Consider the following 106972-nt stretch of genomic DNA (forward strand, 5'->3'; position numbering starts at 1 on the left):
CTCACTAGTACAAACATAAATTCAGGATGCACGACAGTATTAAAGCAAGAGAGAGAAAGAGAGTGAGAGTGAGAGTGAGAGAGAGAGAGAGAGAGCAATGGAATCGATGGTTTTGGTTGCGAAATAACCGTCATAATATCGCGACTGGAAACCACAGAATCGCTATTAGATTCGCTTCGATTGTCAGCGTCAGTGATACATGTTGAGAGAGAGAGAGAGAGAGAGAGAGAGAGAGAGAGAGAGAGAGAGAGAGAGAGAGAGAGAGAGAGAGAGAGAGAGAGAGAGAGAGAGAGAACGCGCTTTATTTTATTTTGACAGAACGCCAATGTGCAGTTGTAGTATCGTCCGCCCGAAAATTATTTGTTCCGTCTGTCGAGCGAGCAGAGCTATCTCCCGACGTATTGTGTTTGCGAGCCCTGTACTTCGCTTATTGTAACAAATCAAATGGATGCTTATGCCTATCGTTTGATCTGGAATTCCAGAACTTTTGGTTTTTTATTTTTTTGCTGAACTCGTTAAGTTTTTTGGAAATATTTGATAACGTTTCGTTTTCATCGTGGATTTCAGTGACGAATATCGACGAATATTTCAAAAACTTTTTATAGAATTCGGTACGCGTCTGCCCATAAGCATACGAGGAGAGATACACGTTGATTTAGCTCACAAAGATCAAGAGTCGCGCTCGCGAGCCCGAAGGCAAGTAGGCATACAGGACCAATAAGCTTTCTGATTGCCGCGACATTTATAAAAATTACATTTAATTAAATTTAAAAAAATCTAATTTGACTGATTAACTGAGTTTGTCGCAATTGAAAATTTGGCATTTACATAACATTCTCTGGTTTACTGCAGGCTTAAACTGACGATAATTTTTTGTGGTATTTTGATAATGCGTTATTCCATACAATAAATAAATAATGGCAGTCGTAGTAATTTGAAAGTAAGTTGATAACAGATCTAAAGTGAACTAAGTCAACTTAGTGAATAGTTCATCACTATAATTATTTGATATCAGACATGTGAAAATGTTAAATATAACTTTCAGAAGTTTAGAATGTTATTTGATAAAAAAGATAATATATCCTCTATAAAACTTGTTCATTATTTAGTAGAAATGAACATGTATTTAAAATTTTATATTAATGAATGGAAAAAATAGTTAGAATTATACATGTTGATTCCATTACTGATGACTAATAAAATCTTATCAGTTTATGCGAATACGATTCTTCAGTAGTTTCAAGTGCAAATACATAATAACGTATGAAATCTCTGTCAAGGCTACAGCCGTATCAAGAGCAGAATAAAAAAAATGTAATTGATCGACGACGATGAATTTTCATCAGACACCGGCAAAACGAATGAATTTTTCGCGGTTTTTTATCGAAGAAAATTACGTTGACGTACGTCGTAATTGAAGCGAAGAATGTACGCGCCATAAAAATTTAAATGATACAAACCATTTTTTCATATCGCTTTTATAAGGAAGCCATCCAATGAATTTTAACGGAGCTTCAACGTTACAGCACCAGCGTGAATTTTTAAAAAACTGGCTATGAAAACATACCCACGACAATGCTTCTCTTTTCATGATTTTTTCGAGAAGAGAACAATTTTTCCTCGAAAGATCATTGAGTTTGAGTGAATCGACAATATGAATCAAGACTTTCGCGGAATTCGTCGGCGTTTATGCAAATTCCTTTTCATCTTCGCAAAAGAGAGATAGAGAACCGCGAGCACAAAGGAGTCAGCTATTCCAAGGCGAGAATGAAGTGGATAAGGTATTTTTTACGATGCGAGCCGATATATCGTTCATTATTACCCACTAGAATTCAACCTTTTCAATAATACACGATTGTGTTCTGAAATAGTTGGTTACAACAAATCTCTCAACTAACAAAGTAAACATGCGATTATTTAACGGCAAATCGCAAGACTCATAATTGTCGACAATTAATTCACAATTATACATTTATATCTCTGATGGTCGATCCACATCCGATCCCGAGCCTGCAGAAATGAATAGAAAAGAGTGCGAAGGAATTCGTGGTTGGCGACAAAAAAGGCTCTTGATAAAGCGCGGAGAGTGGCGCAGCTCGTTGGAATGCTGCTGCGCGAAAAATCAACGGGGCCCTACTTACGGTTTCGCGACAGATGGCACATTGGCGCGCTGCGCACACTGCCGAGGCGCACAAGAGAATAGAAAGAGAGAGAGAGAGAGAGAGAGAACGAGAGCTCTCCGGGATCAGTAACCCCTATACACAGGCAAGCAGCTACATAGGCGCAAGGACCTCGAGGCAAAAAAGAAAGGGAGCGCCCCGCCTGCAACGCAACTCGCTCTCCCTCTTTCGCCGAAAAATTCCAGCGTGCGATTTTTCGGCGCGAGCCCTTAAGCCACGTTTTTTTCCCGGCGTTCATAGGCGTGCGAGCTGCTTTTTTTAAGGAAAACGAAAACCAATCAAAAGAATTTTTGCAGGTTAGTACGAATATAAGAATACTAATTCTTGGTTGTTTCGAAAACTGCGACTTCGAGTTGTGGAATAATGAGTCAAGGCGACATTCTAGACAAAGCGGTAATGTGTCATACTTCGTTCCGGTAACACCGATCGTTCGTAGAGAAAAATGGGGGCAAACCTCCCTATCGACATTAGCGATACTATCGTGTCTCATTAGTCGAGTAACATGGATAGCATGTATTTTTTTCTTTTTTGAAAAAATGCACGTCCAAGCCTACTGGCGGCGCCACTAACCAGCACAAATGAGAGAGAGAGAGAGAGATAGAGAGAGAGAGAGAGAGAGAGATAGAGAGAGAGAGAGAGAGAGAGAGCGAGAGAGAGAGGAAGGCGTACAAACTGCGCCATTCATCGGCGGCGGCGTCGGCTCTCTACACACGCTAGACATGCACCCGCCGCAGCGAGTACAAACTGCGTCGCAGTTTTTCGACCCCGAGACTGCCGTCGCCGACGTTCTCCCCCTTCCTTCACCTCCTCCTCCTCCTCCTTCTTGTCTCTCTCTCTCTCTCTCTCTCTCTCTCTCTCTCTCTCTCTCTCTCTCTCTCTCTCTCTCTCTCTCTCTTTCTCTCCCCCTTTTTTTCTTCGTTGCTCGTCACGATCCTTCGTTTCAACACTATATCATAACTAACGTCGTTTATCGCGACTCTGCGTCAATTTTTTTTAGAATATGCATGCACGAAATATTTTTCGTATATATGTGAGAGAGAGAGAGAGAAAGAGAGTGAGAATAATGACAAGACCTTGATTACGTAAAGGTGGTCTGTCAGAAAAAAAGAGGTTTATGCATATACGTGATAATTTTGGTAACTATTTTTAGAGAACGAGGAAATACACACATACATACTAACACACACATCGAGCTGGTCTCTGCGTTTGACTTTTTCGTTACAGTGATAGCAATTGGTTTCATACTGTAACGAAGTTCTCGTAAAAGTAACCAAACGCACTCTGGCTCGCTTTAAATGTTTTTACTATCGTGACATCTTTTTGATATACATATATACATGTACGCGGTGGTAGTGTCGACACAACGTGCGAGAAGAGCATCGATTAATTGAACTTACGAGTTTCGACCATCGTTTGTCGTTGTTATAAAAACACACAGTAGCAACATTGTTTTGGCGAAAGCGAGAGAAATATTTATAGTTCGCTGCGAGCTCCTGCTAGTACTACTACGTAAAATCACTCTCTCACCGAGTCGCGCGAAAATAATTCTCGTCTCCGCGCGCGCCGCCAAAGCTACTTAGCATACAAAAATACACATCAAAAGCTTTTTGCGCGCGCGCTCCAGCCCGTAAAAAAGAAGGTAATTGTTTTAAGTTGATTATTTTTACATAAAAAAGCTGTGGAAGATGCGCAGCAGCGTGGCACAGCAGAGCAGCGAGCGAAAAAAAAGGGGCGGCGGTGTGTGCTCCGCGAGGCCGCTGAACTTCAGCTCGCCGAAGTAAACATTGAGAATCGGCGCGAAAGGTGAGCAAGTGGCGCCATCTGACCTGGCGTGCGCGCACGTGTGCGCCATACACTAGCGATTATGTTACACGCGTAGACGATGACGATTCCTCGACCTCCTCCTCGCGGAACGTAACGTAGCAGCGCTGCGCTACCTTGCGCGTTGTCTTAGGGATAATGCGTACGAATCGAACATAACCTCTCTAGCGACAGTTTTCAACGACAAGCCCAATCGTCGATGACTTGACCGGACTTGCGAGTGAACATGCAAGCTAAAGCATTTTGCCAATTGCTATATCGCAAAGGATGCAAAGAGATGAGAGCGTGAGAGAGTAAGGGGAGAGAGAGAGAGTGAGATAGGCGTAAAACGATTGCGAGATAGAGAGTAATAGTGGAGTAATGGACTCACCGTCGTTGCTGTGTTCCAGCTCGGCATTCTGGAAGTAGGATATATCTGAAAGCCAAGAGAATAGATAGGCAGCGTTAATGACATTGAGTTGTCGTTTGAGCCCTTGCGAGCTTTGATTTGTTATTCTATAGGCGGCCCTTTTTGCGTTGATAGAGCATAAGAGCCGTCCGGAGGCACACACTCACCCGCCATCTTGCAACAAACTCTGGCGCACTCTCGTGGGCACTGAACTACACATACGACATCACGCCAATTTTCGTCATCCGGCGAAGTTGCGAGAGACACGAAGAGACCTTTCGATATATGCGAGATTGCGTCGATTATCACGCGCCGCGTTTGAGTGCTTTTTTAAATTTTCTTTCATTGTGATAATGAAAATTCTTAGAATTTACGTTCGTCGTGTTACTATTTTTTTTCAAGAAAACTTTTACGAGAATCATGTTACAGTACTGTGGCACTCTTTTGATTCATTGGTCCATTAACTGATTCAAACATTAAATTTTTATTAATTACTATCTTGATTTAGATCGGAGTTAAATTTAATAAATAAATATCGAATAATATTAATTTCAATTTCAAGGAAAAGCTTAAAATAATAAGCTTTAAGGCATTTCTTCAAAACATTCAACTACTTTTCTCTTTATTAAAAATTTCATACTTACCAAAGTTTAAAAGGATTTGTTCTTTTTATTTTTTCATATTGTTTAATAGTTTAGCAGTTGACGATCAAATGTTTGTAATCCAGTAATAAGCATGAAGGTAGGATAAATAAACTATTTTCAACATTTTTAATTGAAACTGCCATTTGATCAGTTAAATAGCTAATTAAATTTATATCCGTTAAAACAATAACAATGCGCTCGTGATAGTTATAGTAATTCTGAAATGGTGACGCAAAGAAACGTTTATTTTCATTAATCAACCATTACGTGTAAATTGTACCTTATGCTAACTTTTACACAATAATTTTTAAAGAAAATAAAAGAAAACACTGTCTTGTTTATAGAATACTTTATCTACAAAATATTTAGTAGTTTATTCTAACAAAAATATTATTATTCGCCCTTGTAAATTGATTAGTTACACGCGAGCATCTAGGAAACATTCGTTTACAAATCACGCATAACAAATTCAAGCAAACTGAATATTAATTTCTTTACAAATCCATCAGTAAAATTTATGTACAAAATACCAAACACCATTGTACGCATACAACTTCGACGTATATGTCAAACGCGTCATCGAGAAAAAAAAACAACTAATTTCCAGGTACTATTTAGCTCTAAATAGCTAACTATTGAGTATGCGACGATATTATTAAACATTTTTCCATTGCTCTGGAGAAAGCAAAATTAATTGAGAATGTTTCCACAATAATAAAAAGAAGAAAATTTATCTACGCGATTGCCTCCATCTCCGAGTGAGATTGAGTAAATCTCGACGCAAATTAAAAATAAGTTGATTATTTCGAGAAAGAAGTTGATGAGGAGCCGCAAAATTTTCTCGACATTGGCGTTAGATTGATTCTCACTAACTGGGCGACTCTCTGTCTTCTTGTGTATTTTCGTCCTGCTTGCTGGTTTCGCTTTTCGATCTGAAAGAAATCAATTGCAAAGTTGAACACTCACTTGTTGTTTTATCTTAAATCTCAGCCACTGCGAAAAAAACTTCCACAGCGTGACTCATTAAAAAATAAGATACTCGCGATGTCGGTGGGGCTCTGCTTCGCGAAATTAAAAGAAAAATTCAAGAAATATTTGCGGCTGAATATATTTTATAAGACTACAAAAACTGATAGTAAACTCTCGCAAAATAAATTAATAAAATACTTGTTAGAGAACTTAAAACATAAGATGGCTGAGAGCAAAATAACTTATAAAAACGGTACGAATTATGAAATTATAAAAAGCAGTTATTAGAAATCTTCAAATATGTCGTCATTAGTTATCAATATTTCTGTATTATTCATCACTAAACATCACTGTTTGTTAATAAAAATCAGATAATATGAGTCGCAAAACTTTGATCATGTCACATGTGTATGCAGTATTTGGAATAATTTATTTGCTACCATTGAATAATGAACTATCATAAAAAACGAGTAAAGATAAAATCAATGGTATTTTCGAAATGACGACGAAGTATATTAGATAGGTCTTGACGATTTTGCAGGACTTCTTACACATATATAAATTCTAATTTACGTCTCGTACTCGAAATAGACATACATACGTATCTCCTATTGCTTAATTAACTTGCCACATTAGGACGAGATACGCCCGACAAATTATTCAGTACAGCAACATGTTTTTTGTTTGTTCGATTGCATGTAATATCAAGAAAATAATGTTTGATTTCATCGCCAGCCAATCATTCCTGAACAATTTCTATCGCATCTCTTCCTAAACGTTCCTTTAATCTTTAAAGTTCATTTTTATAATCCTATAAACATATACATTCTATCAGCGTTACGCTGTTTTACATTGAAAATAGCAATCGTATAGTCTCTTACAACGTTACACCGCTTATATATAAATACAGTAACTACGAAAGATTGAGTAGCGAGAAATAGATATCTCTATATTTGTGTTTTGTCCTTCCTTTACGAAGGTTCATTCTGCTACATGTATATACTTTTGTAAAGAACCTTGCAAAATAATGTCTTGAAATATTTAGAAATTTTATTGAGATTTATATTTTTTTTGTCCGACGTAATGTTTTGCCATTTCCTGAATTCTATTCGTGTACTGCTGAGTTATTACACGAAAAAAATGGTTTTTTTTTTCGTTTGCCACAGATTGAAATTATCACCATGATACTGAACACTCAAGAGTAATCATCCTCATCACACTAATCGATAAATTTGCATTGTATAAAAAATAATTCAAAAAATATCTGCCGAAACGTTAAGAATTTGGAATTATAACTGAACTTTTATACCAGTAAAGTCATGCGCTAAGTCACTGAGTCACATAGTTTATCTTTATTTATTTTTTTGTTTCTTCTGTTGTACGAGTAGGCACTTGGCTATGTTTCGGTATCATTATTTTTTCACTCCTTATCAAAGTGGTTCAGGTATATATTTGAAAGTTGTGTGCATTGAAAACCGTAGATTATCTGTGAATGACCTTTAAATATAATTCTTCAGGCACTCGGTCACACTGTTTTGCTTTTATTACACAACACGTAAACCATACGCTCTTGTACATTTTTCATTTTTGCTGTAATTACGTTTTTTTTTAATGTTTTTCTTGGAACTTTGAAGTAGCACCGTGTCTTCACGTATTATTTGTTATTATCTATTATCGTCTACCACTGAATTATTGAAAAAAAAAAAATAACGAGGCGCAATTAAACTGCTTTTTTAAAAGAAATAAATATTGCTGTTTATTTATCGAATATTTTCAACAATAGTTCATACAATTGTTCGAATAGTTTGTACAAATTGTTGAACTTTTCAATAATTCAGACTTAAATAAATTGTCCGTTTTAAATTGTCGAATTGATTAATATTTGGATTTCAATGTATCTCAATAGTAGCCGGCACTAATTTTCTCGCCACTCGATTCAACATAACATACTTCTCTTTCTACGGTTACACATGCGAAAGTTGTTTACTTAGGAATTATGAGGTTACTCTGCTACGTAGATATATATACACACACATACACATACATACATACATACGTGTGTGTGTGTGTGTGTGTTTGTGTGTGTGAATGATTCACTACACGTTTTATTCATTTATTTCATTTATTTATATAGAATAGAAATTGTTATATCCGTACTCAGTCTTTCAGTCATCTCAATCGATCGTATATTCCGAAATATTCTTTTGTTTCAAACGATTTTAATTTGAACAAATACAGATTACCTCTCGATTACAAAAAAATCATTAATTCATTCCAATATTTTTCGTTTGACCGATTATAGCATTTAAAATATCACGTTTTGCTTTGAACGACGAATTACTAGAGTTGGCCATTGAAACAATTTATTTATTCGAAAATTTGCCATTACTTTCGATCATTGTAATTTCATCAAATAATGTCATTATACCTATCAATACAGCTTAACATTTAAATACTTAAACCACTAAGTATATTTGGAACCTTAATATTAACATTCAATAACTTTCTGGTGAAAATGTCAGAAAAATCAAGTATATAAAATTCAAATTGATTTAACTCAGATAAAATTACGTTAAGATACGCCAATAAAACTGAGTGTTAACTAGTGCACTTTCTATATCTGTAACGTTACTTTATTATTATTAAAAAAGCAAAAAATCATAATAAGAACAACGTAATCTAGCACAAAATATTCAAAGCAAAATATCAAGTAACGATTATAAATAAAATATGTTTATGTCATAGTGAAATATGAAGTATGTAATGAAACAACTCAGTTTGTGTATAATATGCATCACAGTTGACAAAAACGCTATTTAGTATGCAAGTCGATCAAATTACAATTATCGATAACTAAATAATGGCAATTCATTTATAATACAAAGACCGACCAATCTCATGACTAAAAATTTCTCGTTATTTTTTGAGAAAAAAAAATGCGAGTCCTATCTTACGAAACACCACACGGATAAAAAAAGCCTTACGCTCGCGATGTCGGTCAACGATTCGCGTTTCTTGCACATTATTTATGCAATAAATTTGTTTTGTTCCGATTACGCATGCTCTATTATTTCAAGATGATGATCAATTTCAAAAAAAACGTACGAGCTAGATACTTTAATCAATGTACTGCTTTTTTGGTATTTTTTCTTTTTTTTTCATTTTCGCACATGCACAAACATTTTATACATACTTTCGGACGACGGTATTACTTTGAAAGACAGACCGAAAACAGTATCATTAACTTTGGTAATTCGAAAATATGAAAGAAACGACATAATTTTATCCGGATCATCTCGTGTTTCCTTTTTTCTCACGTTCGCCTTTAGGTAAAAAAATATTTTGCTTTTTTTTGCCCACTCTGAGATATTGATTTAAATTCTCTTTGTAGAACCTATAAAGCGAGATCAAATTTTAATTATGCACCACCGTGATCTCGAGGTTCCTGCGTATAATAATTAATAAACTCTTTGTTTAGCGCGTCGCCTATTATTTTGTTTTTTTTTCTGATTCGCATACAATTTGCGAGTATGTTTCGACGGTAGATTGTTTTTTTGAAAACTGGTTGTATATTGTTTATTGCGAATTAAATTATTTAGTTTAGATCATCGATTGATAAGAGCCTAATCGCGGAAATAAAGATAGCCGCAGATCCCACCGACAATGGCGGCAACTAGACCTAGTGACAGAGGCGAAAATATTGACCTCTTGAACTTCTGCCAGTCTTCCGATTCCTTCTGCCGGCGTTTCATATCACGCACTTGCGCTTCCATTCGTTCCTTCTTCTCCAGCCGTCTTCGGCGCAATTCGTTCTTCCTAAAGTTCGAAATTTGAATCATGAAATCCAACGATCCACTTCATTTTTTGAACTTTACAATAATTAAATCTGAATGAGCTTGTTTGTTGTAAAAGTAATACTTACGACTCCGGACTGGACGGTGGACTATTGGGTTGAAATGAATTTTCGTCGCCATCGCTTGAGGCATTTGAGCCAGAAATGTCATTGACGTGGTTCCCAATGTTATTTGAATTTACACCACCTGGTGGTTCACACGGCAATGGTTTGTTAGGTAGATTGCTTACAGTATTTGCTATAATTAACGGATATGTTCGTAACTATCGAGTGAAACGTTCGCATTTATTATTAATTACGCTCCGATTGTTTCGAACGTTTGCCTAATTGACGCGAAAGATAAGAAGATAACACATAATTAAAATAAACTGAAACAATTACCATTGTTTTCAATCTTAAGTGCCGTCTCTGTTATCATACAACTACGAGTTAAAGATTCGCCCCTCGGAGGTGGCAGAGGGGGTGGTTCGTCATCTTCATCGATTGACGAATTGCTAATATTATTTGCATTCTCGCAATGGTTGTTAGTAATAACATCATTGTTACCAAGAGTCTGCAAAACAAACACGCATATTAGTTTTTTTGAGTCAGTCTGGTTATAAACCAAAATTAGTGTATAATTTTACAATTAATAATGTTATGCTATAACTTAAACAGTAAGCCATTTATTATGGTAAAAAGCATCGTGACGTTACTCACCAAAGTACTCAACGGTAAATGTTTAGCCCCTTCTATTATAGCTGCATAAGAGAACCGCAACTGATCGGGCATTTGAATCAAACCCATTCGTGACTTCCGCATTTCTAGTAAAATATCTCTTACATTAACAGAATTCAAACCATTTTCTTCGATCTAAAATAATCAAATTACATATTTAAAATCATTAAAAGAAGACGACGAATAATATTAAAATAATTTTTCAAAACTTACCAATACCAGACAAGTATCCACCAAACAAAAAGTTCCAGAGCGTCCAATTCCAGCAGAACAGTGTACAATAGATGGACCAACGTTTTTATCCAGAACTCCTGATTCTCGAACATCTGCCAAAAATCTGAGAAATGCGGTGGGACTTTTGGGCACACCAAAGTCCGGCCACGTGGTGTAGTTGAAGTGTAGTATGTCCCTGCTCTCGTTGGTCTCAGTGTTCTTCAGTCTAATTAAAGAGAAGCCGACTATTATAAATATGATTTTAAACGGTTGAACGATTGATTTTAATGAGCTCTAAATAGTTGTGATGAAAGAAGTGAGAGCTTTTTGGCCGTCGACCAGATGGGATCGCCGAGGGTTGCGCATTTATTACGTTAAATGATTTTTTAACGAATTTATGAAATTGCTGTTACCTGAGTGTTGTAGTTGTGTAATCTGATTTGTTGATTTTAGTAATATATTCCACTTCGAGATCTAGATCAGGGAATTTCATCACGTGATCCGATGACTCTGCAAGGGGCCAGTATTGATGACATTTTGTCAGATGCTTTTCAATTACTTTGTTTAGCATTATAATTGCTTTGCTATTTTGTTCCCACACCATCAGCCAAAAGTGACCAGCTGTATTTGGCAGTGGTCCTTGTGTTAGAATATATTGTCTGTTTGCTTTGTCCATCTTTGGAAAGAATTTTCAACGATAATTCAAAAAATTTTTCAACTGATTTGTATTATATTTAAACTTTAACAGAGAATTGCATATGATCTATTATTATTACAATAAGTTTGTAAGTAGGCGATAAAATAAAAAAACTTGTTTTTCACAAAATATGAAGTAAATAAGTCACAACACAATACTTCACTTATTTTGTTTTAATAAAAAATAAATTACCTGTAAAAGATTGGCATTGATGTAGTCGGTCTGACCCTTTTTAAGAACAATCCGTGTGTGGTCATATGGCATAACATCTCTATATCTATTAAGACTTCTATTCTCTGGCTTCTTGCTTTCATTACATGTAAAGTCATAATTACTGCACTCGTTACGGATGAACTTTAAAATAATAAATATATAATTAGATCAAAGATAAGACGAATGGATGGGCTATCTTTTGTAAGCAATTTAAAATTTGAAATTTTTAAAATTCTTTCCAATTGTTCTATGAACTCTACCATCATAAAGTACTAATGGTAATTGATGACAAAAAATAGCACTTTCATAAAAGCTATTGCATAAACAAATTTGTTGTGAGTCAATATCCTTGGTTTGTTTCCCTTGAATTCCTCAAAGTGATACAGATTCTCTAAATACAGGATGATTATATTTATATTCTAAGAGAAACTATTTTTAATCAATCACACATTATAAATTAGTTCTGAGAAATGCTTATAAATACAATTACTCATGGGTTTGATCACTTATCAGAAAATTCATTTTTATTACATCCCAAGAAGGCAGCCATAGTTAAAGGTAAAGTAAAGAAGAAACAAAGAGATTATATGTGTCATGAAAAATGAGATCCTTATATAATGATTACTGATTATCACAATATGCAAAAGAAAGAGAGAGAGAGAGAGAGAGAGAGAGAGAGGGAGAGGGAGAGAGAGAGAGAGAGAGAGAAAGAGAGAGAGAGAGAGAGTGAGCTGTATTTACTAAGAAATACAACTGAAAGCCTTGCACTCCAAAACACAAATACCTCCTGAATATGACTCACAAGTAAGTCTTGTAGCAAGGACACAAAAAAGTAAAGAACTGAGCTATAAAAAGGGAAGAATAGCATAATGAAATTTGCAAGACCGGAACAGTGGTCTTTTTTACTGCAAATTACAGGATGACTAACATGCTACAAGTTTAAGAAATATGTGATATTTTTATAAATAAGTCATTTATCATAGGTCATTGACTCTTGACTCTACCCAGAAGGGCTTAGCAACCTGTTAAGGTATTTTAGTAACCAGAGAAGACACAAAGTTGATTTGCTTTGAGCAAATTGCATTATATCTCAGGCTTATTGGATTGAAACTTAGATCTTTTTTTACTCAATGTAAAGAAACAAGTAAGATACAGAAAACTTTAAAGCAACATAACTAAACAAGTGTTAATTAGGTATTCATATTCTGCAAAAAACTTCAAGTTCATACACAAAAAACACATTTCCTCATGTCACTCTAATTAAATTAATCATTACCAGACACGCACAGTCAGAGCTTGCTTCAAAACAATCCACCCACGCCTAATCGGTGAAAAGCCATTTCCGCCTCATCGGGCACCCACACACAGATACACACACAAACGAAAATTCTTTTTTGCTCTCCCCTCTGCCGTGTAAGCGTCAAAGCCATACCTGAAACAGCACCATCCAAGCGTTCTTGGAGTTGATCTCAAGGTACTCGGTCTCCACGTTACTACTCGGCGTCGTCTCGTTCATTTTCTTCCTGTTTTTTGTTTCTTTGGTTAGTCCCTCTTGTGACTTCTCCCGTGCGTCTCCTTTGATATACAGTTGTCGTATACGTACGCGATATATATACACACGTTGTTGTAGTATCTTCCAGTGAGAGATTGTTATATTTAAAGACGCGTCATCGCGTAACGTGCTGCGACGGACGACAGATAGAATGAGGCCACTGAGGCTATACGCCGGCCTTCGTTTTCTTAACCGCCGTTGAGCCCAACACAACTCGCAAGAAACCTCCTCGACGTACTCGTCGACGCTCTTCCGGATTCGGAATTTCGTTCGACGCGGCGGCGGCGCTCGTGATCGCACTCGTACAGTTGGAGGGGAGTTAATGTCAAACGGAGGGGAGGACAGCCGAGTATAGCGACATCTTTACCTTTTTCAGCGCTTTTTTTGAATTCCGACTTTAAGTTGCAACAGTAACAGTAATTTTCAATTTTATAACACCAACACTTACAGATGTTCAATTCATATGAATTTATAACTAATAATTTGATTTGGATAACTAATAATTATTAGCGACTGTACTTATAAATTTGATTATTCACGTAAAAATATCTCAAGTTCACCAATATTTTTCACCATTCGCTGTAAGTGTTCCATTTTGCCTGCCAATGACTCCAATTTTCTATGCTACATTTTAATGTAGAAAAGAAAGAAATCTATAGACTACGAGACTTGTCACGGCGTCATCGGCCAAAATGTAAACAAATACAAGAATTTAACCAGCGTTCGAGTGTTAATAAAGACATAACCTGAATTAGTGTATTAATTTCGTCAACAACTGTCACTTGGTGCCGGATCTTTTTGAAGTCTATAGATACAATGAGTAAAAAGCAATATTGAAATTGTTGTAAATTACTTTACACCTAGTATTTGTTTTTTGTTTTTCTGTAACGTTTTCTTTTGAAGATGATCTCCAAAATATTCAGGATTGCTGTTTGTACCAGTAGCTTTTTATACACCTTTTATGTTTTATGCAAATTAACTTATTTTTTGTCAAAACCTGTTGAATATAAAGAAAGTGATGAATTAGAACTTGGTTTGTATTTATCAGAAAATTAATTTTTTATGTAATGGTAATATTCAAACATATATATTATTCATTGCAGAAGAGAATCTAGTACTAAAAACATTATGGATTTTGATTATAAATATAACTCTACTCAGTGTGTTTATTATTCAACATTCTGTGATGGCTATGGATGTTGTTAAAGATATTTACTTTAATTTGAATATGGAAGACATTGAACGTAGCATATACAATGCCAGTAGTGCAGCAGTCCTACATTTATTGGTGAAACAATGGCAGTCAATACCATGGATATCTGTTTGGAATTTTAGTACTTCGCAAAGTAATTACTTATGGTTTACAATCAGTGCCTGTCAGGTTATTGGCTGGTGTATAGTTTATGCTGGTTGTGTTATGATGGATATTTCTGAATTGGCTGGCCTAAAGCAAGTATATTATAAGCTGTCTGGTAGACCACGTCCCATGACAATAAAATCTCGAGAACTTCAGAGATTCTTCTTACACATGAGGCACCCAAGCTTGACTGGCTTTCTTATTATTTTGTGGATTTATCCCCTTATGAGGTATACATTAAATTCAACAGCATTTTTCTTTTTTATTCGACAGTTATTAATTTTTTATTTTTTAGTATTGACAGATTATTACTAGCTTCTATATTATCATCATACATGATTTTGATGTGGTCAATCGACTATGAAGATTATTCATATCAATCAATAATGATTTCAAAAAAACAAAGAGAATTTAATACAGAGACTTACTGAGAAAAAAAGTTAAAATAGTATTTCCTTTATGTCATTTTGCACTGTATGTACTGCATTTTTTTAAGTCACATAAGAGCCTTCAAATTAATATGATGCCTTACAGTTAATTTTCGTGTGATACTAATTAACAAATTGTTATGTTGTTAGAGTAGTAAATGTTAATATAATAAAAGTTAGTTTAAGTTTTCTACAAAATGAAAAAACGAGTAACAAAGTTACTTAATATATAATTTATTAATATTTTTGAAAATAATGTGTTCATTTTTTCTGTATACAAATAAACTATCACTTTCAAGTTGGTCACTTTCATTAAAAACAGCCACTTCGAGAATTCAATATTTTTGTCACTACTACTAAACTCAATTTTATAATAAAAAGCAAGAATTGAGTCCATCAGTTTCTTCCCTTAGATATTAATTTATTACAAAATCTTTATAAATAAAAAAGGCTTCATTTTCCTTTTAATATCAGATTCATAGATTAATTCAGTTTTTTTAATGACAGTTCATCAAAAAAGTAATGTGACAAATTTTATATTATTCATTGCGTGATTATTGCTTTTTATAAAATTTATTTACTTACTTACATATCCAATGCTTAAGGTGTTGAACATGAATTATCCAATATTATCCTCTTTCACAACATGACACTTTATTATCCTTTGATTATGTAATTTTTTATAGCTATCACCCTGTTTCACAAAATAATAACTTAATTTTGTATTAATCTTCGTTGACTGTTCTGGCTCCAGTGCTTCACAAAAATATCTGTTATTATTATTATACTATCTGGAATTATCAAATCTTGTTATCTTGTCTTATCGACCGGTGTACATAAAATTCACGCGGCTTTATTGACCTGGAATATCTGCAAAGATTGCTTAGCAGGAATTCAACAGGGGTACAAATATTCAAATAAAATTTCGTAATCTTATATAATAATAATATTGGACTTTAATATCATTCAATATTTTTTTCCCAAAATTCCTGCTTTAAAAATTATTTTTAACATTTTTGTGAATTGAAGAATATAATGCGTTATAAAATTTGTACCATTCTTATAGAAATTGAAAAAGTAAAAGCACTCTACGGTTTTTCGCTGACGGTTGATTATTTTATTATACAAAACATTACTATACAAAAACACTCATCAATAAACCATTCGTGATATTATTTCTTACATTTAATTTTCATGTGATAATAATTAATATCATTATGTCACTATCTAGATTAGTAAATGTAGTCATAGTATTCGTTTTGTATGAAATAAAAAATGCGTAACGAAGTTACTTAATATATCATTTATTAACGTTTCGGAAAGCAATGTATTTATATTATTTGTATACGAATAAGCTATTATATCTTAGTTAGTCACTTGTATTAAAAGAGCTGTTCCTTTAAGAATCCAGTAAGACTGGGGTTTAGCTGAAGGCACCAGCACAGGCATGACAAAATTTGTACTATGTCCAGTTGTAGATAAAACGCCAGCTCGAATGCTTGTTTTGTAAAGCGGACTGACGTATCTAGTATCGTTTTCCGGTAAACTAAGTACAGGAAAAACGTGTGTAACTGGCAAAGGTGGATTCATTTCTCCTTTACTTGCATCAATTAGGATTTTGAATTTGGGATCCCACTTGCCAGCATCAATATAAAGCCCATGAATCAACAATCCATCCTCAGGTACCTGGAGGTTTTTATAAATACTAGGCACCTACAAAAATTACGGGATTAGTAAGTTGAAAAAAAAAATGAAAATAATCAAAGCATAATACTTCTTTGCCAGCTTGCTTATGCGCTATTTCAATATCGTCTTGGTCGAGAATGACATTGGTGGTGTTGAAATCTAATTTCAATTGATCAATCGGAATATTATATTTCCTCGCGTGAGTTTGCAGCATGCCAGTTATGAAACCTTGTGGGAAAGATAATCCAGACAACCAGAATGAAATTGGTTTCCGATCAGTTAACCATGTCTATCAGAAAGAAATCAATCATTAGTTCTGTGTAAAAGATTAAGAAAACGTTCGATTACTTTAATAAAATCAATCCTAAGTTCCAGGTCTCTGATCCAGCTTCCAAGAGATTTTAACGATGGATAAACGTTCACTGCATGCCATATTTGAGGTACCTCGCATTAAAAACAAAACGAAATTAAGCATTCTCATTGAATACAAGAATAGAGTTAGATGGCAATTCACTTGGTTATTGACGAGCGATCTAAAAACGTTTTCAAGCTCTTCAGACATAACGACGAAGCCTTTGATAGCTCGTTGCAGATTTTCCATGGTCAGATGAATTTTTTTCAATAATAAGTTGTACCTCTCTACTTCGTGTAGTAAAACAATTGTGAGCGAAGGTAGTCGATCAGCACTGTCTTTCTGCGAGAAAATTTTTGGGAATTCATTGAAAAACATTGTTTATTCGGAAGCGATACAAATACTTTACTTTGAGATGTTTCTTATTGCAAGAATCAATATCAATTTTCAGCGCTATCTTTTCCATAATCATATCAGCCAATTCGTAAGCGATTTCCGACTCTGACTTCCCTTCCTTACTAGCACCCACTTTCGGTTGAACTTCCATTATCGTTCCCATGATAGTTTTAGATTCTTTAAGCTTACAACACGAATTTATTAATTGAAAATCACAACCGGTTTTATCTTCATTTTCAAAATGTTTATACCTGATAAGCAATATTTGCGTTCTCATGCATGCCAAATATTTCTGGATCTTCGATTATGGGAAAGCCATCGATAAACTCACGGTACTCGGCGAGAGATAGATAAGACGGACAATAGTAGGTTCCAGACGGTGAGTAAACGTACGCTGATTATAAAATACTTGAATAGCAAATTGACTTGAAATATTTGCGCGAAATAAGCAGTACTTACTTAGATCTAATGTTTTTGGCGAGAAAAAGCCTTCTAGTATCGTTTTCAAGCAGCGCAAATCCCAGTTGTCAGTGATTCTTCCACCGTATGTTATTTCACCTGTTAAACGAATAAAAGCTTCGAATTTCATGAGACATTACTAGCAGCATAAAGTAATCCCTTAACCTGTCGTGTAAATAAGAGCATCCCAGGGTATCTTCTCGTTAACGCAGAACATTTGTAAATTCAGCAAACAACATTCTCGATCATTGTCGCTAAACTCGTAAATGATGTTCCAACCGAGGGGACCAAACTTTTTTCGTTCTTGAATGATTGCGTGGAAGAAGCACACGCCAAAAATCATACGTCGCCATTTTTCTCCCAATTCTTTATCACACGCAAATTACAATTAACCAATCGAGTTTTGAAATCCCGTTGAATTCGAAAAAAGCTAACCATGATTCTCAAAGAAATTCTCTTCAAGTTCAAAGAAAGCTCTCTTGACATTAGCTTTCAATCCTTTAGGCGGTTCATTCGTAACCTTCACCGAATTCTGCAGCACCGACACGGGAAACGCAGCACTAGGCATTGAACTCAAGAACAGTCGATAATCATCGTGTACCAGATCAGCGTCCTCAGAAATTTCGATAACAAGATTCTCGAGTGACAGCATCCACGATGTAGCTAAATGACAATTTTGTAAGAACACCCAGTCACCGCGTTCGATGCCTTGTCGGATGAGGCTTTCGGCGATAGGTCCTTGGCCTTGACCGAGAGATATGGATTCATATCTGAAGCGTGAGAGATGGATGTGTGAGGGACAGGTGATTACAAGGGATGATTAGAATAGAAAACCTTTTGGTGAAGCCCATTTCGTGAGCGAATTTCAAAAAGGCGCTGAAGGGATCGGAACCAGTGCTTAGAACGAATACTAATGGAATTACTTTTGACGTGTCTGGATAACTGAAAATGTGAAAATATATATAGAATACTTTTATATTTTAATGATTTAGAAGTGTAGATGGTAGTTTGATACTAACAGAACTTGCAAGGTGATGATTGGGGATTCTACGAATTGTTGGCCAAGATTTTTCTTGACGAACGATGTCACGCCAAAGATTAATTTTTCTTCTTTTAAAGCTTTCAACAGCATAAGTTTTTCAATATCCGTCAAAAAGAGATCCCAATTACGTTGAGCTTTCGCGTTGTTATTGGGTAAAATGTTGATCTCCTACAAAAATTAATGGTGCTAAAAATAACGACGAAGAAGATCGAATAGGTATATAAGTTTGAGTGCGTTCACTGACTTCTTCGTAGTACTCGATTTTCACTTTGATGATTTTGAACATATCATCCATGATATTTTCAAAGCTTTGGAAATTTTCTGCTAAGTAATTGGTAGCATTCCACATTGGATCAGTTAACGTAGGATAATCTGGTTTTTTTGACTAGTACAACAAAAACAAGGTTAAAGTAAGCAGGTGGCACAATGATTCACATCTTGATCATTGTGGAATGTGAACGTACGGTTTTTAACTGTTCAGGCCCTCGGAGCAAGAAATTCCATTGCGCATAGTTGATAACCCCGCCATTCAGCATTATAGCAATATTCATCATAAAGCTGAATACAATTTTATGTCTCTCAAACAACCCTCGGGAAACGATGGTGTACACGGCCAAAGTTATTTCGTCGTAGAGAATTTGCAAGCGCGTTTGAAGGTCGTTTGATTTCTCACTTGTTTCGATGACGTTATTTACAATCTACGAGAAACGTTCGGTGCTGATTTGTAATCGAAAGATTTGTAATTGAATCTATCTACTTACCTGATTGAAATATTTCAACGAGAATTGATACATAGGATCGATAATTGCGAGATTCGCCACGACAAAGTATAAAACTGACCCGCGAGTCGCAGCACTTCTGTACTTTTCGCGAGCCACTGAAATTTCCTGCTCTGTCGCTTCCGAATCGACCAGCCGAGTTGCGATTACGGCTGATGTTTCTTTACTTTCATTTAGAGTCTCAATAAGTTCCTCGTTGTCAAGAATATTACCTTCGGAGGAGAAGAGCAGCATTAAAATTTTGTCTTCGATATTTTTCAACTGTGTTTTGTCGGCATTGATCTGTGCGATCAACTGATTTCGCATCTTTTCGAGCTCTGGTTTTTCTAATCGTACGACGTCGCTGCAATAAAAAAATTATTTTAGCAAATTATTTAAATGTCAAAAATTGGATGAATCGAAGATAATTCTTACGCTAGTAGCTGATCTTCTAATCCACTCGGCGTGACAGTAAAATTAATGATCGTTACTTTAATGCATATCTCAGGCAGATAATGTGGATTAGCCATTTTCGTAGTGATGTACAGCCGGAAGTTCGAGTCATACTCAACATCGTTATCTCCAAGTCGAATAAGAGTTCTTCCAGCCTGTCGTATTCATCAATTATTTCAAGTAGATCTGTCAAAATGAACTGCTTGTACTCACTTGAAAAAAAGTTTGTTTCAACAAAATCGGTTCGAGACTAGGATCCAAAGTTTCGCCGACTTCCTGCAGTAAAATCGGCGCCCCAGTCCTTATACAAGCTTCCATCATCCTCATAAAATTCGAATCGGTCATCTTGCAAATCTTTAACTGATGCGACTGTTCCATATTTCTTATCCATCGATTAGCTTGCTCTTGAGGATCGATCATGAGTGGCCAACGACCAGCTTGTGTCACGAGAATAGCGTTCTCTGTGCTAACTTGATCTCTTGGCAATCCGTACGCGTTCCACATACGAATTTCGTAAGGATCCGCAAGTACAGTTTCCAAACTAAAGTTCGACGTCGTGTCTATTCCTTGTTCTTGACATCTCGATAGCCAAGCTGATAACAATTGCTCGCGATAGATGCTCGTGAAAGCACCGAGATAAGCTAAGCCACCAGCAGCTACGAGTGTGTCGCCGGCAATGTTGCCGATTTCCTTTTCGAATTCCTTCATTTCTTCGATCCATCGTATCTCCTCGTCTGCTAAAGCCGAAGTTAATCTACCCGATCTACCCAGCCGAGCTTCGCTTAGTGCCATGTTGTACTCCAAATCGGCGAGACGCCGTACAGCCGTGTCGTAGGCGTTTTGAAGGTCTCTACTTTGTTTCTCGACCGCGGCGAGTTGCTGTTGCTTCTGCTCTAAAATTTCCTCGACACCACGTAATTCGATCTGTGCTTCCGCCAACCTTTTTTTTTAATAACCAACCATTAATAATTATACTTTAAGACGAATGATTGTGTGAGTAACCTCTGTCGTTTGGGCTCGACAATTCGAAAAATCTTGGCATAACCGTCGACAGCTCTCACCCAAATGCAAATTGACTTGCACACTTTGCTTTGTTTAGCTACAATGTCAGGTTGGAAGTCTTTGTCCATCACATAGTCTTGTAGTTTTTTCAACAACTTGTCGCTTATATTGTCTTTGTCGTATGCCATCAGACGATCGAGAAAGCGCACGTCGCTGAGCACTAGCTTTGCCGTTGGCCAGTCAGTCCTGCAAATAACGCGAGATATATGTTTAAAAAGTATTTATGTTTTGAGAAATTTGTGGTTCTCGTTTTTACTTGCTTTTGACCGAGCAGCAAGCAAACAGCTTCCATGACGAAACGAACGAGTGCCGGTGGCTTGTTGAAGACTTTTATCTCGTTGATGTCGTTCTTGTTCAGCGCAGCCAACGCGTTCTGAGCTTCTTCCAACGCTGGTAAAGCTGCTTCGAGATCCTTACGAGCTTCTGCTTCTAGAGCTGCAATTTTATCTGCTTTTGCCTATATTGAGATGAAAGACATGAAGCAACTGTTCCATGGTGGAAATGATTAGAAACTATTGTCAGAATTACTTTCGCCGTTGCTTCGTCAGCCGCGACGACAGTTCGGACTTTGTCGCATTCTATCTGTTGCACTGCGACCACTTTCATCAGTTTTGCCACTTCCTCGGAGTTGATTTTCAACTGAGGTCCCAGAGCAATTAGTTCTATTTTCATCATCGCCACCATTTCATTTGTTTCTTTCAATTTCTAAATATAATTGTACGGGTATTGTGATATTATGAAACTATCAGTAAGGTTAGTATAAATTTATATTTTTTACATTCAATCCGTTTCCAATTCGACCTTTCATCGTATTTATTTTAGTGCTTTTTTTGTCCAAAGTATTCAGATAAATCTTCAGTAAATCTAAATAGCTACTTGGAGTCGTGTAATATCTTCTTTGCATCTCTTCGAAGAACTTCACCGTCATTTCTTCCACACTCTAGCAGATGCACAAGAACAGAGATTAATTGAGCTTCCCCGCATCGATGTGGATATTTTACCTCGTGCATGAGCACACAAATCGAAGCGAGAGCTTGAACCTTATCCTCGTTGTCAACGATTACAAAGCCAATCGACTTGACAGCCACCGAAAGTAGAGCTTCGTTGGGCCACTTTGAAAACCAATCGATCGTGCAACAGTTGACCAGCGATGGAAACATTCGACAGCGTCGCCTAGGCAAAACAGCGTTCATACACTAGATCGATCGAAGAGAACATCTTTGTTCTCCTCGGCATCTACCTGAATGCATCTCCGACGGGACTCATACAAAGCATCAAGTGTAAGTGATTTCTCACGCGACCGATGAAGAATTGATAAATAGCATCTCGATTTGATTCGCTGATTCCGGCTTCTTTGGCCGCTGGCCGAGTTGCAATTATAGCTCTTTCTAATTCTTCCGCTTCGAATAAATTCGGCACTTCACCTGTTGCTCCGAATAAAAAGAACGACCTATCGTACAAAGCAGATCAATGGAGAATCAGAAAATTACCGGAATTCAGCGTGTTATTAATATCTTCAAGGAACTCTTCAAGCACAATCTGCGTATCGGTAAATAAGAACGTCGCTGGTTCTGCAAGAGCGCCAGGTTTCACGTAAAATCTACGCAAGTCATCGTACCACGAGCTTCTATCGTAACCTCGGCTCACTTCTATCTGATTGCACCTAGCTCACGCAAATCGCATGTCATGTCTGACTGAAACCGACCGTTACTACTTGCAACTATGCTTTTACCGATAACCATTCATGTGCGAAGCGAGTTTCGTTAGGCTCTGTTTGCCCATTCCACCAACGCCAACCAGCAGTCCGTTGCCCCTTTCCGACCTCAATATTCTGGCTAATCTACACAAATGTTCGATCGCATCCATGAAGAATATCAAATTCATCTCTTTGGATGTCGCTAGCGAATAGTCATCCAAATAATCTTGCAGTACGAGCCTCGTCTTGTCTAAATCGACAATCTCTTCGTACAGTCTCTCGCCTCTTTTAACGCCAAATACCATGAAATCACCGAACAGTAGTAAAGGTGTATCAGCCGGCGTATCGTCTTCGCTTTTGAATGGTATCACTTCGTCGCCGAACTGTTGCGAACATATACCACTAAGTAAATGGTAGAAGTATGTTTTGTCCTCGTCATTTATCAAACGATCGTGGAAGACTCGCAGACACTCATGGTAGAACAATCTGAATGGAGAAAATCAGCTAAAGTATATTTATCAAGGAAGAACAGGAATTTATTACAAACCGTAGCATTTGTTTAGCCTCTCTCACAATGGATGAGTCAGCTTGCAAGATACCTTGAATACATTTTGACAGATCGCGAAGATTGAATATGTAGTGACTCTTCTCAGGCGTTGGCAGCAAGTCCTCGGCTATTTTGTTGTATACTTCTACGGAAGCGGTGACTATTCGGTCGCCGATGTCAATTATTGGCTGTGTAAAGTCTTTGAGGAATCCTCGCATGATGGTTCTGGATATGTAGACAAAAACAGCAATTTCTGACCATTTGTTGCTTGGCTCAACAGCTGATTCGTATACCTGAATATCGCCTTTAATGAGTCTTCAGTAGGAGATGGAATAACGAGCATCCCGAAGTGTCTGACGAATCTGGTTGTCAAGGGGTTTCTCCCACCTCCTGGTGGTGCGCAAGCTGTCGTCATAACAACGTCGACTATCCTTTTCCAAAAAAGTTTATCCTTGTCGAACACTCCACCACAATCCAATATTTGTCTACATAAACGTTGTAGAACATTTATAGGTGCTATACATTTTAACGATTGGGTGGCGAAATCACAATTGTAATCGCAAGTCAATAACACCACTACGAGCCAAAAGTTAAAAAGCAAAGCTCGTCACTTTATTCATATTGGTGATTCACGACCCAATGACCTGATAATAAATCACCTGAGCAATTCGATCGGCGGCTGCGAGCCGTAAGTATCTAATTTCGGCATGTTTACGTCGTCGACGAAGACGCAGACGCGTTTACCGACAGGTGCACCGAGTATAGTCTTCTTTTTCTTCTCGAGCTTCAACTCGAGAATTTCCTGTGTGCGACCGCTACTCGTTTGGGCCGAGAAGTTTAACACTATGGGTAGCCAGGTGTTTAGCGACTCTAAGGTGTTCAGCACCATTTTTGCTATCACTGATTTTCCAACACCTAAAGAAAGGACATATCTTTATCTTTATAATAGTTTTCTCACCAGTGAAAGAATTTTTCCCTGATATACGAGTCGATTTTATAAAATAATTCTTTTAACAAATAAAAAACCTTGAAATTTTAATATTCACGTTCGGAATAATCACAAAAATAAAATTCTAAATATAATTAAAGCATATTTATTTTTATATAACTTTCTTTTATACTAAAAATCAATTTACAATCTATAATAGTTGATGACGAATGCAACTCTAGATAGTTTTCAATAGTCTCATTTATTTCTAGCTAATTAATGCGCATCTCTTATTTAAGATATATAGGATAGGATAATAGAAGCAATGTACAAAATCGTATTTTTAGTGTACAATGTAAATAGAAAAAAGATAATTTTCTTCCGAAATCCCATACAGGAGATTTTCGAGTGTGCTGTTTAATTATCTGACCTTAGTCTTACATGAAAATGTCAATAACCTTATTAATTTTACGTTTAAGCGAAAAATTTCAATTTTCTAAATTTTCTTTTAAGTCGATTTTTTCTTATTGTTGTGTTCAAACAAGTACATTATCGACAAAAAGCGTGGTCAAGATGTCGGTCTTTCTGAAATCATTCGAGAATTTTTTTATTTTTTTCTTGCATTTTTACAAAATGTCGTCAAACGTCCATTATTATCTCTGTAACTTTAACTGTATTTGAGAGAATTTAGTAAATTTTCTGTATCATTTTTGTCAATCAAGGGTTTTAATAACTTAGAACGTATTTCGTAAAGTTTTTTGATAATTGAATAATATCCGCGAGTTCACTCGTAATTACCATTCGCTTCGCTTATCGCTAGGTAAAGATCATGTTTCGAATAAGATTGGGTAGAAAATGAAAATTATAAAATTCTTGCTTTTGCAAGAATTATTTGTTAAGTCAATAATGAGTGCGGAGTAAATATTAATTGGTTTGCTAAAAATTGACGACGACGCGTAAGAGACAGCATTGGGTGAATTCGTTGTTAGCACTTAGATGAGCTAGTAAGCACTTTAAAATAAAAATCATTTGACATCCCCGAAAATAGCTTGACGGGGATTTATCCAATCTGCGTAAATGTTCGATGTGTATGGTCGATTTGGTCATTGCATTTTTGCATAATTACCAGTGCCACCAGTGAGCAAAACCGGCTTGTTCACTTGGATAAGCTTCTGCATAACGTATCCAAAGCGAACAGTGTCGACAGTCGGCACGAGTATTTCGAAGAAAGGCTGCTCGGGATCGTAAGCGAAAGCAGGCATGAGTTTCGTCCACACATCCATTCGTCTTTCTGGTGTATTAATGAAGAGTCCCCACAACTCTCCGGACGGCGGTAGGCTAAGGAGAAAACAAGCAAGACGGAGGCGATTCTCGAAAGTCCTATTTTATGCGCTTACTCGGAACGAAAATAAATCGCGCTTACCGAGCGTCTGGATTGTTGTCCATTTGATCTCGTACGAAAAGCTCGAAAGTCTCGCGCGAGCTGTCTACGGCATTGCCGCCAATCGCCCATAGGTATGCAAACACGAAAGCTTGCGTGACGAATGTCCTCGCTTTTGACGATTCGATTGACCTCTCCATCGCGCCCGGCTCGAGCAGGATACTTTCCAACAGCGCGCACAACATATCCGCTTTGCTGATGTCAACCTGCATTCACGTTTTCAAACAAACAAACGAACAAATAATAATTATAATAATCGTACATTCAACAAGGGAAAAGCGAAGCAAAGCGCATACTTGGGCTATAGCGTAGTCGCAATTCTTTCGAAAGAACACCAAGCCATCGTCGACGTAACTCTCGAACAGCTCTGACAGCAGAGCCGGTATTTCTTTGCGTGGCAACTTTTCGGAGATGCTGGCTATCCAAGTTTTGACGCGCGGTAACCATCTGAGCTCGCTCGGGTCTAAATAAACCATACCTACAAACTCGACGGAGAACGATATTATTATTCACAATCCTTTCGAGAAATTTTTTTATTGTTCATTTTATAAAAATAAGTGCTGCTTTTTTTCAATTGCAAATGAAACTTATTTTCCTGTAAATAAAAACGAAAAGTACCGCATCGCGAGACAGTGGCAGGCGATGCTTGGGCAAGGTCAGCGACCTCAAAGACCATGTGTACATAAGGTGTGAACTTGATACGCTCGGAGTTAGCCAAGCACAGCATCTTATTGTCGTCTAGCACGGTATTCATGTTCTCGATCCACACGGCGTCGACTGGACCGTCGCACACTACCCAGTAGTGATCCTCCGTCGTTGACTATGCGTACCGAGAAATTCACGATTTATTCAGGTCCGATTTCGCAAAAAGTCGCGCGCGAAAATCGTATTACAGCGCAAGCGCGTCGTATAATGACGCCGAGCAATCCATCGTGCCACTCGTTCGAAGCCGGATTGACTTCGCCGTAGAGTTCGCCAATCGTCACGGCTTTCGGGTTCAGCACGTCCATGTGAACTTTTTGGTAATAGGGACTGGGAATTCCCAACTCGTGCAGGCGAGTATAAGTGTCACGCAGTGTCTGTCGTTACGGCTTGATTAATTGGCTTATCTCGAGAGGCGAGGTAGAAAAACTTTTTGTCTTTTGGTAAATTACGCGTAAGACGGTGGATTTTCCAGATCCAGTTGGTCCGACCGTCATCACGCCGTGCCTAACGCGCATCGTCTCGTGCAGCTGAATGACTTTTTTTATCGAGCAATCTTCCGGTTGCAATCCGGCTTCTTGCATTATCTGTCAAACGCAAAGCCAAAAAAAAAAAAAAAATTCGTTACTTTTTCTTTTGCTCGAAAAGTGGAGAGAGGAGGAGAGAGAAAGAGCAGCTAATGAAAAGTGGATAATAACCGTGACAGCAGTCTGCTGAAGCACGCCGTAATCTTCCTCGGAAATGTCGACGCCGGGAAAGAGATCGCCGAGTATACCTTGAAACAGCTCGGCGTCATCGGCCAAGAATTTCGGTAGATTGCTGTCTCGCAGCGCCCTTATGAGCACCACGTCCTCCTTTTTGTCGGGATTGTCGCGTTTCAAGCTGCCCGCCATTACCAGCACGCTCTTCACCGCCCTGACAATGACGATTAAGGCCTTTTTCTTTCTTGTTGCCCCCCCCACCCTGCCTCTCCCTCCTGATTTCGTTGCTGGCCCTAAATTGCATACCTCATGCCGAAATCGTAATGATCCTGTTGCGACAATTGTTCGCTGCACAGCGTGTACAGTAGCGTCATTTTTTTCGACAGCGGCTTGGACGATTCGAAGCCTTCCGAGTACAGCGTCACCTCGGCTATAAGTTCTAAAACGAAACGGCATTTCCGTGAAATTCGCTATTTATATTTGCCTCGGAGTGCGTTCCCACTGCAAAGCCAAATTACTGTAATCGGGGACCATCATAGAAACCGGTCTGAATAGCGATTTCAAATTGTCCGGCAATTCGGTGCGGCCCGCGTAGCCGGGATTCATCGTGATAAAAGCAGCACAAGTCATCACCAGCTTGATCTTCCGCCCCTCAAACATAAACCTGCCCGCGATAGCGCACAAGCAGCAAGATTACTAAATGGCGCGAGAGATGGGCGGAGATGTTCGCCGAAAACTGCCGTGAGCTCACTCTTTGGCTCGCGCGACCTTGGCGTTCCTTATAGTGATCAGCTGCTGAGCGATCACCGACAGCACTTCGATGTCGATGCGATTGAATTCGTCGAAGCAACACCACGCGCCTGACGTTGCCAGTCCCGAGAAAAACCGACCCATCATCTACGCGTTTTTCATACGTTTTCGTAAATTTTCTCCAAGGTGCTTCATTACATGGGAGAAAAAACTAGACGAACGTACTTTATAGTCGAGCCCTTCGGAACAATTGAACACCACGCACTGAATAGCCAAGGCTTTGGCCAGATCTTTGGTCGTCTCCGTTTTGCCGGTACCAGCCGGTCCGGCTGGAGCTCCGCCTATTTACGCATCGCACCAGCGTCATTCAAGTATCAATACTCGGACGAATAAGCGAAAGCACAAACCTAAATCCAACTGTAGAGCACCCATCAAGCAAAGATAACACTTATCGGTGAGCGGAGTGATGACGAGTCGTCGTTGAGCACCGAGATACTCGTACCCGTACGTGTACTCGGCGTTACTCATCCGAGCGAGGCAATTGTCGACCTCGGTGTCCCAATAATAACGCAAGGCTTTCGTCCAGTCAAAGCTTGCACTACATTGCGTCAATCGATGCGCCTCCTTGAGCTTTTCTTTTCCAAGTATGTATCAGTTTCTTTACCTGGACGACACTTTATTTTCGACGAGGATCGATATTGTGTCTCGCGCGTGTACGTCGACTGTTATTAAATTTATAATGACGTCACGCACAAGTTTCGGTAGCTCTCCACGTACCATCGCTGCCAATTCATTCAAATTCTATGCAACAATACAATCGTGGACATAAGTTCATTGGCAAACGGAATAATATTTTTTTTATTATTTGTAGCGATCACCTCGAAACATTGTCTCTCGAAAGCTTGCATATTCGCAATCGCATTGTCAGATTCCAAATTCACGTGCACATCCGTTGCCCAGAATATTTGGGACACCGTCAAAACTATCTGCGTCCAAGATTTTCATTCGCACCGCGCGCCACGACGCGTTTACTCGATAAAGTTAAAAAAAACCTGCGAAGGAAAGTTCCAGAGCACAGGTTGTCTCCCGTTCTTCTCGAAATCGCCGATTGCCTCCCTCATACGCTTTTTCAAGCTCGAAAACATCGCTGATTCAACTTTGCTCAGCCAGTCTTCGACATTGCCCCGCGCTTTCAGTCCTTTTCCCAATTCAACGCGTTCGCCTTCAGGCGAGATCATTGCCACGATGTCGTTGGATGGCTTTTGGCCTTCGCCCGATGCAGCGAATTCGAGTCGATGAATCGCGTCGAAACACTTTTGTAGATGACGCTGCACTGCGAGTGGATTTCTCGTCTATTGATTATGAAAAAAACTTGGAAAGTCTTGTGCTTTGGAATTGAGTTTAGGAGAGATTGCGTCGCTTTACTTGAGCGAGGATCTCAAGAAGCTCGTCGTTAGAGAGGAAGAAGAAGCGTGGAAAGGCGATTCGTTTGGTTTCGAGGTAGGCTTCGAGGCACTTGAGTATTTGATCGAGATTACGATTATTTTCTAACAACTGCTCGTATAGTCCTGGTTGCATGCAATTTTCTAAGGCCAATGGCATCTGAGAGAGAGAGAGTGTCAATAATCACATAGTACGAATAATAAATTTTACGCGATTGCTGCATACCTTAGCGGTCTTTCTCATGATTTCCTTCCATGACTTATCTACAATAATAAACAGCTTAGACTCGATGGGTAATTGCCTCTGAATATCCGGCGCGGAGAATATAGCCTCCAGATACATCCATTGTTGCTGACAATACTGCCACGATTCCTAAAACATCAAAGTAAGCTTTTAATAATACCGCTTAATAAAGGAATCTTAAAAAAAAAAGACTCATACCAAAGTTTTGGAGAATAAATCCAACCTCTTCACCCAATCGTCGACTCGCGGCTTAATCGGCGCCACATGCCTCGAAGCTGCAATCGTCTGTATATTAATATTACTGTCATCCAAAGTAGCTTGCACCTCTTCTAGAGATCCAAGCACGAACACATCCTTCGAATCCTTATGTTTCTGTACAATGAAATCTAATGCCTTCCAGGATCCCTCGACTTTATTCAACATCATTTCGAGTCCAGCTTCCGAACTCGCTGCACCCGAAATTTCCATTAATTCGTTGGCATAAGCAAATGAATGCAAATTCTCGAGAAGTTGGAGATTTATCGGCTCATCGGGACGGAATTTGTAATCTAACAGCAACTCGATTTTCGCCCAGTGGCGAGGACGAAGATTCGGATTGCGAAGGTAGCCGATTATAGGCATCTTGTCCTTCATCGTTTCGACCTTTTCTGTTTAATGAATTTGAATATTTCCTTATAGGTTGTTTAAAAATTCACAGAAAAAAAATCGCCTACCTTTGAGATCAGGAAGTATATTATTCTCAGGCAAGCCTTTCTCCAGCTGCATTATATTCTTCAAATTCTTCATGACAAAAGCATTCATGTCCTCGACGTTAAGTGTTTCAAAATCTGCCTCGTACCATTCGGCTATGGTCTCGTCCCAGGTAGCTAAACTCTGCCAGAGAAGTATACGTAGCTTCACTTCGTTCTGCACTTGCTCGAGAATTTCGAATCTTGTCATCTCGATTTTGAAAGCTTTCTGATGCGAACGGTAGTCGTTTGCCAGGTTCGCACATTCAGTCAATCGATCGTTCAGTTCGTTAAGGGTTTCGAGACACACGTATGCGTTACTTTCCGCATCGAGAAGCCATGATTGCTGTAATTGAAATGTTATTTCTTAGAAGTTGTAAAAACATCGAGATAAATCTAGTATTTACCGTGACTTCGTCGTTGAGCAGTTGGATTCTATCGATGAGAAGGTTAATGTCTTTGTGAATCTGAGTATTAAACTTGGTAATAAGTTTCGTTCTGTTTTCTAATTGCCTCTCAACTGCCAGTCTCATGGACGTAAAATACACACTGATTCCCTGAAACATATTTTTTCCAGTTCACTTCACGAAGTTTAGTTAATGTTTTCATAAATTTACCAGATAGTTGGCCATATCTTCGGCTGGTACAGGAAACTGATATTCTTCCATGATATCGTAAAGCTCTTTCACGTAATCTAACTTGACTTCCATTCTGTCGACTTTTTTCAAGGCTTGATCGACAAATTTGATGTAATCGGCGTAATCTTCGGTAGATACAGGTTCGGAGTTCAAAAATTCAATGGCTTCTGTCGCTTCTTGCAATAGTTCGTCAACTCTCAATTTCCCCAAACTGTAAAATAATTTTTCGTTGTTGATAATTGAAATTGAAATGTTGATTTTATTTTACCTTGGCATGATTTCTGCAAGAACTTTTTGTTTCTGGTTCGGAGCAGGTAACGCTGAGAGTTTGAATCTTTTGAGCTGAACGTTGAAGATCCCAAGTGGTTGAACGTCAACTGCGCTGTTAATTTCCTCTTCTTCGGTTCGATAACGCTCACACCATTTGCGAAATATATCGCACTTTTCATTCTCGAGTATCAGATTCTCATTGAACTCCATATCTTCTGTATAAAAGTTGCGAATGTCCGAAAACCGCCTGTTGTAGTTTTTAACAGCATGGAAATTTTTTTCGAAGGTTTCCTTAAACTTCGCTTTGTAGTTTACGAGTGTTGGATCTTCATTGATGACTGTTAAGATGTTCGGTGGATCGCCGCACGTTGGCTTTTCAATTTTATTGTTTATCAAAGGCCTACAGATTCGAATAGTTAATATTTTAATAATTAATAAATGTGCTGATAATAAGAAACACGAAAACCTCGTAAAAGGATGAAAGATTTCATCGGACAATAAAGGATTAATATTTTTCAGCGTATCTTCCCACATCGACTGTAACGTTGTCAACACATGCCAGAATATACTTTCCGACGGATCCAACACAATGCCAAGTTCCGGATTTATTAATAAATCGACTATGAAGTACGGATACTAACAATATCCAAAATCTATCAATAATTATTCTTTACAGGTTTATATTAAATCAAGAAATTGTACCTCGTTTTCGCTTTGCGACGGTCCGTTGCATTTTAGAAAATAATCAACAGCCAAATTTTCGAACTCTTCGGGAAATGGCAGAAAATCGGTGTGAGCTTTCAAAACTTGGAGCAATTCCATATAAGTATTTCGCATAAAGTTTTGCATCATAGTAAGTTGGTAATAATCCGCAACATGTATAAAACTATGAAAAGAGCAAAACCAACATGCATGATAACGTCAATTAAATATATATCGATAATCGTACCTGGCTAATTTGAAACATTTTTCCCTTTTTCTTGCCTGTTCGATGTAACTCATTTTAAGCACACCATCTCTTGGCATCCTAGCTTTGCCACCTATGAGCAATATTACGTATATTACGTAAAAATTATTACGTATTGCGCAAATGAAACAAAAATAAAGCTTAAGAAAATAAGAAAAGATTCAAATACCCGCTTTCCCCAGTGCCGTTTGTTCAAAAGTTATGTTCGAATCGTCCGGTGTGAAGCCGGCATCCAGCAAAGCTCTCAAGCAAGTGTTGTTCAATATATTCAAGGAAAGCCTTCTAAATTCATTCAATTTATCTTTTATTCTCTCCAGCTTAGCAAACTGTCAAACCAATAAATTCGTGAAATTTACGTGTTCAATAACATATAGCAAGTAATTCGTTTTTCGTACTTGCATTTCAACAAAATAAAACAGCGGAAGTTGCCGAACGACCGCTGTATCTACAAATGATGAATTTAAAAAAATACTACACATCCCTCTGATCTCCAATAAAGCTTTGCGTAAGATGTCATCGCAGAAAAAAAGATTCTTTTCCAAATAGTTCCTAGCTTGCATTATCTTGTTATACTTGATGGTTTTTCTCCATACGTTGAAAGCCTTCCACTTTCGAAAAATCTCGAAGGTTCTGATCTGTGGTCAATTAAAATCTCGTTTATATTCGACTTGCATACAATCTATAATCGAATGAAAACATCCATTACTTTGGTCAGCAATAAATAAGATCTGTATTCTCGCTCCCATAGTTGGATAGGCGTGAAGGTCATGTCGCTGGGCGTGTATTGCGTGACCCCATTAGCTCCGATCGTCATGTAGACTTTGTCGACTTCTTTGTAAGGTACGACTCTTGAGGGTAATTTTTCAAGTTTGATTGTGCTTTGAAAATCAATAAAAAAAAATTGGTCGTTTACTCACTTGAGCGCGTAAGGATTGAAATATTCCGAGGATCGATCGACAGCGTAAATCATGTAATAAAATCCGATTCCAGGGTTATTACGCAACTCTCTTATTAATTCCAGTTGATCGGCAAATACCGGCGGCTTCGATTTACTGACGACACTTTTTGCCGAATCCATTTCTAACACTTTGCCTTTCGGTTGTACCACAACTAAATCATATTACGCTTTAGACACTCGTAGTTTAACCGACTATTTTTCAGAAATTACTTTTTATTGGCCTCTGCTTTATGAACTGGCTTTTTATAGGGGGCTCGTAAGGTGGATCTTGCACTTCCGGTACTGGAATATAAGGTTTAAAAACCTTCCTCCTTATCTCTTCTTGTTTATCCAAAAATCCTGTCTATACAATTTTAGAGTTAACTGTAATAATGGTCAAGTCTTGAACCAATTAAAAAAGGAGAAATTTACTATGGGCTCTGGAATGTCTCTCTTTTCCTCGATTTCTCGTAATAGTTTCTTGTGAGGAACGTAGAAATCAATCTCGTCTTTTCTTTTGATACTTGACGAAAATAACCGGCAGCGAGTTAAAATATCCTCGTATCCCAAAGCCTGTGCGAAAGATAACGTACCTCGCGTATTTTTTGGGGGCCTCGCAGCGCAGCCCCCTCGCAAGCACGCGCGAGCTTTCATCCCGGTAGACTCGCGTGCCGCGCTTGCGCACACCGGGATCACCGGCGAACTCGGAGCCGTCGCTCAGCTCGAACTCTTCCATCGCCAAGTATCACTCGACTTGCTGCAAACACAAGTGGCGACAACGTCGTCGTCGTCGTCGGCCGCCGCCGCCGCCGCGCTCAAGTGAATTGCAACGCGAAGGCATCCGGCGTGAAGAGGAAACTGAAGTTGGCCGGCGCATGTAGTATATCGACTTAACAAATGAATTATGCTCATCAAGCGGCTGCTACGTCCGGAAAACTAGGACGGCTCGATAATACGATGTCTCGAGTCACGGAATACCGATGCTCGTCTTTTAGGCTTTTGCGCTCTGATCGGTCAGACATCAGATTCATATCGCGTGCCCGCGCATATGATATTATGCCGAACTTTTTGCTTTTTCGCTTGGTTGCGCACTCGAATGCCATTTCGTTCCGTCGTGGATGTTGTTCGAAAGAACCGTGCAACGTGTCATTATGTAGAAAGAATTTCATTCTAATGTTTCCCATTAATCATTTGATCAATTCTAGGCTTACGGGCTAATGGGATGAGCAAATTGCTAACTCGATATACAATAATAATATGGCATTTGTTTAAACCAGCACGATCTAAACGCAATGACGCATTTTGCTCCTTATACATTGCGTTTTCTTTCTCGAATAATTACGTACATACCTTCAAGAGATAGACTGCTTTAATCGCATTATCAAGTAAGTATGTAATAAAATACGTAATCTTAATTTTTTTTCTTCAAGTAAATAATTTGTTGATAAATTTCAGGTTGTTAATAAAATAAAGTTAAAATAGATTAACTTATTCCAAACCGTATAAATATTTGTAGATTTGAAAACGTGAGCGAGAAAACAAAATTTGAAGTTTTCCGTTCGACTTAACAGCATAAATATTAATTACCTATAGCTGCAGAAATGGCAAGACCTTTCTTTACAACCTTAATAATATATATATATATATATATATAATACAACAATAATTTTTGGATAACACATTCGAGTTAACGTAAATAGCAAGTACATTTACTATAAGTTAAGCTATAAGCTGAATTCAAGAATATGATCAGTCGGCGTGCAGCCGACGTGATCGTCGGGGAAGAATAAGTGATGATTAATGGTTCAAAGCAAATAAGATGAGATATTTCGTGATTGTAACTTCGTAAAACTTAATAATAGATCAACATTTATTCATAATAAATACTATTTAATAATTGATACACAAGATAAGACTGCTTAGAAAGCAAGATATGTCCCATTGAAAGTTGTACCGATCAATGTATAGAGGAAAAAAGAATCCATTAGAAATCAACAAAGTAGTTCACACTTGGAATTGAGCACCTCAGTATTCTACTATTCTCGTTTTGAAAATAGGTGGCCAACGCACGCGCCTCTAAAAATACTCACCTTCCTTCTCCCCTCCCCTCCCTCCTCACTCTTGTATCGAAACATCAGTAGCAGCCAACGGATGAGAGCGAACTTGCAAGAGTTTCAACTTCAGTCAATTCTCGCGGTTATCCGTGCACACGTGTTGGGCTCTAAATTCTGGTGAAATACATAAATTCGTGACTACCTGAAAAGTGTAATTAATTAATTTTCTGCGGTAATCTATTCGTACATTTATAAATAAGGAAATTTATTATGAATAGAATATTTTCAAGTTCCAACAATCGACGATAATAAACGTTTCGAGAATAAATATTTCACTAAAGGAGCAAAACATGCCCCAGCTGAGTGAGAAAATAACGACAGACACTCTGCGAAAAATCGCATCCAACGAGGAATACGATGAGAATGAGATTCTTTGCATAGCAGAGTACCTCGTCAAGCTTTACGAGTACGATTTCGACGCACAATTTGGTCTGATCACGACCAACGATCCAGCCGAAAGTGAAGTCCTGGAAAAAATCAAGCAATTGAACATCGAGAACACGTCTTTTTTTGCGATATACAGCAAAGGAATTAAACATTGGGTTTGCTTCGCCGTCACTTACTTGTACAATTCGGTGATTGTGTTGTACAAAGATTCGTTGGGAGTTCAAATACCGCATAATTTGAGAGAGTCGATTGGCGATAATTTAAAGGATTACAGAGTTAGATTTGAGAGTCATCGGGGTACTGAACAAGGTGACGAGACTAGTTCAGGACCCATTTGTTTAAGAAATTTGCAAGTATTGCTGAAGGGAATGCAATCGGAAAGTATCAAGGTGAGTTGATCGATTGTATTGACAATGATACGGAGTCATATTTAAGTTTAACGTCATTACGAAAAACGCTCATAAGTTTCATTAAATGTTATGTAGTTATGTGCCGAACGAAGGAAAAATGATTTGCAGAGGCAAAAAAGTAGAAAAAAATCTGAAAAACAATCAATAGTATTGAGCAAACGTTGCGAAGCTAACTCTTTAATCTTATTCTTACAGAGAACTATTTTCGTCGATATAATATTTGAAACTTTATAGGTACCACTGATTGAGAAATTTCAGAAAGTACGATTCTGCACCCAATACGGTGTGCAAAGTGTCAAGCGAGAATTTCGACTATGGCTACAAAAGTATCTACTCATTGGTCTGGAAGAAGTAGCTACAGAACTTTTAGAAGATCAAAATTACGAAGATTTTCGCCAAGAATTGTGTCACTTCATTGATAGTTGCTTGAAAATACTTAAAGAGACGTATGTGTTGTCCAGTACGTACGTTTCAATTCTGAAGTCTGAGGCAAAGAAAAAGGATCAAGATCCTCGTTACGAAAGCGATCACAAAAGCCAAAGAGCAATGAAGGATACTAAGGAAAGCTTCTACAGAAACAATGCAATACAAAGGAGTTTGAAGTTCGACAAGCACGATTTTATTGATCTGGATGAGGGACATCGAGTTTACAATCTGGATATACAGGAGAAGTAAGTGTCGCCTTCTTTCGACATCTACATTACGTATTTTACAGTCCGTTGTTCTTTTTTAGGTATCCCGAGCAAATGCAAAAATTCACAAAAATCTTCGCAGTTTTGTCGCAAGCCGAGATGAATGATGAGCTAGAAAAAGCTCTGAAACAAGTCAGTCTAATGTTGAATCTCAAATTTGACAAATTAAAAATATTCTTCGAGCAAGCCAAACAATCAAGACGCCCGGAACTTACGAGGGCCAATTTCACACCATCTACTAGATTAGCTCATCTCGAGAAAGCCATCGAAGCTGTAAAAGCAAAATCTAAAGGAATTAAGGTGCATTCACTATTTTTATTCTTTTTTTCACGACTCTATTATTACTCGAATTTTCAGGAATCTCTGAAACAAGACTCAGCCGACAAAAAGATTAAAAACTGGGAGCGTTTAATCTCTGAATTAATACTCGATGTACAATCATCTCAAGACACGACAGCCGAAGAAATAGCAGCTCAAACAAAAACCATCCGCGAGAGTTTGCCGCAGATTGAGAAGTATTACGCCGAGTGGTCGAAGCGTGATATCGCCGATATTAATATGTACTCAAACGCCTGCAAAGCCGACGAGAAGGTATTTACACAAGATCAGATATACGAAGCTATCGCTGTTCTTGATCGAGCCAATGAATTGGCAACTGGAGGTTACAGATTGAGAGCACCTCAAATTCTTTCGGTACTGGTGTTTCTTAACTCCATGGGGTCATATCACGGCAAACTTTGCCAGATTGAGAGTGGTGAAGGTATATAATCTAACGATTCTTATTTATGAATGTTTAGTGTTTCATTCGCACTTTTTTTCTCAGGCAAAACTGTGATAGTATCACTGTTAGCTACTATGGTCATTTTGCAAGGAGAAAAGACCGTCGACGTAATAACCAGTAACGCCGTGCTAGCACAAGAAGGTGTGGACAGTCGTAAATTGTTTTACTCGCTCTTTAACATCAGTGTTGCTACCAATGCAGCCGACAAAACTTACGCTCAGGGACCGAGAAAGTGTTATCTTGCTGACGTTGTCTACGGCAGTATCAGTGACTTTCAGTTCGATTTCTTAAGGTAACTGTTTCATTTGTAGCTATATCGTCGAGTATAATTTAAATCCATTGTAATTTAAGAGACACAGCCGAAGGTTTAGGGACGATGAGTGGCAGGCAATTCGGCCGTGTAATTCTCGACGAAGTTGACAACATGTTGGTCGACAACGGCAGACACATCGCCAAGATATCATCACCGTTTCCTGGCATGGAGAACCTCAAGTATATCTACATCCAAATTTGGAGCGAGCTGGTGAACGCCGAGTCAGAATTGATGGATGATTTTCAAGAGAAACTGAACAGCTTTTCCGACCTTAAGAATGCCAAAGACATGGCAGTCACGGAGTTTCTCAGGATCTTCGATGCGTCTATGATTGGAAGAATTGAGGAAAGGATCAAAATTAACTTGAAGGATTTAGATTTGAAATTCGTGCCAACGCACGTCCTTAAATATGCCGAAACCATGATACCAAAGTGGATCGGTAATGCGATTCGTGCGCGATACTTTATCCACGAGAATGAACAATATTCCATTAAAGAATCCAACGGCGAACTTGCTGTGATCCCTGTCGATTACAGCAATACTGGTGTCACTCTGAAAAACACCGTGTGGTCGTACGGTCTGCATCAGTTCGTGCAGCTCAAACACAATTTACGTATCAGCCCAGAGAGTCTGACCAGCAGTTGCGTGTCGAATTACGCTTATATCGGCAAGTACGGCGATAAGATCTTTGGACTGACAGGTACTTTAGGATCGAAGGCCGAGCAGGATTTGTTGTCGTCGATCTATAATGTAGATTACGCGAGAATTCCAACCTACAAGACAAAATTGTTCGTGGAGATGAAGGGAATCGTCGTACCGGACGATGAGTGGTGTTACGAGGTTACTCTGATGACGATTGGAATAATTCGATCGACGGGTAAAATATCTTGAGTAAATATTTGCGCAAGCAATTGAATAACCAAAAATTTGATTTACATAGGTAGAGCAGTCTTGATAATCTGTAAAACAATAGCCGACTTGATGATGCTGGAAGAGCAGTTCGAAGCGGTGAAAGAATTACCGTGGGACTGCAAGATCAAATTGAAGAAATTTCAAGACGAAGACACAGCTGACGTGACGCAGGAGATGGTATCCCCAGGTGACGTGATCGTCGCAACTAACATTGCTGGTCGCGGTGCTGATTTCAAGACCTCACGAGAGCTTGAGAAAAATGGTGGCTTACATGTATGCGTTGGATTCTGTCCTGACAATGAACGTGTGCGAGAACAGGCTTTCTTCCGTACTTCAAGGCAGGGAAATTTAGGGAGTGCCCAGTTAATTGTCAGGGAGAGCGAGATAAGAAAGCTGAATATTGATGTTTCTAATTTAGATGAGATTGATTTCGATGAGGTAAGAGCGCTTAAAAGCTTTGGTTACATTAGGATAAATAAACGTTAATAAAATTGAATTTCAAGATGAAAAGAAGAATCGACATTAATGAAAGAGAAAGACTGAGTGATATCAAACTATCAAAAGTGGACGTATTGCGCTACGAGGACGCACTGTTCAGTTTATTTTCCGATTTCTGTCAAGAATTAAAGAACAACAATGTGATAACTTGGGGCCATTCGTACTTGATGAAGGACTTGAAAGAGTATTGGGCATTTTGGCTCGAGGATCAAAATTTCGAAGGCAAGCAGTTCTCATTGAAAGATGCCAGTTTCATTTTTTTCAAATTCAAACATCACGAGAAGACAAAAAAGATCGTTGAAGGCTCGATATCGCAGAATCCTTATTACGGAGTGTTGCAAGCCGACTTCTTCTTGAAAAACGACGAGGTTGACAAGGCTAAGGCCTCGTTGATCAACGCGATTTGCTTGAGTAAAAACGCGGGTGTTATGTATCCAGGTAAGAAAAGTAATCCGATGGCATATAGATGGCGTGACTGAATTCTCTTTTACGGTTTAGCGTTTCTCACGTTATTTGACGCGACGCTCGAAGAGAAGGGTCCTCTCCTAGCCAAATTCAAAAGCGTCCTGTCCAAGACTTTCCCTACCAGTAACTCCAACGGCGAGAAGCCCGTGAGCTTTATTGCCGAGCTTCAAGACTACTTGAACATAACGCATGCGGGTTTGAGCGAAGAAATATCCTTCATGGAGAATCATTATTTCAACGACGACTGTAATTACGATTTTCAACGTGTACTTTTGAAACGTATTAACGGACGTGACAATCTATTGGTGAAGCATTTGGCCGCTAAATTGACTACATTGAAGCTTTATTGCAGTAACGTTGAGGTTTTGCTAGAAGCTACCGAAAGTAGCGACGCGCAAAATTTAACGATTAGTCGAAGATTTACGGATTATTTGAAAATATTCAAACCGGATACTAAAGAGGAAAAGCAAACGAAGGATCTTATGACGGAGGCCGAACTGACGGAACTCGGTGAGTTATTATTTTCACCGAGTGGTGTGAAAAACGACAATAGCTTGTAAATACAATTCTGTAAGTAGGCTCCAAAGGAATGAAAACTATTTACGGATTAAAGAAAGTAGCTACGGTGATGGAATCCGTACTAGACAAAGCGAGAAATCAGATTTTCGGAGCTATGACATTGATAGCTCGATCAACGGCATTCCCACCGCTGACTTTTACAATTGCGAATATTGCAAGTGTAATGGTTGCTGAGGGTGTCGCAGTTATTGTATTGTCACTGTTCAAAGAGGCAAATAACATCGACGATCTTGCTCAAAAAGCTGAATACCTCAAAGGTAAATTTATGCTTATCAAGGAATGATTTACAATTGAATTTTCTATTCGAAGATCCATTAGACATCACTCTAATGTTCTATTGTGGTCCAGGTAAATCTTTGAATTACATCGTAAGTCTGATGATCTCGGGCAATCTAAATCTTGATGTCTGCATAAAAATCTTCCACCGTATGGTCAGACTTTACAGAGAATCATATTATCTGCTTGAACACTCAACCGACAATGTTAGATTGCTTAAGAATGTCAATTCCACTCAAATAGCAAGAGATATTAAAACCGTGGAGGAGCATGGAGAATATGGAAATGCAAACTGGACGAGAAGGATTCGTATACCCGAGAGCTTGGCTACACATTTTTTTGATACGAACATTGCAAATACTATTGTCGCGCAGATTGTTGACTTTATTGTGGTAAAGACGGAAAGTGGTGAGCTTGAAAACGGTGAGAAATTTTATTTTACCATTAATTTCTGTAAGTTTCTAATCAAGTCATTGGTTTTTAAAGGTGTTACTGAAAAAACAAAGAAGAAAAAGACTACGAAAAAGTCTGTGTTCTTCCAAGCATCGAAGGACTCGCAAAATATGGCAAAAATTGAGTTCTATTTAGACTCAGTAGCACCAAAGAAATTTGGAGGTTCTTATGACGAAGTTCGCGATAACTTCCCCAAATGTAGTAATTACATTACAATAAACACCGTCCCCTGGGAAGCTTGTATCAGTGGCACGCCTCATTCGTCTATCGATAGATCTCACATGCCATCAATAGCAATGTTGGACCGAGACTACAGAGGATTACAAAAGTTACGATTCGAGAACGAATGTAAAAGCAAGAAAGAAAACAAAGAAGGATCGTACACTGCCACGCAAAGGGAGCTATTAATGAAGGGAGAATTTTGGCAAGTTCTTAAAAATGAAATTGCAGACATAATTGCAGTGTCAAAGTATTACGAGATGAACGGCAAAGATTTTGTAAATTATACACTGGCAGTCACTCAAATGTTGCATTACTGTAAAGATCATGATATTCCGAGTGCGCCAGAATTGGCGCAAAACGTGCAGAAAGGCCGTTTGATTAATCAAGATCAGTATAACGTTATAATGAATCATTTCAAATCGAAACTGGCAATTATTTGAAGCTTACGAAATAGTTCAATACTTTTTGTACATAAGTTTTCCGTATCTGTGATACTGAATTGTTTTCCGTTGTTGTATCTGTAAATTACAATACAGGGAATAGAGAAATGATTTTATTAATATTTTTCCAAGGTTTATTAAATGAATAAAAACACAAAACATCTCGCAAATTCGCTACAAAAGGCACCCAATAGTATATTTCATAAAGTAATAAAATACATCGGTGTTAGAAGACAGTTACAATACTGAAAAATAATGTGTTATAGTATATGTACAGTTTTTTTTTATCTGACATTTATTCAGGATGCAATTGATGCGCACGAGCGATGAACAAAAAGAAACCTCGTGTCTTAATAAATACCTATAAAAAGAAAAGTATCGAGTGACTATCGGCAAAATCTTAAACTTTAATTTTAACCGCCTGATTATGACTGCTATATGCTAACTATTATGCCAAAATCGCGCGACTTTCATTTACATGGCTTTTATTAGTTTTATTATATCTTGGTTCGATCCCAAAATTAATGGACAAGTGTAAAGCTTTTAAAGTTTTTTTTTATGAAAAAAACAGTGCATTTTCTTTATATAATCGTTCATGAATGATTAATGTTTTTGTATGCCAAATTAATTTTGAGATCAAAGTGTAGAATTCGCATAGAAAAATCCGTGTAAAACCCTCAAGAAATTAGATTATCTCTCTGACAAAGCTAATTAATTATGAAGTATTCACATAGGGCGTACGAGAGTCAGTTTAGAATACTTTGGATAGTTTTAATATGACAAGTGCCGAAAAAAGCTCTCTGCGTGTGTATCTTTTTTCTACATTCTACAGTTTTCTTTCGTTACTTGATAGATTTTATAAACAAACGAAACGGAGAGTTAACTTAAAAGAAAATTGGTTTAGATTAATAAAAAGTAAAAAACACTCAATAATAAATACAGTTCGGTCACTAACCACGAGATATAATCGTAGATATCCGGGCGGACCGCTTTTTTACTTTCCTTGTACGAGATTACGAAATAATCGATTCTCTCATCCCTTAAACAATAACAAAATATAAGGACTTTTTTCTTTCCCTTTTTCATATACGTTCATATGAGCGATCGCCGCGTTCAATCGGTTAAATTTTAGAAACAGCTTAATCAAAAAGTCTGCATATAAAAATATTTAAACCTGTGAGAGTTTAGTTTCGAGCAAAAAAGTGCACGAGGACAGAGTTATTAGGATGTATATCAGTTTACGTCGATCGCACGTATGAACAATAAATCGCGAGTTATTCGTTAATTGATCAATCCACAATTAGAGGAATATTAGCGACGACTAAGGGGAAAAAAGTATTTTTTCACTAAAGAAGAAACAAATTTTCACACGCTTTCCGTCATCCGCGCGGGCTGTCTTAGTGACGAGCTTACATTTTTTCTATCGTAAATCTACGAAGACTTTCACATCTTAAGCTCGACAAAAACGATCCACGCGCGCTACAATATTAATAATAAAACTCATATATACGATGAAAAAAATCGAATTTGGCTTTCACTTTTTTACGTTTATAGGGCGTGTTACTACATGTTATAAAAGAGATTTTACGTGCTACAGACGATAAAAATTGTTTTACAAATGACTTGAGGTTAATAATTACAATAATAATAATAATAATCATAATAATAATCGCAATAATAGTTTGTTTTTTCTCATTTATAATCGTTACTTTTGATAAAAATATAAAATATTAGTGAATAAAATTCTTATGAGTAGTTTTATACGAGAAAAATCTTTTTTTTTACCATTTTTTAAGATATATTATCAGGAAAACAAGGTATAATAGTCTATTGGATTACGCACGTTGTATAAAACCTTCGTTATATTACAATATCTTACAAAAAGTGGTACTCATGATCTCTAAGTGTGTGCGCGTGATCGCCACGTGAGGCATTCAACGAATAAAGAAATGCAAGAAATAAAACAAGAAAGATAGGGAGGGGAGGGGAATGCCACATTATCAAATCGTGCAAAAGAAATTAAGTCATTGCTCGCTCGTCTCACAGATTGACTGAGACGTCCTGATCGTAGGGCACGAGGTTAGCCTCCGAGGAGGAAGGCGAGGTAACTGAGGAAGTGACGCTCATCGGCGATTGTAGCTGTGGTGTCGAGTGACCGGTTATGGGTGGTGATGTTGGTGACTCGAGCGTTGAGTTCCAATGACTACGATCCGTACCATCGCCACCGTCGTCCGACACGATCGAGATATCTGCGATTATGCCGCTCTCTGCAAGAGATCATTCGATTTTAATCATCAAATAGAATGTTTTCCATACTGGAAATAAATGTCGAAGCTCACTTACCGACGCTACATTGACTATTAAGTGTGGTGCTTCGATGATGAAGCCGTGGACTGGTGTCCAAGCCCAAATTAAGGGTCGTCGGAGGTCCGCTGCTTCCTCCGCTACTCGAGGATGAACTGACGGATATGACACTGTTGGGTCGCCTGCTGCACCGACTCGAGTCGTCGGTGTTGCTCACTGCGATCGAGTTTCTAAACCTTGGAGCTGCGCAAAAAATGAAATGTGATTAGCAGTCTTGAAAAGGGCTGTTTGACCGTGAAAAAAAAAAAAAAAAAAAAAAACGCGCGTTAACATGCGTACTCTTTGATAATTGGGCCACGCTGATCGAACGATCGTTGATCTGATTAGCGCTGGGCCTGATATCCAGACAAGGCTTGTTACCGATACCCATACTCGACATTTCTGCCATGCGCACTTCTGCAATTGAGAAAAACCGCATTAGTCTCGCAATTGCGAAATTCGGTTGTTAAGACAATTGGATGGGCATTGACCTCGGTTTCTGAGCGCCTGCTTCCAAAGAAGATTGCTAAGCTCCTCGGTCCAAGCCTTTTTGATATCCTCGCTGGCGCACTGTAGCGTGTAAGTGTCGCCGGGTTTTCTCTTTCTAAACCAGATCTCGAACTTGGTGGGCGAGTCGGCGATCACGGCTGTCAGTCCTATATCCGTCGTCTTGATACTGTGCTTGTAGATGTAGATATCGAGATTCTGCAAAAATCGCGGACAAACTGAAGTATGCATCGCAACGAGAGCAGACTAGCTCTGGCTCTTCCTTCTTACCTTCCTGTCGGGGAATCGACGAGCTTTGCTGAACAGTATAAGATCCTCGAAGAGGAACACTTGTCGCAGGCATTTCTTGCCTTTACCCTGCCACACTAGGAATTCGTTTTGCCTGAGCAACCTGCCCTGCTCCTTAACGTTCACCTGCGCCGCAAACAATCGATATAAGCGATCGTTATGCCAGCTGAAAGTGGTTGCCGCGAGGCGCCAGAGATATACTCACATCGCAGTCTCTGAGGGAATCCATGGCAAGCAGATCATTACCATGCCTTAGCTGGAATCTGACCATCTGCTCGGCCGCCCTCAGGTCCGTCTCGCCCTCGACCAAGGGTCTCAAACTCTCAATACCATCTTTCTCGTCTTTACCCTCACCCGACGACAGTTGCTCCGTCAGATCTGTACCCGCCTTGACGAGCTGCTGCAACAGAAGAGCGTACTTGCCCATTCGCTGGACAGGCTTCAGTAGGTAACTGGCCAGATCCATCTTGTCGCCCAACTCCATCTGCTTGGCCTTGAAGAAAGCTGAGCCGTACTCCGCCATCAGAGAGTCCGAGTTGGGCTTGTTCTTGTTGTACAGCGCGTAGAGGTAAAACTTCTTTTCCTGGAACGGAGAATGTCATTTCTGCCATTGGAGGTGAACGTCCTTTTTGAATATATATGAGTCGCCAAGCACGAGCGAGGCAAGCTTACATGGCGTAGGAAGCACTGTCCGACCATCATTGGCGATTGCTCGCACTGCTCGAGCTCGTGGAGGAAGTAGTGGCTGTGAAACTCGTAAATCTTCTCGATGTTGCCGAAGATCACGTTACGCTGGCCTCTCAACGACTGCGGAATATCTTCTCTCACCAGCTCCGGTATATAGTTCTGGCAGCATAAAAAAATGTGAAACAAAATAAAATAAAGTCGAATGAAATCCGATGAAATAAATGAACAATCAAAAGTTGTCTCGTATTTTTCTTTGTTTTTTCGTTCCGCTCTTGCACCGAGATTGCGAGCTTACCTCTATTACGTACTCCAAGGATTTGACGTAGTCGCGTTCGGTCTGTATCATCTCCCTCATTATCAGTAATAAGGTTCTGCAAATGGAAATAGGAGCACGTGTTAAGAGTGCTTACTCGGAAGCTCATTACTTTCGCGGCGGCGGCGGCGGCGGCGTCGACGGCAGCAGCGAAGCTGCGCGAGAGCAATAACAGTTATGCTTCTCGGACTTATTTCGCCTGGCTCCGAATAATTTTCGCGATATCGAGACCCGAGATGGCCTTTTCCTTGGCGGCCAATCAAGCACCGTTGGAGCGCTTGGAAAGCGACGCGCAATTGGGGTCAAACGATAAAATGCGCCTCCTCGGGTTCGCGCGCCGCTCGCTCGTAGAGGGTCGGCGAGACTCACTTTTTGGCCTTCATGCAGTGGGCGATGCTCGGCGCGCGATGCAGGTGCGAGTTGACGGGCGGCTTGACGAGGCGTCGCGGCGCCTGCGGACTGCGCGGCGGCGTCGAGCAGTCGAGCAGCTGCTCGGCGCTCTCGCGCAGCTCGGCGATGTTGTCCAGGCGCCCGTTGCCGCTGCCGCCGCCGCTGCTGCTGTCCAGGGCGCCGGCGTACGAGGCGCCGCTGCTGTCGCTGTCGTCCCAGCTCGCGCCTGAGGGCAGAGCGGCATCGTGAAAGAGGAGGCGCTCCCTTCTCGGGGGCGCGGCGCCGCTGCCGTCTACTCACGCTTGGCCAGCGCGTCGTCCCACGAGTTCGCCGAGTCCGAGTTGGCCAGGCTCCTCCGCCTGGCGGGGCTGCCGGGCGCCGAGCTGGTCCGCGTCATCTCCAACGCCTCGGCGCACTTAGCTCTGGCCAGCCGGCACTGCTCCAGCAGGATCTCGTTGCCCAGCTTCTCGGCCAAGGCCATCATCTCGGCGAAGTGCTCGGGCGGCAAAGGCGGCCTCGCGGCCAGGAACTGCTGGGCCCGTCTCTCGCCGGCCAGGCGCGCCTCCTGCGCCCACTCGTACGCGCGGTCCTGCAGCAGGCAGCATCGGGACGTGTCCTCCAGGTACTCGCGGCGGTCCTCCAGGCGCGCGCCGAAGCCGCGCAGGTGGTGCTTGAGCGAGCGCGCGAGCTCGCGCAGACCCGAGGCCGAGGCTGCCTCGGCTAGGTCGCCTCCCTTGTCCAGGTGTCTCTGTGAACAACGGGGATACAGAGTGTCGCTTAGCTTTGCGCTTGTAGATCGCGATCGGTGAAGGAACGTGCAATTTTCGCAAAATCAGCCTCCGCGCCGTCGCTATCGCCGCGAGCAAACGAAGCGATATATCGGAGTAGGCGCGCGAGAAAATTCCCATCTTTGTCCCGATGCGTCGTAGCCAGCGACGTCACAACCGTAGACAGACGAAGCGTTATCCGACGAAAAAAAATTATTAAAAGCGCTGCGTACGTTAGAAAAGCGATTATCAAACGCTGGAGACGGAGGAGGAAGTTCATTGTACTTCCCCGCTTCGTTTTCGTCCGATTGACGGCATCTGCGGCGTTGCGATCAGACGTTGGATGCATGAAATTATCGACCTCTTTTTCGTATTCCCAGGACTTAATTAGAGGGATCGGGCTAGAATTAGAGACGCACACATGGCGCCGTTGCCGGAGATCGGCTTTTCGATGATAACGCAGTGATGCGTGCCTTGAATTTTCATCGAGGCGCAGAATCGTAAGTTTTCATCCGACTGCCATCATCCAAGGTCTCACTTGGCCGGTCGAACTTTCAACGTTCCGCGTCGTCGGCGTGCTCGCGGAGAGAGATGAAAGGGACATCCGAGGTGGACGAGCCGTCCTGCCGCGCGAGAGCGAATACGGGATCCCGAGCGCGTTCGAATTAATTAAACGAGGCGCTCTCCCACGCTGCTGCACACGCCGGCTGCTCGGTCCGCGTGACGTAACGAGGGGACCGCTGCGCGACACGTGTCGCCGCTTGATTTTCTCCTTCGGCGTTCTATAATGGCGCTTATGCGGGAGGTCGCCGCTCCCGCGGGAAACGCGCTTTGCTCTTTTCGGCGAGAGCTGCCTTGCGCCTTCGCAGTACGAGCGCCGCGCGTGCGTCGGTGGCAAAGAAAACGCGAGCAACGTACGTTCGACGGAAAGGAAGCTGGATGTGTGCTTTTGGCTCGTTTCTTCGCGCTCGAGTGATTTTTTTTTTTTTTTTTCGCCCGGATTAAGTTAATTTGTAAATTGCAGTCGGTATACTTGACACACTCGAACTATTACCTAGGGTGTAGTCAAAATTATCATAACTGTCTGTCCTTTCAAGTCGCTGGGTAATTTCACTCGACAATACTTTCAAAAAGGAATTTTTGCATTTTCCAAAACCGCAACGACAAAACAAAGTCCAACTAAAAGTGGAGTGTAAAGAACTGAAAACGCAACGGGCTAACTCATAAGTTGACATCGTAAGAGCCGCAAAGGGCTCTGACCCTGCAAGAAGGAAGTTGCCTGCCTCTGCAATCACCCGCAGATTTCAATGATGAAGAAGGTCGCGTACCCTCCTCGACGCGATTCTCCCGCGAGCCTCGGGAATTAAACGAAAATTTACGAGCGCGCGGTCGTCCTTTTTTGCTTTCCATCCTCATTCTCTCGGCGCGCGGAATTAGCGGCGTCAGTGTCGGGCGTGGAATCAATTAACGCAACGCCACCGCCACCTCTCGCGCTGCGCAGACGGCCGACAATTAGTCGCATACGCGAATGATTTATGCGGCACGTAGTCGTTCGCCGCGTCGACTGTGGCGCGCGGGCGCGCGACAGCCCAATTACAATTCAGTTGTTTACGCGGAAGTGAGATCGGACCAAAGCGACTGCGGCTGCTGCCGATCGAGTCCCGCTTTGCTAGCTCGATTGGGATTTACGGTGTCTCGTCGTCGATTCGTAGACGGGTACAAGGAAGTGCCGGGCGTCGAATGATCGGCGCGCAATCAAAGCATCAAAACTAAATGAAAATCGAGCGAGTCGTGCACCTCCGCACAATCAACTCTCTTTCTCCTGATAAGACACGTATAAAACCGGTTTCTCTCGAGTCTCCCAAGTCGCAGCTACGCACGCGCGCGCGCTCTACTTTGTCCTTTTAGTTCATTATTATTGCTTTTTAATCGTCACGTGCGGGGAGATACGCGACGTGCGAGACGTTTAGAAAGGCGAGCGCGACGTATAATCGATCGAGCCTGCGGAGCCTCCAACGGGGTGCTTTTCAGCTTTCCTTCCACTCTGCCTCGCGCGTATATTACGTTTAACTACCCGCAAATCCACTCTTTCGTTCTTTCGCTTGTTGCCAGTGATTAAATATTTTGAAAGGCACCGCGAGCAGGGGCGAGGGAGGCCGGATGTTTCGCGTCCTTACACTCCTCGATGCCCTGTTTTATAAAGGTTCGTATGCGTGGATTATTATCGGAGCGCTTTCTGCTTTTTGTTACGATTCCGATTTCCTTTAGCCATTGTTAAATAACATGGCTTGTTTGGAATTGTGAAAGCACTCAAATGATAATCTGGCTAGACAGTATACGCCGACCTATTAATTACAAAACAAATATCGCTTTTTTAATTGAAATATATCCACGCAATTTCCGCATGAAAGCAAGTGTCCCGATAATTTTTTTTTTTTTTCGTAAGTACATCTAAAGCAGATACATGTGACCAAAATCAACCGAATTCGCACACGCGTATATGCTTACAAACAAGACTTTTTAGCTTTCCCATATGATGATTTCCCAATCTCACGTATGGAATTGCGCAAGCAAAGTAAAAATCTCTGTCGCTACATAACCGCCTTCTTATTATTATTCGGACGAAGCAGAGCAATTCGCCTCTAACACGCATTTTATTTCAACGACAAACCAAACAAGCGTAAAAACACGTAACGCGAGCTTGTAACAAACGAAAAGAGAGAGAGAGAGAGAGAACGTGATTCGTCGGACTCGACAGGATGCGCGAGAGTTCTAGATAAGCGCTCGCGAACATATACATTTTTTTCCAATTAGCTGCATCACGCGATTTCGCATTACCTCTTCGACCTTGTAAGTGTCCGACGAGAAAGTGAATCGCCGCTCGGCATAAACGCCGAAACGCTTGGAATTGGTTTGGCCGAGTGACTAGACGCGGCAAAAAAGAAGCGCCGTTTCTAGGCCACAAGCTCCGGCGCAAATCTGATTACCCATTACAGTCGCTCTCGAAAAGCTAGCCCGCGCAAGCGTCGCTCACGAGAGGATTTATGATGTATACGTCGCGCCGTCAAATGTTTTATGTAACCGTTACGCATCGATGACACACAATAAGCCAAGGTCGGGGCTTAATTTTTCAACGGGTGCATAAATTAATGGTACGCTTTTAGCTCTTAGCCTGGAATTTTCGAGGCGGAATTCTTTTCCCTTTCGATTTTATAACTTTTGCAGTGCTCTTTCCAGGAACGTGTAACAACGAATGCCAAAGCGTGCCCCCGCTCCAATTAACCTAATTGCATTGGCGCGCAAAGGCGAAAACAAGAGACGACGGCAATTTCCTTAATGGTTATATTCTTTTGTGTAAACGATCCTCGTGGTGGTCCACGCGCATTTCATTCCATCGTTACGTTTTCCTATTGATTTTCGTACTGAGGCGTTGGACGCGAATTTTCGTTTTCGCATTTCTAGAAAAGTTGTTCCACATTAAACTAATAGATGAGCTTGGGTCACTTCGTCAGTAGCACGGAAGAAATATACTAGCTTCCTTACTGAGTTAATTTTCGAAATTGTCAGTAACTTTCGATTTATTTCTCAAGTTGCGGGTTACGTGATTAGCTATTAACTTATCAATCCGAAAACATATAATAACCTAAAATCAATTTGATTACAAAGCGCTAAAATCAACTGTTGAAATACATCAGCGGACCCCACAACGTTATGAGTTGTCATATTAAAGCTACAAATGCCAAAGTGACATTAAAAGCCTCGTCAACCCCTCCAAATGCTCCGTGAATAAGAACAACAAAAATGTTTGATCTGACACACGAGCTACTGCGGTTCTCCCAAAAAGTGCCCTCAACTCAATTAAACCAAAATCAACTCGCTCCCGTGCGAAGAAAAAAAAAGTCTCTCGTCAAAATCTGAAACCAGTCGACGATCGTTTTTTTGCGAAATAAACGTCTCTCTCTTTCTCTCCCTCTCTCTCTCTCTCTCTCTGCTATCCCTGCTCTCGCGGTTCTCTCTCTCTCTCTCTCTCTCTCTCTCTCTCTCTCTCTTCATACATATATACACGCGCACCGTGGAGCTGGCGCGCATACAGGTCTCTGACCAGGCTGGAATGCCGCGTGCAAGAAAGTTGCACCTACGTGCGTCTCTCTCTCTCTCTTGCTCGCTCTCGCGTGTGTATACAACAACGTACAAATGCGAGCGAGCGCTCGGCTGCGAGAGAGAAAAGATGAGGGACGAGAGCGAATTGACGGGCATGGAGCTTCTTTTTTTTCTTTCTTTCTTCATTTCTTTTTCTACTTTTTGCCATTATCCTCTTCTAGGCTGTTTGTCTGTCGGAGATTATGGTTGGTTGGTTTTGCGAACTTTATTTGTTCCTTTCTTTCCTTTTCTTTTCTTTTTTTGGAGGAGGGAAACTGCACGTAGCTTTTGGTTTATTAGGTATGTAGGTTACGATCTGCTTGCGGGAGGTTTTAGGCTGTTTAAATTGAAATACTATAGGCTTTGTATGTGACGATTAAAAAGTGTTGTTTGAAGTAGGTAATTCTAAAAGATTACTTTCTACTTCCAGTTGGACTTAGGATTGTGATCCAAAAAAATTTCAATCACTTTTATATCGTGTCAAGATTAGAAACGCCATTAAAAAAAATTAAGCGATTCATAAATATAATTGTCGAATAAATTTCCCGAAAACACGTTTGCTCAGAAAATAATTACAGCTGATCACATATCCCAATAAAAATTGCCACAACAACACAGCAGAAAGCGCTATAACGTAAATCAACATCTCACAGCAAATTTGCTAAAGCGCCTCGTGTATTAACGGCGACACGTCTGCGCGCGTATATCCACACTTGCGAAGACACAAAAGCCGAGAGCAATGAAGGGGAGGACATCATCCATCAGCTCAAAGCGAGTGAAAGTGTTTGAATTAGACACTTGGCGCTCAATTGTTTGCGGATGTAACGACACTTGTGCGCGCTCGTATCGTTGGTCCGATGCATAATGATGCACGCGCATTAATCATCACGTGAGAAAGTGACGAATTCATTCCTGCGAGAAAGTCATGAATAACAACTTTCGAAGCTTCTGTAGGGCGTTCGAAAAGCTCGCCAAAGACGCCAATTTTAGTCGCTGCGTCTTTCCGCCTTTTTAAATATCGGTTTCGTCGAATAATAGTCACGAAAGGAGGCGAAATCAAAGTGGCAGAACGCAGCGACAAAGTCATTCAAGTCGAATTTCTGCTTCATTGAATTCGAGCAGTCAACGGGTTTGAACGCGACGCGCGCGCGTTCGTTTCTTTTTTCTCTCCTCGACGGGACGCTCGTGAAGTAATTAGTACAGCGAAGCTCGCGACTGAAAGAAAAAAAAAAAAATAAGAAATATTTTCTTTTCGCAGAAGCGTTTAATTGCAAAAAGTACGAGCCGCTCAAGAAATACCGCAGGTCTCGATTTACGCTTTTATTAATCAATCATCTCGCGTATTTTCTCATTTTCCCACACATCGATTACCCGAGACGCGATTGCGAATATCTCGCGAAACCACGCCGATGACCTTTGCTGCTAAAACTCGATATGGCAAACGGTTTTTTTATGTATTACCCTTATGTAATCTCTTGATTTCTTGTTTTTTTTTTTTCTTCGTCTTCTTTATAAGGATGCGTGATTCGATTAACGGTACGAGCTGTTTTTACGCCGCGAAATGAACGACCGGTAAATAAAATTGAATGGGTATAGCCGAAAATTTCCACCGGGTACATTCGTATTCTAACGAAGAAATGCCGAAGATGCAGATCGCGAGGCGAATTCCCCTTTGTGTTGCCAGCTGGTAGGGCATGGTTCGCGCGTCAGATCCAAGCAAGCGGATACTTTCTCTGTCGTTCGCGCGAGAATGAGATCGGCACCGGGAGAGCGACGGCTGGCCGTGATTTTCGCGCTGCCTCCTTGAATGACACATCGAACGAGCCCCGTGGCTGCGATCCGCCAAACGAACATTATCCAGGCCTCCGCGCCAAACGTGATTTTCCTCGTTCTGAGCTTTTGCACACAAAACGCGCGCGCGAACGCTTTCTAAATGTAATTACATAGAATTAACGTGCATCCACAGCCAGGTGCGCACTGCGACGGCGCGTATACTCTGCATGACAATGTCTTACGTCCGAATATTTCATAATTAAACGTTCGCGAAGCAGACACTGGCAATTACGCGCGCATACGTTCGAGGGAGAAAATTGCCGATAAGCGCGCGAAAGCGAAAGTTGTCACTGCGCGCGAGGGAAGGAGTTGATATTTCACCAAGTGGCGTATGCGCGCGTATGTCTGAACGGCAACAGACACCAATGGGTTCACGCGTACGCCTTTTCGCTTCGGCAGAAAGTCAGGGCTTCGCGCGCATCGAGAACGAAACGAAAGCCTATGCGCAGCGGCTAAATGGATCCGCCGATTCGAGCGCTCGTCACGCAACAATCGCGCCGGGCAGTCGAACGAAGGAATAAGCGGCGAATCCAAGGATAAGCCCCTCTCGAATTTCACCGAGAAATCGCGGCGAGGCGCATCTTTCTGCTCGATAGAGCACGATCGAGAAATGCAAATGTGCGCCGGTCTATCCGTCTCGCGGTCTATCCGTCTATACCTCTCCCCACCCCAGCGCGCCTCTTTAATTTGCACTCTCGCGAGCGCGCGAGAAAGTTTTTCCCTTACCGCTGGCCGGGACAAAGAGCCAATCTGATTTACGCGCCGCCACAACCGCACACGACGATTTTGTGGAAAATCTCGTGCGATATACGTCTACTTCGTTAGCGTTCTTTCTTTCTTTTTTTCTTCTTCTTATTGCGGTCAGTTGGAATCGCCAGTGAGAGATTGCTCTCGCGAGGTGCCGTGAAAATGCGCGCTTTTATTATCTCGGCCGAGATTGCACTTTCCTCTGGTTATTAGCTCGATGAAAATTGTGCGTTTTTATTTCGACGCCCCTCTCAATGTTCGCATTCAACGTCAAGCAAAAACAGACGGTTGTTCTCCTGGAGTCAGATTTGCTCATTTATTGAGCTTAGCATTCGCTCATAGTGGCATTTACTTTCGGGAAACTAATAAAATTGGCAGGCAAACGAAACGTCACGCGGCCATCTGTCGATAAAAAAGAGAATCGCATTCCGCTTTCGACTATTAATTGTCGATTGAATTCTTCAAACTCGCTTGGATTGTCTCGTTTGTCGCGTTCGTCGTCTTCACATTGAACTTGTCGTGTTACAAAACGAAACGGATGAAAAGTCAACAACCCAACCCATTGCACAAGTGAAAAACACGTTGGACTTTGCCGAGCCCGGGAGCAAGTGAAAAAGCTGGGCCTCGCGCGTCTAGAGTGAGAAGTTTTCAAACGACTATCTCTCTTTCTCTCACTCGCGGAAAACGGATTCCGAATGTCGTTCTCGCGCGCGCAACTATGGCTTTCTCCGTCGGGGATCGTCGACTCGAAACGCAGGTCGGTCGAAACGGCATCGGGACGAGCGTGGTCCGAGCACGCGGGAACGATGGGCGAGAGGGGGGGGGGGGGGCGAGCTTGGCATTTTCCCTCGCGCGGTGATTTATCAGCCGAGCGGTGGGATTGTCGCAACGCCTCTGCGGCTTAAACGTTGATTACGGCATCGCACTCGGCGTCGACGTGCAAATTGCCGGTTTCTGTCATTTTTTTTTTCTTTTTTCTTTTTGTTTCTCAGCCCTGCCGCGGCCTGTGAGATTTGCATACTGCTTAATTTACGGGAGTTTTGACGCGATCGGCCGTAAACAATACCAACACGTCGTTTCGTTTTCTCGCTCGCGCATTCGCACGTCAGCAGAGATAATCCATTGACTAAAAAGCTCTGGTGCGCGCGGCGCGGGTATATACGGCAATTGCCTGAAAAGTTAACGAGGCGCACGCTTGCGCATGTGTGTGTGTGTGTGTGTGTGTGTACGCGGGGGGTGGCGATATTGCATTCCGCGCACAGAGCGCGCTTGGGCTTTAAAGGTCGAGGTAAAAGATCGTTCTCCTCCTCTCTCGCTTTAACTCCGCGCGAGAGAGTCATGCTAGACTCGCCTTGTATATATGTACATATATATATATATATATATACACATCATCTACTCTCTCTTTCGTACGGGAGAAAGAGAGACTTGATACTTCCCGGGATCTGAGATGCTCGACAGCCAGAGAGAAAATTCTCCTTATAAAAGATTTTTGCCTTCGCCTGCGTCTATTCGGAGAAATAAGGCTTTTATCGCCGCGCGCGCCTCGCGTACATCTCGTGCCACTTTGATTGTAAAATACGAGGAAAAATTCTGCGCCCAGTCCCTCGGAATAACGCCCGTACGATGAACCACCTGATTTGGCTTGGCTGGTACGTGCACAACGGCCAGACTTTTCTGGAAAATCGTAAATAATCGCACGACAAATGGAACGATTGAGCTTTCTGTTATGGGCGCGTCCATAAATATCAAACGATCTCGATAACAGCGCGCTCGCCGTAAATCGAGCGACCGAAGCGTAAGAAAAAAAAACGAGACTCAAAAATCTTTGGACGCTCGTAATTTACTCGCGCGCGGCGAGGCGGTGCGAGGAGGGGGGGGGGGCGAGTTTGCAAGTGCATACGAGCAAAAGGTCGAGGCCGGTTAATAACGAAAATGCTTTACGAGAGCCTCGTAAAGTCGTCGGCGGGAAGATAGTGCGTGCCAGGAGATCGATATTGCGCAACGGCCGATTTCGCTTTTCAGGTTAAGGCGCGTCTTGCGATCGCTGATGGATCGGCACCAAAACTCACCTGAAACGAAAAGCGAAAGGAGCCGCGCGAGTTCAGTATACTCCTCTTGCACGCCGAGTGTCGATTAATGAAGAGAGTTCACCGAACCGTCGTCGTTCCTCTTGGACACGGAAATCGTTTCGGACGCGCGCAGGTAAAACAGTCGCGAAACGACGTTGTTATGGCGTAATAAGGGAGAGAAAAGCGGCTTACGCGTAATTGCGGTAAGCGGCGCCGCCCGTAACGTTACAATAAAGAGAGAGAGAGAGAGAGAGAGAGAGAGAGAGAGAGAGAGAGAGAAAGAGAGAAAGAGAGAAAGAAAAAGCGAGTGGTTGCACTCTTCGCGGAGACTTGTGTGCAGCTCGCGGGAAGCTTTAATATTGCGTTATTAGCGTGCGAGCGAACTTGAGCTCTTCATCGCTCGTTATTCAACGGTGTCGTTGCGCCTACTTTTTTCTTCAATGGCGTGTCTATGTTATCTATTCAGCTTATTCGCGCGAGCTTACTTTTACGTCATTTATAGGCTGAAGGCATTGTTCAAGCTTTTGAACAATCATATTCGATAAAGAATTTATATCATTTGAAAAGTAATCTATTTCTACTTGTCACGAATCTGACAAATAATTTAAAAACTGAAATGTCCTCGTATCGAAATGATGCTAATAATTTTTCCAAAACTATCTTGATCTGTGCGTGATTTATAAGTGAGGTTAAATATGCTTAATCACTTCCAGAATTTGTGCATTGAAAACCATGCCATCTCAATTTTCCAACTATCTTTTCTTTAAATCAAAATTTGATTTAATAACGGAAAAATTCCGACTACGTATTAATTAGGTCAAAGTTTATAGGAATAGAAATAATGATTTTTGCACTTAGATTTTTTTTATGTATGTGTAATTTCGTTAATCTGTCTGTTGAAAACATGTAATAAAATGATTTGTTCATTACAGTACATATGACCGCTGAAGAATAACAAAGATTTTTATAATCTTCATCATAAATTGTTTTATCGGAAGAGATCCTTTCTTTGTTTATATATTTATTCTCGTCAAAATAAAATTCTTTTTAGACGTTGAAAAACTATAAATGAACAAAAAAAAAGATTCGCATTTTCCACTGGACTGTTATTTAGTCTTGGAAAAGGACTTGAACGACGGCATCTCGACAGTCCGAATAAGTGAACGACCCCAAGTGGCACAAGCAAATCATAGAAAGCCACTATAGCGGTGCCGCAATAGTCGATACGGTTCACCGATCGGAGACCACTGTGTTGCTACTTATATACATACAGCAACCACTCCCCAGCGTACTTCAAAATGCAAGCTACTTCAGCAAGTATACAAAAGGTGTGGCTCAAAAATATATCTACAAGACTTCCTCCTTACGAGCGCGAAACATTGCGACTGCGACTGCTTTGCCAATTAATTTCAGTGCAACCCTCGCCCAATGTAAAGTCGAATGAAGTGGTCGAGTACGCGTTTTCTTTGTGTTTAGATTAGCCGTAACTACGCCAGCGACGATAAATCAATTGAAAATTTCAGACGCATCAAGACACCACTGAAAATTAAAGAGAGACGGGCAATTATCAGCCTCGTAAAAGGGCCTCGCGCTCGGCACGAGCAACAACGCGAGTTACATATTTGCGTACGAATTGCCCGCGCGCTTTTCCCAGCTGTGTCATTGAGCACTGATGGGCTCGGCTTTACGACGCTCATATCAATTTTCGTTAAACGCACGCGCGCAAACCACCACCTTCTAAGGGAGCAAATGCATAATGGATGCTTGCTTATGTTAATTGCACGTTTCTCCGTTTACAACTACTTTTCTTTTTCTCTCTCTCTCTCTCTCTCTCTCTCTCTCTCTCTCTCTCTCTCTCTCTTTCTACTCCCTGAACAATTCTCGAGTGTAGGTGCGTACGCAAAAAATAAATAAATAAATAAATAAATGTATAAATAAAGAAAAAAACGATCGTCGCAGAGCCCGTTACTTACGATCGCCATGGTGGCGCAGCCTCCTCTTCAAGGCTCCGCGAAAAGTTCGAGTCGGATTATCATATGCATGAAGTGCGCGCTGAATCGATTGCGTGGGCTCGCGCGGAAGGCACCGAGATGCCTTCTCCTCGCCCTTCGAGAAGTCTTCATTACTGAATTCCACGCGTTCGCCCGCGTCACAGTTGCGAGAGCGACATTTTTATTCGAACCGGTTCGGCGGATATCAATCGCGCGCACCGACCCCGGCAAATTCATAATCGTCGAACGAAAGTCAGGCGGGTTCGTTCCACGCGCCATTGTTTCAGCTCGCAGTGCATACATACGTGACCCGCGCATCTGTGCGACCCCGAGTTTAATCCAATTAATCCCCAGTCGCCCTTTCTTTATGCTTTATGCGCGGTGCAGCGATGACGACAAAAAGGAAAAAAGAAAAATAAAGGGGCCAGCTCTTTTACATGTTGGGGAGCAATGCGGGTTTAGAAGCCGAGCTAAACTATGAATATCCGAAGAGTTTTGTGGCGAATAATAAAAAAACAGTGCGGGGGGGCGAGTTGGAAAGTGATCTAAATTAATAGAGTGCCGGAAGCTTATCTTATTGACTGTAATCGTTTTTTTTTTTTAATGATTTGCTTTTTCTAAGCCTCTTGTTAGTTATAATTTGAAAAACGCCTTGTTTGATTCATATCGTTTGGTACAAAAGGACATCAAAGGTAGGATCGCATTCATCACGTTTACGAGATGAAAGGCTCGATCGACGATGAATCGACGTTACTTTTTTGTTGCTCCGTCACTGATTAATGGAATTAGGATTTAGCCAAAGAATCTTAATTTAGGGGCAAACAAGGTCCAAATCATTTCAGCAAATTTAGCAGAAAAAAAGAGAAGGGATCTGTCAATCTGCGAAATATCCCCCCAATCTACGTGTAACAACAAGTATCCCATTTTTCCGCGGAGGGGTGGATGCGCTGTAATGGCAGCTGCGTAGTACAGTGAGACTAAGCAGTTTCCAGCCCTCCATGTGTACTACGGCGTTTTTTCCAAAAATGCGGGAAATACGGTCTAATTGGTCGACTCTCAATACGAGGGTAAACACATTCGACTATGAAAAGGAGTCCTACTGTGCTGGTCAGCTGTGCTTACATATATCGAGTTTTCAATGGTAACGGTGTATTATTATGGTCAGCTATAGGCGATTTTCGTGATGGTGAGAAACTTTTAGACTCGTATGCCACAATTTATAATCATTTGTTCTCTTGCATATGGGCAACAATCATTTGTAAGTTTGTAATTTATTTATTAATTTTGCTCAAAGTACTGAACTTGTCATAGCTGCAACATCTTACTTACATCTAGAATTATCTATTCTTCGAGCTATCCTTATTCATACAATCAAATGAATTCCAAAGTAATCAACTAATTCGATACATTTCTCATATTATCATATTAATTTTTAACACAAATGTAAGTCTCACACTTGAAAATTCTCTGTTGGCATTCGACCAACGAAACCAAACACTTCTAGCTTCACTGCAGTGAGACCATCAAATATATATATATATATATATATATATATATATATTCTACGTATCGCAATCGATAAAAATTTTCCGCTCAATTTCCCTTTTACGTCTGTCAAAACACTGACACGCGCAAGAGAGCCTTCGTAGGCAACAAAACGCGTGTCGTATAATTTATGAGATCTCGAGTTTCTTTCGACCCCATGTCTTTCATTCGAGTTTCAAACAAAAATTGACCCCTCCTCGATTCAGTTCCAGCACCTGGCTTGGACTCTATCGTTTTTGATCGGGAATTGGGGCGCCGTTGCCGGAAGCTGCGACTTGTTGCCAATGACAAAAACACTCTTTGGCTAATAGCTTTTTCGAGAGAGTTTGTACTCGAGGAACGTTTACTCGACGCGGAGCTTTCAGGCTGCTCAAAAATTAACCTCCGAGTGCACTCGAAATCATACGGATAGGGACATTTCGCGTTTGTGGTTGAGTATGCAAAATTCCGCGCAGAAATTAGTTGTGCGGCTTGATTTTCTCGCCGAATGTAATTGGCGAGAAATCTACCGGCTACTTTGCTTTCTCGCGTATCATCGCGAAAATCGTGGAACTGGCAGGCACATCCGCGTTTTCGTCCGCGAAGATTGCCGGTTTTCCAAAGCGATGCACGATCGCATCGGGGATGCTCGGCGCGCTTTCGCTCGCGCAAACGTGCGTAATCGAAGTCGCAGCAGCATAGTTCGGGCGCACACTTACACGCGACTTACGTAAAGCCAGAACCCGCGCTCTGGCGCTGCTGTGTCCGATTGACCATGCCTCCGCTACATCGCGGGGCAATTTTCTTTTATCCGCCCAAATAGAGCGCTCTCTCGTGCACAAAACAAAGGCACGCCTTTTGAAGCCGCGCGCGCGCCCGCGTTCCCTCTCTATATAAATAGCGCTCTTCGGCAGCGACGCCCGACAAATGCGCTCTTTCTCTCTGCGCGGACGACAGCGATGGCGAAACGAAAAAACAAAGGAAAAAAACCAAAAAACGAGGCAGACGCATCCTCCCCTGCGCGCCCGTCAAATCAATAAATTACAAATCAAATAAAAGACGCGCTCTCGTTGGCTCGACAACCGCCACTTTTCCCAACGCGCGCCACCGACAGAAACGAGAAAAAAAAGTCGAGCGCGCGTACCGGCTGCAGTCCTGACCCTGAGTCTCGCGCGCGAAAAACTCGACGAAGTGATATACGCGCCAATAAAGGTAGACGCGAGTGCACGGGCGCGCGCAAGGGGGCGGCTCGGATATTATGCAAGCAACGGGCTTTTACGCTCGGCAGCCGGCCGTCCGCCTAATCTTCTCGCGCTTTCGCTCTCGCCTCGCGTCCCAGGCCTCTTTGTCTCCGCGAGGCGCGGGCAGGACAGAGCGCCGAGATTCTCCGGCTGCCGGCGTCGATTTTTCCTCGCGCGTCAGCCGCGTGCGCGACGACGACGACCACGACGCGCCTTATCCTCGCGCCCTTTCACTTCGGTGCCGCGCGCGCTCGGTTCGATACCGAGCGGCGTTCTCCCCGGCCCGTCGCGCTCCCCGTCGAGGTATAATAATCACCGTGTACACGAGTGCACATTGAACGAGAGCATGGAGAGAGAGAGAGAAACCAGCTCGAACCTCGAACCTATTGTGGAAGATGAAGTGCGCGAACACGCCTAATTCCGACGCAAGACTCGCCTTTCATCGGGGGCATAAATTTTTGACATAATTACACATCGCTCGACGAATGAAAAAATTAAGAGGGTTACGCTGCAGGACGAAGCTTTCGAGGACGAGGTTGCATTTGCTTTATTCAAAATAGGTCAATAAGACCGCTTCTACACCGCATACGTAATATTGCGCGCCAATCCAAGACCTTCACTTTGTCGAAATGTCGAACGAGACTCGATAGAGACATCATTTAACCCTATCTTTGTTTCTTCTTTTTTTTATTTCAATTTCAGCCCAATAAAACATTCATGCATAATTTCTGAAGAAAATTCAGCTTCCCTATTCCACTCCAATCCTTTCTTAGCGCGAAACAAAAGATCAGCCACGCCCATGAAAAATACATGGGCTTGGACGCAGTTAGGTAACGCAATTTATAGGGCGCACGCGCGTGTATACTAGCACCCTCCAAATTATAATGCCATGCGGCACGCGTGCTTACGACCTTGACGACGAAGATATTGTGCTGCGCGGGCAAATACATCCGACACCTACGTATTTCGCGTGTAACGGATTGTATAGATTACCTAATCGATTGGTATTATCGGTGTTGTAGCCGCGTAACGAGGATAAAGAAATTGAATGGTAGTATTGAAATTACATAGCAGCAACCAATCCCACGTCATGCTTTTATATATACAATTTATCGCGGCGAATCTTTCGTTCGTTTTCGTCGGCGCGGCAGTGGCTTTTTTTTTGCACGAGCGGATTTGATGAATCGCTGTACCGTTATTGTTTCCTTGCGGGATTGTAATTAACTTTGTAATACTTTTTTTCTCTGCTCGCTGATTTATACCGATGCACCGGGTATTTATCATAACGATTCGCATCGGAAAAAATGCCAGCAGCCTCGTCATCTCAGCAATCGCCAATCTTTATAAACGACTAAACGTCGGCTGTAGGCGCAACAGCCCGCAAAGGGGAAATCCAAGAGAGCAGCGCGAAAGGTGTCATCGAGAAGTGCGCGCGCGAGTCGGCACGGCGATGAAAGCAAAAGTAAAAATTCAGACCGGAAGAGCCTCGCGTCGAATGCGGGTCGTCGTGCGCCTTACCGTATCCTCTCGACGCCGAGCGCATGGGCGATCGGAAAAGAAAACGGCTACACGATGAAAAAGTCCACTGGCGCGTAAATCAAACGAAAGTAAAACACTGCGATTGCACAACGAGGATTCGATTCTGAGACGATACAAGGAAAAGCGCGACTCTATGAGAGATCCAGATAAAGATATCGCGGGGAGAAGGAGAAAGCGTACAATTTTCTGATAGATCTTATCATTGCCGAGCACACCGTGCAGTCGAAGGATATAGCGACAAGACAAATGGATCTATGAGATATATCGAGCGAAATATATATTTTTTTGGACAGTTGCATAAATCCCTTTTTGGAAAAACAATTAGACCGACGGGTGTGCGTTTTATCAGTCATCGATTTGACAGATTGGTCACGAGAAAGTGATTTAAAGCTACAAGCAGATAGGTACATATGTACACCAGGCGAATTTCCGGTTAATGAATCGGTCTCTTTTTTTCCTTTTCTTTTAACGTTATGCAACGACATACGTATGTACTGCCACTTGCCTAATCGTTTAGAAGTTCAATACGAGAAGGAGACGTTTGTTCATATGAAGAAATCTCATTATCCAATTATGTGAATTTCATATTTTTTATAATACATTACTTCATCGAATGTTTCTTTCGCTGTAAACGAGTCATATGAATATGCGCTTTCGCCAATGTGCACTCGCGCTGAAACAATGATGCTGCATATTCACTTGTGTGAATATGAAAAAGACACGCGAAGCTCAATAATGCATTTTTTTTTTAATCGCCTGTCGTCTTTGCTTGTATACTGACTCTAAATGAATGAATTCGCAACGAATAGATTCTGTGACTTTGAGCGGCAACTTGGAATCAAGGCACAGCTTTGTAGGGTTTTATTTATAATTTTTGTATGCGCCCGCTGTATCTGCCTGTGTTCTGTTTTCGCATATATGCCGACGCTTATGTCCTTAGTATAGGAGAAGAGGGGATAGGATAGGGCTCCGCCGATTGGGTTTGGCGGAGCGAGTAAACATTGCAGACGTTCAGGCGACGGCGCTCCAAGCGATAGGACGCAGGAAGTACCCCCTTCCCTTTCTAACCGATTCAAGCTAATAAAGAGTATATCTTTTCACTGTATCATGAGTTTTCTCGGTATCCATCCTACAGCTTCAACTGATCAGCAAACCCGATAAACCTTTTCATCTGCGGAATACTTCTATACCACACGCCTGTGTCTTTGACTGCCGAACTACAACCGTCCCGGTCTCTAAATCAAAAGTATAATCAAATTTTAATTTGCCAGCGCACCGCTTACACTATCCTTCGGATGTGTGCCTTAATGCGACAAGTAACGTTTGAAAATTCAATCGCATAAATTATCCTTGCGTCACAAGCGTGAAACCCTCATTAAACCTTCCATCTCGTCATAAATCTCAAGCACGCAAAGAAAAAAAATATGCGCGGTGGGCGCGCGATCGCAAGTTCGGATAAAGTCACGTCCTCGCGGGTCTCTAACGGTAAAGCGTACTTGCTCTTTGAATTCCACTCGCGAGAAAGAAACAACGAAAATAGAACTTTCGCAGCGCGCAGCGATCTTCAACGACAGATACACGCTTCAGCAGTTTAGTCACATAGTATGACACTTGTACGCATATGCATACCCTGGTTTTATTTTTTTTTTCGTGTTTAAGGAAAGATAGCGGGAAATCGTCGTCGTCGTTGCGCTAGTTTTAGGAGGAAAGTTTTTTTTTTTTCTTAGGGATGAATATTTCATGAGAGAGGCGGTGATTAGATGGACTGTCGGGCGACTTGTAATCTTGATTTTTTTTCTCCTCCTCTCTGACGATGAAAGTATAGCGCGCGCGAAAGGAAGGTATAGACAGCAATGGCGATGTGCATGCGCACTGAACGAAAGTTCATTCCGCCGGTGGAGAAAGAATATTTTCTAAATGCATCGCCGCGAAACTCCACCGAAAAGTGCCTGTTTCGCGCGCACGCGCTTTCCTCGGGCAAAATCGCGCGGGGAGGAATCTTTCGCGGTCGAGGTGCTGCTCGTATAATTGTGAGTAAACCCGGGAAAAAGAAAGGAAAGAGAGCCGAAGAATTTCCCTTCGTTTCGCCGCCACTCAATCAAGATTGCAAGCGCGTGACCAAAAATTAAATTCGCACGCGATCAGATTATCGGATAATATCGTTTATTTCGCCTCTCGCCGCCTTTTATGCGTACCCAATTAACATGTTTCTCTCCAGCGCGAAATTTCATAATGGCGCGGACGACGACGACGACGACGACGACGACGACGACAACGAGGTTTTGCAAGAAAAGGCGATGCGTTCGTACATTGTATTGGGTGTGTCAGCGGCTACGGCGCCACTCGTTTTCCAAGTTGTTTTATCGCGATGATTTTATACTGCGAGAGGGCTTGACAAGGCGATTTTATGCTTGTTCTTTTTTGTCCGCGATGAGAGAACAATGTTTTAGCGATATGATTTATTTGAATAGAAATAGCTTTAGGATTAATGGTTGGCTGCGGTATTGCTTGGGTGTATAGTTAACTTTTATAGAGTAGAGGAGGAATGAACAAAACTTTATCTGTATTGACGAATCACGTTTCACGATTTTTTATTATTGGTCATCTACAATTTAACAGTGATGTGTCTATTCGCACTGTTCGTTGAAAATTTATCCTTTCAATTTTTTACGTAAAAGAATGTTCACGATAATGATAAGTAATAAAATTTCAAAGAAATACTCACTTTAAAGGGAAGTGAACGAAAGACATCGTATATACTGTAAGCTCGTGAAATTTTGTCGATTTTACGGAAGTCCGCTGGTTGCAGTACTGCTTACATTAAATTCAGTCTAACTTTTCGCTAGGTATAATGCATTGCACGAGCCACCTACAGTTTGCCTCGAGTAGATATAATGAATTACTCCTAAGCAATGCTATAAGTCTTTTCTTGACAATCTCTAAACAAATGTGCGGTCGCTTATTAGTTAACAATAGCTTTTTCCACAATCAATCAGCATATGTTTCTTTTCGCAATCCGACTATTGCATTACGCATTAAAAATGCGAGTTAACAAAGTATGAATATCCGATCGAAGCTCTGTTTCACGAATATCCACTTTAAACGTTATACTCGTTGTCATCACTCTCGAAAAGACTGGAAATCCGACATTGGAGCATCCTAATCAAACGATCATTTCCATGAGCATATATGTCGACGTAAAAAAAAACGGATAAGTCGTGGGCGGGAGAGAAATCCGCCTATGACGAATATCTCGCCTACGCCAATTATTTAGAAAGAAAAAAAAACAATCCTACTCGCGACCTCGAAACATCAGGTGTAAACCGATCATAATTTTTGCCGCTCTGTATATCTCTCGAGTGCGTTGAACTTCTCGCTCATCTTTTTCCAGGTTGCGCGCGCCAATCTACGTTTAACGAAACATGAAACCCGGCAATAAAATCTCGGCAAGGCGCGAAACACGCGGGGGGTAATTGAGCATCCAAGAGAGAGAGAGAGAGAGAGAGGGAGAGAGATGAGCATCGTAATCTCGACTGAATCATCATTATCTCACGGGTTTGACGAGAGAGAAATATTTGAAAGGTTCGATTTGGGAGAGGGAGATCTGATTGAGTTTTATTGGTGGCTCGTTAGCGCCGAAGCTTTTAGCTTTTATCCACGGTGGCTTTACTGCTCGAGTCTCGCCGAGAAAATGTCCATCGACCATTCGGCCGCGAAAAAGATCTCGGCTCGCCCCGGACACGAGCACATAACCGATCCACGCGTCGTGTTCCGTAAAGCGGACGCGCAATAAAATATACCTTCGCGGGATGTTTGTCTTTTTCAAAAGCCCCTATTCCCGCCGCCGCGCCGACGGACTTTATAACGCGCGTTCCCCCAGAAATAGAAACGCACTCGGGGTTCACGAACTGCAACTAAGTAACGCCGAACACACAGTTGGATTTCTAATGACGCAACGAGTACTCGAGCCTCTAATGTTCGGCCGAAACGCTCGCCACCAACTTGTCAACGCTTAATGGCTTATTGCGCAATAACCGTGTCAGCAGCGAGGCATAATTAGGGGTCGAGGAGGGGGAGGGGACAATGTGTATGGCTAATTGGACGAAGCGAGATAGGAATTCAGCGAATCCGGCGTATAGTTAATGAAAGCCTAGAGAGACGGAGAAACGCCGAGAGGGCAAGTCTGGAATTTCTGTTCAAGGGGGTTTCGTTTCTTCTGATCGTTTCCAGAAAGGTGCAACTCCTCGAGTCCAGAGCTAAATCATTTCTTTGCTTCTTTCTGAGGTCATTGCAAGACGAAGTCGCCGAGATGCAAACGATAATTTCGTGCCATGTATTCTCTCTCTCTCCTGACTCGCAACAAAATCGACTCGCGTCGGCTATTTATAAAAGAACGAGGCCGTATTTAAGCTAGTAAGCGGAGCTCCATCTCAATTAAAGTTCGGCCGTAAGCGACGGAAGAGAGAGAGAGAGAGAGAGAGAGATGGTGCCGCGAGTAGGCTGTTTCTTATCACACAACGGAACGTCGCGGCGATTAGTTATACAGCGCAAGCGCCGCGCGTCAGGAGAGATCTCTCGGTGCGCGCGCGGAGGTGTTGTCAGTTATTCGTTCTCCCGTGGCAATAACGAACGGACGTGGGCCGCGACTTTCGAATCGCGGATAAGAGCGAACGCCCAGCCCCGTTCTGCCCGGTGCGTCGCGCACCGTGCCCGATCCACTTTTACCGCTGCTCCTCGCGCGCGCCGCACTCACCGAATCGCTCGCCCGACACTTTTACAGCGAGCTCGCGCGGACTTGCGATGCGCGCGTGAGAAAAAGCGCATGTGGCTCGATCTCGGGAGACGGCCGCGGGCCGAGTCGCAAGCCCGTCGCCGAGGTGCGCAGAGGCGAGATTCGACTTACGGTATTCGCAGCCGGCAGCGACGTGGAACTTACCTGAAACAGACAAGAGACGAGAGCGAGCGTGATTATTTCGAAAGGTTTGAGCAATGTCGCATCTTCCCTTGCGCGCGCGCGCGCGCGCGAGCTTTTGCGCAACGCGCGCCGTTTGCGCAAAGACGGCGCGGCGGCGTGCGCCGCCTACGTTCATCCGGCTGACGCCCCGACGTCGACGACGAAGGCGACGCGGGAGAAGGAAAGCGCGGCTCGCCCATGGCCACCAAGAGGAAGCGGAGACGGTACGCGCTGGAATCTCCGAGATTCCGATGCCGATCGCGAGGAAGAATCTAATTGAGCCCCGGCGTTAATTAAGCCGGCGTCGAGGCCTTGTAAGGTCGGCCCGGAGGAGGAAATTTCGCGCGCGAAAGATGGATGGGTCGCGCGAAACGCGCTACGCGGGCTCTCGTAACGCCGCCCAATTAAATTCCGCGCCGCGCGTCGCGGGGGATACGCTTTGGAGAGGCAATTTCGCGCGCGAGCCGGCCGGACGGATCCGAGCGCGACGCGAGCGAAAGCTCGTTAATCCGAGTCGAAAAACCGAGGAATCGTCGGCGCACGTATACGTACCCGCTTGAGCAGCTTGAAAAAGGCCATGGCGATACTCGGCCGATGCAGGCCCCGCGAGATATAATCGCGCGCGACTCTCGGGGTCTAGCGACGCGCCGTGGCTAGCGCGCGCGCCACCACCGCCCAGCGAACGACTTTCCGAGAAGCTCGGCGCGCGATTAAGCTCGATAAAAACAATCGCGCTCGGCCGCTTTCTACGAAGTACAGCCACCTCGCGCCTATTAATAGCTATTGTTTCGCACGGAACGTGTTTTCGGAAAGGCGACCGCTATTTGTCGCGACAGCGCTTTTCTATAAGGAATCGATCGCGTTGTCGCTTTTTTATCATCCGATACGCAGCGCCTATCGATCGCGCGGATCGTAACGCGCAGACCGTGGGAGACGAATCAATCGGTTACGTTTCCTTGATAACGATTTCACCGGAAAAACGTCATTCATCTTTAGATAACACATCTCGCGTGATTTCTTCCCGATCCGAACAATTAGCCACTTGCTCCAGTAAGATGAATTTTCACTTTCAACTTATTCAATCGAGTACTGCTTTGGCAATGCTCAAATGCAAACAGGCCGTGAATCCACGATGGGCTTCAGGTGTCCGCGATCACTCGGAAAGATAAAAAAAATAATAATAAATGTATAAAAATAAGCATAGCGAATGAATAAGAGCTCGCACGATTGCAAAGTTGAAAAGCGAAATCCGCCATCGCACATAGCAGCATTAGCGGTAGTATATTGCACGCAACTTGGGCACGCGTAGCAGGATCGAGAGTATTACGAAGCTTATCGAGCAATATGGCGAAATTGCATCAGTGCAAATCATATGCATTAGCGGCGTTGCATTAACCCACCGTGGCCATAACATATATATTGTTTCCATCAACGACCAGCGAAGAAAGTCATTATCGTCGGGCAAGAGGAAAAGAGGCAGCGTAGGTGTAATTGATTGATTACCTCCGTAAAGGAGAAAATTGGACAACACACCTGCGACTCGACTACCCGAGAAAACGCGCCTCGCAAAAGGCGTCGGTTCCATTAGCGAAATCTAGCGCGACGACTAATACAAAGACGTAGACTCGCGCTGACGCAAGATAGAGTCTTCTGCGCGCAGTGAAAGAGAAATTACGCGCGTCCGCGACGCGGCTGGTCTTGAGTGCCGCGGAATTTTCACGCTGATCGCACGCAATCGACGAGTTTGGCCGATTAATACGCTGCGGATGAATCGATGGTTATTGCTCTTGAAGAGCGATAACGCGCGGCTAACTGACCATGCGGAAGATGACGTGCTCAGGTGTACGGTTAAGAAGGACGACGCGTTGGAGGAAACGCTCCGAGAGAATCATGGTATTTGCAATCGACTATCGTTTTCTATAAAGTAGACCGATTTAATCTTGTGCGAGATTGACTTCGACTGCCGTCATTTGGAACAAGGCAACAAAAATACAAAACTCAAAGAGAAATTCTAAATATTTACTCGAGCTACTTAAGCTTGTTGTTTTTTTCTTTTCGAAAGCGATACACGAAGAAATCGGTTACGGAAGCGGAAAGTCAACCCATATGGATTACATACCAGCTCGTAAAAGCGTCTACTGCTACTTGTGAGAGACGCGCGGCGCTGCTCGCGCGACCCGGTTTCGCGCAACGATGTCCCGGCAATTAAGTCGTATCCGCGCTCTCTGCCCGAGGATGCGCCACGCTTTATGCTAATTAATTAACCGCTGCCCACTGATATTTATTACCTTGTAGTTACTTAGCGTAGATTTATTTTCTATTTCTCGAGTTTTCAAATTGAATGCCAAGTATTCACGGTTTGATGTGGAATCGGTTATTTCACAGCTCATTTTTTGTTCACGAAACAATGAGCGCTCGGCAACTTTTACGTTCGATTGTTAACACGTGGCACATTAGCACAGCCATCAAAGTAGAAATGTTACTAGAGACGTATCTTTCTATTTTTGTTTAACGGTCCGCTAAACGCTCTTCGTTAAAAGACTACACCTCGCTTCCACTGAGAACGCGGAACTCACCGGAGAAAAAAAAATAACAATCCTGCTCTGACTCTTCTGCAAAGAAGACAGCGAAGGAGGAAAACGGCAAGGACGTTGAAACTGTTCGCACGTATGACGCTACTGCAAAAGTTTACGTCACGTGCCACGAAGGGGCAATATGCACGCGAACGGGCCGTTACGTCAACTCGGCCGCGTTTCCCGCGGAGGAGAAAGTCCCGTGCCCGAGAAGAAAGAGTCTCCTCGCTGTGGATGTGAGACGGGAAAAGTTTTCGGGCCAATCGTTACAGAATCTACAATTCTCTCTTCGTGCGCTCTCTTCCAGTTGCGCGACGCTTGCAAACTGACGCGCGTTGGCTCGTATACGCTGGCTTCTCTGGCGGAAAACTAATAATCTAATCGAACAATATAATGGGACCTGGCGCCTGCGGCCAGTCCAAGGTTGCCATTTGGCGAAGTGACGCTTTTGTAAAGCTTCTTGGCATTGGATTGCATTGGATTCTCTCGTCGTAAGACGAAAAATTTCGGTCGGCGGAGCTCGAGCGCAAAAAGATGCTTGTGACGGACGGAACGGAGCGCCGAATGAAGATTGCGCGCACGCCCCGTCTAATTAATGAAGATTCCCTAATGGCAGCGTGTAATTGGACAAGAGCGGCCTGTTTTCGTCGCGTGACACGGGTGCGCGAGAGAGATGCCATCTCCGGCTGTTGTTTGTCGACGCCTTTATTGTTCTGATACGAGTTCGATTAATTCCATTCGATTGGTTTTTGCTTAATTGGAATAGCTACCGTAAACGTTGACGAAGCGTACGAACAAGTTTTTTTTTTTTCTGTACTATCAAAGCACGATCGTGTGACATTGAAAGGTAACGATTGTCATTTGATTGCGGATGAGCGCTCAACTGTAGCATGGCTAGTGCGAGACGTAAGTGCAGATGGTGGCATAACTCATAGTGCGCAAGGAAATTTCATTATGTTTGATTGAAAGGATAAGTTATTCGATGTCGTTTTTGGGCCCAAAGCAAGTTTATATTTCCTGAATGAATCTTAGCGTTCGTATTTTTGGAATACAACGACTTTCACGCTTTTGATTTTTTGAAAATGAAAATATTTCTTTTGAGAAACCGTTCCGTAAATTACCGCGCGTTAATCATTTTGCGTCCAAAAAGTTATCACTCGCAATCAATATCGCGGCAAGGGAGAACCCATAAACACACATAAAAGCGCATAAATCAACACGTAACGACGTGAATGTAATTCGCTCGTAAAGGTAACCAGAGAGTGCGCGTGCGTGTGTGTAGCCGAGGAAAAATCAGCTAGGAAAAGCGGTCGACGTCAGATTCATCAGTATAATAGTTTCGGAGCGAGACAATCAGGTCATACGGCACGCGGCGACCGCGCAGGTGCCAAAGGAAGAAGGCGTTTCACTCCGGAAATCGCGTCGACGCATTTACATTTGAGACCGTGCATGCCCGGCAAGGATCCCTGTTTTCAGGTCCGTCTGCAGATTACGCGGACGATAACGCGTGTTACGGATAAAAAGAAACGAACGCCGATGCGTACTTGTGCGTGAAAAGAAGAAGGAAAAAAAAAAAAATAAGACAACGGAAAAGGATGCAAAGTGAAAAGGCTTCATGATCGCAAATGCTCCCCTTACTTTGAAAGTCCAACGCGAAACTGAAAGTCCCGTCATCTCTTCTTGACCGGAGGCCATTAACATTCCGTGGCATGAAACAAAATTTTTTTCATCTTGCGCTACGCTGTGCTCGAGCGATCGGCAGATTAGCATAAATTTTGGGAAAGAAGAAGCTTGCCTTGGGCGACGGCTCTCACTGCTGCTGTGTAACTAAGCTTTTCTTCGGGCGCGATTAGTCGGCTCGCGCTACAGCCAGATTTAATTGGGCGTGGGAGATGGCACGATGGCGGGCTGCTGCTTTCGATGTTTTTTATCGGGTAATTGCGCATTGTCAGTGTTATTTGTGCTTACTACGTGTCCATTGGATGATCGATGGAGCTTCTAATCTGATGCGTTTGCCAAGAGTGATTGGTTTTTGGCATTTAAGATTAATTCGTTTAAAAAAAAAATGATGGAAATAATTAAATTCAATTTTTTCTGAAATATATAACAGTGCGCGCAGAGACAAGCTACTGATTCGCATGAAGAAACGCGATCGCAGCGCATCATCTGTATTCAGGCCGCTTAATCAAAAAGATACACGGTATACCATATGAAGCTAACGTTTCAGCGAATCGTAATCGCGGATAAACCATTTCTCATTGCGAAACGAACAGCTTTTGTCCGGTTCGCCTCTGCCTTCGCGCGATTGGCATTGTTTATACTGCTGCATTGTTTATACGCGGCATCATTTCCAATTCTCGTTAATAATTGCGCAATCGCAATAAATTGTCAAGTTCAAGAGTCGCTAAAAAGAAGCTCCAGCTTCTCAGCGTTCTCACGTTTACGCGCGTGCCAAAATTACTCTTTCGACGTCGAGCGCAAGCATAATAATGACATAGTCTGGCTGCTTGGGGCTACCACTATACTACCGCCAAGCAGCCGGCGTCGATCGAAAAGAGGATTTTCGGGCAGCTGCCGCACTGGAAAATATGGTTCGTGTTTATCCGTTTGGCGCAGCTATTATCCGTAATCGTACGTTGCATTTTACACCAATGGATGAGTCTCGATGTGTAAATAATACGTCTGATGCGTCGACGTCGTCGTGTTCGACCCATCGGAAAGTCAAAACCGCAATATTATCCATTTTCTTTCTGGTCTATTTTAAGATTACGAGCTAATTACCCGATCGAATCGCGATCGATATAATTAGTGATGCAATTATACTCGTCGGACGTTATCAGTGATTTACAGCGCTGTTCGTTCTTTCATCCATTCGCATTTCAGATAAAACACGCGAGCATCGCGGTGAAAGCTTCGAAGCGAGCGATTAGAGAAAGGTATAACGAATGATAAAAATTGACCTCTCTCACGATCGTTCGTTTGATCCGCTGTATCGCAAGATACATCTTCTGTCTTTGCGACGCGTCATCGTCCACACACTGAATCACGTTTACAATCCATCAATATTTATAACTCCTCTATCACCAGGTGACTAACCGACAGGCGCTCTGGCGTTCTTATTTTTCTCCAAGGCAGCCCGACGAAAAAGACCAACTTTTCAGAACCAAGCGCGCTCATTATCGCGGCGGCTTTGTCGTGCGTAGATACGAAGCCGTAAAGACAACAAGAGACGGCGGAGATCGAAAATTATTAATTGCCCTGCTGCGCGCTGGCGTCCGTCGTTTTTCTTTTATTTTTTATTTATTTGAAAAAGTGCGCGCAAAGGCGACAGAGCTGCAAGCGAGTGTTTATTGCCGGAGCCGCTTATGTAAATCGCATTGTTCCGCTCGTCTTTCATAAAGTCGCCCGACTGGATCGCGCGTTTTGTGCGCTGTGCGCGCGCGAGGTGAAAAAAATGCGCGCATGTGCAAGGCCTTCTTGCGCATTGAAAAACTGCACTGGCTGGGGTGGGGAGGAAATCTTGTTGTTCTGGTTATTAGTTAATTGTATTTATGGACGCGGGCTTGTAAATAACCATTGTGCGAAGCTCTTTGCGCATAAAGATTTTCTCGCGCGAATGACTGGACAATCGCGCATTGTGAAAAAACAATTCGTAGAAAGCATACGGAAAAAAGCAGGAGAACTTTCGCGATAAATCCGTCGAGGCTTGAGTGTCAGGCGAATGGGCATCGATCGATCCTCTCAGCGGTGAATCGGCCATCACTCGCAATCGTCAAAAACACTCACGTGTGATCTAGGAACGGAAGCCGATCTGCCATTGATCCTCCGTCTTCGGAGTAGCCTCGCCCTTTCGCGATCTCTCCTCGTACAGCGTTCATCCTGCTGCCTGAGCAGCGAGCCGTTCCTGTCCTCCAACTCCTCGATCGACAAATCGTCGTTGAGCTCGAGGGGCCGCACGCGCAGTAAAACGCATCCCTCGTCGTCATCGACACTCGCAACTTCGGCGCACTTGGTCGCTGACGGATCGCTGATCTCGGATCTGGGCCGCCACTCGTCTTTCGGCCGATCGAACGACGCCGATCTACGCTTGTTGACCCTTCGCGCGATCAACCGCTCCGTTTTGCTCGCCGGCACCGTCACGCTACTGTGACTCCTCGGGCGATAACGCAGCGACACCGAATCGCTCGCCAGGATCGGCTTCGCCGGTGTCGTCGCCTCGTCGTCGACGAAGCCCGAATCGTTCCTCGAGTGTATCGCCGGCAGATCGGCGTCGCACGAGCGTCGCAGCACAACTTCTTCGGTCTCGTCCGCTTGGCAGTCGCTGCTGAAATTCACGATCGTGAAGTACTTCCTCGGAGCGCCGCCGCCGCAGGCCGCAGTCGCGTCGACGCCGTCGCAGGCTCTCTTGGCGAGTCGCAGCGCTCGGGTCGCCTCGACGATCGCCGGTAGGCCGTCGTAGCCGTCGTTGAAGTAATCCCGGCGCGTGCGCTTCGATGTCTCGTCGTCCAGTGCGCCTGCACGCGCGGCGGCACTTTGCCGTCGCTTCAGACGACTCGCCGCCGCCGCCGCGCCCTCGTCTATAAACATCTCGTCGGATGGCACGCCTCAAGTGTGCGCGAACACGCGTAACCTTTCCATGTCACTGTCACACGGGAATGCCACCGCTCGGAGCACACTGTCGTTTTCACGCTCGAACACTGGCCGACAGCGCGCCGACGCTGCAGCCTGCAATGTGCAGTCCACGAGCGCCGCTGGCCTACTGCCGGCCTTCAGGCCGGTTTACCGCCGCGCGCACCTAACTTTTTCTGCCCCCCCCCCCCCCCCCCTCCCAGTTACCCAACGCCACTCTCCCTCTCGCTCTCGCTGTATGCGCGCTGCTGCTACTATGCTAGCTCTTTTTGCACCCCTACTTCCCTGCAGCGATTTGCAGAGAAAATCACTATTCATTGTTTGTTGTTTCTGCTTCTTTTTTTCTTCTTTGGGGTGGTTGGGTGGCCTAAGGTTTCAGAGTTACATGCTGAGTTATTATTATCGTGAGTTTTTACGATGGAGATTTTTTTCAACGTTAATCTTGAGGAGCTTCAAGGCTGCCGTTTTGATAAATTTAACGTCTTCTAAATGTGATGGCCTTTTTACTTTTAATGCCTTGAATTTGAACGAGGAAGATATGGGTAACGTTTAACATCATCGATTTTCATTCTAGTCTTTCAATATTCAAAGGAAATACGAATTCGGCAAGAACATCGCATGGATTTTAAGGTGAACTGGTTGCAAAAACATGCTGGTTTATTTTAGTTTGTAATCGATTGAGACAATATAAGTGTTCAAATAGATGTGCAAGTACATTTAATTTTACGATTTCTTACAATGACCAACCTGATAAGATTATAGTTTTACGTGACGCAGCAGCAGACGCATTTTCTCGACACTTTTATCGCATGATTAGATTGGTCATTTGCTGACATAAGCTAGAAATATCCTGAAATGGTCGTAATAAAATTTGATTTGTAAAAAAAGTTCCATCTTTGCATTTAGCAGTTGGAAGAAATTCAATCCATTTGTCAAAAGTTACACATGTTGACCACTTTTTCAACGAATTAATTTTACAAAAACTCGTTAACTAATATAAAAGTTTTTTTTTAGCAATCGAATAAACATATTGAACAGAAAACTGATTTCGACAACTCGCCTGCAGTTCAGACATTGACAGCGTTAACACTCGAAATCAAAAGAGCCTGCTCAATCAAGCAATTCTCGGCAAACAGAATTACGAGTCACCGAGACAAAAACTCTGCCCTGCGCGCACAATTTCCCCGAGCCTTTTTTTTCTTTTGGTTGTACTTTCACTCTCTCTCTCTCTCTCTGACTGCAGTTGCATTGTTGTTGCGCGAATGTCCATCTGGTGCGGTCGCGCGCGCTCGCTCCACGTTACGTACTTGGTTTTTTTTCTTTTTTTATTTTCAAGAGCCCGCGTAGACTGATACTGCCGAGCAGCGAGCGAGTGCAGCGGTTGCAATGAAAAGGGTCGAGCGAGAAGTCGGCGGGGGAGTCGTCTCGCATTCAAAATCGTCGGCGATGCACGCTCTACGTCCGGTCGATCGCTCGTCTGCGCGCGCGAGCGTGTTTCGCAAACGCGCAGGCACCTCGAAGGTCTATCGCGTAAAAGACGCAGAAGGAGAGATCGCGCGCTGGCCGAAAATTCGTCGGCGAACTTTGCGACGACGTGGACGTCGCCGGGCGCACCGTGTCGAATGTTGAAAAGAGAATTATTTTTTCTCACGCGGGCGCGATCGAAAGAAACGTCCGTCCTCGGGATGTGCACGTGCGGCACGTGCTTTAATTGCGAGAAAACCACCCTTCGCCGTTGCAAGCGCGGAAGTATGCGCAAGACTCGTCAGAACACAAAAAGGAGAGTATATATACGTATCGAAGCTGCCGAGTACTTCTCTTATTTACTCGCAAACGCGCCGAAGGGAGAAAGAGAGAGAGAGAGAGAGAGAGAGAGAGAGAGTCGGCGCGCACGGCTGATTGTAATCGATAATGAAAATATCTCGCTCCCAGCTCGAAAGAATGTTGAGGAGGGGGAGTCTTTATTCTGCTTTCGATAGGGTTACACATATTTAAATCGCGGGATTTTTTATGCTTTCACCTTATGCAACGTTCATTGCTATTGGACGTTGAGCAGGCATGTTTTCGCAGATGTCGTTAGCTTAATTGGCATTCGCATCGACAGGTGCGTTTGTTCAAATAGCGGCACAAACAAAATGAATTGAAATTGGGAAGGCCGTTGGCAAATGAAGTTTTTCTTTTGTTCTGATTTCCGAGGGATTACTTCTCGATTATTTTCACAGTGTATCGCGAGGTGCGTGTACCAACAGCAATTTACAAATAACTCGCCTCGAAAGTCGTCTATAAAAACCAAAGAAATCAGCAATACGCAGTTCTAACACTGCGTAATTACCAGCCATATAGGTATCAATGTTCAATCATGGTATATAATACCATAGCAACGTTGAAAACTCAGCTCTCGCATCTCCGCGTGAGAACTCGGCATCGGACGAAAAAAAACAAAGCAGAAGCCAAGCGCAGTTTCTCGGCAATGCGGAAAACTGAAAATAAGGCATCATAAGGTAGGCCGAGAACTCTTTACGACCTGACGTAAGATCGGAAGGGGGCTTCTGTGTTATTGTTGCGATTCTCTTTCAGCCGGCTAATTAATGCTCGACTGAGTTTTAATTATGCCGGACCCGTAATTGATATTTTCGCGTGCGTAACTCGACTTTACCGAAAATTCGCACGTGCGAGTTCCTTGGAAATGTCGATGCTCCGAATAATACACGTACATTCTCGGCAAAGAAACGAGAAGCGCGCGGTCGTAACTCGCCTGAGAGTCGAGCCGCGGAAGTCAATAGTTGGCGGTGGCAGTACGTGCATTATTGCGGTCTTTTTGAAAACGGCCAGCGCCGTTTATCGACGCGGCGCGCTCCAGAGTGCACGCGGCCTTCGGCAGAGGAGGCCGGATAATAATGACGCCACGTCGATGAAGCGGGCAAATCGCGGTTGATAAATCACGCGATCGCGCGCCGAAGGGGTGCATCCAGCGGATTGCTCGCGGGCGCGAGCGACCTTGGGGCTACCGCTGCAATTGGCCACGGGGAAAAGAATCGCGCGTGCACGTGGGAAGCCGACGGACAGGCGCGTCGGCGCGCGCTTTCATCTCGGCCGATTCGCGTAATTAATGGTAACGCGGAGAGAAGGCTGTGCGTTCGTTGCGAAAGCGTTGGACCGCGCGGGCTGGCGACGTCGGTATTGTTGGGCCGACCTGTTTGGGAAGATCGCGTTCGCCGGCGAAAAGTATAATGGACGCGCGACAGTTACGCGACGCGCGTGCTAAGTGACCGAGCGCTCGCGCCCAACCTGAAATCACGCGGATTCCTCGTCAATGAGCGGCGCGCGCGGAGAATAAATTTACGGTATTACGCGCGAAAATCCAGCGGGGAGGTGCAGCTATACTTTCGAGCGCCAAGCGCCAAGCGCGTAAGCGCGTAAGCGCGGAGGCGGCGCTCGAGAGAGCGAGAAAGATTATTGTCATGGGCCCCGCGTATGTGTGACGCCAGGTCGAATGGAATCCGGGAGTGTTTCTCCGAGGTTAACGGATCCCAATCCGAATTAAATCCAGTGCCTTCGGCCGCCTCTTCTCCTCTCTTGCTTCTTTTTAGGCGAGGACGCGACCACGCGACGGCGAGCTTGCGGGAGGTTTTTCAGTGCCGCGCCTTTCTTCTAACCGGATCTTCTACTAATATTAAAGCACGCGTTGCGGAGAGTCGCTCGGATAAAGTGTGCATCCGCGTAAATACCGATTGCGGCTTCAGTTTGCCTCTTTGCCGTGGCCTGGCCTCCGTTACTTTTCGCTTCGAGATGAACGTGAAATTTTTCGTCCATCGTCATTTCGTAAAACTAATTATTTCAACTTCCATTCTCGGACCTATACCGCTGTTGTATTGCAATTGTTGACTAAGTCCGAGGAAGCCAGCGTACAAAAGCCAGGCTGAATAACAGACCTGGCAAAGAAAAATAGGTTAGAACGCGAATAAGAGGCAAATGCACAGTCTTGAAAACGATCTTCAGACGACCGCTAGACCGTAGAAAAAGCTACGACGACCTACGAGCAAGTCGTTGAATCTACAACATAATAAACATCTCTCATAAATCTCGCGAGTCCTTAACGCGCAGCTTTCCACGACTAAAAACTGTAATAATGAGAGCCGTGCGACCGTTACGGATTTTTTAAGCGCGCGCGCGACACCTGCTCCCCATTGCAATTTCCAATCAGTCAGCACGTGTAAACGTCCGCTAACGAGCTCGATTTATCGATGCCATCAACGCGCTCATTGTCGATATCGCGACAGAAAGGCCGCGTATCAAGAGATTCAACTTTCAAGTGCAAATCCAGACGGCGATTTGAATTTTTAAACGCGCGCCGCTCGACAAGATTAGCTGCAAACTTTCATAACTTCCATGTTCAAACCGCTTGCTTAAGATTCACGACGAGCTCGTCAACTCCATACGCACGGAGTCCCAACGATTTTCCACCGAAGACCACCGTGTATGCAAATTGTCAACGAAAAAACAAAATCATCATCTCCATCCTTTCACCGCGTCTAATTTCCAATCCGAAAAGCCGTCTTTGCAAAACAAATCGTTCGACGCGCAGCGGTGCGTGGGTGCGCGCAACGAGGTTAACAAGAAAAAAAACTAAGAGAGAGAGAGAGAGAGAGTGTGTGTGTGTGTGCGAGTAAAGTGGCACATCGCGGCGATGTGACAAACGGAACGCATACCTGAAATCGTCGACCTTGTGGAGGACAATGAGACGATTTTCCTCCAACGACTTTTCACTTTGCCGAAGCTCGATTTACATCTGCCCGTCCGCCGTGCAACTCGGTTGCATTTACCATTCTTCGACGTTCGCTTCAAAATATTCATACTCGAGAATTCGGAAGGTCATTAACGCGAATGGAAATCGATCCCGCGATCTGCGCAGCAAGGCGGTGGGCACGTCGAGGCGCCGTTCAAAAACGCGATGCTCGACCGACGTCCGTTTGTTCGCGCAATCTGTACGAGCATTGGTAAGAAAAGTCTCCAAACACTCTCGGTGAAATAAGAGTCTCGTTAAAGCTGGCCGTCGGCATGAAAATTGCGTCACCCGCGTACTTATGCAGCAGAGTAAGTAAACGCACGCGTGAGAAGAGAGAGGCTACGCCCGCGAGGAGCGCCGAGGTCGCGGCTTCTCTGGTTTGCCTTTTGCGGCGACCAGGAATGTCCACACACTTTGTAATATATCTCAAAGTAATCAGATCAATGGTCCCCGATGTTTGAGTCTTGTTTTTTATTTATTTATTTTTTTTTTTTCGGGTGGTTTGACACGCGTCGTTCGAATGGCCCTTACGTAACGAGAGAGCAGGTTAAAAATGTCGAGCTTTCGCGGCGAGACGGAAAAAAACAGCTTCAGCGCATTTCAATGACGACTTTTCAGTCGCTTTGTGAGAGGCGCACGCAATGAAAGGTTAGGATGATTGTGCAGTCGAGTGCGAGGAATGCGGCGAGCGTCTATCCTTACGCGAGCAAATGAGAGATTCTTGATAATGGTGGAGAATCAATCAAGTCAACAGGTGTGCTCGAACAAATTGCATCTTTGGGATGAAACGCGTGGTTGTTGTTATCAATAAACCGCGCGCTTCGATTACGTCGGAAATGCGATAACGTCGGCTGCCTGGTCGGAAAGCCGTTGGATCGGCCGAATCATCCGCGGGTCTCGCGAACGATCCCCCGACGTCGGGGAAGCCGCGACGAGGAACGATAACAAATGACGGAGAGCCTGCCCGGACAAATGTCGCCGTATCGCGAACGACAAAGAGACGAGAAAGAAAGAACGGAGGAGAGGAGGAGCATTTTGAGCGATAGCCTACAAATTGACCCTCGGCACGCGATGGCGTTCGGATGCGGCGTGCGCGCCAAGCAGAGCAGCCGCCGGGCAGATGCAATAATTCACCCATTGATTTGCCCCTCGGCGTTTAACGACAGCCTAATCTCTCCTTCATATACGCGCGCAATCGGCAAAGCCCTCGGCGGCTCTCGTCATTGTCGCGCGTCTTCATTTCCAAGCTAATCGCTTGGAAGCTGCTGCTCGGACGGACGACGCGTGACGCGCGCGCCAGACGAAAATCCCACTTTGCCAATCACGCTGGATTTATTGCGAACAAAACCGTCGACGCCACGGTACAGCGCGCTCGCTGTTTGCGCCTGCGCTCGACCCTACCGCCACGCTTAGTACAGGCGCTCGAGTGCCGTCGTGCTTTGACAGAGAAGGAGGTTTCGCCGCATAAAGAAAAAAAAAATCAGTCGCAAGAGAAACGCGCGTCGGTGCTGCCATCGATGCGTATTCCGGATGGGCGGACGAGCGACAAGGCAATGCCGAACTTTTCGCGATATCGATTGCCGCTGCTCGCGCTCGCGCGTCCCGTCGAATGATTAATCAACGACAAGTAATAATTGAACGAGCACCTTCCTCTGTCAGCCAGTCGGCGAAAAGAAAGGGGCGCTCCATTTCATTCAATTCTATCGGCGTTTATACGGTCTGATTAATGAACTCTTTGCAATGCTCTCGATACAGCTTCTTTGTCCGAATCGTTCTCCCGATCGCCTTCCACAATATGCCCCAGCGCTTAGACCACGCTCCTTCCGCCTTGCAGCTTCTGGAGTTTCATGTACGTCGAGGCAGCGCGGCAGCGCATCTGCCGCTCGTGAATAAACCTTTCCGCGTTAATAACTTTCTCGCATGAATCGCCTCTAATGATCGGCGCGCACGCGATATACGCAGTTTTCTAGATGCCTAGCTTGGCCCATTATAAGACTATCTGTCATGGCTTCGTTTTTTATCTCTCTCTCTCTCTCTCTCCTCCTGTCTAGGCGTTCTCTTCTTCATCGATGCTGCTTCTGTGGGGCGCGGATGAAAAGTCGAGAGATTCGCACGGCTGGAAAACGCCTTTACGCAATGCGACAGCTTGCTCGTGTGGGGCAAAAAGCTTGCGATTTAATAGCTGAAATTAACCTACCGTTTATGCTTAATGGACCGTGCAACTGTGCATACTGAAATGTATTCCGTGCACTTTCGTAATACTTATCGGCTGTGTCCATCGGCTGCGTCTATTTTCCAGCTGGGATGTGTCAGGGTACACAACTCTACAATTTCGAGAAACTAGTCGATAACCCTTGCGCGCGGCGGTGCGTTCGACTCGTATTAAAAAGTAGATAGCGATCAAAGATATTACGCTGCGCAAGAAGAAAAAAAAAGGAAAAAGAAATCTTGATGTGCGCATCGACGGATCCTGCAACCCATTAAGATTCATTTTCCGATAAGTTTACTTTATTTCAATTCGTCGATTCTTTTTTATTTTCTAACAATCATGTAGCGATGATTTGTTTTAGCTGAAATGATTGCGCAAGCGCGGAGAAACGATTTTCTTGTTCTCTACATCGAATCGTATAATTGCCGTGAAGTATAGATTTCAATTATTTTAAGAAGCACGCGAGTCGAAATTTTCGTGGGCTTTCTCAATCCTCCTTCGTCAATTTCCCTTGGTGATGGCTCGTTGTCTATTTCTGCAATTGAATTCACGCCGCGAGCAACACCACTCCAACGTCGACAAGTGAAACGATAAGCGCCGTCGATTTTATCGACGGATACGATGGACTTTCTAACTCCTTATAGCTCCTCGGCGTTTGCGCGCAGCGTTGCAGGGAAAAAGAATGCCCGCTCGAAAGAGTCGAAATGATGCGCACGCTCATTTGGGATGAATAATTTACTTTCGACCGTGGCGCGCGGCAGTTTCGCCGCGCGACAGCGTTAAAGTCCGATGAATTCGAGAGGCAAACAAAACAAAAGCAGTTAGCATCGAAGCGTCCGTGTGAAAAGTACAACTCATTGCCGCGGAACATTTCGGAGCTTTCAAATTTCGGCGACCCGAGTGCTCGAAGCCGATAGGCCGGATAAACGCCGAGATCGCGCGGTCGCGTCCGCCACATCGAGCCCTTGAACTTTTCCGCCGACGAATCGGGAAAGGAGGCACCGAATTTTCTCGACCGTTACGAAAAATCGGTTCTTACGAAAGCGTCGAGAAGCGAATCGGTACAAGGCGCTCGCGCTCGTTAGAACGCTTTTCCTTTAAAAGCGCCACGGCGTTCTTTATAAGGCGATGCGTAGATTTTGACTTTATCGCAGCTGCTGGCCCACGCGCTCTCGAAGGAAGCGGTGGCCTTGCGAAATTTTTTTTTTTTTCTTTCTGCTCTCTCGCGTAGTCGTGAGACCAAGGACGTCGAGCAGCTCTTTTACTTTTTTCTGTCGACGGTCAGGGGAATTTCGTCGATTTCGCGCACAAAAAAGAAGCGAGCCTCATTTATTTTTGTACTATTTATCGACAAGTGGCATTAAACAAATAACGACGGAAGAAAACAAGGGTATTAGCAAGTGACGTGTTTGCAGATAAGTTATCGAATATGCTGCTTTCTTGTAAATAAATTAAACGAGGCTGGTTAGAAATAAATGGCAAAGATAATAACTGATAAGTTTCAATTTCATTGGGCCGACAAGAAAATACCGAAAGCGCCATTATCGTTTCTATGGCTGACGCTCCATTAGCCATCTCAAACTATCTATTTAATAAATAGACTATCGCTTTTCGCAGAATTGTTTTTTCTAGGTATCATTGTAAAATAATTTTCAAGGAAAATGGTCGTCTAGAAGGTAACACAGAAATTCTAATCTATACAATTACGGAGACTCCGGCTGGAGAATCCTTTGCTACACGAAAGCACCGTTCAAACTGCGTTTACGAGCGGCGTATATTTCTCTGGTTCTGCAACAACAACACACACACGTACACACTAACAAAAAGCCCATAAAATAAACTAGAGCCGATTACCGTAAGTTTTCGCGCTCGCGCGACGTTAAAGCCTGCCTCGTCGTATCGGCTTTTAATACGCAGCCAACGAAATCCCCTCTGCCGTGGTAGCCCCGGCTAATTGTCAATTATCGGCGTTTCGGATATGTACCGCGCTCGGCCTCGGCCTGCCAACAATTTACTCGACTAGCTGCGAAATCCACGGCCGCCAATTATCGCCGGAAGCTTTCTCTGCGTTGCGTCACCGCGCGCGCATTATATTATCGTTGCGCGCGAAATCGGCTTCATGGATAAAGAGAGAAGCAAGGGATGGCTGTCCGCGGGGCCTTTAAGCGGGGACCGTTCGCGCTTAATTGCCGCTCACCTCAGCCCGAAAATCGGCCGAGTTAGACGGGCGTCGACCGATCACGCCTACCCCGTTCAGCGTGTGCCGCGCACGCGAGTCGAATGCTTTCTTTTTTATTTTATTTTCCGTCGATGGCGCATCCGCAACTCGGCAGATCGAACCAGGAGTGCGCTAAAATAAGCGCGAGCGCGTAATGGCACTCTCGTCAGTCGGTCAAGCGAACCCGCGGATCGGGACAATCGTCTAGTTAACTTTGACAATCGACGAGGCGAGCACGGTCAGTTGCACTTCGTGTCGGTTGACTTTCGTCCTCGTCGCGACTGGCTGCACGCAAAACAGGCCATTGTGTCAATGGGCAGTAGCGTATACGACGTTTTTTTCTCCGCGAGAGCGCGACGAGGCAACGAAAGTATTGTTTTCGCAAGCACGCGTTTACGGCCGATTGTCAAGCTACAGCGTCGGGCACTTTAGGAAAAAGTCCCTTATACCGCGGTAATTAACAGCTTAGTAGCCGTCACGAGAAAGTCCAGGGTACGTTTGTTGTTTTTCCTTCTAATGTCTACTGGCGAATAACTCGAAGAACAGCGGAAGGTCAGGTCGTACGATAAACGAACGACAATTAAAGCGATTGTGCAAAAAGGTGTGCACTTAGTTCCAGTACAACGTCGCCGTTTAGCGCTGTGTACAGGGAGTTGAACGCTTTTTCAACGGCGTTTGACTTGCTCACATCTGGAGCGAGACAGTGGGCAAGAGCGCGTTTGTTTTTCCTTTAATGACTCTAAATCTTTTGGTTTGAATGTCATCTCGATTGCTGATAGCGTATCGAAAGAGGCGATATTAAAAATAATTTACAGATCTTGCAGCTGAAAATCGCCAGCCACAGTCGATAAGGTGAAAGTAAGATGCTATAGCAACAGCTTCAAGATTCCACTGCGATGGAGCCACTGTCTGAACCTTGGATAAATAAGCATTATGACGTTCATTTTTTTTATCTTAAAAACCTGAATGTAGTATCATTCAGGCAACGTAGTTACCTCGCTCTAGAATTTAAAGAATAATAAATAAAGAACTTGGAAAAAGAGAAGAGATCTATAGATCCTTTGACAATTCCTTCCTTGCCGACGTAAGATCTATCGATCCAATGATAAACACGATCTTGTTACCGACGCGAAAGTCGGATGAGTTGGTAGAAGTACCGCGTGAGTCGCTTCTTTATGGCTCGTATCCATGCAGTCTTTTTTCGAATCTTTCGGTATATCGTTGGAATCCCGATCAATAGCCAATTATTACAAAATTAAATTCAGAAGGCACACAAACACAATAATTTTTTCATGCAAAATTCCTGCCGCGATGATTTTTTTGTTTCGACGCCATAAAAAATGATTCTTGAATTACATCCGCGTGAAATGATTTTCTTTCGAAAAACAAGCCACACAAGGAGCAGGAGCGGTAAGGAGCAGGCTTTTCAATTTCCCACGGGTATCGTTATCAATTTAAAGAACAGCCAACACGAGGCAAGATTTGTCAGGTCAATTTGAAATAATAAGCCATTAGAAAGTGAAGAATCTGCATACACTCACAGCGCGGCCCCGAGAAAGTCCATCAAGCGCGCCACGCCGCATTAGCTTCCGGACATACATTCAAATGCAAATAACCGCTTTGATCGCGCAGGAGACGAGCCACGCGCGGGGGCACCTGTCGGTCGTTATCGTAGGCGAGAAAAGCTTTGGGTGGCGCACGGTGGGCGGCTCCTTGTGCCGTGCGCATCGTTCGGCGCGCGAACAAAAGTGGCGCGCGACTCACAAATGCGGGATCCCTTCTTCTTTCGGCGCGTCGTGCATTTGAATGGCGCTAAAATCGAGTATATCCGCGCGCAACGGTGCTTCGCTCATACCTTCGTTATGACGAGGGGGCGAGAGGCATTTCGCAAGAGCGTGGCTTTCCTTAACTTACCATCGACGTGAAGTAGAATTTCTCGAATTCCCGCTCATGGAGACGCGCTGCTGATAGACTCGTCGCCGAGTGCTGGCCGTGCTTCGATAGGATATCTTCGCCCTTTTTGCACAACCATGAGAGGACCTGTAATGAACAAAGATCGTCGATTGTATTGTAGCGACCACTTGGATTTTATCGATTCATTTTGCTTTATTTGAAAATCAATGGATGTCGATATAGTGTTTTTAAATTAAATTGCTATTTCCTCTGCAAAACTGCCGAAACATGAAAAAATATATCGTTCGGAAACGGAGGCTATAAGGGCAAGTGAACAAATTGTGCCGGTCGAAAATGCATATTAGAAATATTATCGTACTCATTTGATTTTTCACGATGAAATTTCCGTTTGTATATTCATTCAGCAAAATTTTACCGAGACCTCGGTGGTGGGCGATTTTGATTAGCTCGCACAAAGCAATGCCTGTCAACTCGTGCAATTGATATTGCCAGCTTGTACATCCCTGCGTGGAACGCATTCTCGCGCACGAAGTTGTCATGTCAAATATTTCGCGCGCGTAATTTATATCGCTCAGGATTGACGTGTCATCTGGAGACGCTGAGAGCAAAAGAATAATAAATACTTGGAGTTATTCAAATAAGCAGAACTTTGAATTTCCGAAATCGAAGGCAAATGAAGCGGCTTTTACTTTGTGGATTATGACGAATGGTGCTGGCCGGCGATTTCAGTCGATTCCGCGAGATATAGGTGAATGGGACACCGCGAGGCGCGGATTTAGTATTTTGCAAAATAGAAAGAATGCTCGTAGCGTGAGTCACGCTCAGCTCGCCGTCGTGACAAAAACGATTAATACGTTTTAATGGCTATTCGAGTGTCGTATTTCTTCAATAATTATTATTCATAAATGAGAAAGTTTGGTCAATTTTTCATTTTTTTTTTTTTTCGTTTGGCGTTGAAAATTCTTATGTAAAAGCCACGTGGAGTACTTACGATCCCTCGAAGTACAGCGAAAGTTTATTGCTCATCTGCTGCGGAAAGAAAAAAAACCGGCCAACAATTTTTCATAGACGTTCAGCAAGAAAGCAGCGCGCTCGCGCGCATACATCACTGAATCGGTCGGAAGCGCCCGAAGAATCCAGTAATTACAAGGCATAGTCAAGTGCGCAACCGATAATTCTCGGGGATCTTGCAAGGGAAGCCCTTGTAGGTAAAACAAGCGCCCAACCGTTTTCCCCCGTCGACCAATAACACACTCATAATTCACACTGGTAGTCGCCGCGCGCACGCAGTGCAAAAACGCCAAACAATATTTACGTCTTAACTTTTGGCCACCGACGACGACTCGATAAACAATGCCTGCACACGGGCGCGTAAAAAAAAGCGGCAGACATTTCTCTCTTAGCCAAAGGTACGAATTAAAGATACACTGCGCGTCAGGTGTTGCTCTTAATTAGATCGGTCACGATTAATCATCGAGTCAAGGAAAGTGGGCAGATGGTAAAAAAGGAGGCTACATGCTACGCCATTTATAATTGAGGGCTACGTCGTCTGAAAAATGAGATGGTACGGGCTTTCGTGGAACGTGCACGTTCTGAAGGATGGGCCTATAAAAAGAGATGGAAAACAGGGATGGTATATTGTGCACGCGCGCGCGTGTGTGTGTGCTGTTCGCGGATTTTTTGGGCGGGCTTATGCAATTGGATTTTACGGCCACGCGCTTGATTACACCGTGCGCGCATGCGTTTGAGCTAACAGAGTCATCTCGCTTGGCTCTGGGAATTTGATAAGATAATTCGTACGTTGGCGATTCGAGCTCGGTTTGTTGACGCGCCATCATCGGGATGAAGATAAAGTTGAGTTCGTTTCTTTCGGGCGCAGTGCGTCGGGACGCAACGAAACGTCTCGATGCACTCGATTAAACACCCGACTCGTCGTGCCGTCGCACGTAGCGAGGAAAAGTCGAGCCGCGTGAGAAAGAGGTGGCGCGCGAGGGAAAAGCCCCACGTGGCCTCCGTTCGATTTATAATCTGCGAGCGGCGGCAGCGGCGCACGCGGGTTATTCGGGTCACTGGACCGACTTTGCTCGCCGTTTTTCTCTCTGTCTCTCGTGCCGCGGGCGCCACGTGCGAAAGTGCCAAGTGTCGCGCCCCAGCGCGACCGCAACGCAAGGTAGATTGTGTTTCCGAAAAAGATCGCATCGCGGTCAAGTCCATTATTCTCCATAAGAGAGTCCGTTAACAATCCGATGACTCGCTACTGATAATCGTTATTTTCGTTAATGCGTTCTCTCGTGTGGGAAATAAAATTATTGTTTTTGCGGCTCTGTAAAAACCATTTGGATTGCGTTTGAGTCATGCTGACTTGTCAACGCTGTTGAGATGAAGAATTATATAATTAGATAAAAACGATGAAATAAAAGAAAAAATAATTTGGAATAAAACAGGAAATGGAAATACAGGAAAGAAAACGTAAGGTCTCGAGTCTCGGATAAAATGTCGGTAGCCGAAGGAGTGTTTAATGTGGAGAAATATCGAGTTTAACGGCCGATAACGAAAAAAAGAAAGTTTTGTAGTATTCTTGGAATATGTTTGGGCTGGCCTTAAATACCGTGTCTCGTCGAGTGCGCTCTTTTTTCTTTCGTTGTGTTCCCTTGTTCAAGAATCAAGAGGATGTTCCGGCAGCTTTTGTCGACAGCTCCGACAGTTTTCTATGCACATAGAACTTTTAACCGTGAGAGAGTAAAAGTTTGTTTTTGGAAGGACTCTTCGACTTTCGAAGCTTTAGAAATTCAAGTTCTTTGAAAGGTCCAGTTTGAGTAGATTAGACAGTGTACAAATAGGAAAGTGAAAGTGATGAAGTTGTAAAAATACGTTGATAATAATAACAAGATACTAGCAGACCTAAGTGTAAGTTTATAATTTAAGAGAACTTTATAATAGAACGTTAAAAAACTTTCAAGGCTTGAAGCGCTCGTCTTTTTTATTTGGAGTTTAACATACTTTTATTTGAGTTTGTGCAGACATTGTTAATTTTTATACTATTATAAAAATGAATATCAATATGAATATAAATTATAAGAATAATAAACATCAAGATGTACCAATCGTGGAGAAGAAACGTGTGATTGAAGATTCCCTCTTACAATGCCTGAAGGAGTTTGTAATTGGAATCAAAGAAAGTTCATCGGGGAAAATAGACGGAATCAACACTATCCGGATAACAACTATCTTCCAGTGGAAAAATCGTAATAGCCGTGTCAGAAATTCTGAGAATATACGAGTTACATAAATCCAACACAGATGTAGCTTCATTAATTATCAATTGTTATTTTCATCTAATCATGAAACTCATAGTTCCTCGTGTATAATTGTTATGCGTTACGTGATTTAACAAAGTAAAGCTGTGTTGGAATAAATGGTTTGACAATGCAAATTTGGACGTTTTGCTTGATCGCAAGTCATTGCTCATTGAATAAAATTAATATTTTGAAAGACTATGCAGGTGAATGCGTCGTAATTCTTTTTATGTTGATGCAAAACGTATTTAAGCAATTTTTTTTAGATTCTATAATAATTCGTGTTAAAATTACACGGATGATTAGGATGAAAAATCTGAGGTTATTGGCAATTCTATAATCAGACTTGCTTTGATCAGTAGTAATGTGTTTCTCCACCTATTCTAAAGGCTTCATCGGGCCTCTTAATTATAAAAGCAAGCTTGAATTAAATCATAATAAATTATCATTAGTAATGTAGAATTTTAGACAAAAAATACTAAATAACTATTAAGAGACTTTATGTATGTTTATTTTTGACTTTTACTACGTAAGTCAATTATTCACGTTTATTGCTTACGAAACGACGTTTATTTACATCCTACCTCACCAATGGTCATGATATTGTGCATTAATTTAAACTTGTTTTCGAAATAACTAGAGTAATGATATCACAGAATCAATAAATATGATCAAGTTGTAAAAGCGATTTTATATTCATATATCATTACATGTACTAACGATTGAGACTGTAGGATTTCCACATTTGATTTTTAAAAAATTCCCCTGCAATTCCATGACTTTTTCTATAACTTTGAAATAATGTCCATAACTCTTTATAATTCATAATAAAAATCAAGAAATATTTAATGATGGCGGAATTTTCGAAAAGTCGGCCGGTCTCAACAAACAAAACAATGCGGCGCCGCGCCCGGTATTTCGCTCGATTATTTGGCCCAGATGTACCGAGAGTCTGAGCAAGATCCAGGCAGTTGTCACGTGGTCAATAGAACAATAATGTTGTTGCAACTGTCTTTCGAAATGCATTAAACCTTTGAAATGTAAGCTTGTGATTACGTAAAAATAATTAGGGGGAAAAATCAAGGTAGGTGTTGTTTTCCGACTTCGATAAAATTCCCTACAGACTGTATTTTTATTACTGGTAATCAAAGGTATGCTGTTAAAACAAAGATAACTGATCTTTCGAGTACTAGAAAGACCATTAAAGCGATTGTTTTCAATCTGCTATCATTTCAAACACAAATTGACTTGGCGTTGTAATGAACTTGTTTGGTTGAAAAACGCAAGTGAAACATAAATAAATGCGAAGAATGGCGCGCGCGATATTAATTATTTAGCGCAGTATAGAATTTCTCATTCGAGCGTAAGCGAGCGCAAGGTCGCCCTATGACCAAATAAAGCCTTTAATCAAGCCAATCATACAGTGCAACTTACGAGATGGATTTCACTTGCGAGCGCGCCAATTTTAATATGGTACGTGAGAGAAATTCGACGTTTTATATCGATTCCCTTTCACAAGGCAGATGCCAAGTAACGGGATCCAGCAGCTTGACGATGCTTTCGTTAGATTTTTAGAAAATTTGTTATGATTTATTGCTATTGTTACTGCAGATCTTCGTAATAAAATTTGTGAAATTGAGTGTTGCTATTAAAATACATCAAAGATTATTGTAAATTTTTTATTCGATTCGAAAGAAATTGTTTGAACGAATAAGCAGTGAAAATTGTACAAAGAGTTGGTCGGCAAATTTATCATGATGTTAATTCTTTTGTAGCCTTACTTTGACAAACATTATAGTTTGATATTTTTCGCTAGATGGTTTTTTTCAAACGCGAATATTAACTTACAAAGCACAATATATTGCTAAGCGGTGAACAAGCGCAGCGTTTCTATGTACCAAATATCCGAGCATCAATTAAATTGTAGTTTTGTCATGAGCGTAGAAAATAATTGACAATATCCTTCAAGTAACTGTGGAGGACGGGCAAAGAACAACTGACTTTGAGATGTGAACAGGGCGCAATTACAGCTGGGAGCAGCGAAAAGTACGAAGCCGCAGCGCGGCAGGCAATCGTCGTGTAGAAATTGAGCCAAAATAAATGATGAAAACCGAGAAAGCAGAAAGCAAAAGTACGCAAGGCATAATGAAACAATTACAATCGTTTAGAGCTTGGCGAAGGAACAGGTCTGCGGCGGCGTTCCGAATGGTCAAAAAATTGGCCTCGTTATTCAATAAGAAAGTCAGACGGAAAAATGCTTCCACGCTGATCGTTAGGGCTAAAAACAAGTCGGGGAAGCTTCAAGAATAATCACTCGTCAGCGATCAGACCGTTTTTTTCTCTGTCGCCTCTCTTCCTCGCAGCTTTTAAGAGAATGAGAAGACGAGCCTCTTTCGCGACGCACAATTATTTTTAACCTTATTCCTTACTCGGCTATCCTTTTCAGCAGCCTATATCTCTTTCTCTCTCTCTCTCTCTCTCTCGTTTCCTCGCGCGAAATAGATTACATTTCACACGCGAATATTGGCCCCCTTTTGCGGCCAAGTGCGCACGTTCCACATATCAAGCGCGAGGGCGTTACCAAAAATTTTTCGACTGATCGACGCGCCCTTAGGGCTTTATCATTATTAAAAACAAGGTCAATCCACTTTTGATATTCGGGTCGCGAGCTTTTTGGCCGGGGAAAAGTGTCGTAAATTTAGGCTCACTGTAATTAACATAATGCGCGAAGTCGCACGATCGTAAAAAAAAAGGAAATGCACGCTCTTTCTTTCGGCCTCGAGCTGCACGATCGCCGACGGATATTGCGCAAAGATGTTGGCGTTCTTTTTTGTTTCTTTTTCTTATTCTTTTGATATTCGGGAGAGGAAGCATGGGAAGAAAAAACTACACGAAAGCAGCTCTATTTTGCACGCGGAAAAGTCAATTCTCATATTCGCGCAATATTACGTCACGCACCGTCGACTTTAAACAATTTGAACGTTGAAGGAGAGTAAGGGCAAGGAGTTTCACTTGGCGCTCGTAAATCTATGTGATGGATAGCATGTAAAAGTACCTTTTCTTTTAAACAAGGGTACGCGACCCCACAAAATTCCTTTTTTTCTATGATTTATGCATTTAGATTTACTATATGCTTGTAAAATAACGAATTTCATTGGTGATTAGATACACGTTAAAATTTATAGAGGATATAAAAAAATTTTTTTTTAATTGTAAACCTCAGCTTATTTAATAGTGTTTTGAAAAGAAACCTCATTATCGAGCATTAATAATACGCGTGTATCGACACAATGACTCCATTATCGAAAGCGTGCTAAGAATATGCCTCATCGATTAATCTTATCGTTCACGTGCTAAAAGCAACTCACCCCCAACCTCATTTTTCACCATAACATCAATCACACGCGCACCGATAGCAATAAAAAGAAGGAACATCACGCAAATGGACCAGTCTTTCTCACGCGTGCATAAAAAGAAGGAAAAAAAAAGGAAAAAAAAAGCGTCCGAGAAAAATGACATCCTAAATCATCGTCCGGAGAGCGCAGGCGAGCCGACAAGTATCATAAAATTCACGCGCTCTCAATTAAAGGTAGATTGAATTTCCGAGTGATGCTTGCGAGAGTGGTTAACGCGCGTGCTGCGGCGAAATAAAGAAAGAAAGAAAGAAGGAGAAGAAGAATGTTTTCAGCTTGGCGGTATTATGGTGAGCGCCCGCGCGCGCGCGCGAGAAAGAAGCTTCACGCACATAATGAGGGTGAAGGCGATTCGCTCCTAATAAGAAGATACGCGTCGTATTTTACGAGGTCATCACACTCGCACTCTCGACGCCTTGTTTGCCACCGTAAGTACGGATGCAATAGCTCTCGCTCGCCAATGCTAAAGAAAGCCTTGCTAGCGCGAGGAAATACCTTGGCGGTGATGATTTTTTGTTACTTTGAAAAGCTACACGTTGGCTTCGCTTTCCCGTTGATCGCACGAGGACGTAGGTTACGTTCGTTTTGTCTCGATTACTGATTTTGCGCAGATTTAAAAATTAAATTTCGGTCAATTTTGGTAAAAGATTCGTTTACTTTTTCTCACAAAAGGAAATTCTTCTACGGTTACTTTCGGTCAATCCTCTATTGAAATCGTTCTTGGTCGGCATTATTACACTCGGTACAGGACAAACAGATTGTCAAATAAGTTGCAGCGGTTAAAGTTCAATAATAATAAGCAGCCCAAATTTTTATCCTGTTTTTTTATTAAATTTATTTTAAAAAACGTACTTTCAAAAGAATGTCAACACGCCACTGCCTTTTTTCTTATAATCTATATTTCGAATGAAGGAGTTGTGGCTAAACTTATGAATCAATCGATAAAATTCAACAGTTCAAGAACTAGTTTTCCATCAATTTCCACTTTATAATCCCATCAAAACGAGAATCACTGTAAATCAAATAAACAGAGGGCCTCCAATAAAGAAACGGCCAGACTGGCTTGAATTCGAATCCGTTAACAAGTTGATAATCCAAGGCAACGCGGCAAACGCGCATCTGTAACGAGTTTTGAATTTCCCTGCTCGCTTGGAACGAGGTGCAATAAAAAACGTGAGAGTGAGGGAGAGATATCGATGAGAAGGTGCTCTTTCTCTAGCTTGAGCGCGATACACGGAAACGATCCACTTTTCCGCGGCGAGCTCTCTGATCTGAGCGGGAAAGCAATAAAGACATTTCTTGCCGAACGTGCGATCGCTTCGCAGAAGCTCGCCGGATAATCCTCGCTGCCGCTTCATCATCATCTTCTCTCGCCCTTCTTTAACCAACTAAAGACCGGACTTTTTATCCGAGTTTTGGGATAATCTCGTTACGTTTCTTGCGCTAATTGAGCGGCTCGAGTGACTTTAGGCTTGCGATGATGACTTATTGCAAAGTATTTGTACCCGTAGAAACTGTTTCACCGCAATTTTCCTCTTGGATTGCATCGGTAACCTGCGATTTTAATATCGTGAAAAAGAAAAAGAAAAATAAAGTTAAAAAAGTTTTCGAGACGACTTCGATCGCAGACGATTCGTGGCTTTCAAATTTTCGTAAATCTTTTGAGCGCAGGCACTACTTGTAATAAGTAATTTAATCGATCAAATCGTATAATAAAAGAAAAAAAATTTCAAATTTTCTTATCTGTGTTATACAGAAATATAATGCTTTCCATATCAATAGAGTATATCCACGAAAAAGAAATACAAAATGCTGTAATTTGCGAACGAAAATCTTTGCGATTTGAAAAAATAATAATACTCTTTAACATGCCCAAACCTCACACTGGGTAACAATTGATAGACCCTCGGTCTAGGTGGCCACATAACAATTGAAAGTCTTAATTGAGCAGGATCCGTATTATTATAAAGCCCTACGATTATTCCAAGTTCGTGATGAATTCGAATCGCTACGAATCTCTTTCTGTGTTATTTTAACTTATCGATTGTACACTAACGTGTTACTAATAACACGCCAATTTCAGGGTAGTTTTGCAACGAAAAAACCATAAATTTTGTTTTCCTTTCTCGCACGCGATTACGAAAGACGCGAAAAAAAAAAAAAAAAAAAAAAAAAAAAAATTATCGGAAGGAGACGTAGACATACGCAAACTCTCGTCGTCGTATTGCAGCTACTGCGAGAGCCACTCGTGGGAAATCGATCTCTAATTGGTGGCTTAAAAGCAAAAGCTTGTCGAGGAAAAGGTTACCGAAAAAGTGAGGGCGCGCGCACGTGCGCTGCAGCGCGACGCCTTGGCAAATATTTGTCGAGTTGTCTGTGATGCGGACTCCTGCTATGCGCGCGCCTTGCCAACTGACACATTGAGTTCATGCCCGTGCTGCCTGCTGGCAAATTAGATTTTGCGGAGAGTGGATTTGCTTTACAGCGGCGCTGCTTGTCGTGCAGTTTCTTTCGGATGACACTTGAAAAAAGTTGAAAGTGACCTCCTGCGTCGTCGCGCAAGCAGACATATGGAAAAGCGCGAATTTCGCGAATACGCGCGCGGGCGATTGATGGACCGCGCTGGCCGACAAGAAAAATGTCATTCGGAAGAGGTAAACGATTCCCTTGTGTGCCCCCCCCCCCCTCCTCATACTATACGCGCAAAGCAATTAGTGCCGATTACACGCGCGTGTATAGATCGCCACCGACGATCAATCGACAGACAGTTTTCCTTCTGGACAGGAGGCCACTCTCGTTTTCCGTAACCCGATCGACGACGACCGAATGATCCGATAGCGTCGACAATCTCTTTGATAAAAAATATGTAGGATCGGCAGCGCGTGCGCGCACTCACACTCGTAACGTTGTCTCGTCGCGCCGGGGCCAATGAATGGAACATCCGAAGCGCGACAATCGGAAAGTTCATTTCCACGGTGAGCTGATTCAATTCCACGTCGAGGGCGAATCACCGGTGCATCGGCGCACAGGCGAGCTCGAGGCAAGCTGCCACGATTATCGGCGCCACGCCGTCACTCGGAAAATCACCGCGCGAGCGTCTCTCTCGCTGTTGAATATTTACGCCGTGGCGCGGTGTAATCCAGTGGCGAATTAATTCGCTCAGCGAACAACGCGAAGAAGGCAGCGCTAATAAAACATGCGTGCACGGCGCACCAGAGATATTCAAGATGGAGAGAAATTGAAGATTATGAAAATAACAGAAATTCCGCGAGAATGTAACGGTTTGTATCCTTTGCGGCCTTTTCTCACGTCGCTGCTTTGTGTGTACCTGTGTACGTGTGTGTGTATGTACACATCTTAAATCTATTCAGCGAGCAAGCCCTTATTTTATACTCTCTCTCTCTCTCGCACGTGTTTTCATATAATACACTCTCTCTACACAAAGCTCGCGCATGATGTACTCGCGCGGCTACATTACGGAGTAAAAGGGCCCGGCGTATCGCGCATTCGTTACGTAAGAGCATTAAATTACAATGAGCGCCTTCTTTCCTCGGCGAGAGCCGAAAAGCCCTTAGACGTCAGGCGGAAACGAAGGAGACACGATACGAGCGGCGAGGCGAGGAAAAGTATCGCTGGTGTGACGGCGCAGCGGCCGCGGCGCGCGAACGCTCTGCAAGTATAATGCGCGCGCCGTGGGCAGGAAGACGGAAATTGGAAGACGATGGCGCGAGAGATTGCCGCTGCAAAAGCTGCGCGCACGAACGGTAGGGAGAAGTACGTTTCCGCGCGCGCGCAAGTGCGAAAGACCGAGAGGCTGAAAGAGGCACGCCGCTTCTTCCGACTAATTAAGCGGCCGCGCATTTCGATTCTGCGACTTCGCACGGCGACGCTCGTTGCTCGCGAGTCGCGGGGCTTCCAGTTGTTTACAGATCGAGCTGGCTACGATTTTCGCCTTTTTTTTCTCTCCTCGCGACAATGGAAAAAGCCCGTGCAATTACGGCGCGCGTACGCGAACGTGGACAAACCACTGTTTATCGGCGTCACACGCAACGACGCAGCTGCGCGAAGGACGCGAGGGGATACGGTCCGACGCATTAATTCCGCCCTCGTAAGTATCGCGCGGAACGCCTGAGCAAGTGAACGAGAGAGAGAGAGGCCAAAGGTTCTCATTCTCTCTAGCGGAGAAGTAGCTCGTTCGCCAAACTGAGCGACGCGGTTCTTATCCGAGCGTCAAACAACTCGTGCAGTGTGCGCGGATACGTCCGCGCGAGAAATGCCCCGACTCTTCTGCAACATTGATTTCCCAACGTCGGCCTGGAAACTCGCGACGAAAATCCAAAAGCCATTGCTTATTCGGAGACCACACGCGCGGGCACACGCACTATACGCGTGTATCACGGAAGGGGGCCACTGCGCGAGCTCCGGACGTATCGACCGAAAGGATGCGACCACTTGTCCTTCGCCCTCACTTTTGTACTCACGCGCTCGGTTTACTGCGGGCTACGCGTGTGAGCGAGGCTGGGAAAAAAGAACAATATTTTGGAAGAGCGGCACGATGCCGAGTTCGGCGAAAGACAGGAGGCTCCGCTGACCCCCGGTTACCCGCAAGTTTTTCCAAAGTCCTTATTAGCGTGTCTTCTTCTCTTACGCGTCCTCTCAGCTTCTACGAGCTTAATATCGCTTTCTTTTGTAGTCCGTCGTCCTCTTTCGCTGCGCCACTCTCTCACCTTGCTGCCTCCTCTTTTATCTTATCTGCGCTTCTTTCTCCTTTCTTTTTCCTTTGCAATCTACTCGCTGCGTCTATTCACGAACTCTGTATATATATCTATCTCAATAGTATCGGGTTTCGGCGCTGATTCACGTGGTTTCTTTTTTTGTCTCCTATCTCTTTTCTCGGGAACTATGGATAACGGAACAAAGGAAGTAACAGTAGAGTTGTGCGAAAATTTTTGAAGATTTCAACAAAATCACGATCAGCTGTCAACTCGACGGAATGAAAAAGACACGAGCATCGACTCGGAGAGCAGACGGATTGGCATCGCGTGTCGATCGACTGCACCGGAACTTTCGGTTTCGCGTGACGACGCCCTCCGGCTTAGGATTACGTTGGCGAGCGAGCGCGCAGCTCGCGAACGAGGTCGTCGTCGTCGTCGGCAAGCACTGTGCGAATCATTGCGCAAACAAATTACTCAACAAGCGAATCACGATCGCCGCTCTCTCTCTCTCTCTCTCTCTCTCTCTCACTCTTCTTTTCCGCCGCGCGGAACTTCCGCGGATGGAGAACAAGCGATGCTGCTGCCTACCTTTTGTGCGATCGACGTGTTTGACGGGAAGCGAACGCGCGTCACACTTCCGCGTGGCACGCGAATCGAGCGCCAGCGATTTGTCCTTCGTCACGACTGCTGGGAGCCTCGGTTTATTCGCAGGACGACTTTGCGACAGTAAAGTTTTTCGAGCAGCTCGGAAGCTCGGAACAGGTTGGACGAGCGATCGGCGCAAAAGCGTTCAAGGGCGAGAGACAATCGATAACGAACACTGGCTAATGTAAACTCACTGTCGTCCGGCCGGTCGCAGCGTCAAACCAAGATATTCTCTCCGGCGAAACTCGGGAAATTCGTCGCGAGCACAAGATGTATCCGCACCCTGACGCACAACACAGTCACTCCGAAGAAGAGAGAAGAAGAAAAAAAGGCAAACCAAAAACAGCTCTTGTTATTTTCACGAGCGGCAAACGCATACGGACACGAGCGGATGCTGCGGCAAGGAAAGAGTTACTGATCCAACGGATCTGATCCGTCCGTAGCATGAGCCGCGGGCTCACCTTTGCGGCGGCGAGAGCGGCAGCGCGCAGCAGCGGCGCCCCTACTACTCCCCATTAAACACAGACGAGTCGCGCGCAGGAGAAGACAGAGAGAGAGAGAGAGAGAGAACTGAACCAGCTGAAGCTTTGTTTTTGGATGGTCATGCGGCGTGACGATGGACGTTTAGACGTTGATTTTTGGAGTCGTTTTTTTTCTCTCTGGGGCATACATAGCACGAATGATTTTTTCCGACGATGATGGTGAAATTTTTAGACGGTGGGAAATCGTTGGGCCTCGGTAATGCTCGAGAAGTGAATTAATAATGACCGCTCGATCGGAAGTCTTATAAAATTGTCGCGCTGATTGCGTCGCTCGCAGCAGCTAATGCGCCATCAAAATGATAACCGATGTACGTTTACCTAAATATTATACGCGAGGCACAGTGCCCAATCAGTCAGCTTAATTGTGCCCGTTGAGAAAACAGAAGAAGCCTGTAATTTGGGCAGTAAAAAAAAAAGGAACGGAACACGAAAGAAAAGTGAGTCGGCGAGAAAGGAGAACGAAAGTGGCGTATCCCTTGCTTCCTCTCCCGCATTTCGGTTGCGGTCGCAATTTTCAGCGGAGGAGGAGACGAGTGCATCGATAAAACGGTATACGTGAGAAACTAGAGGGGAAAAAGAGACACGGGGGCGCGCACGAAGTTACGTCATGGCCAATTGATTTATCAGGCCGATGCGCGAGCGCGAGTTGAGCAATCGTCCGAAGCGGATCGCGCGCGAGAGGCGTATTGTTGTCGTCGCTAGAGAATCGTGCGTGGGATCTTTGTTGTGATCGCGGCTCGGGCACTTGCCTCGTGTTTTGCGCGTGCGCGTGCAAATTGTACCAATAAAACGTTGCATTTGGCAAAGCACGAGGGACCGCTTTTGTTCTTATTTATTTATTTATTTTCTCGTTTGCCTGGTGCGCTGCTCGCTTTTTCATCTACGACCACCTCGACGTATACCCGATGTCGTTGCGCGCCGGCAAAGATGCTTCCCAAGAAAATCCAACGAGGCGCGATAGCTCGAAAGTGCTCCAAGATTTACATCGATTGCGGGGAATACGCAGCGAGCTTTCGTCTTTACCATTGCCGGCGAGATCATGACGTTTCAATACGCGCGTGCGATTCCTTCTCATCGCAACTGTCTAATAATTATTACGGAAGCTTCCTCTCCGAAAGTACGACGAACCGTGCGACGACTTTCGTGCGGGCATTTTATTAGTGATATAAATTAACAATGCTTATTCGAAACTTTCACCGCTATCGGAAAAAGAGAATAATTCATAGAATTGTATTATACAGTTGCGAAAGAAATGGAGAAAAAGAGAGTCTACGGCGCATCGGCGACGATTAAATCTTCGGATGCGTTTGCGTGGCCCAATTGAAAGGCGCGAGGAAACGCATACTTTACATATGTTAACGGAGCCTTTATCGTGTACGGGGAATGCTTCAAGGACTGTCGACGATGTTGTTTTCGCGGCTTGTAATCAGAACTAAGACAGGTTAGGCTTTTGATAAAATAATTTCGTTTGGGAAGGCGCTTTTAAAGTCCGCAGCTACTTCGGGATCCAATCGATGCTTCTATCTTCCTCCTATTTTTCCACGTGAAATATCAATTTATTTCCCGTAGTTCCGCTACGATTGCCGCACGGCAGACAGGCGCTTCGTTTTATACAAGCGAAAACCAATCCACAAGACTTCAAACTCGAGTGGAGAAAGAAAACTCTTGATTTGGTACTCGACACAAGACTGGCGGTACCCAAGTGCGTTGAGCAGACACGAAGCCATTGTTCTTTGCAGAGCAATTTCGCTACGTGTAAACGGCAATGAAACTTTCGCGGGGCTCGAAAAATCTTCAAAGTCAGCGCGAAGGGAGAAAGAGAAAAAAAAAATTAACCTTTGCGACATAAAGCCTCTGGTAACTCGATATCCACATCCGCAAACATAACCCTCGACACCCCCGCTTTCGCGAGGTAGGAGAGAAAAAAAAGCCGCGCGCGCAGCATGTAGGCAATTAGCATACCAGAGCTCTCTTGCGCGCGGGGAGCGTGCATTTTCTAGGAAATACACCGCGCGCGCCTCTATGTGTGTGTGTGTGTGTGTGTGTGTGTGTGTGTGTGTGCGTGTGACTCACGCCGCGAGAAAATTTATACGCTCGCTTTGGCTTTATCTAAGCGAATTTTTGCTCCGCGTAGCGAAGGGATGCGCTTGCCCGCATGCGCTTCACAGTTTATAGCTGGCTTCATGAAAAGTGGAACTTTGCGTTTGTTTTGAAAGTGGAAATTATTATTTGAATTTATTGAAGTGCAACTGGAAATGTAGTTTTTTATAAGTTATGGAGTGGGATTACGGAGTCCGAATACTCGGACTCGTTCTCCTTTTCGTCCGAGAAGTGACTGTCACGTTTTACGCGATTATTTCTTCAATCGTTAATAATTAATGAATTTATTATTATTACAGTGCGGTCGTTGCTTGGCGTATGCTTTGAACTTCATTTTAAATAGTTATCGTCAGTATTTTGATGCGACTAGAAGACAATATGTCTTTACGAAACGCACTCTAGTTTTCAAATATGATGTAACAATATTCAATGGGACGTTATTCATGCAAGACGTTAAAGCGATCAACGAACATGTTAGTAGTAAATTTCATAGGCACAAGACTTAACCGATCGTTTACACAAAGTAACTGTCATAAACGCAGATATATCCAAGTCAAGGCCATATATTTGCTAAACAAAACGAGGAAAAAAATCAAAATACCAGTGTCAACGGGTGACTTATAATATATCTATCCCAGCGCGCGCAAATCTTATCGGCCTTACCGATTTATCAAATGCTTTGTGCTGCTGCTGCTGCTGCCCTGGAAAATCTCGGACGGAGCGCGTTTCAATCAAAATCATGTGCCCTACATAGAGATAAAAACATGTACAGAGGGCGGGCAAGTCATTTCCAATTCGATCGCGTAGTGGCGCCACCGTAATTTTAATTATCACCGACGGCGCATCTCTTTTCCAATTAATTGCGCTCTTGCAGGAGAGAAGATCTATCATTGCGAGCGGCGTCAAAGTAAAAAGACGATTGTAGCTTGAATTATTGAGTCGGCGAATTATTGCGTTCGTTATTTATATATACGGAGCCCGCGAGTTCTGATAAAATCTGATTGCCTTTTGCCCAACGATAAGTAATTTAATTTTTCGCGAAAAAAAAACACCCCCCTCCTCTCCAACAAAAAAAAAATTGGAAACAAATCGACATTTAAATGACACGCGCGCGCGCTGTGAGTTATCGACCTCAGCGCTGCTGTCGGTTGTGTTGTTTCGAATCGGACATAAACTTCGGTTGTTATTATTGGAGTATTTAGTTACTCCGTCATGTTCCGTGCGGTTCAACAGAGATAATTTCGCAATGTTGCGCGCGTGCAAGCAACGGTATATACTCTGTTGATGTCTCGCAACAAAGTACGCGCGAGCGTGAAACCGACGCGCGGTGTGCCTTCGAAAGTACGCATACCTCCTCCAAATCTAAGAAAAACGAAACGCGATCGAAGTGTCCGCGCAGGCCGCGGAAGAATCGCTGTCTCGTGCACGACGTCCAGTTTGCAGCGGTGCCACCTCGACTGGGGGGGGGGGGGGGGGGGGGGTAAAAAGTTCGCAGGCGAAAACCCATTGAGCCTGTGGTCGTGGCATGAGTCAGCATTGGGCAAGCTCGTCGTCTGCTCATGTATGTCGAAGACAATGCATCGCGTGTGTCGATCGCAGGCCGATACATTAGGCGTTAGGCGGCTGCTCAGAGCCGCCCCGAGGATATTAGGCGACATTGCATAATAAACTGCACGGCGAAACAAAAGGACGAGCGTGTGTCTCGCACCTTTCGCAAGCTCACTCTCTCTCTCTCTCTCTCTCTCTCTCTCTCTCTCTCTCTCTCTCTCTCTCTCTTTCACTCAGATAGCAAGGATATAATTTATATCGGCCAAGCTATTATTGCACAAGTCCGTGTGTGCGTTTGCAACGTGAGAAAGCGATGCATGCGATTCCCTCACGTACGGCGAGGTGAGGGTGGTTATCTAGGTCATCGGGATGAAAAATCAAAGTATGTCGCTCGAGATTTTCGTTGATTCGCAGATTAGATCGTGTATCGCTGTTGTATAGCGTTGCAGGTCGAACAGATTTATTATTTGGTGATCAACGTTGGTTTACGTTCATTGCCGTATCACCGAAAATCGTCTGATTATCATGTGCTCCACTGGCGGTTTAATTATGGGAACAAATCGTTATATTTTTATTTAATTGAAAGTATAATACGTTTCAAATTAAAGATAATTTTTCTAATATTGTAAAAAAAAAATACTTGGCAATGTTTTTTATCCTTTTTCTATGAGTGTTAGATTTATAAAGATAATAGTAGCAGCCATGCCTGATACAAGATATGAATTAACAGATTTATGCTGCATCACATTTCACATAATCTATATCGGTCAACGTTCCTATGGTAAACATAACAAAAATTCACTACAAAAATTTAATTTAAAGACATAAAGAATGTTTTACAAAATAGTGTAACATTTATAATAAAATTTTTTTATAACTTGCAGCAAAACAGTAAAATCCAAAAGTAGCAAATTAAAAAAATCTTGTTTTTAAGAAATGTTTTGATACTAGTATTCAGTTAAACACCAATATATACTGTGAGTAGTATGATCATAAGTACCGAATTATATTATGTTTTTGACGAAGACTATTATTTACCAATACAAATTACGTATAATAGATGTTATTAATCCAAAGAAATAATGTATACCCATTGCGTCTTTGAAGAAAAGTATTGAAGTAAAGAATTTCTACTTAGTCGTAGCGTTAAGCATAAAAATTTCCATACAACTGTTTACATAAGATAAATTGTTGAAAGAAGAAACGGTAATCTCATACTTGCAAATAATCATTAGTACAAGCTGCAGAACTATAAAAAACAGTAAAGCTGACTTGCTAACGTATCGCATAAACTGATGCTCAACAAGCTTAAATCATTCACGACAAGCGATGAGCATAGGCGTGAAGGAGGGCGCCAAGCCGTCGCTCACGTAATATTGTTTTGGCAATAAAAGCTGAGAGAGACAGCGCAAGTGCATTCGGGTTAAGGATGCCGATTTATCTTGCTTTCGTTACCCGTGAAATTGCGACAAAAATGAGATTTTAATCGGTCGCCCAGACCAATTGTCTCTACTTCGCGTAATTACCAACTTTAACAACTGGCATTCAATAAAAAATTTACACTTTTGATTATGACGCGTGATATTAACGATTTTTCCTTACTTATGCACGAAAGAGAGATGCGATTTAATTAAAAGAAAATCAGACGCGCGAGCGAGAATGATGTTTATTTCGACGCATTTACTATCGCTTTTTCACGTTGTCGTTTCGCAATGACTTTCCAACTCGTTTCACGTCCTTGTTTTTGGCACAGGGCTTAAATAGTTGAACGTCATATTTTACCCAACTCGAAAGTTGCTTAATTGAACGACACGAATATGAGCTATCAAACTCGCCAACATGCACAAGGTACACGTCATGAAAAAGCTTTTTGACAAAAATAAATTAGGTACTAACTAACGAACGAAAACCAATTAGCCAATGGTTATAAATATGTGTAACCTATCCTCTAATTTGTCCAAAGGCGCCGGCACCACGAAGAGAAAGAACGAAAATCAGCAACACCTGCTCTCACATAAATTCTCGTCTCCCATTAACCTTACAAGCTTTTAAGGTTCAAAACCTGACGAGATCCATAGAGGCGCTAGTGAGTAGGCGTGGAAAGCATCGCGGCGGCAAAATAGGTCAGCAGAACAGTTAGATAATCGGTGCGCTGGCGAATATTATCCCACACACCGCCGCTGATTTCTATTGCCACTTATAGGCCGAACTCTCTCATCCGATCTCGTTTATTTCCTGTGGTTATGTCGCGACGACGAACGCCTGCGATATATGCAGATGCAAAGGCGCCTCGTATAATGAGATCAAGTGGGAAGTGTTTTAGCGCGAGCGAGCGAGGCGCTGAGATTGCCTTAATTGTCAGCTGAGTGTCGAACCATGTTGAACTTCACAAGCGCGATAAATGCGTTCGCGCGCTCGCCGTTTGCTGCGTATGTGTGTTTTGATTAAACGACGCGGAGGCTTTTAATGTGCTCCATTTACAATATTGAGAAAAAGCCTGATTTATTTTTTCGCGATTGTTGCACGTTATATTATGGAATTTTTCGAAATTCACTTTCCAATTGGAAATCACTCGTGTCCGTAAAATTTGGACAGCGCTGATTTTTTTCTCGTATTTAAAAGCGTGAAAAATAATTAGGCTGTAACGTCAAAATAAATAAATAAATGAAATTCGACGATTAAAGAAATCGCGCCAGCAAATAACCGAAAACAAAAGGGAGAAAAAAAAACGGAGAACCAGGATACGAAAAGACGTAGCGTATACGTGTATATCGGCTATTTAGCTTGACAGTGCAACCACGCGATTTATGCTTCGAACGTAGTAAAAGCGACATACACATACGACGTTTTACAACCGATTAGCCGGGACATGACAAAGAAACTAATTTAATTCATTCGCGTGCGCACACGCGGCCGCCACTTCCAAATCTGGAGGCTAATCTTTTTATTTACTAATAACGCGTGACTGATAATATGCATTGCGTTAGCCGTCTCTTTCACAAGGAAATGCATGATTGAGTTATTTGAATACGTATCGCTTTCAATATGTTGCGAAGTGATCTTTGTAATTTACATTTGAAAAGGAAAGTAAATGAGGCAACCAATTTAATATACTTGCAATTTCCTTCGCTTTTATGCGGCCTGACGTGAAAAGTTGACAGTATGTTTTCTGATCGGTAAAATCAGCAGCGACAACAGATTTTTTAATTATTTTCTACAATTAAACAGTTTTTCTTGCGTTATGCAATTGTTTGCTTAAATAAACTGTGATAAAAACTCATACGAGTCTATCATTTTCTGATACAGCCTGATACAGTTATATTGATGGTGCAATCGTGTTTTTTTTAATACTTTTAAATCTTAAACTTCGAGAAATGCTTTTAAATTAGTCAGTGAACTCATTTAGCTTGGAACATATGTTCATTTCCAATTTGTAGAATATTTGGATATCTCTACTGATATGTTACCAGGAATCAAGTTGATGATATTATTCTTGTTTCTCATTTCGTCACTGGTAAATAAGAATTACCGTAATTGATATTTTTTGCAACAGATGTCAAATAAAAAGACAATTTTCAGGTCGATACTTACTATATAGATGATTGCAATAATCACGTATGGGCATGTCGTTATAAATTGAGGGCTGAACACTGTAAGGTAATGCGATCAAAACCAATAATTATAATCTTTAATCTTAACGAACGAGCCATGGCGAAACTATGGCTTGAGAATACTTAAAAGTCAAATACAAAAATAATAAGCTACATGATAACTGTTTCAGAAAGTTGACGACTGTTATCCGGCCACGACTCCTGATAATTCAGTTATATCTGTGAAACTGCTGCACTCTCATGAGGAAACAACTGTAACATCTTCAGTTTCAAATTTTGATTTTGACTACATTGATTGAGGTACTTTAAAGGTATATATGTATTAAGATAGTTTAAATATTCGTATAAGTTAGTTAAGAGCATGTAAAAGTTGAAATAAATCAATTTTTTTAATAGAAAATCTATATTTTTTATACTTGTTGACGTGTTATTTATTGAAATCGATTACTAATTCACCGTTAAAGAATCTAAGATTAACTTGGCAGAAAAGTTTAAGATCAAAGACATAATAATAAATAGCTCGGCGACAGCAGTGAGATGAGATTCCTTTTATTTCGCGTCACACTTATTTTCGTCGACTATACTGTAACATAAGTCAAGACCAGTTCACCTCTTACGCGGCAGTAGCGCGCAAACGGCAGTCAGCTTGTCGCCTGAGCGATACACTCGCGTGTTAAGCGCGCGCGGAATACATTAAAGCGCGCTCGGCAATTTCGTTGCCCGCGCGTCCCGATATTTTCAATCGCTCATTTTGCGAGATTTTCTCGAAGGCGCGCGCACACCTCCTCGCGTCTGTTTCTCTCTCTCTCTCTCTCTCTTTCTTTTTTATCCACATCGAAGAAGCCTGTTCTCGACGCTCGTGCTAGGACTTTTAATGACTATCTTCGATCTGCGAAGCTTTTCTTGTCGTCGATGGCTGAATTGTATCTGTCGCATCAATAATGTATGGAATTTTGAATAGTCGATCTTCTGTTTTTCACTTTTCGGTTTTTCAAACGCTCGATACTCTTCGGGAAGAGGCAATTAAAAAGATTATTTGTTGGCTGAACGCATATACATATATACGTTGAATGAGATGCGGAGAGAGAACGAGCAATAATAACCGTAACAAATGGTCATGTGAAAAACGAGAAGATCAAAAATTAACCGATGTATAAAGTCTTAAAGTCCACTCAATAAAAGCGAAAACTGACCTGTCAATTTTAAAGAGAGAAAACCACCGAAATTTATAGCTCGAGACGTCATCTCAATCGAAAGTAACCGCGAGACGCGTTCGGTATCGATGGACCTGCCGAAAAAGGAAAAAAAAAACGACCACATGCTCCAGTTCCTCTCTTTTTCCCTTGCGCGGCTTGCGAATTTTACTGTCAATTTTCGCATTCCTCCGAGCAAAAAGCGAACGAGCGCCGTCGTACAGAAAAAAAAGAGAAAGAAGAAGAAGAGAAGCAAGGGGAGAGAGAAAATGAAAGCTAGAGAAGGAGATAAATCGTCGATTGGCCGTCGAAGGAAAACTGGTCTTTCGCGGCCAAGTCCGGGATCGCTTCTGTTCAACGCGCGTAAAAGCAAGAGATCATAACGCGCTCGCGATCGTGTGACGCCTTTGGTTGAGGTTTTGTCAACGACTCGCTGCTCGCGGGTGTCCACGGTGGTCCGAGAGTGTTCTT

At 42.9% G+C, this 106972-nt stretch overlaps 5 protein-coding genes across 5 annotated transcripts; 2 read left to right on the forward strand and 3 right to left on the reverse strand.

Moving 5' to 3' along the window:
* Window positions 1–8105: 8105 nt before the first annotated feature.
* LOC131674500 (tyrosine-protein phosphatase non-receptor type 2) lies at window positions 8106–13497 on the reverse strand. Its single transcript, XM_058953220.1, has 8 exons — window positions 13128–13497; window positions 11675–11836; window positions 11199–11461; window positions 10786–11011; window positions 10555–10707; window positions 10237–10408; window positions 9925–10093; window positions 8106–9818 (listed from the first exon to the last, which is right to left on the reverse strand). The coding sequence occupies exons 1-8, from the start codon at window positions 13209–13211 to the stop codon at window positions 9626–9628; spliced, it is 1422 nt and encodes a 473-aa protein (XP_058809203.1). The 5' UTR covers window positions 13212–13497; the 3' UTR covers window positions 8106–9625.
* A 482-nt stretch (window positions 13498–13979) lies between these two features.
* Window positions 13980–15329, forward strand: LOC131674501 (nurim homolog). The gene is made up of 3 exons (XM_058953221.1): window positions 13980–14280; window positions 14351–14834; window positions 14900–15329. The coding sequence occupies exons 1-3, from the start codon at window positions 14151–14153 to the stop codon at window positions 15033–15035; spliced, it is 750 nt and encodes a 249-aa protein (XP_058809204.1). The 5' UTR covers window positions 13980–14150; the 3' UTR covers window positions 15036–15329.
* A 1068-nt stretch (window positions 15330–16397) lies between these two features.
* Window positions 16398–33967, reverse strand: LOC131674502 (dynein axonemal heavy chain 6). The gene is made up of 59 exons (XM_058953223.1): window positions 33825–33967; window positions 33664–33754; window positions 33463–33595; window positions 33212–33404; window positions 33001–33142; window positions 32690–32929; window positions 32464–32620; window positions 32277–32367; window positions 32030–32213; window positions 31794–31963; window positions 31326–31727; window positions 31037–31268; window positions 30827–30976; window positions 30405–30765; window positions 29890–30338; window positions 29674–29820; window positions 29431–29607; window positions 29058–29357; window positions 28884–28991; window positions 28670–28806; window positions 28413–28603; window positions 28231–28346; window positions 28007–28152; window positions 27774–27919; window positions 27562–27694; window positions 27253–27469; window positions 27007–27141; window positions 26746–26931; window positions 26471–26672; window positions 26149–26330; window positions 25835–26058; window positions 25538–25749; window positions 24143–24398; window positions 23777–23968; window positions 23484–23708; window positions 22973–23422; window positions 22731–22903; window positions 22481–22664; window positions 22242–22413; window positions 22019–22180; window positions 21769–21945; window positions 21501–21697; window positions 21181–21426; window positions 20392–21118; window positions 20161–20333; window positions 19729–20089; window positions 19432–19665; window positions 19212–19352; window positions 18945–19135; window positions 18760–18867; window positions 18361–18695; window positions 18091–18291; window positions 17926–18024; window positions 17718–17860; window positions 17480–17650; window positions 17233–17412; window positions 17067–17162; window positions 16807–17007; window positions 16398–16745 (listed from the first exon to the last, which is right to left on the reverse strand). The coding sequence occupies exons 1-59, from the start codon at window positions 33965–33967 to the stop codon at window positions 16398–16400; spliced, it is 12240 nt and encodes a 4079-aa protein (XP_058809206.1).
* A 1467-nt stretch (window positions 33968–35434) lies between these two features.
* On the forward strand, window positions 35435–41865 carry LOC131674499 (uncharacterized). Its single transcript, XM_058953219.1, has 13 exons — window positions 35435–35496; window positions 35564–36121; window positions 36377–36813; window positions 36876–37134; window positions 37192–37594; window positions 37658–37907; window positions 37967–38805; window positions 38869–39278; window positions 39344–39776; window positions 39837–40313; window positions 40382–40639; window positions 40731–41081; window positions 41145–41865. The coding sequence occupies exons 2-13, from the start codon at window positions 35636–35638 to the stop codon at window positions 41771–41773; spliced, it is 5232 nt and encodes a 1743-aa protein (XP_058809202.1). The 5' UTR covers window positions 35435–35496; window positions 35564–35635; the 3' UTR covers window positions 41774–41865.
* A 41-nt stretch (window positions 41866–41906) lies between these two features.
* On the reverse strand, window positions 41907–74429 carry LOC131674498 (puratrophin-1-like). The gene is made up of 11 exons (XM_058953217.1): window positions 73469–74429; window positions 46602–47049; window positions 46281–46527; window positions 45894–45969; window positions 45584–45757; window positions 45117–45494; window positions 44894–45037; window positions 44608–44821; window positions 44417–44533; window positions 44117–44320; window positions 41907–44040 (listed from the first exon to the last, which is right to left on the reverse strand). Exons 1-11 carry the CDS (start codon window positions 74267–74269, stop codon window positions 43814–43816), a joined length of 3030 nt encoding a protein of 1009 aa, XP_058809200.1. The 5' UTR covers window positions 74270–74429; the 3' UTR covers window positions 41907–43813.
* Window positions 74430–106972: the final 32543 nt, after the last annotated feature.

The sequence above is a fragment of the Phymastichus coffea genome, unplaced genomic scaffold (genome assembly GCF_024137745.1).
Source record: "Phymastichus coffea isolate CEN01 unplaced genomic scaffold, Cenicafe_Pcof_1.1 PCOF00249, whole genome shotgun sequence".
Classification (NCBI taxonomy): Eukaryota; Metazoa; Arthropoda; class Insecta; order Hymenoptera; family Eulophidae; genus Phymastichus; species Phymastichus coffea.

Coding starts and splice junctions, on each gene's coding strand:
- LOC131674498 (XM_058953217.1), bottom strand. CDS start 74,269: ATGTTTATAGACGAGGGCGCGGCGGCGGCGGCGAGTCGTCTGAAGCGA. Junction 44,321..44,416: donor CGTGGCCCAATTATCAAAGA/GTACGCATGTTA, acceptor TTTTTTGCGCAG/CTCCAAGGTTTAGAAACTCG. Junction 44,041..44,116: donor TAATAGTCAATGTAGCGTCG/GTAAGTGAGCTT, acceptor GATCTCTTGCAG/AGAGCGGCATAATCGCAGAT.
- LOC131674500 (XM_058953220.1), bottom strand. CDS start 13,211: ATGAACGAGACGACGCCGAGTAGTAACGTGGAGACCGAGTACCTTGAG. Junction 11,012..11,198: donor TACACAACTACAACACTCAG/GTAACAGCAATT, acceptor CTCTTTAATTAG/ACTGAAGAACACTGAGACCA. Junction 9,819..9,924: donor CCACCGTCCAGTCCGGAGTC/GTAAGTATTACT, acceptor TTCGAACTTTAG/GAAGAACGAATTGCGCCGAA.
- LOC131674502 (XM_058953223.1), bottom strand. CDS start 33,967: ATGGAAGAGTTCGAGCTGAGCGACGGCTCCGAGTTCGCCGGTGATCCC. Junction 28,807..28,883: donor TCGAGAGACAATGTTTCGAG/GTGATCGCTACA, acceptor ATTGTTGCATAG/AATTTGAATGAATTGGCAGC. Junction 28,153..28,230: donor CCGAAGGGCTCGACTATAAA/GTACGTTCGTCT, acceptor AAAAACGCGTAG/ATGATGGGTCGGTTTTTCTC.
- LOC131674501 (XM_058953221.1), top strand. CDS start 14,151: ATGATCTCCAAAATATTCAGGATTGCTGTTTGTACCAGTAGCTTTTTA. Junction 14,281..14,350: donor AAGTGATGAATTAGAACTTG/GTTTGTATTTAT, acceptor TATTCATTGCAG/AAGAGAATCTAGTACTAAAA. Junction 14,835..14,899: donor TGGATTTATCCCCTTATGAG/GTATACATTAAA, acceptor TTTATTTTTTAG/TATTGACAGATTATTACTAG.
- LOC131674499 (XM_058953219.1), top strand. CDS start 35,636: ATGCCCCAGCTGAGTGAGAAAATAACGACAGACACTCTGCGAAAAATC. Junction 37,908..37,966: donor TTTCAGTTCGATTTCTTAAG/GTAACTGTTTCA, acceptor TTGTAATTTAAG/AGACACAGCCGAAGGTTTAG. Junction 38,806..38,868: donor TGGAATAATTCGATCGACGG/GTAAAATATCTT, acceptor TGATTTACATAG/GTAGAGCAGTCTTGATAATC.